This window comes from Lissotriton helveticus, chromosome 6 (assembly GCF_964261635.1).
Source record: "Lissotriton helveticus chromosome 6, aLisHel1.1, whole genome shotgun sequence".
Taxonomy (NCBI): domain Eukaryota; kingdom Metazoa; phylum Chordata; class Amphibia; order Caudata; family Salamandridae; genus Lissotriton; species Lissotriton helveticus.
Genome location: NC_136067.1, coordinates 157,685,249 through 157,829,427, shown reverse-complemented (window position 1 = coordinate 157,829,427; position 144,179 = coordinate 157,685,249). Strand labels below are relative to the sequence as shown.

The 144,179-nt window shown below is 47.1% G+C and overlaps 1 protein-coding gene across 1 annotated transcript; it reads right to left on the bottom strand.

The window, feature by feature from the left end:
- Positions 1-32,376: 32,376 nt before the first annotated feature.
- SRP9 (signal recognition particle 9) lies at positions 32,377-116,475 on the bottom strand. Its single transcript, XM_078647529.1, has 3 exons — positions 116,289-116,475; positions 55,522-55,590; positions 32,377-32,912 (listed from the first exon to the last, which is right to left on the bottom strand). Exons 1-3 carry the CDS (start codon positions 116,361-116,363, stop codon positions 32,793-32,795), a joined length of 264 nt encoding a protein of 87 aa, XP_078503655.1. The 5' UTR covers positions 116,364-116,475; the 3' UTR covers positions 32,377-32,792.
- Between the last annotated feature and the right edge of the window lie 27,704 nt (positions 116,476-144,179).

Below are 144,179 nucleotides of genomic sequence, written 5' to 3'. Positions count from 1 at the left end.
ACGAGCTGAGCTCGTCATGAGCATGGAAGGGGTTAATAGAACGTTCCGCACCAGCGCGGAACTTTCGAAGCAGCAAATGGGATAATTCTGCAAACACAGTATGCTGCCACCTCCGTGCTCCACCCTTGAAAACCAGGACAGACTGTAGTCCTCCGTCACCATGAAGATATGCTTTGTGTACCCTTACTGGATCAGGACATGTCCAAAACCTCTCATTGCCAAAGACTAAGTCTAGGTCACTGCATTCACAGAACTAGCGTGTGGCATGACCAAAATCAAAAACCAGGATCACAGCTACATGCATGCAGGGCAGAGACACAAACTGTATACCAAACGGGGAGATTCCCGTCCAAACATCCAATCCCAAGAGATGTTTTGCTGGAAGGAAAGTCTAGTGATGAATGGCCCAAAGCAAAATTGTCTGAACTGGCGTGAACAATTGTAGTGTTTGTTTTTTGTTGTTTTAAGTAGTAAGAATGAGGTTATCTAAGGCTTGCAGCACTAGCTAAACTGCCACAAGCTCCAGTACATTGACGTGATGGCAACACTACTGCAGAGCGCAGACCCTGGATTGTGAGCTGAGCTGTGTGCTCCCCACTCCATGAGGGCGGAGTCTGTGGTGATGGTCACTTGCAGCCTAGGGAAGGTGGGGGCTCCAAGGAAAATCCTGTCCAGTAAAGCTTGTGTTCCACCACTGCAGTTTCTGCTGAACAATGGACTCCACCAGCACTATATCATATCAGTCACTTGGAACTATTGTCTTGCAAGTCGCACTTACAAAAGGCACATGTGCAAATTGAATTTTGAGACTAGTGCATCTTCAAACTCAGAGGATGCAAGGTCTTCTAAAGGGAAAGCAGCTTTTGAAATGCCATCACAAGTTGGTGGTGGTGGCGTAGGCTTTCCTGGTGGCTGTGTTGAGTCTGGCTTACATCTGTTGGGGATAGAGGTTTTTTTTTTGGCATGGACATGAACCCCAATGTGTGGAAACACAACTTGTGTGCGAGTCAGGCATTGTTCTCAGCGGCTGCTCTTTTTAAACCAGTTGTCTAGATGTGAATACAGTTGCGCTGAAAAAGCGAGGCATTTGCTAAACACTTTCAGGTTGGGGCTCTTGAGACCCCCCCAAAAGGTAGTACTTTGAACGGATAATTAACTCCACTTATTGTGCATTTGAGGTACTGGCACCGAGCTGCATGGATGTGGAAGTAAAAATTGATGTCCTCGAGTTCGCGTGCAGCCATGTCGTATCTGATGCAGTGGATGATTTCTTGAAGAGCTGTCATCCAGCGGTGCTCTGACTTGAAGTACTGATTGAGCAGTCAGAGATCCAGACTTTCTTGGGGGTGTTAAAGTACAGGAAATAGATTCCGGGTCCTTGCTTATGTGGTAGGACAGGTTTCATAGCTCCTTTTTGGAGTAACACCAGCGTGATTACTGAATTTAGATGTGGCTTCTTCACTAAAGAGGGCACTGCAGTACGCTTACATTCAAAATGGAGAAGTTCACAATAACAGACCACTGTGGTACGTTAGCAATGCTCTCAATCTATCTTAACTGTAGAATATTTTACTTAGCTTTTTACATACCTCTGGAAGCAGGAAAGGTGGAGCCAAGTTCCTAGACAATGAAAGCTCCAGTATAACTAACAAGCATTGGCATAGCCAATAGGTCTCGCCTTTGGGACCTTATAAGTTTTTAGCCATGCAACAGTTGATGTTGCACCAAGGATATTGTGCTGCATAACTAAATACTTATAAGGTCCCAAAAGCGGGACCTATTGGCTATGCCAATGCTCGTTTACCTAGCCGGGTTGCAGGGTGCAGTACCTTATGTGGCCAAAAGAGTTCCCATGGGACCGCTTTTGGCCACATATGGTACTGCACCCTGCAGAAAAAATGGTAAATCCACCCTACCCATGATGCATTGCATGCAAGACAGTACCACGAGTACATTCAAATAGCTATGTCCATATATACAATTAGTAGCTTTGAAATGTGACCAAAGAAAAATATTAATTCCGGATTAGGTTGTACTCTGGGTGGACCTGATGAAGGGAAGTTTATAGGAGGTCTAATATAAATGCGAGATGTGGTAGGAGCAGTACATCAAGCTGCACCTAGAGGTCCCTGGTGAGTAAGGCCCCAGCACTGCTTGTTTAGGTGCAGTACCACAAGCTGCGCTTAAAGGTCCCTAGTGAGCATCATAATCTTTGAAGATATGGTAAATCCATCTACCCATAATGCATTGCATGCAAGACAGTATCACAAGTACATTCAAATAGCTATGTCCATATATACAATTAGTAGCTTTGAAATGTGACAAAAAAATGATTATATTAATTCCGTATTAGGTTGTACTCTGTGTGGACCCGATGAAGAGAAGTTTATAGAAGGTCTAATATAAATGTGAGATGTGCTAATGAGTAAAGTAACAACCGACAGCCTTGCCTAGGACCAAGCGTGTGTCCTGCCTCAAGCCCTTTAAGAAAATAGTGCTCTGAGGCTGTAATTAAAACCTAGGGATTAACAATACATATAACAGGTGTCCTCATGAGAGGTTACAAGAAGAGACAATGCTATATGAAGGAGGGACTAGTAAGCATATTGACCAATGAAAATCCACCATTTACAAAGGACAGGAGCCAAATAAAAAGATAAACAGAAAGTGGGTGGAGCTTTATGCCCATATTCTGAATACGGTACAAAAGGGGGTGGTGATGGACGGAGCATCAGAACCAATCAAACACTCACACCCAGTCAAAAGATCTGGGTTTGATCCATCACCGTTCTTTAGCCCACTCTGCCACCCCAGTTCAGACATGGCTATATGCAAATCAGTCTGCCCTGTGCCTCATGGGAACAGTCCAGCCCGAACTGCCAAGCCATGCCTTCCCTGGACCGGAAACAAGCTTCCGAGGACCGGTTTCTGGCATTCCAGCCGTCTTCAGCCCGGCTTGCTTGAATCCAGTGGCAAAGTGGGCAAGGGACTCACGTCTGAGCATACCCTTCCACACTTATGGCGGCCAAAGCGGTACAAAAAGAGGTGGTGATGGACAGAGCATCAGAACCAATCAAACACTCACACCCAGTCAAAAGATCTGGGTTTGATCCATCACCGTTCTTTAGCCCACTCTGCCACCCCAGTTCAGACATGGCTATATGCAAATCAGTCTGACCCTGTGCCTCATGGGAACAGTCCAGCCCGAACTGCCAGGCCATGCCTTCCCTGGACCGGAAACAAGCTTCCGAGGACCGGTTTCTGGCATTCCAGCCGTCTTCAGCCCGGCTTGCTTGAATCCAGTGGCAAAGTGAGCAAGGGACTCACGTCTGAGCATACCCTGCCACACTTATGGCGGCCAAAGCGGTACAAAAGGGGGTGGTGATGGACGGAGCATCAGAACCAATCAAAAACTCACACCCAGTCAAAAGATCTGGGTTTGATCCATCACCGTTCTTTAGCCCACTCTGCCACCCCAGTTCAGACATGGCTATATGCAAATCAGTCTGACCCTGTGCCTCATGGGAACAGTCCAGCCCGAACTGCCAGGCCATGCCTTCCCTGGACCGGAAACAAGCTTTCGAGGACCGTCCATCACCACCCCCTTTTGTACCATATTCTGAATACAGCATGTCTCAGAGACAGTACACACGCTGCCTAGGCAAGACATAAAATGATAAAGCTTAAACCAAAAAAATAAAATCCCAGTTGTTCTTGATCATATGCTGGTTCTCACAGAGGTGATGACTCCTGTGAATATACCTGCTTTTGTTGTTGCTATATAATCCATGCGTTTGTATACACTCTATGAATAGGTAACAGAAGCTTGAGAAGTTAATAAAACTTTTGGCTAAACAGGTTAGGAACCTGCTGCCCAAGACAGAATTCCCTGGCAGTGAGCACTGCATATTGCTTACGACTCATACTGGTGCTGAAACCCAAACTATGTGGTATGGCATATACTGAAGAATGTATTTTCATTTTTGATATGTAAATAAACACCTGGGCTAAAATTTTAAAAATATAAACTGGAAAAACACCATTGGGTTCCAGGACAGAATGTCAAATCCTTATTACATCGAATTTTCACAGGCTTATCTTTGACCTCTTCTCCTGGTTCTCACGCATTCTTGCAGTTACATTCTGCTCTTTTACATGTTGACTTGTTGCGGTCACCGCTCACAGTGCTATGATTCTGTCCTGTTGCCTGTTCTTGCCCACTGCATGTCCAATATTAGTCTATGCGCATGGTCGGTCGGGTATGAATTTTGCTCTTTTTCCCTGTGCTCCAGTGGATTCAGCTCGATGCACACCACTGTATAAATATGCCCCAAGGACGTGCGTAAATACATTTTGTACCAAGTTTTATGGCAGCCAAAATGGTGTCTGCATCATCATAATCATAGAGGCATAAAGACTCTAGCATGGACGGCTCAATCTCCACATGCGCAGCCACAGCATTAGGGGACTGGCCGAGAGGACCTGACAGCCGCGCTGCAAGAGAAGGTCCGCAACGTGCAGAAAAGAAAGAGTTGGCCAAATGCTCAAGTCCCAACAAACTGGCATACCAGATCTTCCTTGCTAGTATGGGGTGATCAGCTTGGCCTGACCCTCCTGTACCTTCTGTAGCACTTTCAGCAGAAGCAGTATCTATGGAAATGACAACAGCAAGCCTTGAGACTAGCTGAATCTGGAGGCATCCACAGGTAACCATTCTGGCGGCAGTGTATGGCTAAAAACTGAGGGCACTTCCTGTTAGAGGCTATGGCAAAAATATCCACAGATGCACACCAAACCGGAGAAGATCACTTCTGGGTATAGCTTATACTGATGGTCCTCCCAATGAGAGGGGACTAGAAAGCGTCTGCTTTCATGATGAGGAAGCCAGCCAGGTGAGCCACTACAGGGAATATAATTTGTCACTGAACCTACTTCTAGAGAAAAATCGCCTCCCAAAGGGACCAGGACCACATATTACCTTCACGTTGGTGTAGTAAATAGTTCAACTGGAAATAAATAGCATTACTTGAGCTGGAAGTGAGAAATTCCTTCATGGTACAGTAGACCTCTCACAGCTTCGGCCCAACACTTGTGTTGTACAGATGGGTGGCTGATCTCAGTGAGGAGACATGCATGACCACAGTAGCCTGAACCTATGGAGGGCAAAACGGACAACCAACCTCTATAGTGAAGTGGCCAGCCACCAGTAGTGGTCTGCTATGTGCTGTGGATTTGTTTGGCATCACTTATCACCCCGTTGGGTATCCAGGTCCAGGCACTGGAGCAAGCATGTAGGAATTGGACTGAGGGTTTTGAGTCAACCCAGGGGAATTAGTAGAAAAGCCAGGTCTTCAGCTTCTTGGAGAATTTAAGACGTGAAGAGGATACCCTGATGTATAGAGGGAGGTCATTCTAGGTCTTAGGTGCGTTGTAGGAGAATGCTAGACCTCCCGTTCTGCTTTTGCAGAAGAGTGTGGGTCAGCGCAGGTGTTCGGTGAGTTGGTGGAAGTGAAGGCTTTTAAGGTATGTAGGTTCAGTGCAGTGCCTTGTATGTGTGTGAGGAGTTTGAATTGGCAAGGTTTGTATATGGGGAGCCAGTGGAGCTCTGAGAGGTTGTGTGATAGGGGTGCGTCATGGGAGGCTAAGGATGAGTCTTGTGGTGTTCTGGATGATTTGGAATCAGTGGAGGAGATGGTTGGGGATTTCAGCATAGAATCTGTTGCTGTAGTCTAATCTGCTTGTGATAAAGGCATGCATGACGGTGTTCCGAGGTAGCCACTTCAAGATCTTGCAGAGCATATGGAAGTAGAGTAAATGAAATATCTGCGCCTTAATCTAAAGGTGCAGTTGGGGTGCTTCACCACAGGCACCCCTGGAGGTCTCTCATCCGCCATGTCAAACAGAATTCACAAGGTCATGCGGTCAAGCAGACCTGTAAGAGTGAGAGATGCATTTGAATCACAAATCTCAGAATCATCTCTTAAATATCCATGATCCTGGGTGGAGGAGGCGGGGTCTTCAATATGGGCGTGTCCAGCCCCACACCTATGGAAGGTAACCTATGAATTGGAGTGAGGGGGGAATTTCAAGCATTGATGTTAAAGCCTAAGTTGTGGAAGAGTCTCACTGTGCACATAAACCATTTGGTTTGAGTTTGGAAGATAAAGCCTGAACTACCAGGCGCTCTGGTGACATGTAAATATGAGAATTTTGATTCACAAAAAATTGGCCTGTGGAATATGGCTATTTGTCTGTGGCCAGCAAAGCACAAGAAGAGCTTTTACAAACCAGCCAAGACCAGTTCCAGCTGAGCGTTTGTAAATGTTAGCAAGGGCTCTGCAAATGAAGGAGTTTGCTAGACGTCCCTAAAATTGCCACACTTTAGCTTCTTGGAGGGGAAAAGTCAGTTCCAGGGTTTCTGTACCTTAATGCACAACTGTGAAAAATGAGGGCACTTCCTCTGTTGGGGTCCTAAAGGCATTAGAGATGTCCTTTTTCAGAGAAGTATCTAGACCACTGATAGTATCTGGAATAGTTATGGCTTTTGAGTTAGAGACAAAAAAAACTCCTCGCAGCCAGGTAAATGATTAGGCCATCGGAACAGACTGTTAATCAAGTCAAGCTCTGTACTCTTGAAATCCAGAATATTTTAGCCAAATTAAGATGATGCAGATACACACTCTGAGTGCGGCACAGTGGTCAGAGTGCGGCTGCAGCCAATGGAAGCTTGGAGTCAGGAGTCATCAAAATTGGAGCCTCCAATAAACAAGCATTTGCAATGCAATAGGTCTCGCATAAGGAAAGTGAGCGCTATTGGTATTGTAAATTACACATTTTTTAAATATGTGTTGGCTTTGAAAATATATAAATTAATAGCATCGTTATTCACAAAGCCAATAGCTTACATTTTCCTAATGCGAGTCCTATTGGCTATGGCAATGCTTGTTGGTAGCAAGCAAGGACAGTGCTGTTGTGGTGCTGAGAGTGGGAGGGGTGGAGTTGGCTACTCTTGCTTAGGTCACTTGGGTGATGTAGATTTTTTGACACCCGCCCCCCTTTGGAAATGGTTCCAGTACAAATGTATACATATGTCCAAAACTCCAGGCCGAACGAAGACGCCTCCTTAGGAAGCATTTAATAGCCCTTGGGGTCCGCACCTGTAGACGCGACCACAGAGTGCATGAAACCAACAGACATGGCACTCAACGCAGGATTCGTTACACTCCTGGTGTTTGCTAACAAGGCTGAGGCTGTCCACCCCAGTTACATCCAGCCATGCCATCTAGTGACTGGCAGAACAGGAGGTTGAGAAATGGCATAATTACTGTGAACTAACTGACAGAACTGAAACTAGAACCCGTCGTTTTACAACTAGTTTTACATTTTATTTCTTCTGAGTTGTGGGCCAGTTCCCTGGTAAACACGTTTTAAAGATTGCTCAAACGCATTTCAAGTTCTCTAGGATTGTACAGCACATCACACATTTTATTTGCTCCATGACTGCACATATTCCAACGAGAAACAGGAGTAGTGACACCGCCCGCGGCAGCAGTAACACTATTCGCACATTATAGTGTTAAAGCCTCATTACAAGCAACAAATGGGCTTTTTTTAAGTTTTTGACTAGTCGCTATTTTTTACTGTACGACATGACATGCAGCTATGGCTTGAAATTTGTACATGATTGAATGTTGCCCCTTGGGGATAAAGTACCAAAGTTACCCAGAGATTACACGGAGAATGAGTACTGCCTCTTTCAATCTAGATTTTCAAAACTTATACATTTGATTGTTGTATTTTATATTAGAGCAACATAGGCATTTTCAAATAAGTCTAGGCGCATGCCTAGAAAGCAGCTTTCACAGCTTCCCAAGAGTGCTTACACATATAAACATTTCTGCACTTCTCAGGAGGACGGCAATAGGACTTTCAATGGGAGAATACTGGCACTGCTCAGTAGTACAATATTTCCATTTAAATAAATGAATTGATGAATACACACGCGTTTTGTTATGCCGTAACGAGAGCACGCGGCTGTTCGATCTCACCATGTGCAGATTAGGATCATGTAAAACAAATGCTGCACGAGCATTAAGCTGTCCAAAACAACTCACCCCACAGTTTATCATAGATTATTATTGTTTCTCTAAAGGGGATTTCCGCACGCACGCGTGACTAGCAGGAAAAGAGTTTGGTTAATGCATTTCCCTTTTTCCTGCTTCCAGGAAAGCATTCTTTAGCACAGCGGAAAGACAAACGAAGCGTAAAACGTTTGTTATAATATGCAGACCCAAACACACATGTGCCTTTAAGAAATACTGACGAAGGTAAGAGGAAAAAAAAAAAAAAAAAGATGCTTCTAGACTGGGCTGAGTAAAGTACTCATATAATTAGCAAACTAACCTGTCAAAAAAATTCTGTAGTACAAGTCTTCTCGGCTCGATGCGGTTAGGGAGGGGAAGTAGGAGGGGAGGGGGGGGAGGAGTGATCAGATGAAAGCGCTAGCAGCCGCATGCTGGCAAATGGTGACCTGCAGAGCACGTGAATGGGAAGAGCGGCCGCGGGAGGGGGAAGTAGGAGAGTGGGGGTGTGCGATGTGCACGCGGGGGCAGGGAAGCGGCAGCCTTTGAAGTGTGATGCGAGGCACAGACAAATGGTGGTGTGCGAGCGGCTTCCTTTCAAATCTGTTGGGGGGGCAGGGGAGCAGCGAGCGCACGCCCGTCGCACATGCACTGGGCATAATCCACATTCCAAAGCCCTCTTGGTAGAATTTTCTGGTGGCCCTCTATAACTCACGCCAGCAATGCGCAAGCGCATTGGCAGGCGAGACCTAAAAAGGAGGAGATCTGCCCTTGAGGAGTCACAATATCCATCATGGCTTGCACAAGGACTCTACTTTTATCAGATGGCGCAGGACATTCAGGCTGAATCTTCTGCAGTTTCAGAATCCATGCTAATGACTAGGAAGAGCCTACCGAGGGGCATGGGTGATATGACTCCAAAAGGTCCCAGAAACAAAACCATTTCCTTAAGGAAGAAGTTGATGTCCCCTTCCGATGGCTCTTTTGGGGCTTTTTCTCGGACGATCTCATGGGATAACATTCTCCACCTGGGGTCTTACATGTAAGGGAACACTTTGGTGTGTTCCTGCATGCCTTAGACAAAATTAACTTTGCCTCCCACTCCGGGGTGGCCTTCAGGCACACTAGGGAGCATGTGCGACGTGCAAAGAGCCGTGACAGGAGCCAATGCACCACAAGCAGAAATTGTGTAAATCTGAAAAAGACATCTGCTTGCGGGACTTACAACAGTACTTGAGTTCGGAAGCCTTCGGCTGGGACATTTGACCTAGGTACTGTCAAAGATGAGAAATCTTCTTCAGTAAGGCGCCAAAGAGATCTCTGGACCGAATCAACAAGGCATAGAAAAATAGGATCGGTTGTGAGGACAGAGATTAGCACCTATTATATGATGGTGTTATGTCTCGCAGACTTACGGGTTAGTACAGGTTAGACCCAGACAGTTACTGCTGGAGAAGAAAGATTTCAGGGCCAGTATAGCACCTGGAAAGATTATTCTTCAGGTGAGGAATCTGCAGAAAAGCATATACATCAGAAAGATTTAGTTTCTGCTCTGTACAGTGCTCTTCGCTTTCTGCTGTCTCGCATTGTCCCCTTCTGTTCTGTGCCCTTGCTGCGTTGTACAGTTTCTGCTTCCTGACCGGTCTCAAGCTGTTTCTTCTCCGACCCATGAGGTCCTTCACTTCGGTTTTGTGCTGTTCGGTTTCTGCGCTCACTTCCTCCTTTCTCATTGCTCGTTTCCGCTTCGGACCACAGGAATGCATGCTGCGCTGTCTCTTATATTGGAGTGCTAGTCCTTTCAATGAATTTTACGTTTATTTAGCCCGTCTGTGCCCTAGCATCTGAACTCGCACGAGTTCTCCACAAAAAGCAGCCTGGGTCTCACGCCATGTGTGGCAAAATGTTCACCTGATGATGCCAGAACTGGCAGACATTTTATTGTGCCGTGTGAATTAAGCGGACACATTTGAAAGTAATTCGCTCACAAGTGCCGCCCTCCCGCCATAAACCAAGGCCAAGCAAACTGCAGACGTCTCCGCTTGGCAGGAGATACTCTCGACACTCAAAATCTCAGCAAGAGTTGAAGGGACGAGCCAAGCCCAGCCCCTCCTCGCCTACAGATACCCCACGGCAGTTCGCAAGCTGCTTCATAAATATTACTTCTCAGCCTGGGTCCATCCGCTCAGGGGGCATGAGGTGTGTCCGGCTATGGAAATAACGTATCTACTCGTTCCAGGTGGGTGGATAACATTGAACATTCTCCGTGATTGCAAGTACTCAGTTTGTGCAGTGGGCTGCCCGTCATCCCCCAGCGGATTCTAAAGAGGCCTGATCAATAAGGAGCAACAATAAATGAATGTGAAGTGTCTCTCTCGCCTTTTCCATCCTTCCCGTACCAAAGCCAGAAGCCCCAAGACCGAACAAGAGCACTGCTCTGGTGACTCAACAGTACAGTAGTGACTACACTGCAGTTTAACCCCGCTACCCAGCAAGCTCTCCCAAAGGAAAGTGTTTCAGTGTCACATCGAGCGAGGGGTGAAGTGCTACATGAATCAAAATACAAAACAATGCAAATGAAACAAACACTGGCAAAACCAATAGGATTCGCCGATTTGAGACTTCTTGGCGATATGAATATTTGAAAGATTTTGCACAGTGGCGCGTGTTGCTATGCAACATGGCTCAAAGTAAATAAAAACAAAGTGCTATGGCGTGGCCAGCGTTGACCACACCATAGCGCTTTATCTGTATTTACTTTAAGCCGTGCTGCAAGTGATGACCATGCTTGAGAATAAAACTGAGTGCTACAGCTGCGACAGGCACCGGGGAGGAGGGTGGGCGATATAAATGTCAGCAGCCCTACATGCCAAGAACAGATGCATACTGGTAAGTAGCATATTCCGTTCGAGGCATGTGGGCTGCTGAATTTATATCTATGCATAGAATAAATAGTAGTACCCTCCTTAGCGGCGGTTGCCCGAGCCAGCTGCAGCAGTCTGAAAAAGAGTTTTTAGAACAGCTTGATCTACAGCAGCTTGCTGTTTTGAGTGTACATCCACACAGTAGTGTTTGGTGAATGTGTGGATGGTGGTCCATGTGGCTGCTCTACAAATGTCCTCTAGAGGAATGTTACCCAGGAAAGCCATGGATGCCCCTAACTTGCATGTGGAATGCGCTCGTGGGGGAACTGTTAATGTGCGTTTTGCCTTTAGATAACAGATTTGTATGCACTCAACAATCCATCTGGCTATACCTGACTTTGAAATTGGGTTGCCCTTGTGTTGTGGAGAGAAGGCAACAAACAGTTATTTAGTTTTCCTGAAGTCTTTAGTCCTGTCTATGTAATACAGGAGAGCCCTTTTAACATCTAGTGTGTGTAGTGCTCTGACTGCCACTGAATCAGGATTTGGGCCCTTTTTTGCAGCATGGAGATGACTTATTGCTGCAATAAGTGCATGTGCTCTGTGGACATAGGACGGTGCCTTGGGGGTATGTTGGGTGGAGTGGACGTTAACTCTAGACAATAGCCGTGACGTATAAGTTGTTTCACCCACCTGTCTGTGGTAATGCTTTCCCAGACTGGCAGGAACTGCTGAAGTCTCGCCCCCCCCCCCCCCCCCCCCGACTGGTGTGGTATGGTCGGGGAGCAGTGACAAGACGTCACTGTTTGCTAGTGGCGGAGGATCTGGTATTATTATTTCCACGTTCTCTGCCTTTGGTGCTGTTCCCACGGTATCCACCCCTATTGTTCTTTTTGTAGGTGGATTGTGTGACTTCTTTGGTGTATTGAGCTTGATGCGATGCCTGGCCTCTAGAAGCTCCCCTGTTACCGGAGCGACGAAAGGAACTGCCTCTGAATTGTTGAGACTGCAGAGCACCCATGGATTTTGCAGTGTCAGTGTCCTTTTTAATCTGTTCTAGAGTGGTGTCTACCTCAGGACCAAACATGAAGTTAGGGTTAACTGGCTGATTAAGCAGAGTGGTTTGGATTTCCGACTTGAAACCAGGCATGCCACCTAAGCATTACGCTAGTGTTTATGGCCCTAGCTGCAGTATCAGCTGCATCCAACGCACACTTAATGGACGAGTTGGAGATCAACTTCCCTTCTTGTATAAGCATTTCTGCTCCCTCCTTATAAGCATCTGGCAGGTGTTGCAGTAGCTGCTCTAATGTGTCATAACGGGCCCGGTCATATCTTGCTAACAGGGCTTGTGTGTTGAGATCCTCCAAATATTAGCTGCTTGAGCCGCTACACGTTTCCCAGAAGCCTCAAAGATCTTGGACTCTTTGTCCGGAGGAGGAGCATCACCAGTTGTTTGAGAGTTCGCTCTTTTGCGAGCATTAGCCACCACTAAGGAGTCCAAGGGGAGTTGGCTCTTGATATACGTGGGGTCCACTGGCGCAGGCCGGTACTTCCTTTCAATTCTGGAGTTCACCACCCTCGCTTTAGTGGGCTCTTTGAAAATGTCGCTAGCATGTTTGAGCACACCCTTGAGCATAGGCAGAGTCTTTACAGATCTTTCTGACGTTGAGAACGTATCAAAAAGAAAGTCTTCCTCCACAGGGTCAGCGTGCATGTCGACATCGTGGTTAAGGGCTGCCCTTTCAATGAGTGCGTTAAACGCAGCAGTGTCTTCAGTAGGCGAAGTTTTGACTGCATGTCAGGGGTGGTGTGTGGTTCATCAGGGTCAACAGTGTCAGCCCATGGCTGGGACTCATCCTGATCTGCGTCAATGGGATAGTTAAACTGCTCCTCATTGTCCCCTTCCTCTACATCCTCAGTGACTGGTGTGGGTGAGTAGGTATAGTCTTGCCCATATGGGTGTATGGGTTCAAAAAGGATAGGAGATGTAGTAGAGTCTCTCTTTTTCTTTAGTGGTATCTTGTAAGGCTCCATAGGTGTTTCAGGCCTGATTTTCCGTTTGTAAACGGTGAGCCTGCCTGATTCGGAGTCAATGTATAATTTCGACTGTTCGACGTAGGACGGTGGCTGGAACTGAAAGTCTTTGGTTCGAGGCTGGGCGGGTGCAGCTACTGATGTTGACTTGGATGAGTCTGTAGCTTTTTGGAGTTGGACCGCCTTAGGTCTTGCCGTTGGGGGCAGGCCGTATTTGATCGGCGCCGAAAGCATCGGTGACGGACCGACTTGCTTTGAAGACTTCGACTTCGATCCGACCGACTCAGACTGTCAGTGTGCTTGTGGGCTTTTGTCAACTCGATCCGTTGCTGCGCAGCAGGGACGCTTGCGGTCTTCGAGGAGGTTTGTTCCTTTGTGCCAAGGGTGGTTTTCGGCTCGAAGGCCTTGACCAGTTGCGGCTTCTGGATCTTCGGCTCGACGGCCTTTTGGGCCTCGAGTCCTTCGGAAGAGGCGCCATCTTTGGAGCCGGGCTTCGACGTCGACGGTGCACGTCGATGTGAGGGTATTTCGAGTTGCAAACAGAAGGCAGAACTGAGCAGAGAGGAGCGAGAGGCGGAGCTGAGCAGAGAGGAGCGAGAGGGGAGCGGCTGCAGCAGGACAAGGTCCGGGTCCGGCGTTACAACAACAGGCGGATTAGACTGCCGGGCTCGGGAGTCTGTTGCGGCGATAACCACCGAAAAGCCTGCTGCTCCTAGGCAGGGAGCCAAGCGGCGAGCTGAGCCTGGAGGCCTAAGCGGTGCTTTGCAGCCCACCGGAGGTCGGCCACAAGAGCACCCGCCCACAGGTGTGAGCTGCTCTCGAGGGGTGAGACAGAGCTGTGCTACGAGCTCTGTGCTCTGCGCACCATGCTCCACGCCCCAGGCGAAAAGCGGGGCCAGTGACTTCTGGAGGGGGGAGGAGAACATCGGAGCCAGACTCTCTCCCTCACTCTCCCTCACCCTCATCCCACCATCTCCAACCCTGCCCAGGCACCCAGTACAGCACAGCACAAGAATTGGAATACGTCCCCCATCTGTCTCACGGTTGAGTAAAAAAACAAAAAGCCGCCAAAACTAAAGTACTGGCGTCCAACGCTTGCTAAGACAGAGAGGTGCCCCAGTACCGAAAAGAAGCAAGAGAAGCCCCAAAGAAGCCCCACCACTCTCACAAAAATCAGCATTAGTCAGCGTTGGTCAGGGCCAAACGCCATATAACAACGGCACAAAACGGTACATAACAGTACAAAACTGCAACTGCATTGATCTGAATTGCTGAGTGCTATTTTGCGAGACTGCTTTGTTTCCATTGCTGTTCCTGACTGAGGATACTTGTGCTTTCTTAAGGGGCTCAGCAGCAACTGTTCACAGCCCCCGCTTCGCGGGGGCCGTTCACAGGCTTCCAGCATTGTGTTTGTATTCACACGGAGGCACTGCGAGGCCCAGCAGGCAATTCTCCATCTCACACCTACTGCCTCTTCCCTCCGTGGACACACCCCCGCCTGGCTGCTCATATTCCCTGTTTGGCCCTCGCTCCTAGAGTGCTATTTTGCAAGACTGCTTTGTTTCCATTGCTGTTCCTGACTGCGAGGATACTTGTGCTTTCTTAAGGGGCTCAGCAGCAACTGTTCACGGCCCCCGCGTCCAGCGCTGTGTTTGTATTCACACGGAGGGACTGCGAGGCCCAGCAGGCAATTCTCCATCTCACACCTGCTGCCTCTTCCCTTTGTGGACACGCCCCCGCCTGGCTGGGTTTCAGAACTGAATCAGCTTCCCGCGACGCGGGACAAAGCGCAGGGCTAAGCCCGGGCAAAGGGCAGGCCCTCTGAGGCTGAAAAGGCTGGTGCTGGGCGAATTGCTGTTTCATTTTTACGTACACCGTTATATCATTATTCCTTTGCAAATCTATTGTTTGTATTTCTGTGGCTAAACTTACTTGTTACGGTTAATCCGTAATAAGTCATGACTGCCAAGAAATTGAGGTCTGGGAGACTTTTGGTAGGCAGGTCTTGCTCAAAAACTAAATCCAATCCATTACGAAATAAGGATGGCCAGAGTTCTTTATAAGGGAAAATCTCAGCTATTCAGCTTATGGGAAAGGGGCAAGGATAAAATCCTTACTGGGGTGCCCATTTTAAACGATAATTCAAAGGTCGGAGACGATGTGGACCAATCTGCACAGAATAGGTATACCAATCTCCCTACCCCCATTTCTGTATCTACGGGGGTAGAGAGCATTGGCCCCCCTCTAGAAGAGTTAGGGAGTCTGTCTGTACCATCAAAAATTTGTACTTCACCCCGCCGAATTGTTGATACCATAAATAAACTTGGTTCTTCCCCCTCTCATAGATTATCTGCACCAAGTCTTAAAACTGTAGAAGTTATGGTACATAGCAAAATGTCTAATTACGGTGAATCCTCAACTCCTTTAAAGGATGTTTCGGGTACCTCATTGCAAGGGGTAGTGCAAAATATTGATTCCCTTTCTCCTGATTTAGATATGGATCTCTGCAAAAGGTATATAGAGGATGAAATTGGTGGGACGTTAGATCCAGAAAAAACCCCGGTAGTACCTGCTCCAACTGGGCTCCTATTATATAGCAGTACACCTAACAATTCCCTCCTCTCTTTGCCCCAGTTAAATATTTTTTCAAGTCCGCAGCTTAATATAACCAATACTGATCTTAATGGGCCTGTTAGCTTTGATAATCCAGTTTCCGAATCACTGTTATGCCTTGAGCATTTGCTCTCTTCCATTCTTTCCCTTTTGGAAAAATTTGTTGGCGGTTCCGATTGTGTTTTGGAAACTGTGACCCAAATATTAAACGTTCTCCTCAATAGAAAGTGGGGGAAGGATCCTAGTTCTTTTTTGGCGACTGTTCAATCCGGTTCTGACGCACCGAAGGCTTCGCCGGAAGAGAACGCGTTTGACTCGGACCAAACCGACCTAGTGGAGAATTCTCTGACTATAGATAAAAAGAAGGTAGTAGCAGCTCAGAAAATTTCCCCAATGAAGCTTGTGGAAGCTCCCAGAAATAATTGTGCTGTGGAGGGTGATTTGGAAATTGAAGCCATGAGTGTCACGGGAACAGGAATAGGTCAAGATTTAATCCCTATTTTCAATCCTCCGGTAAAAGATGGAAAAGAGGAGGCATCGGCATTATCCGATAAGGGAAAGATAATGAACTCAAAAAAGAATGGTGGGAAAAGGAGGAAACAGTTACATAGATTTGCGAAAAAGAGACGGAGGAAAATTAATTTTGAAGACCACTCCAGTATTATAGTTAATAATTCTCTTGAGGAAATTTGGGAGGATAAGACGTCTAATGAGATGCTGGTCTCAATAGATAAGGGAGTTGCTCCCCCTCCCTTCCAAAAGGCCCTTCCCTCTACCCTCATGCAGTCCACATTCGGCTCTACTTGTCCGACACTTGGGGGGTTCGCTAATATTGCCCCTCCTGTGGAGTTAATGAAACCTGTTGATCAAGTGTTGACCATTCTTAACCCTCTCGCAAAGTCATTTCCTGTCTTTGCGGGAGGAGAAATAGACGCAATAAGGCCAAACGAGATAATTGTGGAGGAAAATATCGATACTCTTATTTTAGATTTCTTTCCGCTATTTGATTCTGATTTTTATTTTAAATAGATCTATGCTTCTTAAATGTTTTCAGGAGACGGAAAGCTTAAAATTGTTACAAACAAATTTTTACTCAAAATTTATTATTAATCTTATTCTTCAAAAAACTGAAAGTTTTCAGGGTAGAGGGATTGATGTTATGCCCTTCTTGGTAAGACCTCAATTTAATAGATTATTGGGCAAGCCTTTGTCCTCTCAGGCTGTAGTTGAAAATAAGGTCTATCCTTCAGAATTTGAAGACCTAAAAATCAGTATTGCAAAAAAATGTGCGGCATGTGGCGTATTCAAATCCCTCTCTCTCTCTCACTCTCAAAGTGTTGTAGCAGAGGAGTGGCGTCAATGGAATTGGTTGCCTGGAGTACTAGCGAGTAAATCTACCTATAACTCCCAACCGCATCTCTAACAAAGATTTCAGGATTTTATCCTGGAATTCTGCAGGAATACGAAATAGCCCTGAAAAACTATTTCTACTCTCATTGGAGTTTAGTGTAATATGTCTCCAAGAAACTTGGTGTATAGAGAAATTCCCTATGGGAAAAGATTATTTCGTTTTGGAAGGTAGAGCTAGTCCCTCAAGGGGAGGTCATGCGAAAGGGGGAATAGTATGCCTCTTGTCTACTAAGATAAAATGGAATTTTTCCCATTTTTTAGACCCTAGTAACCTTTTTCAAGCAGTTATGTTATTTAACTCTGCTAATTCGGAAAGTAAACCTATTGTTTTGATAAATGTTTACATCCCACCAGATGACTGTTACAATGAAACTTTAAATAGGTTTTTTTTATACATTAAAAAAATTTTGGAAAATGATTCCTCCCCCCACATAATTTTATCAGGGGATTTTTTTTTAAATCTCTTTGAGCAAAAGAAGCAATCCACGTGTGTACAATGAACAATGAAATAGGCACTTAACAGGTCCCACTTGAAGCAGTTATCAGTAAACCAACAATCGTATACAGGGTAATGGCGAATAAGCATGACATAATACAAATTTTCATTATTGCTTGTAAGGAAGTCATAAGTTTGACATGAGAGGAAATTATATCTCTGAAAGAACCTAAAATCAAACAAGAAATCATAACTGTGAGTACGTGAGAGCAAAGGGGTAGACCAAAATGCACAAGAAGTACATAAAGTTGTGGACATTGAGCAAGCGGTGGCAATCAGTAGGGCAAGTGGCAGCAGCACAAGCCGCAGCAGGCAACAGCTCAGGAGGAAGTCACCCTCAAGCGCGTAGTGTTCATTAATCAAATCCATACCTACATCACTCAGACTGGTCCAGCGTAGCACCCCCATGCCCAGCCGAAAACGCGGGCAAGTCTTGGGCACCAGGGAGCGACAAGGCAGGTGGGCACAGCAGCCTGACACTGAGCGGCCTAGCCCACACACTCCGGTACAATGGAGGTAATCGAACGAGCCTGTGTCTCCTGGGTAAGTTTCGCAACGTATGAGCGGTATGGTCCCCAAATGTCCAATGGCCGGGATGCAGAGGGAAGCTGCCCAGAGTATTCAGCACTGTTAACGTTGCAATAGGCCAGGCTGCGGAGCCAAGCATGTACAGTGGGGGGTCGTCTAGCACACCACTGTGTAACGCCATCTCCCGCTTGGCCAGTAAAAAACAAATGGCTGCCAGCTTACGGAGTGGGCGACGAAAGATGACCACATAGCCAAGCAGCGCTATTTCTGGAGTAGGCACCAATGGCAAGCCCAAAATGTCTCCCAGGATCTTATGGACCTGGAGCCAATAGTCTTGTAAAAGGATAGATGGGCAAAGTCAGCCTGCGGGGCATTACATTTGGGGCAGGAGTGTGGTCTGTTTGCATCAATTTTGTGAGCAAGAGCCGGAGTGTGGTACACCCGCCTCAGAAACTTAAAGTGTATGAGTTTGTGCCTGCTATTTATGGACACTTCCCTGGTGGCAGCACAACACGCCGACCATTGATCATTCGTAATCTGGGTACCGAGGTCGCACTCCCACGCGGCTCGCACCGCTGCATCCGAAGAGGGAAGCGAGGCCAAGCAGAGTCTGTAGAGTTTTGAGACCACATGCGATCCCGTCTGAGATTGGATTATGTATGTGAGCATGGCAGCGTCCTCGGGGGGGGGGGGGGGGGGGAAGCGGGAATGTGGGAACATCAGCACGCAGCATGGATCTAATCCTAGTCAAAGTGAAAGAATCTATGAAAGTTCGGTCCTTAAACCTCTGGTCCTCAGTTATGGAGAAAACATGGCCATCTGGGAAAAGATCCCCAACCGTGGTCAGTTGGAATTTGGATAGGGTGCGACGCACCACCGGGTCGCCAGTGAGGAAGTGCAGGGGAATACAACTGATCAATACGTAACATCCGTCTCAGCTTCTCCCAGGCCCAGCATGTGGTGGAGACAGTTTGTATATCTTGAGGATCTCAGGGAATTCCTCGGGGAAGAAGGGACTGAAGGGCCACTGGTAGTGCCATATCGGCCTCTGGCCGCAGATGAAGAATTCTGGCATCCGGGTGAAACCAGGAATGGGCATACGAGCATTGCGCAACTAGATAATAAAGGAAAAAATCAGGCACTCCGAATCCGCCGCGCTCATAAGGGAGCGTCAGCGTACGCCAAGCTACTCGGGGGTTTTTAAACCGCCCCATACCAAGCGTAGTAAGGCAGGTCGAAGTTGAGTAAAAAAGACCCCCGTGAGTGGGATAGGGATATTGTTAAATAAATATAAAAACCGAGGGAGTACAATCATTTTAAGAATGGCAATCCGGCCAGCCATTGACAAGGGAAGACGGAGCCAACGCTCCGTGTTGTCTTCCAGGAAGTCTAGTGCACGGCCGTAGTTTAAGCGAACAATGGACACCGTGTCTAAATGGACATGGATTCCCAGGTATTTCACGGAATCCGTGTTCCACTCAAGAGGAAAAGTGCTCGACCACTGTGAGGTGGCTGGGTTAAGCGGAAAAATTACTTGTGCCAGTTGATACGAAGGCCCGAAAATTCGCCGAATCGGGTTATTTCCAGCAATAAGAGTTCCAGATTCGTTCGAGGAGTACGGACATACAATATCGTGTCATCCGCATACAAGGAGACTAGGAGAGGGCCAGTGCGAAACTGGAGCCCTCGGTGGAGGTGTTTCTCCTGAAAATGGCGCACCAGAGGGTCCATAGCCAGAATGAACAGCAAAGGGCACAATGGGCATCCCTGAAGGGTGCCTCGGGAAAGAGAGAAGTTCGCGGTAATGGTGCCGTTTAAACCGATCCGGGCAGTCGGTGCTGTGTACAACAGTTCGACCGTTGCCACAAACAGTTCCCACATGCCCATGCGACGCATGACCGATAAGAAGAAGGGCCATTCTAAAGTGTCAAATGCTTTTTTTGGTGTCCAATTCTGTGCAGAACCGAGAACAGTGTGCGCAAATTTAGGGAGGTGGACCTGTGTAGAACAAAACCGGATTGGGCAGGGGAGATAATGGATCCCATCAGTAGGGACAGTCGGATCGCCAGGACTTTAGCCAAAATCTTGTAGTCTAAGTTCAATAAAGATAAGGGTCTATAGGAACTGCATAAGGAGGTGTTGCGGTCAGGCTTGGGAAGAAGAACAATCACCGCTTCCCAGAATGTGGGAGGGAGAACGCCAGATTCAAGGGCCTCAGCATAGACCTCTACCAGTTTCGGCACCAACTCTTCTTTATATTCTTTATAGAAATCCGCCGAGTATCCATCAAGACCCAGGGCCGAGGAGCTTCGCAGTGAATCAATGGCCTCAACTATACTGTCAGGGGTTATGGGCATGGCTAAAAAGTCTTGCATATATTTTTCGAGGTATACCATGGCGATCTCGTTTATATAGGGGCCGGGGTCGCACTGTTCGTCTGCCTACGAGGAAGTGTATAAAGTTTTGTAGTAGTGCAAGAAAGTATCGCAGACAGCAGGGGTGGAGTAGTGTCGTGTGCCATGCGCGTCCACAATCTGAGATATAGGCTGCCTGGTGGGGAAGACGGAGCATCTGTGCGAGTAGCCTGCCCGGTCTCTCTCCCTCGCCATACTGACGTGCCGTGTAGTGTTTACCCAAAAAGTGCAGCTCCCTGTCAACAGCATCCCTGAACTCCATCAGCAATGTCAGTCGCCTGGCCTCTTTTGATTGCGATGGAGAAGCAATAAGGTCCCTCTCTATTGTAGAAAGCTCCCCCTCAATGCGGGACAGTGTAGAACGTATCTCCCGCAAAGCCCCCACATGTTTAGCAATGCATGTCCCGCGAATGGTGGCCTTGAAACCCTCCCAGAGCGTAGCCCAGGAGCTCACAGAGCCCATGTTGATGTCAAAGTACTCGTCAATGGCTCCGCGGATCTCTTCTTTAAAGACTGGGTCTTGCAGTGCTCTGCCCGGGAACCGCCACTGTCTTTCATAGCCACCTAGTCTAGGAATCAGCAGAGTCAAAGTAACAGGAGAGTGATCGGACAGCGTTCGCGGCAGAGTGGAGAGACCCTCCACCCACCCAGCGACACCGGGGGAGAGGAGCCAGTAATCAATTCTAGTGCTAGTATTGTGGAAACCAGAATGATGTGTATACTCAGGGGCGTCAGGGTTCAGTCGAGCTTCTATGTCGATTAGGGGAAAGTGTGTACAAATCTCTGCGAGGACTGATCTGGCCTGACTCTTGCAGTCCGGGGAAGGGGAGGTGCTGTCTCTGCCCGGGACCATTAACAAGTTAAAATCACCCCCCATCACTAAGAGGTCTATGTCCGAGTGAAGCAGCAGCAGTTGTAGGTCATGGAAGAAAGCGGGGGAATCCACGTTAGGACCATATACCCTAACCAGTGTAATCTTGTACCCAAACAGCACGCCAGAAACCAGCATATAGCGACCTTCAGCATCTGTCACACTACTAGTAAACACAAAGGGAACGCGCTTGTGCACAAAGATAGCAACTCCTCTGGAATAACTGCTGTAATTCGAGAATATTCTATGTTTGCCCCAACCCTGAGCCATCGAAGAGGCGTCTGCCTGCGCTAAATGGGTTTCTTGCAAAAAAAGCACATCCACCTTGTAACGTGCCGCATAGTTCAATACCTGTTTGCGCTTACGCGTGTTTAATCCACGGACATTCCATGACATAAGCGTGCGTCTAGACGGGCCAGACAGCAAACCTACCCTGGCCATAGCGCTGCATCAGAAAGAAAGGCAGTCCACCTTGCATCAAACAGTCCACTCCCAGGAGCTCCATCAATACTCACAATAAAAAAAGAACCAAACAAAAAACACAATCCCGCCCTCCACCCAGCCTCCCTCTGACCCCAGAGAGGCAAACCCCAAACAAGCTCTGACACGAGGTACAAAACTGAACATGCAATAGCAATGACCTCAAACGATAAGGCAGGACACAGACCAAAACCCCAAAGAAGGAAAACATTAAGGCATACGCCATAGGGGGTGGCAACACCACTCCATGCGGGCGCATCAATCAAGGCGACCAAAGTTGTAAGAACAGTTGAACAAGCGTCAGAGAAATAGGAGACCATATCAACTCAATAGGACACCGGGCAGGGTGTAGCAATGGGTCAGTGATCGAGCAGCAGAGATCGCTCATCCCTGGCCAGTCTCAGCAAAGAGATCTGCACTGGACTGCGTATCAGTCCGGGCCGGGGAGCGCGTCGCGGATCCAGAAGCCGATGGTGAGCCCTGCCGATTGTAGCCTTGACAGAACTCTTGAGCCTCCGTGGGGGTGTCAAAGATGCAGAATCTCCCGTTCACCTCTACCTTCAAGCGGGCCGGATACAACATTCCGTATTTCAAGCCAAGATTGCGTAGTGTTGCTTTGACCCCATTATATTTGCGGCGTGCCTCTTGAACCATAAGTGTGAAATCCGGGAAGAAGGATAGGACGCTACCCTGCCAGCGTACCTCGCCGGCCTCACAGGCAGCGCGAAGCGCAGCATCCCGATCCCGGAAATTCATGATTCTGGCGATTATAGGTCGCGGAGGCTGACCAGGGCGAGGTTTAGGGCCTAAAGACCGATGCGCACGCTCCACCACAAAACCAGACGTGAAGGTGTCTCTGCCGAACAGTTCTATGAGGAGGTGTTCAACAAAAGTGTCAAAACGACCCGTTGCTGTACTCTACGCCACACCAAGAATTCGTAGATTACTTCATCGACTACGTGCTTCCAAGTCCTCATTTTTCATGGCCACATCTTTGAGAATTTTTTCTACCCTTTCCAGACGTTTAAGCGCTTAAGCGGCACTGTCCTCCCCATCAGAAATCCTGGATTCGGCCAAGTCCAGTCTCCTGTCGTGGGCCTGCACTGTGGTGCCCATGTCTGCAATTTTCTTTTCTAGGCCATCGAAGCGGGTGTCAAGTGCCTTGAAGCCTGCGCGCATCTCGCTCATCATGGTAGCAACCATGGCGGCGGTGTCGCCCATGCCCGCAGAGCCAGAGGCCCCAGTGGATGAGCCGGGCGGAGGGTCCGTGCGAGGAGAGACATTTTATCAAAGCTCAATTTGCGTTGGTTCGGGTCCCTCTTCCCCATGCTCAGGGCAGCAAGTGCGGCGTCAGCACCCAAATAAGAGTGGGGGGCCGCAGACAGTTCAGAAGGATGTGCCAGGGCAGAACCAGGCCTCAGGTATAGGCATGGCCACAGCGCGCAGCGATGAACCGGGGGGGTGCAGTACTCAAGTGGCAGCGTGTGAAATCAGCTCCCCCCCCTCACCCCCCCAGTCGTCGATCTTATCAAAGAGCAGGGCCTTTCTTCTCCAAGCTCCGCTGCGCAGTAAAGTAAGCTGTGGCCAGAACTGTATGAAAGTGCTCCCTTCCTGAGTGCAGTGAGTGTAGGAGGGCAGGTGGATGCTGAAGGCCACCACGCGCGTGTGCCAGGCGGGGCCGCCTATGGGGAGCTGTAGTGCACCGCGGCGTCCCAGCCGCCACCACCCCTAGCCCTAGTCGCCGCCAGGCGGACAGCCCAGCTCCCCACCCTAGCCCCACAGCAGGCCCGAAAATCGAGGCCCCGGCTCCAGTGCGCGGCCAGGCCTAAACGCCATAACCGCGCCCCGGAGACCGGCCCCCCACCCCAAGAGCCCACGAGGGACAGCCCAGCTCTCCACCCTAGCCCCACAGCAGGCCCGAAAATCGAGGCCCCAGCTCCAGTGCGCGGCCAGGCCTAAACGCCACAACCGCACCCCGGAGACCGGCGCCCCACCCCATGAGCCCGCGAGGGACCAGCAGCAAGCATGTTCGTCCTAACCCAGCGCGCGGCGGGACAGAGGCTCGGCAGTCAAGCGCCGCCCTTACCCGTCTCTCCTGCGCAGTGAGGGAAGATGGCGGCAAGGCCCGAACGGCCCGGATTCCCCTCCGCCTCTAGCACCATGTCAGACCCCTCCCGCAGCCTCCGGATCCGCCCAGCTGGTCAAGGCGATGTCCGCATTCGGAGCGGCAGCAGTGTGGGGTCAGGAGATAACGGGTCACATGGATGAGGTCGCCTTAAGCAGCCCGCATTGAGGAGCTTCACTCAGAAGCGGCCATCACGCTCGCCTCTGTGGCCACGCCCTTTCTTTATTAGGGGATTTTAATTGTAAAATCTCTAACTTAAGTTTGGAGATTTTTCGAAATAAACATAAAGAGGAATCTCTACAGATACCCCAAACCCTTTTTCCCGGGAATATTAAGACAACCAAGAGAGGGAAAATGCTTCTTTAAGAACTCTCTGAAATTGATGGACTTATAGTAAATGGTAAGCTTCCCTCCGATACTCCCGCAAATTTCACGCATAAGTCTAATAATGGTGAATCTATTTTAGACTACGTGGTGGTGGATATTCCAACCTTTCCCCTTCTTAAGGACCATTTGGTCACTCATACCGCTTTCAGTGACCATAAAGTAATAACTCTTTATAGATTTAAATCCTCCTCCCACGGATCATTGGGCCTTGGACAGTAATCTGGTCAGCTTTGGAGTTCGAACCGGAAGATGTTTTGGGAATTTTAAGGCAATTAGGGGTATTGCGAGCCTTCTAGATACCGCAGTGAATGATCTGCTCAATTGGAAGGGTTCTGAATTAATATGCTTTGCTGACTTCCTGAGCAAGGTGTTATTGGTTGCAAAAAAAATATTAAAGAAATCAAAAATTAAAAAACCTAGTTCCTTCCGGTTGCTCAATTTAGAAATAAATAAACTTGTAACAACAATATTTGAGTCACTGCTCTCTAAGATATCATAGATTGGCTCTATAAAAAAGGAGGAAAAGGTTGAAAATTAAATTACAGGAAAGAGAGGACTCAGTATGGATTAAACTACGGGAGGCTGCCTCTAGCGGCCAAGCTAGAATATTCTGGTCGCTAATTGGGGAAGGTTGTGGTGTAAGATCTAGCTCCTTACCAGTCCCGATTGAAGAACAAAAATGGGTAAATACATATTGAATTTGTATGCCGGAAATGGAACGGTAGTCGCTTGCGATACAACGAAAGAGAATAATGTCGGCCTCGTCCCGCCTTCCGAAAGGATTATTGAATTGGCTATTAAGGGCATGCGCTCGTCGGTAGCAATGGGCCCAGACGAATTACCTATTTCTGTTTTAAAACAGAACAGTGTCACTTGGAGTAAGATTCTCTTCCCTGTGTTTAAGTTTTGTTTTCTGCATAATATGATTCTTCCCTCCTGGAAGGGTAGCATACTGGTCCCCCTGTATAAGAAGGGAGACAGAAATGCTCCCCAAAATTACCGTCAAATTGCCCTTCTGGATGCTATTGGCAAAGTTTTTGCTAAATGCCTTTTGCAATTAATTGACGATTGGGTAGTGGAGAATAATATACTGCCCATTGAGCAGTCGGGGTTTCGACAAAGGCATGGCACCATGGACAATTTGACAGTTTTGCAACTTTTATCGGAGAAATACATCAGGATCCGGGGAGGGAGAATTTATGCAGCATTTATAGATTTCTCCACAGCATTTGACAAAGTTGATCGTCCTTTGCTGTGGAGAAAACTATCGGACCTAGGTATGCCAGCTAAGCTCTTGGACTTGGTCCGAGAGCTCCATTTCGATACATGGTGTAGAGTGCTTTTGGGAGGGGAAAGAGGACTCTCAAGCTATCCCGTCTGCCAATGGGTTGAAACAAGGATGCTTATTGGCCCCATTACTGTTTTCCTTATACCTATCAGATCTTCCTCAGACTTTATCGTCAAGTGATGGTATTGCCCCAGTACTTGGGGGCAAATCGATAGTATGTCTGTTATATGAAGATATACTAATTTTGGACTTGACCCCTAGTGGATTGAATAATCGTTTGCAAGCACTCCATGGATTTGCAGAGACACACCATCTAAGGATAAATGTATCCAAGAGATAAGTTATGTGCATTGTAGGAAGGAAAAAGCCAAAATATGGGAGTTTTTCCTGGAATATAGGGGGTTTTGGATTAGAAGTGGTTCAATCCTATATTTTTCTGGGGAAAATAATTTCTAGTACGCTAAGTGACAAGGCCCATATAGCTAATAATATTCGAAAGGCAATGGCTCATGGGAAGGGTCTAAACACCCTCTATAGATCTACTGGCCAGAGACATTTCGCTTATTTGTTGGAGGTTGTTAGAGCTAAAGTCCCGGCCTCCCTTCTATATGGTATAGAATTACTTGAAGTGGGGAAATGGGGTTTCCTGAACACCATGGAAGGAAAAAGTTTACGGAATTTGTGCATGGTTAATAACGCTTGTAATATAGCAGCTCTTAGGCTGGAATTTGGCATGCGAAGTGCTTGGGTCCAGGGCCTTGCTGGGGTAGTACAGTGGGTTTCCAGTTTGGCAAAGGGTGAACCTGGCACCTTAAGATATTTGATCCAAAAGGAACTTCTTGGAACCCTAAAAGAGTACTCCACAATTATAAAGAATTTTAGATTAGCAGTTGATCTCTTGAAATTAGAAGAATCTACTTTTTTCTCTATCTGCATACCAGTTAAAATCGACTCTAAAACTGGCTTCATAGAAACTAAGCTTTGCTGGAACGAGGATCCCTCGACCGTTTCTTAACAACTTCTGGCCCCCGGAAAGAGGCTCCAACGTACGGCCTGTGGACCCTGTCCGCAACCTAGGGGTCATGTTGAACCATAGGCTCCAAAAAACTACAAAGGGGGGGCTCTAATCAGTATGGCTGAGCCAATATCCAGAAAAACAAAGTGAAAATGCCAGTACTGATGCAAAAGAATAATTAACAAATGTTTAAACACAGAACCTGAAGGAGTAATTCAAGACTGGGAGCTGATTAGTAGCTTTTATTATTTTGTTCAAAAGAACAGCTATATTTTAGAAAAACTTGTTCAAAAAGGTAGACAATATTACATGCCAAGTACAAAAATAAGAGATAAGGGAATCTTTCATCATATCAAACATGTCACAAGCATACGACATTCAACCATTCAGGCACAAGAATGCTGGAGAAGGCCACGGTCTGCAAAGTATTTTGGAGGGTATTACTAGAAAATTATATGCATGGGTGATAAGCTCATCTGAATCGCCCTGTTGCTTATCACTACTCTTTGTACATTACTTTGTTCATTTTTTCTTTAACAAAAAAACTGAGAATATCTGAATTTGTTTAAGGAATGTACTTTTCGTATATATAATTTTCTAGTAATACCCTCCAAAATACTTTGCAGACCGTGGCCTTCTCCAGCATTCTTGTGCCTGTTCGTTCACTGTAAATATTGGTCACTGTAATATATTGCACATGTTATAATTTCCTGTTGTTCCTGAATGGTTGAATGTCGTATGCTTGTGACATGTTTGATATGATGAAAGATTCCCTTATCTCTTATTTTTGTACTTCGCATGTAATATTGTCTACCTTTTTGAACAAGTTTTTCTAAAATATAGCTGTTCTTTTGAACAAAATAATAAAAGCTACTAATCAGCTCCCAGTCTTGAATTACTCCTTCAGGTTCTGTGTTTAAACATTTGTTAATTATTCTTTTGCATCAGTACTGGCATTTTCACTTTGTTTTTCTGAACCATAGGCTCAGCATGGAGACCATGTGCAAAAATCGGCCTGCTGCCTTGCCATCCTTCGTTCACTAAGGAAGGTTCTGCCCCTTTTACCCACCCATGCTCGCGCCCAAGTGGTTAGATGCACCATTTTGAGCAGGATGTATTACTGCAATGCCCTCCTGCTTGGGTCCCCCGAGTTTCTGCTGGAAAGGCTCCAAAGGGTCCAATCCGCGGCTGCAAAATTGGCCTTGGGGTTGCCAAGAAGATCTCATGGACCATCTGCCTTGGCAAAACTACACTGGCTTCCTCTTAGACAGAGGATTCAATTTAAGGCCCTCTGTATAGTTTTTAGGGCCCTCCATGGTTGCGGTCCAGCCCCGCTAAAATCTAAGTTCATATGGTATGCTCCTACCAGACAACTTTGCTCATCTGACGCTAAACTGGTAGTTGTTCCCAGATTTAGGAAGGTCAGGGCTGGAGGTAGATCCTTCGAGGTGGCTGCCGCCAGACTATGCATAGATATAAATTCAGCAGCCCACATGCCTCGAACAATACATTAACAAAGTCAACTAGATCTCCGCGAGCTGTGTGGCTTTCTTAATTGTTTTTAGAGATGGCTTACAATAAATAAAAACAAAGCACTATGATGTAGCCAGCGATGGACGTAATAACACTGTCCCAAGGCTGGGGGTCGGAAAAGGACACAAGAGGTTGTCCGAGAGACAGTTACAACAAAGGAGGAGAGGTGGGAAGGACAGAGCAAACAACAAGGATGTGGCAGGGGGTGGGAAGGATGGGGAGCGTGGAGAGGGCCTGCAAACACATGCACTCGTACGGAGTGCTAGATTGAAAGAGAAAAACAAGACACGCGGCCGCGAGACACGATCTGTGGTGGGGGAGGGGCGAGCCAGACAGAGGCGCGCACCAGCAAAAGTGAAAGCAGGCTGGCTGGCGAGGGGTGTGCGATGTGCGCGTACCATGTCGAGAGGACAGCAAGTTGGCGCCTCTGCTCATCATTGTGCACGTAACCGCACGCTCTATGCCATCCCAAAGCTGTGGTCGGACTTTTTAAAGCCAGTTTACTAAATGTCTGGCAGAGCAGCGCATGCGCTGGCTCAGGCGAGACCTAAAAATAACTCACTATCATGTAGTGACCACGAATAATGAGATTAGCACAATACAATATTTGGTCTAAATCTTTATTTTATAGTTTCTTAAAAGTTTGGACAGAGAGAGTGGTCATCCAAACTGTAGGACTATATTTTTAATGCCTTCAGTTTTTTAGAGAACTTATTTTGTGACTGCTGTTTGCTCATCAGTAGCGGCTGCTAAGGTACAAGGGTGATGTGCAGGACAGGGAAATAAACCTAAGGATTTACCTGAAAAGGACAGGCAGCCCCCTCTCCTTAGTCCTCTTCGTCTTTCGGTCCCAATCTCGGCAGCAGCAGGAGGAAGCACCTGGGCAGCAGGCTCTCCTGAGCCAATCACAACGCTGCAAAGCAGTGTTGCGATTGGTCTGACGTCTGAGCGCAGTGGTTCTCCCTGTCCCTTATCAGCAATCTGCCACAGTCTTTGCGGACCATGGATTTTTTTTTTTTTTTTAAATTGACTGAAAATGTATTTTACATTTTGCGCCAAAGCAGTGTTACTGTCCCTTTTACTGTGACATGTAGCGTTTTTACACACATTGATATAGATGCTGCTGCAGTATCACAAAGAAGCAGAGAATGTTTCTTCCTTTTGGAAAGGAGATTGAGCTGGAGAGGAGTGACTGTTTCAGATCACCATGCAAGACAACGAAAACACTAAAAAGACCATTTGCATTGCCTTTTTGCAAGTATTGTTTTTAATTTTGCCATAGGCGTCATTGGGGATATATAAAGCACAGGCATTGTAGCTAAATTGTAAACAAACTTGTTGAGGAAAGGTTTCGATGAGAAATTAAAGGCAGGCTGATCAGGAGGAGACAAAGAGGGTCGCCAAAAGAGGAATGTGGGGGCTGTAAACTGACCCAACAAACCGATCCACAGACTGGAGAGGCAGCAGGCATCTGCAGGGTACAAGCTGGTGAAACTCACAAAGGAAAGTAAGTCGCAAGGTTGGTCTTCGTTTCTCCTCCGCAGATGAAGTAATATTACACCCCTGCCCTGCTGGGTATCAGGTGCGCCCCCCCTAGTCAAAGTGCATGGAGTCCCTGCGGTCTTTAGAACCAAATATTGCAATGTGTACAGGTCGAGTATTTAGTGTTCAGCTTACCAGAGTGCTGAAGATTCAGTATATATCTACCCATCTACACATCCATCCAATGTTTGGCAAGAGAGTCAGAGGGAGCCCAACTGTTTGGAGTTCGGTGCATGAAAGGCCGCATAGTGAACTATAGTTACTTGCTTCTAGAATGTTCACAAAAATAAGGAATCCTAATAGTAAAGCAGCATTTATAGCCATTAATAAAGATTTGCAATTTTGAAGCACTTAAGAAAGGAGCTAATATGATCACATCTCAGTCAAGCTGAATTGCTTTTGCATGTTCTATGAGGTACTGTGTAGTGTCTTCTGAATGAAGGCAAGCACTGCATCACCCCCCTTTACTCTAGTACGGTACCCGGTTTAACTCAATAACATAGCGCTGTGACCTTTCATCACTTCTTCCAAAAACAGTCCTCTTCACCGCTGGAAGCGACACCACGGTCTTTGCTTCTAGAATCTTCTGCCAATCACCTGGTTTCCACAGTATTGTCCCGTATTCACCTTTACTCCCAGTGGACCTTGTCTCATCACCTGTGCTTATACAGCGATGTGCATAATCACAATTGTACCATCTTTGCCACCAACGTGCTCTGCCATTTTTACTTTTGCTCCAATAGCTTCACCTCTTGCAGACTACTTTACCTCCTCATTTTTGCTACCATAGGAATGTGCTCACACGTTACCCTCTTCAGTGCCTGCTCCAACTTCCTAGCAGCATACTGGATTCTCTTCAATGTTCGCTACTGCAGTACTATACCCCTCTCCGTTACAACTAGTGATGTGCTGGCTCCACCTTACCCACCACAGCATCTTCACGTTTCCTAACAGAGTGTTATTTTATTTTCCCTTGCAAGAATAGTTACTGCGCGTCACCCATAGCACTGTGCAATGCAGTTTTGCTACTGGAGTACCATGCCCCTTTCATTATTTAACAGTTGAGCCCATTCTTCACCACCCAAGTGCCTGCTTCCATTGACCATTACCCTGTACATTTATAGGTAGGGTAAATCCGTGACCTTTCAGTACTTGCAAAATTATGCAGTATGTGACACAATGTATTTTGGCTTTCACAGTCACATTTGCAAAATTCAGATACATTCAACCCAAATCCAAACATTGTTGCTGTATGCAAGACTCACTCTTTGAGTACTCCTAGCTTACAACCGACTTCCAAGCCAGAAGTATTGCAACAGTAAGTCAGAGCAACTTCTTTGTTCGATGGATCCATCGTCTTTGCTGTTGATTGTACGATTCATCCATTGGCAGAATCAAGCACTGGATTTCATGCCATTTCCTCTAAGGTCACACCAACAATATCAGAGCATCCACTGACACAGATTTAAGAGGAGGCTTTACAAAAAAAAAAAAAAGTTAGATGACGGACATGTGCATTTGGAGGGATCTTTTCTGAATTTAAGGTGCCCAAGCAATCGATTGACCTTCTTGTAGATCTAATTTACTTGTTTTGACAGCTTTCCATCCTCCTCTGGTTTGTCCTGTGGAGCATAGATTCCTCACCATGCTTTTATCGGAATATTTGAAACCTTCCACTGCTTACATTTCGAAGAACTGCTTTTTGTTCCTTCATCATACTAGGGAGTTGCATGAGTTTTCTTCCTCTCCCCTCCATGTGCTGCATCCCTCTTACATCGCTTCTTGGTCATCCGCCTCAAATACTCCCATGCTCTTGTTCTTCCTCCTAGCTGAACCAGTGCTACCATACCCGATGGTACTTTTTACAGTTAGTTTTTTCCTTCCTATGTACTCTCCTCGATTCAGCCACCATTTGCCCCCACACACCATTTTAAAAGTTTTTTTGTACTTCAGAGGTTTCAACATCAGCTAGGTGCTGCTGGATTCTTCCTTTCTTCAGAAAGACTTATTGGCTTTGCCAATGCTTCTTTCTTTTGCTTGCATAATGCCTCACTAAGGAATCACAGCTTAAAATGGCGAGCTTACCAACGTTCAGACCAATTTGAACGAAAGTCACTCATCCTTTTGCTGGTCACGGTAATTAAAACATTGAAATGCTCTCATTAGTTTATTTTAAAAAAAATCCTACAATATTAAAGTGTGAGCATAAAAAAGCTTCTTTCAGACAAGGTTTTGGCACCTATTGGTCTGGAGATGAAAACCATGCACAATATTATCCTAACCATTTAAAGAGGGTTGAGTCGCGTATGTGTATGAACGTGCATTCTCCAGTGTTGCATATTTGCTTTAGTGGTCCACCTCTTGGTGCATCTAAACTTCAACTTAATCTACACTTGCAAAATCCTATTATGTGTACAAATTGAAATATATATTTGTTGTGGTTCTGTTTAAGAGCCCTTAAAACCAGAAAATAAATGTTCAAAATGGGCACACCATGCCATAAAAGTCTATTCATAAAAAGTAAAACCTTTGGCGAGACTGCACTGTCGCATCTATTGAATAAACACTTAAACTGGATTAAACGGCTTGCTTATGTATATTTCAATTTTAAAAAACACACTAGTTACCCTCCAGTGCCAGTGCATGACCTGAAACAGTCCTGGCGGTGGACAAGGAATGAGCATAGCAGACTCACTTTAGGAATTTAGGTCATTTAATTGCAACAAAAACACGAAAATGTAACCCTGAAATCCAAGGGAAAATGTTACAAATAATGCAGACTCTTAGCTTCTTACTTCGTAATTACTCCATAAGAAAAATCCATTCAATCAGTTAAAAAAATCTTTACCGTGAAGGAATCCGACATCTTTTCATAGAGGTCTCTTCCCTATTTTTAAATGACATTTCCGAAAATAAATAGAAGCTTTCAAATGAAGCACATACTTTCTTCCTAGCTTTTAGAAGTGGCGTCTGAGGAAACGATTGGTACTCATCAGCTTCCGTAGTCCACTTAGTTATATACACCATCTTCTGTCCCATCACTTTTTTAATTCCAAACGTTATTTTCCTCTGAGGAAACTTCAAACAATTGGCATATTTATTAGTTTTAGATCAGTCTGTTTCCATGGCAACATTGCGGGACTCCTTGGCTACCATAAGCCGCATCAGCTGACTGTGAAACTTCTCAATCTTCTTGACGTCCTGCGCTTGGTCGGTTTTATACTGTAAACACTAGAAAGAATAAACACATTTACAATTGTGAATTAAACCATAATATTAAGATTAATAAAGCATTTGTGGGAAGCTTCGCTCCATATAATCCAAAAACATTGCAAACTTCAATAAAGCAAGTTTCTCTTTACTGCTTGGTGTCAATATTAGCATGTACCAGTGTACATGAAGATCAGTCTTTTGTAATTTATAGAAAATAAATACTAGCAGGCAAAGATCTACACAGCTACGCTTCAGTTTAAGTTCTTCAGAACTGCCTTGTCTGGACCTCGGGAATGTTGGGAAATAGAGAAGACAGGAGTATGTATACTCCAACAACTTAAAGAGAAACATAAAAAGATTTTAAATGAAGCGAGAGCTACGGTGATAATGCCCGGTATATGCTACCTGAGCCCAAGACGTTCGTGAGCCTGACAGACAACGCAAGTGAGATCAAATAATCTTAGTCTAATTTATGAAGCTGGCACTTTTGTGCTACCTCACCTCTTTTTTCCTTCTGCTATTCAATTAATCAACCATTCAACCTGAAAATAAACTGTCTATAATGTACTGTTACCTACTAGTAATCTTTTTTTCTCCATCAAGGAACTATTTGAAATCAAACTACAATATCCCAACCCAAACATTTCACATCATACAATACTGTTATTCTGAATTAAAAAAAGGAAACATTTTAAAAAGTAAATGAATGTTACCGACATATCTCCAGGCTTTATATATGGACACCAAAAAAGTGTTTCTTAATAAAATATATAGTCCGTTCAAACTTAAAACTATTTAAAATTGCTTGAAGGAAATGGAGTGGATGAGCAGCAACTCAGTGAAGCTAAAACTTTAACACCGCCACTTTCAAGGACGCAGCCCCTACTCTGCCCACAGCCTCGGTCAGCTGGTTGCTCTCAGTACCCCCCTCCCCTCGGAGTGTGGATACATGAAACAATTTAATCTGTTAATTGTTTTAAAGCAGCGAAACCCATTTTAAAGACGAATAAAAATGGTTCTGTTTTGCGGACACTGTCCTTTCTAGATAGTGATCTAAACACTCTTCTTACATCTAGCGTTTGAAGTGACCACCTAGTTCAGGGGTATTTTAAACTAAATGAATGACCATCATAGATTACTTGATTAATAAAAAAAATAACGACTGAGTTCTCATAACTACACTCTTTTCGTGTAAAGCAATCATGTTGCTTACAGCCAAGAGGTGACTTCCATTCAACTATCGAGCAGAAATCCCATCTATAAAACAATCAATCCAGAAGTGTAAGGTCCTTGTCTGAAGCATCCGGAAGGTGCCTTGCTGCAGCGCAAGCACACCTCCGACGACCTCCGCATCATCATTACTGCGGACTTATGAAAGGGAGATTTACCCTCTGCTTCTTATTAACGTGAACACACATTCAATTCATTGAAATGGAATAAAGTTACGCATTTGTTAGAAAGGACATTTTGTAAGGTGCCCAGCCGGAACATTTCTCTACTTTTCCAATATCACTCCGATTGTTTTCTATGCTCTGATAGCATCCAATCGATTTACTTATTATTAGTTAAAATGTTCACTTGTTACTAGTAGATTAAATATTCAATATCTTAAGGCGGCGGTTACCAAATTTCGGATGTTTAATTACTTTACAATAAGGAATAATTTAGCAAACATGGCACATAAAATTGCCTTGCTGCAGTACAATCATTCTGCTACCATAACCTGAAAAAACATACAAAATAAAGGAAAAACCAGCCAGATAGGCTGACAGTGGACGCTGCTCATTTAGGTAGTCCGTACCTGCCACTACTATCTTGCCTTCTAGTGGTAGTTACTTTAGAGCACCAGTTCTTATGATGGAATCTTACTGAGGATCCTAGGGAATCAACCGAATTCGTAGGGCTTTCTTTCCGGTAGCTTCAAGGCAGCGAAGAGGAGAGTTCTGAATTCAATGAAGAAAAAATAGAAAATGCTGAGGCGAAGTTAGCTCACGACCAAGATGGCCGCTTGAGCAGAGTGCTCCGATAGTCCGCTGCATTATCCTCCAAATATCCTGCAGCTGACATTATATTCCCCTGATTGAGAACGGGCGCACGTCTGAAGCCCTCCCGCAGCAAGAACGGGCCCCCTACCTGTTCTCGGTGCGGAGATCGACAGCTGGTACGGAGCCGCCTGCACTCCCGATCGAGGCGCGGGGCCTGGCTCTGCCCTCGAGCTCCCTCTCGCCTCCTTCCCGTGGGGCCGGTGTTGATTCGCGGCGGTGACTTTGCCCGGAGGCGGATTTAGCTGCGCTTCCCGGAGCCTAGGCATGGGCGTCCTGGTTGTGGCGTGGCAAGGATTGAGCACCGCCCGCTCCGGAGAGGTGTGAGGCCCGATTGCAGGCACGGGAGCGAAGACCCCTTGAGTCCGGAGCCTGGAGGCGGAGGCCCTGTGTGCTTGCTGACCGGCAGTGGGCCACCGCTGTGCACTTCTGAAAGAATCTGCGCTGCGGGGGGAAGCTGCCACCTCTGGGGAGGACCTGACTGCCAGACGATCCTGTGCCGTGAGGGGAACAGCTGCAAACTCATTTGGCCCAGCAACCCGACCGCCGCGAGGGCAAGGGACTACACCCCCCAGGTGCCCTGGCGGTCGGGTGACGTCAGCGGAGCGCCCGGAGGCGCGGGACAAAGGCGGGAGTGCCGAGCGCTGCTGGTGAGCGCTGCGGGGGGGAAGCTGCCACCTCTGGGGAGGACCTGACTACCAAACGATCCTGTGCCGTGAGGGGAACGGCTGCAAACTCATTTGGCCCAGCAACCCGACCACCGCGAGGGCAAGGGACTACACCCCCCAGGTGCCCCGGCAGTCGGGTGACGTCAGCGGAGCGCCCGGAGGCGCAGGACAAAGGCGGGAGAACCTCTCGCAACGCGAGTCGCGCGCGGGAGCGGCCGGGACAAGGCGGGACCATCTAAGGCCATCATAGGCCGGGACGGGCCACCTCCCCTGGCCGTGTATTCAAAATAGGTAAGACATCTTTCACGTCCCTGCAGGTGCCTGCAGCTATTCACAACATGTCTTGTAAAGGGGCCCCGAAAATTCCTACTGGGTCTAGGGACCTGGCCAAGGGGTCGATGGTTCAATACCTAATCAAGACTACACCGTCTACTGTCCAACAACCCGTAAGAATTGCACGAGACCGGCTGTTCACCGATTGTTCCGATAGTGACATCATTCCCCCTCAGTTTGCCGTCTCATCACCAAACTTATCATTCCTGGAGGAACTTAATAGTCTATGCCAATCCAAATATGCGGCCGTTAAGTCGACATCAGAGCACACTAATGCCTCCTTTTGTCCTACACTCATCACAAGCCCCCCTCCCAGTTCAGTATCCCCACCCTACGGAAACCGCTTGGGTACTTCTCTCTGCTCACCTAAAACAGGTAACACGAACCCTACAATGTTTTTCCAGGACCACTCTGGCGACAGTAAACGATTAGCGGACAAACACAAACACACAGGCACCCATGCTAAGGAGAACAAATTGCTTGAACCCCCAATCATACCAACACTCTTGGCCCAGATACAAACTATGATTAGTGCCGCAATACACCCGCTAATAGAAACAATGAACGACCTTGGCGATAGGATCACGGCAATAGAGGAAAAGATCAGGATAAACTTGCTCCCCCTAAAAAACTTGGCTGACTCCAATCTATTACAGCCTTCACGTGTTACTGTAAAGCCTTCAATAACTCCACAAAGTAGTGTCTTCCAACTCCAACGGGCAACCCCAGCTATGCCAAATCATCCTAGCGAGAAAGTTCCCATCAAAATAAAAACAATACCCAGCTGTTCTGTTAATACGGGGCTGAACAACGTAACAACACCACCCAAAGGACCACTCACCAAGATAAGGAACATGCAAAAGAAAACAAATCACATCCATCTACCACCGGAGGCTGCCCCGTTCGTGGGTGTTCTGTCTGGGGTGCCGGAACTTTCAAAGGGAAAAACTGAAAGTGAACAGGAGCTGAGAAATAAGGCACTATTTTGGCTAACAAAGAATAGACCCCTACCCCCTTACATTGATGGTAGAATACAATGTGTTAGCAGGGTGGGATGGTTAGGGCCGCTTCGAAAAGAGCGACCCGGTGATCTGGTGCTGATAAAGTTCATTAATTGCGATGTTGTCCCTTACCTCCAATCTTGGAAACCACAAATAGGAGATGGACCAATACACACCTGGGGTCTATCTGATTTTTATCCTAGAGAATCACTACACCCCTATTCAAGATCATCGTAGAGACTAGCTTTTGGTTGGGACAATACAGCTCCAGGGCGAGCGGCTTTTAATACACAGTCCGTGATATGATTTGAAATGTAATTGTGTTTATATTTTGCAAGGTGCTTTTATGATTTTATACTTAAATCGAATAAAGCTAAAGTTATTATTATTATTATATTAGAATCTGCGCACTTGTTGCCCCCCCGGGCCTGCGACGACTGCTGCGAGTGCGGGGCGAGACGGCCAGTGCCCTGTGAAGTCCCACTCCCGTGGAGAAGTTGACTCATCGAAGGTGCTGTGCCCCACGCGGCTAGCGAGACGGGGATTACGCCCCGGACTGTAGCGCCACTATTAGAGGATTGCAAGGCCTGTGAGCACTATAGGCCGGGTGCAGCACGTAGCGGTCTGCGGCCTCTGGCCTGATTGAACGGCCTGGAATTTCTGCGGCCTAACCAGGGCCTGGTCGCTGCCGCATCGCCCACGTTGAGTGCATGACCTCGTGAGCCGCCCGCCTTGCTGTTTGGAGGAGCCAGGGCCGCTGTGACTCTTGCGAGATTGCCTGGTGGTACCACAGCAGTATGTAGCCTCAAGTTACCATCCCGGGTGGGGGCATATACTGACATGACGGCGTTCCCCCCCCACCCCCCCCTTCCCTGCCAGAGATACCCAGGGGAGGCCGGCTTGGGAACACTGTCGGGGGGAGCGGATTGCATGCAGACTGTCCTCCCCCTCTTCGGAACTCTAGAGTAGTGTGACGATCCGGGAGGTGTGCCGACGACAAGGTTTGCGGCCATAGTTTGGATCTCGGACGGGCCCTGGGCCTTTAGACTACCTGTGGGTATCGGTGTGGTGAGTCCGCGGGTGGAGAAGTCTCGCTATTACCATACTAGTTGCGGACCCGGCCTGGGGTTCGGAAAAGGCCATAGCCTTGTGGTGCTGCCTTACTGAGATTTCTACTGGACCGCGTGGTCATCCCGTACCCCTGGGAGAATGGGGCGAGTAGACAGGACACAGCCTAAACTTTCGTTCAACCTGAAGTAGTCCAGGACGGGGGGTTCCGCTCCCGAAGACAGCCTGGGTGACAAGGAACAAACCGCGGATGACCCGGGCCAGGATATCCGCGTCCTCTTAGTCAATATGGAAAAGAACCTGCAGGGCAGGATAACCTCCTTAGGCACCAAAATGGACGCTCTTACATATAGGATGGACTGCATGGCAGTGAAATTAGACAAACATGCCAAAAGGCTGGATATGTCAGAGCGACGCTTAACAGAGGCGGAGGAGGCCCAGAACACCCTAGACAGAGCATAAGCAGCTGGGTAAGGTTCTCCAGGTATTACAGGAAAAGACGGAAGACCTGGAGGACCGCTCCAGGCGCTGTAGCCTCCGCATTACAGGCCTGCCCGAGAATACCCCCACTGGAAATATGGAACTCTTTACGGAAAAACTTTTGAAAACTCTTCTGGGCGACACCTCTTTTTCCGAAATGTGTGTGGTGGAAAGAGCTCATCGCTCCCTCGGGCCAAGGCTGAAGCCAGGAGCACGCCCCAGACCAATAATAGCAAAGTTACTCAATTACAGGGACCGGGATTTGGCCCTCCGCTTGGCCCGTGAGAAACAACCTCTGAGATACGAAGGGTGTCGCTTGATGAACAGGACTGAATGCTGCTTCCAGAGGTCGACTGTTAAGTATTCCTGGTTGTTATGGGAGGGCGGGGGCTTCCGTATGGTGAGTCTGGGTGTCGGGGGGGATGTGTTCTTATATCTGTGTCAGGTCTTTTGGGGCCCTCCCCGAGCAACTGGTAGATTGTTCTACCACCGCTACTCGAAGGGTTAGGGGCTTACTTTCATATACAGTTGGGCCCTCCTTTGAACTCCCCATATATGGTCTGCCCGGGGATACCCATTCGTAGCATAAATGGGAGTGGTGGCCGCCTGCTGCGGCATAGTAATATTGAGGTGGCCTGTATTAGTGATAACTTAAAGGTTTAGCCACGATCCAGGACTCTGCTGAGGGGTGCCCAGCCCGACTTAGTCTTGTTCCGCTCTGGTACAGCTGAGCTGAGTGAATCCCTGTTTGGCGGATTGCGGGGTGCGCCCTCCCTTGGTCATTACTACCATTCTACTCTACGAGCTACATCCACCTCGGAGTGAATCACACCTGGGATGTGTTCTAATGCTTGGGGTAGGGTTGGGGGGGTTGTTTTAGTTAGGGGGAGAGGGATGGTTTTGAAGCCATGTTGGGGTTGGGCAGGCGTGGGTGGGTGGGTGGGGAGGGGCTTGTATTGCAGAGTGGTTATTTGTTTCTGGCTCTTGATCTCCTTTGCAGGTTCTCATATTGCAAGGTTTTCACTGGTTTGCTTGACCTATCATGCTTCTATTCCTGCACATATAAGGGGAATTCTTTGGTGGTGGTGGTGGTGGTGGTGGTGGGGGGGGGGGGGGGGGGAGTTCATGATGTGGATTGTTATATGGTTATATGGAGTTACGGTGCACAGCTTTGATTTGGTGCGGTCATACCGCACAGCTCCCGACAGATCCGCTACGACACCTCTTTACAACTACCATGTCTCTGACTGATCCCAACGGCCTCATGGCTCCTTGGTATTGCTCACCTGGAACATACACGTCTCAATGACCACCGTAAGGCCCGCAAAATCCTTAGCTACCTCTACCAAAGTGGAGGACCTCTTAACTACCATCGAGAATACCTCGAAGCTGACATGCTCACTAAACCCAGTCCCCTCTGGCCATTCCCTAGAACTTTCCCTTACGTCCTTCCCTCTGCTCACTCATGAGGCCTTGGGGCCACTCTTCGGATGTGTGAAGTCCGGTTCCCCAGCTGACCCATGCCCACCCAGGATCTACATGATGGCACTCCCCGAAATTGAAAGCGAGACTTACACTCCTGAACACGTCTCTGGAAACAGGAGTGGTCCCGAGCGAATTTAAGGAGGCGCGCGTGATCCCCTTTTGAAAAAACCTGGGGCCGACACTAAAAATTTGAAAAATTTCCGGCCCATATCCCAGCTCCCGTTCCTCGCCAAAGTCCTTGAACAACACGTGCTTGCCTCCCTTGCGCACCATCTAGAGGCCAACGACCTCCTGCAATTCAACCAGGCGGGCTTCCGACCCCATCACAGCACCGAACTAGTGATGTTGGCAGTCCTAGATGACCTGAGACTGAGAGCTGATTCGAAGGACCCCTGCGCCCTGATTTTGTTCGACCTATCCGCGGCCTTTGATACCGTGAATCACGAGTTACTTCTGTCGTGGATGTCTGATTTCGGGGTGCAGGGCATTGCAATGACATGGCTCACATCCTTCCTAAAAGATCGCAGTTGGGGGAGGGGGGGGGGGGGGGGAGAGAAGCAGTAGCCAGGTCAGGTACTCTCCCATGCGGAGTCCCTCAGGGATCCGCACTGTCCCCCCTTTTATTTAATGCTTACCATCAGCCATTGATAGCTGCGCTCAATCAGTTGGAGTGCCAGATACACAACTACGCAGACGACAATCAAATTATCTGGATAGACAACTCCCTACCAGCGCACCAGAAAGTACAGAACATCCTAAAATTCACAATAAACTGGATGTCGGCCAACTATCTGAAGATCAATCCGGTGAACAGAAAATGTTATATCAACGGGGAGGGGAATACGAGCCCACAGTCTATATGCACAATAACATCGGATACGAGCGATAAAATGTGGTTGGATAGGCACTGTTTACAAGGATGAGTATGCTAGCGTTGAGGCGACAGGTTACATAAGAAAATTCGCATAATGATCATGATGTACAAGCATTTAATCATTTAAAATTAGATGATGTGTAAGATTAATTTTGAATTGATGTAAGTGAATACACGATGTTTACCTTTTGTTATTATTGTTGGTTATAGTGTTCCCTGACGAAGGGCAATGATGTGCCCGAAATGCATTGGATTTTTAAATAAATATTGCTTTGGACGAACCACTGCGTTGATCATGTTTGAATAATGAGGTCCGGAGGGCACGGTTCAAGCATTAGAAATCTGGAAAATGGCAGAACATAACCTGAATGTGAAGCGAAACGACAGAGTTACGCAGAAAATGTGGCAAAACGTGGAATAATATGGTTAAAACTATGGAATATTAGCAAATGGAAAAACGTGGATAGAATGTTGCCAAAAGGCGCAATGATGGCAGCTGCGACTGGTTTTGGGGTGACATGTGTTACCCCACCCTTCTTCATTGATTCAAAGGTGTCACCGGGGGAGGCACAAAAACCAGTATTGCACGCCGTAAATGATGAACTTTGGACAAACAGAAGATAAATAAATATTGACTTAAATAAGTAAAAGGTGTGCATCCCACCCTCATTCATATTGGGAATAAAAATTGACAACAAACTATCCCTGGCTCCTCAGGTATCCACCACCGTCGGGGTCTGTTCCAACATAATCAGACAGCTGCGAAAACTGGCCCAGCTACTCACCTTTGAGACCCTCAAACGAGTGGTAGTAGCAATCATCCTATCCCGCCTGGACTACGGCAACTCGCTTTACCTAGGACTCCCAGACTACCAACTGACTAGACTCCAGACTAACATGAACGATGCGGCTCGGCTTGTGTTCAAAGTCCCACGCCGCACTCATGCCTCCCCCCTTCTACGCCAGCTACACTGGCTCCCCATCAGACAGAGGATCAAGTTAAAGGGTTTGTGCATTGCACACAAAGCCACCTATGGCAATGCACCAACTTACATAAAGAATAGCCTTACGAACTACGCCCCAACCAGAGCACTTCGATCATCGGAAGCCAGGATGCTAGTCTGTCCCCGTACCCGCCTGTCCTCCATGGGAGGCAGAGCTTTCTCGTCATTCCACAGATCTGGAATAGACTACCCGACAACCTCCATAAGGAACACTCCCTGTTACCCTTTAGGAAACATCTCAAAACCCTCCTGTTTAAAGAAGCTTGGGGCGCGCAGTAAAGTACCGTTTCCCCACCCTCAACACTAGCAGGCCTCTCTATCAAAGCGTTTAGAGACCGTTGGTGATAACGCGCTATACAAATATAAATTACAAATTACAAATTACCGACATGGGGTTGACATTGCCTTCTTACAGGAAACACACCTGCTCCCGGACAGTCCCATGTTACGCTCCAAGGGCCTGGCGGGCAACATACATTCTGCGGGCTTTACCTCACACGCTAGGGGGGTTATGACTTGGGTTAACCCAAAGTCACTGGTCACCTTGATACCCCTGGAGACGGATCAAGAAGGCAGATATACTCTCTCTAGAGGTCACAGGAAGTGGTTGGAACTAGTTATCCTAAATATTTACGGTCCAAACTATGACCATCCGGAATTTTACAATAACCTGGCGGCGATTGTGCAGCCTTATGCCCGAGAAGATGTGCTGTGGGGCAGGGATTTCAATTTTACCAGACAGTCCACTATCAACAGGTCAGAAGGCCCAGACAGACTACCTTCGGCCTCTGCGAGGGTGGTGGAGACCACACTTTTGAGATATGACATGGAGGACATCTGGCGACACGAGCATCCACGACAGGGTGGCTTCACATACTACTCAGCACAATACAATATCCACACTAGGATAGATTACTGGTTTGCCTCCCGACACTTACTTCGGCATCTCCGTGCTTGCACGATTCTACCACGCACCTACTCTGGCCATTCCCCAGTGCAAATCTCTGGTTCCCCCCCAAAACACGCCTTCCCCCTATCTCATGGCGCTTCCCACCATATTCTCTCCTCTACAGTGTATTTAAAGAGGAATTGGCCCTATCCATTGAATCTTTCGAGACCAACGTGGGATCGGTGGACTCCTTCCAAACTGTCTGGGAGGCCTTTAAGGCATTTATCAAGGGGGTTACTATTTCAAAGCACTCAGGAATACTCCAGTCTATGTGTTAGGCTGGCAGCGCTGGAGTGCAAGCTAAAAGAACTAGAATCCACCCGTGAGGTTGAACAGAATACTGCTTCTGACGACGAGCTAACTCAGACTGCCAGAATGTACGGCAAGGGGGAAAAGACCGGGGAGGGTCCTTGCACAAATTATCAAACAACGCATGGACACAACAGCTATCCCAAATATGTACACGGAGCAAGGGGACTCTCCACTAACGGAGGCTCAGGTGGCGGAGAAGTTCAGGGTATATTATGCAGATCTCTATTTCTCGAGAGGTTCGGCCCCAGAGGAACATATCCTGGATTATTTGTCCCATATAGAGCTGCCATGGCTGGCAAACCTGCATCGCAAGTTCCTAATGCGTCTGATCGAATGGGATGAGATTATTCTGGCTCTCTCAGGGATGAAGGCGGGGAGTGCCCATGGCAGTGATGGCCTTACCGTTGCCTTTTATAAGGCGTTCCAAGACCTTTACTGCCTCACCTCCTCACATTATTTGAAGACATATGTACCTCAGGCACCATGCCGCATACTATGCAGGAGGCGATTCTGGTTGCCATGCTTAAGCCGGGGAAGCCCTCGGATGATTGTGCGTCTTACAGGCCTTTATCCCTCATGAACGTCGATACGAAGATTTTTGCGAAGATACTCGCCAACTGTCTTAGCCCTCTAGTCACCACCCTAGTAGCCCCAGTGCAGGCAGGCTTTGTGCCCACCTGGAACCTGTCCTATAATTTAAGAACGGTATTTGCGGCTAGGCAGCACACACGCCCGGAGGGCCCTGCAATCGCGGCCTTTTTGGACATGGAAAAGGCCTTCGACTCAGTCGAGTGGCCATTCATGAGACATGTCCCGAGTCGCATGGGTGTCGGGTCGGTATTTCTACAACTTCTGGCAACGTCATACCACGAGCCTTCAGCTCGTATCCAGATTGGTTCCCTGGTCACTAATCCCATACGTATACACAGAGGCACAAGACAAGGGTGTCCCCTATCCCCAATCCTCTATGCCCTAACGGCTGAACCTTTGGCTTGCGCCCTGCGGGAAAATCATGGACAGAGGGGCATCAGATTCCCAAATTACAGACTCATTGTGTCTATGTGTGCCGACGACACCCTTCTAGATGTCAGGGATACGGAGACTAATGTCTCGTCTGTGCTGCACGAGGTGGTACTATTTGGTTCGCTTTTGGGCGTCAAAGTTAACTGGGGTTAAGTCCATCATGTTCCCCCTAACACCCACCACGGTTCGCTTTGAGCCAGAATACCCGCTACTAAGGACACTATTTGGGCATCCGGCTGCACACTGATTCAGAAATAGTTCGGAGAGAAATTATGGGGTCGCCATCTCCAAACTCGAGGATGACAGACGGTTGGATTTGCCTTCCACCGTCACTGCCTCGTTTTCTCTTTCTCTTTACAAACATCCCTTTGGTCCTACTCAAAAACTTTTTTCAACGCTTACAGTCGCTGATGGTCCTCTTGGCTTGGGCGGGCAAGCAGCCCAGGGTGGCCTGGAAAATATGGACCCTTCCATATGCGATGGGCGGTCTGAGCGCCCCAGACCTCGAGCTATACTACAGGGTAGCACAGGGCTCCCATGCATACCATTGGATACATGGCCCTATCGACACCCTGCACATACGGATTGAAACCATAGTAGCGGATCCCAAACCGCTTCCATCTCTTCTATTCTCACCCAAAGACAGACGCATGGGTATATTAGATTCTCTGACCTCAGTCACCCATGCATGGCACAGTATACTTAACGCACTCGCTGGTAACCTATTATATTCCCCATTAGCTCGCCTCGACTGGTGCTATTGGATGGCGCCATGCAGGGACAGAGGAGTCATTGCGGCACTCCGGTCGCTAAACGTGCATACCATGGGGGACCTCTTTGAGGACGGTGTCGCCCCTACCGTACAGACAGAACTATCTGATGATAAATGGCGATACTGCTGTCAGAGTACAAAAAGAATATCCCTCAACGGTCACCATTGGTTAGTCCACTTTAAATATATAAATAGGATGTATTACACACCTGAGCGGCTTCATCGTTCTGGTCTTCGCGAGAGTTCACAGTGCGATCGCTGCGGCACGCTGGTGGCCGATTTTTTCCACGTTGTTTGGTCCCGTCCTGGAATCACTCGATTCTGGGAGGAGATTATTCGCGAGTCGCGTGGCAGAGATAGAGTTGACCCCGGATGCGCTATATTGGGCTACTCAAAACCACTTCCTAAATAGCACAGGCATCTGGTTGATATGGCCTTCCTCCTGGCTAAACGATGCATCGATATCTGTTGGATGCGCGGCCCAACTCCCACAATGGTCCAGAGATATGTTGTTCTGTTTTACACAATGACTGGTTAGCTAATTGGTAACAAACTATGCAAGATACAATGCATTGGGAAATTGTCCCCTTTGTGGTTACCACTTCCACCCTTATATGACCATATTTGAAAACTGAAGGGTATTTCTAATGTTCCTAATTTTGACAGGATCAAATACAGTGTGAGGCTGCTGTATTGAAAGTGCTTGAATCTAACTAACCCCACGCACACTGGCAACGGTGACCAAAAAAGCGGTCTTACATGAAAAATGATGGAAGGAAGCTTTATGTACAGATGCAAAAGGGATGTGGCAACACCAATTCTAATAAAAATCACATCACCAAGGAGGTTAGAGTTTCCGAATTGGAGAGAATTATTATAATTTTTTTTAAAAACATTTTTATGAACATTTTCCATTAATTGGTACATATTACTGCATACTGTGGTATAGAAATAATGCATGTGATACCGACTAATCTTATACACATTGACTACATCTACATGTTCTTCAGCACAGTTTCCCCCCCACGTTCATAGTGACACTGCGATGTGAATTGGCGGAGACAGCATAGGCCCCCCCCCCTCACGTGTAGTAGATTCAATGGAGAATTTTAAGTTGCACTAACTTTAATTTAGAGGGGATTGCTACCTCTATCGGGACGAAAGTGCTTCCTGCCAGTCTGTCTCGTCCAGTTCCCCAATGTCTGTGTGCCATCTGTCCCCGAGGGTTTTTGTGTGGTCCGGTTGGTTATTTAAAATTTTGCGGTATGTTTGAGAAAACGCTTTTTTTCCGTCATGTGGTCCGTCAATATCTATCCTCTAGTGGTGAGGCCTCTGGGAACTCAGTTCCCGGCGGGATGAGTTTCGTAAGCGGGTGGCTAATCTGCATGTAACTGAAAGTTTCCGTCGATGCCATCCCATATGTTTCCTGGAGCTGGGTGAATTGAATGAGCTTACTCCTCTTCCACAAATCCCCAACCCGGGAGATACCAATTAGGTCCCATTTTTTAAATCCCTTGGTGTTGCGTGATTTGCCCAAGTGTCGGGTTTCCCACAGCAGTGTAGCTCGTGTCAATACCCCCTTCCCAGCCAAGCGTGCGGAGTGTAGTGCACCATATTCGTATGGTGTGTGCCACTGGCCCTATGAGGTTAGGTCCCAATGTTTATTATAAAGTGCTCCCATGACAGCCCCCCTCACCAAGGACATACCTGTCCATACGGAATGCCGGTTTCTCTTGTGGAGCATGGAGGCATTGGTTTATCACGGTGAGCTGTGATGCCCAATAGTATACTTATGTTTGGAAGGGCGATTGCCCCATCGTACCAGCTCTTTACCAATTTTCATTGCTATACGGGCGAGCTTCCCATCCCAAAGTAGATTGCTAACTTCGGTTTCAATGGCTTTAAAATATTTGGGGTGGAACCGCAAAAGGGGTATTGTGCAGGGCATGTAGGAACCTAGGGAGCGCCTTCATTTTGGGGAGGACCGCTCTTCCCAGCAGTGTCAGTGGCAGGGAGCGCCAGTGCTTCACATCCAGTCAGAACCTACCCAAGGGTTCCAGGAGGTTTTTTTCAGTGAACTGCTCAGGGTGTGAGGTTATATATAACCCTAGATATTTAAACCCACTTTTCGCAATCTGTATCTCAGTTTCAAGGTAGTCGCTGAGGAGGGCCCTTAAGCACACACAGCAGTGATTTCGCCCAGTTAATGGTATATCCTGAAATTGTACCACATGCAGCGCAAAGGTCTAGAAGGCAATTAAGGAAACGCCTCCGCCCACTTGAGCCCTCGAATGACTGGATCCTGCCTTATCCAAGCCGCCAATGGCTCGAGCACTAGCACAAATAAGAGTGGTGACAAGGAGCAGCCTTGTCTAGTCCCCCTGCCCAAGGGGAAGTCCGCCGAGATGTGGCCATTCACCACTACATGTGCCAAGGGTTTTGTGTAGAGTAGTTGGACCCACGCACAAAACTGGGGACCAAAGCCCAGGTGTCGAGGACTGCAAAAAGAAAAGGCCATTCGACTAAATCAAATGCCATACGTGCACCCAGAGAGAGGATGACAGTGTCTTCCACTATGAGTGGTATAAGTGCAGTGTTACGACCTAGTATGAACCCAGATTGATCCGGGTGCACCAATTTTTTGAGATGTTAGTAGTCTGGTGGCAAGCGTCTTAGCCAATATTTTGGCTTCTGCGTTTAGCAATGAAATTGGCCGGTAAGATGTACAGTCCTGCAGTGGTTTCCCAGGTTTATGTATTGCCACTATTCTCGCTAAATGTTGATCCCTGGGAAGTCCCCCCTCCCCCCCGTCCAAACTGTCTGTATACATTTCTAGCAGGTGTGGTACTAGGTGACTCGCAGCTTTTTTTTTTATACATTTCTAAAGGTATCCCATTGGGACCCACAAAAGTCCCAGTGTGTACTGCGCAGATTGCTAGTGTCAGTTCCTCTGCCGTCAAATCGGCTTCTAGTTCCTGCCGTTCACTAGGGGCAAGAATAGGCATCTGAATATCTTTGAGAAATGCGCGATTGTCGTCTATCGTGGCTATGGCGGTAGGTGTCTACACTGTCTCATAGTGGAGCGCTAGCGCGTCAACTGTCTGATGTGGATCTGTCGCGCTAGCTCCGTTGTCTCTCAACGGTGTCACCCAACGATTAGCATTCTCCCATTTATCTAACCAGGCTATGAGCTTGCCTGCCTTATCTCTAACCTAGTAAATTGTGTGCCTAATCTTCACCTCTTCCCACAGGAAGTCCCTGTATTCCTTCTTGGCCATGTCCGGTTTATGTGCCGTGGTGTCATTGGCGTCTGATGCGTGATCTACTTTCGCGTGGCCCACCTCCCTCTCAAGAGCCTCTGTGTGACTTTATTGTTCCTGTTTATGGCATGTGATCAGTGAGATTGCTTGACCCGCAGTACCGTCTTGTATGCCTCCCAGAGGCATCGGGATGTTCCGGAGTGCTCGTTTTCCTCAAAGTACTGTTTCATGGTTGTGAGTAGACCCTTCCATATCTTAGGGTTTTTTAGGAACCCTGGGTAGACCGGAAAGATGCGTCGTCGCCCCAGGATATGAGATGTGTATTTGAGTAGGACAGGGGAGTAATCGGAAATACCCCTGGGCGAATGAAATACCTCCAGTATCCACTCTAGGCCTGTCCCTAATGTGAAAATATAATCTATTCTTGATAGACAGTCGTGCACCCATAGGGGAAGGAGTATTGTCGCTCCTGTGGAAATTGTGAACGCCAAGCATCCACAAGACCAAAGGCGTCAAGGAATTCTGATAACCGGAGGTTGATCCCACTTTGATCCATGGGGGGCCGTTGATCTATGGCAGCATCCACTGTGACATTGAAGTCGCCCCCTATTACTAATTCGCCTTGTGGGAGTGTAAGTAGGAATTTACCCAAGGCAGGGAATGTCACCCGATGTAGAGCTTGCGGGATGTATACTGACCCTAGATTATACAGACATGCTGCCCGGTACTTGATGGGGCCTTTCGACTGAAGTTGGACAGTCCAGTAGGTTGTAGCTGGTTCTTTATGAGGTCTTCAACAACAGGTCCAGAGCAGGGACCCTATCCTTTCCGGCCGCCAATTAGGAGGACGTTGTTGTGCCTCGAGCGGCCTTCCTCGTCACAGAGCTTTGCCGCCATCAGTTTATTATCTGCTTTGGGTTTCTTGACATGAAGCTGTAAAGCGGCTGTGTTCGTGGAGAGGGTTTCCATCGTAGTTTCTACCTCTGTGACCCGCGTGGCCATTTTCTGGAATTCTTCGCGAATTAGTGAGATATCGGTAGAGATCGACCCCACCGTAGTTTGAAGCTTAGTCAGTGTGGTCAGGATATCTTGCAAGGTGACCTCTGCAGGTTTGATCAGTCGTAAGGTGTTCCACTCGCCCGATTTGTGACCCGGACTGGTCCACCGAGTCTTTATTGTAGGTGTATTTATCCAGTTTGAGTTGCTGTACTGTTGGTTGACCCTGGCCCCCCATCTTGACCTGGTCTTCGTGTACCACCCTGAATTGTGTGGGTGGGAGGCAGTATTCGCCGCAGCCTTTTGGATTTCCTGCCACCCTCCCCTTGTAGTACTAGCCTGAAAGAGTCAGTGGAGGTTCGCCGGTATTTGGCCTGCTCGTAGTCTGGATCGTATTTAATACCCCACGAATCGTCTTGATAGTATGTGCCGTTGGCTGCGCTGCAACAGAGGTATTCGCAGCAGCGTTGGCCCCATGACATTTATTTGTTTTAAATTCTTCTAGGAAGTCCTTAACACTAGAATAGTGAACAGTTATTTTTGCCCTGGAGATTTACCACATGCAGTGCTATCTACTAAATATACCCGAAGAACTGAAGTCCAGACTTGGCCAGTTGTAGTAGATAAGGCAGCACCACCTTCTACAGGTAAGCTATGGGTTCAGAGCACTTCTACCAATATCGTAGGTAAATTGCTTCCATTTGAGAGCTTAAGTGGCTCCTTAAGTTGGATTTTTTCAGAATATACACACATTCATTGGGCAGACTACAATGTCCATATTGATATTCATGAGCCATGCTGCGAAATTCAAGCATATTAGTTGTGGATGGAATATTGGACTTGGACAGACGGTTGGTTTGGAATGGCAGCCGTGAGGTTTTTCTGACTGATGGAGCAAGGTGGTGTACCACCACGGTTTTGGCCATCATTGAGCAAAAAAGGATCGTATTTGCATAGACCTGTCGGAGTCTGAATAGGGTTGTTGTAATCAAATGAATCCGAAGAAAGAAATACAGAAAACACCTTGGACAGTCGACCAAAAAGGCATATCTTACGAATCCTGAGCTCATGGTTTGGTGTTTTCAGTCGCTCCGAATAAGTCTATCTGCAGTCCTTCATAGAAACCGAGTTTTGCATCAGATTAGCAGTTCTGTGCTTCTGGGAAATCCATTGCTTTCATGGTCCAGCCTTGCAGACTTAACTACTCCCACACTGCTTGCAATTCTCTTGACAAGTTGTCCTGAATCAGAATTTTGTTCACCAGCAGAAATGAAAGTACTTAAGGGATAGGTTAATCACCATGAGTTCTCGTAGCTTTATATGGTACTGGGTCTCCTTCTTCGAGCAGACTCTTTGTATTGTTAGACTGTTCAATACCTATCCCTCATCAGTGAAGGGTCCTCTGTCTCGAATGACAGTTGGGAGCTCTTGATGGAAACAGACTTGGTCATTTTGCACGTTAGGACACAAACCCTTGCATTGTACTATCTTTCCCCCAACCCACCTCCTAAAATGTATACATATTCAGACAAAAATAACCCAGAGGCACCAGTTTCTTCATTAAAGGACCAAAGAAAAAAAAGCACAGCAGGAGTGTTGATGCTGCCCAGTTATCCCAACCCTGTCAAGTGGTTGGGGTATTCTTACTCTACCTCCAGTGCTCTTATTGTCCTAGTGTGGGGGCGCTTTCCTCTTCCCGCGCCAGAAATGCCTTTGGACCAGAGAAGGTTTTACACACCATCTTCCCCTTATGTAAAGATGGTTTAGGCAGTTAGCAGTTTTACTTGTGCTTTACCTTTCTATCCAACCAGATATTTACAAAGAAACAGAAAGGTGGCAGCTGCCCCCAAGCCAGGTGGTGGTGGTGAGAAGGTTTAGACACTTCTGTACTTGCACAGGGTCTGGAAGGTCTCCTGTATCTCCCCCCCCACCCCCCCCCCCCACACACACACACACACTGCATAAGTGCCCTGTTTGCAATTGCATAGCTCCCTCCTTTCGGTTCCTGCAGGACTGTGCTAAAGAAGAAGTCTCTCACACTAGACTTGTACGAGTTGCCATTTAGCTCAATGCGATTTATTCGTTAAATAAAATTGCTGATGAGAAGCTAATATTTTTGTTTAAATATCTACTATAAAAAAAAGGTTTATCCTGTTATTTCAAGCTATAATAACTCACCATTTGAAATATTAGGTCACTAAATCACCTTAACAAAATCAAATCTATAAATAAAGAGGAATTGTTTGATAACTATTTATCTCTGCAATGTAGCGTACATTTTGTGAAACCTCTAAACCTGGTGTATGAAAAGATGTTGCCAGGGGAGACTAAGACAACTGTGGAAGAGGATAGTTAGAAACCATAGCAATGTGTATCTGAACGATATTGATGGGTGCAGACTCTGCCTCACACACTGCTGAAAAGATTTTGACGCCAGAAGCTAAAACAAGGCAAGTGGATGTGGCCTACTGGTGCACTGTGCAACTGAGATCAGAGGTTGTGGAGGAGGTGTCCGTGAGTAGCTGAGGGGGGAGCATCCTGCCCTCTCATATGCAAAGATAACACCAGCTGGAAGGGCATAAGGAGTAGGCAGAGGGTCCTGAGGAGTACATTGTGAGGCCTGGCATATGAGATAGAGTCAGGCCCAGATAGACATAGGGCCCGCTTCAGCCTGTATGACTGATGCTGAAGGAGCTCTGGAGCATAAGACCAACATGGAGCAGGAGGCTGATCCAGTACTACACATACCACAGTGAAACTGGGGAAGCTTGAGGGCAGGTTGCTGCTATCCTCCTTTTGTGGAAGCCATTTATAATTCTTTCCTAACCTAACTGGGAGGTCTGTTCTTTTGATACCAAATATACACTAAAATGGCATGTAAAACGTGCACAAAAAGGACTTGGATAATAACATTCTGAAGTAAACTGCCATCACAACCAAAGGCTTGCTTAAGAACCACATTTAGACAGCACATGATGCTTCTTAGCAACAGGTACTTGGCCACACCATATTTAGAAGTGGCACAGATCATTTACCGTTACTAGTACATTGCGTTAGCTTGGGAACCCCAAAATGTCACACACAAAGGACACGTAGCTAGCAACAGTCCCACCACTTCACGCCATGCAGGTATCACACAGTGTTGGGCTTTTCTGATTGGCCTAGTGTTCCATACTTGTGAACCCTGCCAAGGCTACTGATGGGCAGGAGCCACACCTTCGCTTAATTTTGAGACAATGTCGTGATCATGTTCTTTTACTGAACTCGTATTGAATAAACAAGGACGCCTTTCCCTTTGTGGTGAATATGAATAAAAGGTTGTGGAAGACCTCTTTGTCAAACATTCGGCGGCTATGCGGTCTGTTCTCATACTGCATGTGATAGCTTATATTGTTGTCTTATAATAAATTCTCCCTTTATCATATGGGCTGGCAGACTTGTATTTGCTGGGGGAGGGAGCAGTGACGGAGAACCTGAACTGCGACAGATCTGGTGGGCTGCTAAAGAAGATTGACTCACTAGTAATCCTGTAGGAGTTGGACATCAAACATGAGGTGGAGAGCAAATTTCTCCATGTGAATTCTGGTGAAAAGGCAAGTGATCAAGTTGAATCAAACTTCCAGCTTGCTTACAGGTAAGTTTGTTGAAGTAAATCAAACAGGAAAAGTTAACATACGACCACTTGAGGGGGTCATGAGAGTTCACCTATAGCGGTCAGCCGGAGACTGTTGCCCTGGACTCAGTGCTGAAGGGGATGGATATCCTTGTTGGGAGATGTGTATTTCTAAACTACCAGGCTTGTGTCTGCCGTCAGATTTGAGTTCGGTGGCCTGTGGCTCTTCAATTAAATGACTAGGAGACCTAGAAGGCCTGTACAGGTCAGCAAGATATTACGTTATAAATCAGATACAACATAAATAAACTTTTACTGGCTGCAGACTCCAATGGTCAATCAACGAAAAGCAACCTAGCCCGAAAAGCAAACCAGCCAATGGCTGCGGACAACTGAAGGCAATTGCAGATTTGCGATCTGCACTCAAACAATGGACAGTGTATTTTTAGAGAATATCTTGCTCAGAGCAGTGCTGAAGAAAGTGGCGGGAGATGCAAAGCAGACAGAGGTTTCGCTGGAGTGTGCCACGAAAGATGCAGCTAAACAGTGTACAACTAGAATCAGAATGCAGGTAAACACAGGAGTTCTTTAAACGAGAACAGGTCAATGAAAGGAGCTCCTTCCATAACTTTGTCCACTTTTTGGTTTACCTGGAGTGAGCAGAAGGGTCGTCTATTGAATTATTCATAGAACAATGGATACTTGAGACACTAAAACCCAAGTCTCGAACCAAGTTGTACTCTATTGATAGGGATCAGAAAGCTCTGTGACCAGCCACTAAACCTGCTGCCCCTCCATGGGTCAGAATTACACATTTCCTCACTTGTAAAAAAAATGTGATCCTGCACCAGGGCGATTAATGGCAATTCTGTGCAGTACAAGGGGCTGAAGATTCAAATGTTTCTAGATTAGACAAGGCGAGTCCAGCATCAGAGTAAGTTTAACTAAAGCGTTGAATAAAGTTTGAATTTTGCTGGGAAACCGTGATCAAAGGAGGCACACTGCAGTTCCTTTTGTACTTGAAATGGCACTTGACTGGCAAGACTGTTTGGAAAGACACCATCAGATTCCCCTACCCCCTTAAAAACACACTTGACAGACTGCTACAGCACAAATACTAGATGCTCCAGTAAAGAGGAGGAACACCATTACCAAAACGTAATCTTTTGTTTCTATTCCACCTCCCCAGGACTCTCATAGTACAACAGACTACATGTTGGTTAACCAGAATGTTGCTAAGTGGTGTTCCGACTCATGTTGCTACGGGAAAATGTTTTCTGATCACCCCCTCATTATTTATTTATAATGAACGTGGCATGGTTAAAGGGCCACAGACCCTTTGTGGATACTGAGCCAAGACCTAAAGGACCCTGGACTTTGTAGATATAAAGTGGACGTTGTAATAGAGTACTTTGACAATAACTAGGGTACTGCCTCCACAAGGGCAATAGAATGGAAGGCTATGAAGGGGATAGTGAGGAGTGCCTGCATAGGGAGGGTATAGCTGGTTAGTCAGCAGTTGAGCTCAGATTTAAAAAAAATAAAAAAGCAGACTACGGAATTGGAAAGACAGGACACATGCAAGTCCTCAATAGTAAACACGGAGAGCAATATACCGCCTTACTAGAGGCTAGAAAAGGGGAGTGACAAATCATGGAGACTGCTTGCTAAGTTAAAATAAAGGGAAACACATACTGCCTATACTTTATTAAAAATGCCAATTGGTACATATTAACTGAACAAGCGGGGTTGAGAGAGCGAGAGGTGGCGCGTCGAAGGAAAGTGATAAGCAGTATGATTAGAATTGATATTAAACTGTTTCATCCAATGTAAATAGGTACAAATCATGACAGCCATGGGGCTACTCATGGCAAAGAGACAAATATTAATACAACGGATGCAAGTTAAGAGGTCCTGCATATGACCTATTGTGCAAAGAATGGTCTGGTGTCAAGGAAATGCAGATGTCTTTCATCCAAACTTATCCTAAACTGAAGTATTTGCATGGAATGTTGGGGACAGATGTGCAGGCTCTGGTACCAATTCAGACGACTCCGCAATGAATATATATTTGAAATCCACGTTCAGACAATAAAAAGGAAGAGCTGTGCCTAGGAAGACACTTTTAACGAGATTCCTCAAATATATTCCTCTGAATATATGGCATTGTTGTATTGTGCAATGGCTACGTTGTATTATGCTTTTTTCCACTGACTTGCTATGGGGAAAAACTTCAATTTTCTTTGTTTTTTTTAAAAGTTTAGTTGTGTGTGCCCTTCTGACGACTTCTTTACAACTTTTTATATGGGATGAATTTGGCCTGCCCCCACAATTAGCAGCAGCTATTTTATGGTTATAATGTTCTGTAATATTCAGTTAAGAAAATATATATGAGATGCGTGTGCACATAAGATTGAGCAAAGTCCTCCCATAAATAACAGAAGACCTGGCACAGTTATGATACTTTCTAGATCACGGACTATGTTAACATAAATTGATCTCTAGTAATCGTTAAGACATGCATGTATGTTGTAGTAAGCACAAATGTCTCAATCTCCCAAACTGATTATTTACACTTGTTACTGTTGCTTAAAGGTTTGTTTCAAACCGGTCATCGAAAATTCTAGGCTATGGAATTATGAAGCGCTCCGATACCCTGATTGGGTCACGTCCATGCTATATAAAACACTGAATAAATAAATAAAACACATTTTGTTTTAAGGGTCAATGGTATTACTTCTACTTACCACTAAGTCATCAGTTACTTTAATACAAAGATTACCATCACAGTGTCTGTATTTTAGAACCACTCTGACCTAAAAGGAGAGAAAACATAAAATATTAATGTCCAAGTTGCGACAATAAATACACAAATCGTATGCATATTAATTGGCTGCTACAGGGTTTTCCCCACCTGCGCCGAGCTTTGATGTTTCCCATTATACATGACGAGTTGACCTTGTCATGAGCACAGCTCCAGTGTGCCTCATGACGAGTTCACCTTGTCATTAGCATGGAAAAGGTTAACCTAGCTGTGTATATAGGAATAATGCTAGATACAAATAGTGACAGTACTCTGGGTAAGGAAGCCTGGTTGAAGATTAATTGCATATTTGGCAAATAAACTGTTAGGAAACTTTTTAAATCGGAAATTAAAATCATTAATATGAAACAAGGACAAAAAACAAGCATTGGAAATCCAATAGGTCTCGCATTTGTTTGATTTTGAGCTTTTGGCGTTGTATATGCCAGTGTGGTTTACAACCATGTGTTATGGAGTGTATGTATGTGGTGTGTAATGGAATTATGTGGGTTGAATTAGAATTGTTATTTGTGTAGCAGCATGAAGCATAAGGAAGGGGAGTGAGAAGGTGAAGAGCAGCGTTGGGCACAAGGAAGAGTGAGAAGAGCAGTGTGATGCAGAAGGGAGAGTAATGAGAAGAGCAGTGTGAGGCACAAGGACGGAAAAAGAGGAAAAGAGTTTTCCTATCCAAAAGCCTATTCTCTGTAGTAGTCAAAACGTCTGGCTTTAAAGAAAGGATCCAAACCTCCTCCAACAAGTACACTATTGCCAGGGCCACTGGAATGATGGGGCAGAGGAGAACTAAAGTTACCGATAGTTGTCTTTGGGTCCATCAACATGGTACTTGAACATGCTGCCTTTATTAGAAGCAGGGTCTGCAATAAATAACATCTTTAAGTGCCTACTTTAGTTAACTTTCATGGCATATGTCCAAGGTATTTAGATTAAAATGCTGGTTTTCATGTTAATGGTATGCAGTGCTCCTTCCGCATGGAGCATTAGCACAGGCTACACTTGAGGGAGCCTAAGCAATTTCTAAAGATTAGGTAGGTTACTCAACACCAACCCATATTAACAGGACTACAATTCCTAACAAGCCTCAAGGATGAAGTGCGTTTGTGGCAGGAAACCGGATACTACCAATTACTTAGCTTCATAGCACAGAATAATCCCACTTCTTAAAATTAAAATATAAATATATAAATTAGAGACAAATCGCTATGCTATGTATGTTCTCCAAGCCATTTCACTGGAAAGAAAATCAGAAACCTACAAGGCAGGAGAAGGGTAATGCACGCAGGAGGAGACCAGTTTCAACTAGAAACGCTCTCTCAGGATGAATACATTGCTCTCATCTCCTAAGATCCCAGGTTTAGTGTAGTTGAGTTCAATGCCTTGTACGACTATCTTGGTGAGTGAAAGGGGAGCTTGGCCGATAAATAAAGCATCCCCAGGGACCACTCGTTGGTTACTCATCTTTCTTAGGCTGCGAACAGATTCAGAGCCATCTTCAATTTCCATAGCTCTACCAGCAGAATTGTTTTAAAGCGTAGGAAGTTGCCCAGGCCCCTGGTAGGTGCTCAATACAATTAGAAAGCCCAAAGAAATAACAGCACATTACAAATAGTTTCGTATTTTACAGACGTAATCTTCACAGCTTAGTGTGCAATGTGTGCACTGCATGCATAATCACAAGCCTTCTGCTCTCAGGCAGTCGGTGGCTGTTAAATTAAAAAATATTTATGTCCCATGTCTCTCATTTTTTCATCTTCTACATCGCCCCTCTCTTTCCCACTCCCCACGTAACTATACTTATTTATTTACCCATCCATTCAGTCTATTTTAACTTGCTGCTTCAAGCGTCTACCTCACCTCTCACAAAAGACCTATCACCACCTGTCACAACCCCACCTCTTTGTAAACTGTGCTTATCTCTACATATCCTCCTTCAACTCACTGTTCCTATCTTGCCTACCTGCATCTCTCAACCATCTACTTTCGCTCATCTCTTCTCTAGCCTCTCCAACTCTCAATATCTTACTTCTCAGCCCTCTCACACCACTCTCTACCTCAATTCTATGTATTGTACATCTCTCTACCCACCTTTCGCTACCATATAGTTCTAATTTCCATATAATTTGCTCGCTACCCAATCGCTTATTCATTTCTCGCTAAATCTTTATCTACCATACCAACTCTTGAAACCTCCTACTCTTTTAACATACCCTCTACACACCTCATTCAACTTGACCCATGTAATGGAAGGAGTACAGTAAATCACTAGTGAGGGGCTCAGTGAGTACCAGGAATGACAGGACAAGCAATTCCCACAGATGTGTTCAAATTCAGGGATCAGGAGGGAAGGGTGCTGTAATAGGCCCTGCGTGATACTGGATCCAAGTATCCCAGATCCCAGTGTGTTTGGTGAGGCACCCCCTTGCCGTATTTACAGTCTTTTGTGAGATCCTAAACACGAGCCAGTCCATTGTGGTCAGTGGAGCGAGGGGGTCTATCTTTCCAATTATCTGCAATATCCCTCTTTGTCACTAAGAATCCAATCCTCCCTCACACCTAAAATACTGCTACAAAAACTAGGTAAAGCATAGAAATTATTTGTTAGAATGATTCAAATCTTTACATTAAAACAATCACAGTGGTTAACAGATGACGTGCACCAGTAAAACATGAACTTTAAGGCAGAGTTGAAGAAACTTTAAAAAAAAAACATCAACAATCGAGTCCAAGTTTGTGTTTATTTAGAAAGTACTGGCGTTGAAATTCAATGATTAGGATGGAATTGTGCAAAGGTCTACAATTCTTTCTGAAATTTAAATGGAAAGAATATCTGTGCTGAAAAGAAATCTGGGTTTCTAGATTTTAGAGACGACTGTAAGGCTACCTCTAGAGGAATATTCCAATTAAATGTCTTTTCAAACTATTTTCATTTCTACTGCAGTGAAATATTTGGTGAACCTACAACTCAGCTAGGTGAGGAACAGTGGGAGCCTTCCTAGCTAACAATCAGTTTTGCAGCAAGGACTTGGTTTCAAAGATCTGAAAACTGGTTTTAAAAAGTGAATTATATAGTGTTTGAATTCCAGGTAGGTACATAAAATATGTAGCGATGATTCAAGATGGTAACTGCAGAATACGCAGCTTTGATTAGGGCTTCTGGCATCCACAGTGGAAATCTGTCCTTTGATGGCAAATCTGTATTACTTTTTTTTATTTTTATTTTTGTTTTTTTGTTGTTAACAGCACTGAGTAAAAAAAATATATATATATATTTATAATTTAAACAAAGAGTCATAAAAATATAAACCAATGGAAAAGTCTTAGCCAAAATCACGCAGAGTAGGTAAGTTACCAAACATTTCATAAACATTTTACAGTTCGAAATTCGGGACGAAGCAATCCAAAAGAAAAAGGGTATTACAGAAGCAGCTATCGTTACATATTACATTATCATCGTACAATAAATTTGTCAGTAATTCCCAGACTAAAGAAAGTTACTCCAAATTTTTTCAAATTTGCGTAAGGATCGGACACCTCTTAACCTGGCCAAAGCCGCCTCCATACTATGAATTTCGTTAACCAAAGACCACCATTCCATTATATGGGGGGGCTGAGGGGAGATCCAAGCAGGAGCGATAGTTAGCTTGGCACAAGATAGTAAGATAGTGATTAGGGCCTGTTGAGGGAGAGAAACATCGTATATATCTAATAAAATGGATAAAGCCGAGAGAGGGGGAGGTCTAGCCAACTTCAAATTCATGACTTGTTCCAGAGATGACCAGAACTCCTTTAGTGTTGGACAAGAGAAGAGCATATGCTCTATATTAGCCCCTACAAGATTGCATTTGGGGCATTTAGTGCGATCGCTACATGTGGTGTTTACAGTCCATTTAAGAATCATTTCAGGGGTATGGTAAAGCATACAAGTTGTTTTAAACTGTTGTAGCCTGAGGTTTGATGACTGTACCAAATTATTCAGATTTGAGAAAGAATGAGCGATCTGATTGGAGTTAATCGAATAGTTCAGCTTCAAACTCCATTTCTCAGCCAATTTAGTGCAGTCATCAGTCTTATATGAGACAAAGCACCTATACCCGTCACTTATTAGAGATTTCGTTTTAGAAGAATACAGAAAGTTCCATATATCTGAATCCGCGACTTCCGATATTTTCATCTTACGGATCAAAAAGTCATGAATTTGGATGTACTTAAACCTCATTTCCTCCGTCAAATTATATATATTTTTCAATGTATCAAACTCTAACAGGCCGTGAGCACCATAAAGATCCCCTAAGGTAGTAATGCCATATACTGACCATGATCTTGCCCAGGTATCGCTAAAAATCGCCGGGAGACCCGGATTTCCCCATAATGTTAATTTTGAGTGGAAAAAAGAGGTTTTACAAAAAGACAAAATATTAGACCAGATTTTAGCAGTATCCCTTATAGTCTTTAACCCTTTTGAAATAGTTTGGGTCATTTAGTCTTAACAAGAACATTCTAGCGTCTAGTTTCAACAAGATGGTATGGTAGGAAAGCTGCATTTCAGGGTTAAGCAAAGAAAGCAGACGACCAATGAAGGTAGCCCAAAAGTATAATTTAAAATCTGGAAAATTAAGCCCCCCAGTATTTAAAGAACCTTTAAGTAGTGCCAGTGATCTGTGTGCCTTTCTATATCCCCAAATAAAACTGCTAAAAATACCATCGAGCTTCTTAAAAAAAAGATTGTTTAAAGCTAGCGGTATTGATCGGAAGAGAAAGAAATTTCGGTAGTATGTTCATTTTAATGAGATTAATTCTACTTATGATGTTTAGGGGAAGTTTATGCCATTTTTTAAGTACAAGAGCTGTAGATTTCATTAATGCATCGTAGTTTATTGGAATTATGTCACTAATTTTAGAAGAGATTTTAACCCCTAGGTAGTTGGCAGTCTTACAAATTCCAGACATCATAGTTGGTAATTTATGATTGGCAACAATTTGTGTTTTATTTGTGTTGAGCTTATATCCTGAGACCATGCTGAATCTATCAGCCTCGACAATAATGCCCTCCAGCGCTTCTATAACATTGGTGGAGTATATAGCAATATCATCCGCATATGCTCCTAGAAAATTTCCTTACCCCCGTTATCTACTTTCAGATGCAGATTATATTTTACAGTTGAAATCATGCAGATTATATTTTACAGTTGAAATCACACCTGACGGAATTCATTAAAATTAATATTTATACTGCATCCCACATAATTGTCTGGGACGCCTTGAAGGCTAGTATTAGGGGGCTCACCCAACAATATATTTTCAAACAGAACTCGGGGCGGCGAACCACCAATGCAAAATTGATATCCAGCATTCTAGCTCAAGAATTACTCCTGGCTCATGCTATTCGATCTGGTTCCCCCAATCTGACTGAAATTGGATTAACACTTGGATCTTATAAATCCAGGTTAAAGACAATTTTTATTGAAAAAAGCAGTGCCAAATTACATAAATTAAAAATATCTCAATATGAAGGGGGAGACAAAATTGGAAAAATACTGGCCTATAAAGTAGCGGATGACAGAGCTCAAACTCTCATTAAGAGTATTAAAGGCCCTAACAATGTTAAATATAATCAGCCAGCTCAGATTTTGTCTCAATTTGTAGAATTCTACAAAACTTTATACACCCCAGAGAAACAATCTAGTTTAGCTGATATTTCTGATTATCTGAATATCAATATCAAGGATAAACATAATACACAAGGGCTAGAGCAATTATCAGAAGCAATCACTATCTCTGAAATTAGACAAGCTGTATTATCCTTACCATCTGGAAAAGCAGCGGGGGAAGATATTCTTCCAATCGAATTATATAAAATCTGTATAGAGGAATTAATCCCACTTTTTGTTTTGGTAATTCAATCTATTGGGGTGACAGGGAAGGCCCCCAAATCTTGGAATATAGCAAAAATGGTCTTCTTCAAATAAAAGGGCAAGCCAGCAGATGAGTGTGGGTCTTACAGACCCATCTCACTTATTAACTCGGATGCAAAGGTGTTTGCTAAAATTCTGCCTAACAGACTAACTCCGTTTATCCCTAAAATTGTCAACATTCAACAACATGGTTTCGTACTTGGCCGGGACACCACGACCCATATTAATACCGCTATTACCATTTTTGATATGGCAGAGATTGAATCCACCCCACTCGGCATGATTTTACTAGATGCTGAGAAAGCATTTGATCGAGTGGGGTGGGATTACCTCTGGTCTGTTATGTCTTTCATAGGGTTTAAGGGCCAATTGATCAGATGGATAAGATTATATGATAGCCCCACTGCCAGTATTAGCTACGCTGGCTTGTCATCATCTGTTTTTACTATCTCTCGGGGCACTAGGCAGGGGTGCCCTTTGTCACCCCTGCTGTTTGCCCTATCAATAGAACCTTTTCTCTCTGCTCTTCAGTTGCAGGCTCGTATAATTCCATTTAGCTCTGGCCCGGCAAATCTGTATTACAAAATTATTATTTTTTTAAATCTAAATGTAGGTAGCTCCTGCAGATATTTTTGGGGTCTGGTCTTTTTAAGAACTAATGACCAACCATGCGTGGGTTCATTTACTGAAGAGATGTTTTACCTCAATGAAGGCGAACTTTTTAGCCATTAGATTGCCAACCTTTTTGAATAGGTTACGGTTTATTGTAGAAGACCACAGGTCTTGTAAGACCAGAGATTTCAATGAAACCGTTGATTTATCCATGGGCTGGTATTATTGGATATTTCCAGCCAGATGTAATAACAATGTCTGCATTAGTTTGATCAATAGGAGTGGTCTTAATATCTGCTAATTTCGGAGTCCAAATTCCAGCCTGATCGGACTGGAGTCAAATTTGGTGGCAGGCAAAAGATATTCCCATAAAATGTTGCTATTGTATGGTTAAAAAAAAAAAAAAAGTACTGCCGACAGATTAGCACTGGATCTAGCTTTCTTTTGATTGTTTTCAGAAGCGGTTCGAAGGAAAGTCCTTGCAGTTTGGAGTATAGCAGTTTAAATGCATACATGCAGGACTTTACTTTAGTCTTCAAAAAAAGTATTGTGCTCATGCCAGCAGTGAGATCGGGGTGCATAGAGCTATGGTCTATATCCCTGCACCACAGCAGGACATCTGCCAGAGGTCTCTTAGTTGCTGTCTAACTGTTAGAGGAAGTCTTTTAGAACAAGACTGATGGTGAACAGTGAACCATGCCCAGAATTAACCAGAAAACTGGATTTTTCTCCGTATCTGCGGAAACTTCAAAGTGAATATTACCTCGGACCTTCTACCCTCCAAAATGGCAGTACCTGGCAATGACTACAGAAAGAGGACTGCACTCTAAAAAATAATAAGGGCCCACAGCTGTACCCCAGCCAGGCATGCTCACACAGTGGCAACAGAAATAGGACTGCACCAGCACAACAAGCTAGCCTACTCGCTCAGGTGGCGGCCATCTTGAAGTGGCAATGACCGGATCCAACATTCAGTAAAAGACCTGTTCTTTGGTAAAGTCCTAGGAATTTTCTTCCAAATCCGCCTGACCTCACTGAAAAGGAAATCCTTGCCATTCTCCAGGACCACAAAGCAAATCATCTCCAAGGAAGCAACCATTAAGCTCATCTCTATAGACCCCTGAGATTGGTCCGACCACTACACCACATTACTTCTACCTGGCACCCACAAGACAAGGGCACCACAACCGGTGCTTCCTAAATGCTGGGCCAGAGACACCAAGAACCTGGACAACAAGGAACTTGAGGTTCGGTGCAAATCTGACCTCCCTTCCCCCCGCATATCACATCGGTCAGTGACCTCAACGATCACTACTCTGCAACTATGTCGACCATTCTGGATGACCTAGCCCCGCTAAAACTGAAAAGAACTCAAGTCAAAGATAGAAACCCCATGGTTCACCGGGTCCCTCAACAATGAGAGGCGATCCTTCCGACAATCCGAAAGAATCTGGAGACAGCACCCCTCTGCCGCTCATCTAAAACTTCTCGGCCAAGCCAGAAATACTTAAAACAGGAATGTCCTCAACTCAAAAAATAATTCAGATCGAACTAGGGAACACCCAGAACAGACCCCGCAAACTCTTTTGACTGATCAAACACCAGTCCAACAAACTGGTCAAAACAACGAAAGAATACCCCAAGTCTCTAATTTCATCCGAAGAATTCTCGTTTTTTGCTAACAAAATCAAAACCTTGGGCAACAAACTGAGTTCTGCCTTACACTCTCTACCGTCCCCTGACCTGCCTACTCCACCCACGCCGCCTCAGCAGACCTCACCTAAGAATCAAGCACACTGTACCAACTTCACTCTCTACGATGAAGACTGTCGCCAAAATCCTTTCCACCTTAAATCCGAACAACCATTTCAACGACCCGCTCTCCTCCGACTGTCTAGCTGCAGCCGTCCAATACATTATTCCTAGCTGGACTGCGGCAGGGACTCCGGCAGGGATTAATCCCTGACTCCCTGAAAGCAGGCCAAGTCCTCCCCATTCTGAAAAAGCAGTCGCTGGATCCAGCCTCCCCAGACAATTTCTGACCTATTTCCAACATTCCTCTATTAGCCAAAGTGCTGGAGAAATGTGTGCAACTGCAGCTAAGTCATCACGACAACAACTTCCACCTACTTGATGACTGCCAATCTGGATTCCAACCTGGACACAGCACTAAAACCACCATGCTCCACATCGTTGATGATGCCCTCCAAGCCCCTGACCAAGGCAAAACCGGTCTCCTAATCCTCCTAGATCTATCCTCGGCCTTCGACACGGTCAACCATGGGAAGCTACTCGAACGCCTCAAATTTAGGATGGGATTAGATGGCCCTGACCTTGAATGGTTTAGATCCTTCCTCCAAAACCGATCTCAGATTCCTAATTAACGGTAACCTGTCTGCTCCCTCTTCGGTCACGGTTGGAGTCCCTCAAGGATCATGGCTGTCCCCCACCCTCTTCAACCTTTATTTAGAACCCCTTGCCAAAGTTCTTTGCACCGCAAATATGTCCTATCATATGTATGCTGACCGCACTCAGATCTACATCAAAATCTCATCTCTCGAGGAGATTCTCTCCCTGAATGAGGCACTGAAGCTGACCGTCCAATGGCTCTCTTCCAACCAACTCAAACTAAACGTAAAGAAAACAGAATTTCTTCTAATTTCACCTCCTAAAACCGACCCTGAGATCCAGGCATAGATTAAAGCCATCACAGCCTTAAATTGACAAATCTGCCAGATTCCACCTGAGCTACCTATGGAAACTGAAACCCTCCCTTGACGCTCCAGACCTAAAACTGGCAGTCAAAGCACTAGTCATTTCTAGACTGATATATGGCTGTTCCACCCTCTCTGGTTTACCCAAGATCTCCCTAGCACCTTTAAAAGCCTGCCTCAATGCAGCCGCCAGACTACTTACCGGCACTAGGAAATTTGATCACATTTCTCCACATCTGAAAGCGCTGAACTGGCTTCCCCAGGAGGCCAGAATACAACTTAAGATTGCATGCATTACACACAAGGCCCTACACTCACACTCCCCTGCATATTTTGCACAAAAACTCGTGGTATCTGGAGGAATCAGAAACTCACGGTCTGCCAGTGACTACCTACTCAAGCCTGCACGCTTTCGGAAGAAAGGAACCTATAATTGGGCGTTTGCTGGGGCTGCACCAAGAACATGGAACTCCTTCCCACCCGCCATCAGAAGAATCCCCTCTTTTGCATGTTTCAAAAAGGAGACCAAATCCTTCCTTATGGGTAAATTCCTCGGCTAAACCCTGTTCCCCCAACCACCACAGAGACTATTGCCTTCCTCAGTCGACTTTTGGCCAACCAAGAACCCTGGGGCCGGTCCTCAGCAACTGTACTTTGTATACTTCCATCCCTCTGGTACTCAGTAAATACCCCCCCCCCTCTCTAATTTATGGTATACTCTTTGTTATCCCATGCCTCTTGTACAACTCTATGACTCTAAAGCGCTCTGATACCCTAACGGGTCAATTTTTCGCTCTATAAAAACACATAAATAAATAAATAAAAAGATAGAGGAGGAGCCTCAATGGTCGAGCATTATGCCCATGTATTCAATTTAGACTTTCCGTTTATCGATTAACAAGGAAACCTGTTTGTTATCAATCCTACCATCATAATTTCAGCTTTCTCTATGTTAATCTCCAAGTTGTTGTGGCAGGAAATTTCCACTTCGTCAAATAGTTGCCGTAAGCCATTCAGGGTGTTGTACATTAAGAGAGTGTAGTCCACGAATATTAGGATGGATAGATGCTTTTGGGCTAGCTTTGTTGGATCGGATTTCACTTTTTCCTAGGGTATCTGTAGGTACTACCGTACATTTATTTTAAAAAAGGGATGAGCCAAGAAGCAGCTTTATTTAAGCCTGTTTGAGGTGTAAATTTTAAGGGATAGGACGCTCTTGCTCCCAATTTTTATTCTGATCCATATCTTCATACATAAGAGTTGTGTCGCCTTCAATCGAGGAGGGATTGACCATTTTGATAATGTCACCCACAGGAACTGTCTCGATACTTAGTCAAATACAGACTTAAGGTCAATAAAGGTGGTGTATAACATTTTTGTTTGTAGGGATTTTGTGATTAAATCTACAAAAGGTGGTAATATTTTGATCAGTCTCCATTCCACACCAGAAGCCAGTTTGTGTTAGAAAAATTACCTCCTGCTCTTCCGTCCCTTCTTCTAGATCTTGTATAGTGCAGTTTGCAAAATATTTAGCTTCTGAACCCAACAGGGCTATTAGTCTGTAATTTGAGGGTTTGGTGGCATCACTATTTCAATAGATTGGCTGCAGAATTGAACCATGCCAGGAATCAGGATTTGTTTGAAAATATATCATACATTGACGAGCTGGGCAAACAGTTGACCAGAAGTAAGGGTTTTGAATTTTGAAGTGAGCTAGAAGGCAGAAGGGACCTGGGTCACAACACTTCTACCCTGTTGAATAATAACTGTAATCTCCATGATGGTTGTTGATCGACATTGCTGTACCTAGACCACAAAAGAATGGATTGTTCAAGCTTTCTTTTACAACTATTTGGCTGGCAGACATGGGCAGCTGGAGTGTTCAGATGTTTCCAAGCCCCGTTTCTGATAATTATAAAATACTGATTGACATCGGAAGCATTTGAACTACCTGAAAATGGGTAATGAATAAAAAGTTGTTCTAAATAAGGGGGCCTAAAATGAGGTCTTGCTTGGGACCTCAAAAATCCTTAAAATGGCAGCCTCCTTCCTGCAGGAGAAATTGCAATCTTCTAGCTTGTTTAAACAGATGGCACGGCCACAATGAGTGCCTGGTAAAGCAACACAATCCACGGGATGTAAGAGGTGAAAAAAATGTTCTATGCAAATGCTCTACACTGGGGATTTGAATTTGAGCCTCTCCCTGTGGCGTAGGGGATCAAATTCAAATCCATTGTATCACCCACAGAGCACTTTCTGCAAAGGCCCTCTGATTTCCTGCCCCATGCTCAATTTCAATTTATTTATTTGATTTAGTTCTCTGCTGAGAACAAATTTTCTGATAAAACATTTATAATGTATAAAATAAATTTTAATATAATTTTTATAAATGATAAAAAAAATTTAAACAGATTATGACAAACAAATTCGTCAGGTGCAGATTTACATAACACTTAAATTCTCCACTGATAAGCAATTGTATCTGAACTGTATTAATCTTAAATAGCGCTTTCTGGCCTCTACTACTATCGGATATGGACATATAAATAAGACATGGTTTAGATCTTGGATACCTCCTTTACATAATTCACATTCACTAGTAATGTTCTCTTTACAGTTCCATTTAGATGTCAACGACTTAAGAGGGAGTATCCCGAGACGTAAAAGTGTAATACAGCATCAGACTCGGTGCCTTAAAATGAAGTGGGTACAATGTAATTATTTATACTCCATGGAGGTGGCATAAAGTTTGTAGTGATGGAGTTTAGAACAATGTTGAATGTCCAAGTCAAAACTGAACCTCGGTGCTAGAGGTTTAAAAAAAAAAAAAAAAAGCTTTAGTTGTGCAGGAGTCCATGATTTCAGAAGTGCAATTGTACAGTTTGATAGTTTAAAAACAATAGTCAGTTAGTAATGATCTTAGGGTGCCTGGGTGAGAGTGTAAAAGATTATAAGCCCATCTTAAGATGTTCGTGATGGCTCGGGCGTTGGAGCTAACTAAGGAGAATCCTAGACGCAGTGCTTGTACCGGGACGGCTTGATGGACTTTAATCATTTTGCGAAGAATTTTCCCTTCCTTAATTTGTACTGAATGCCAGTGTTGTAGTGGGATATATTCCAAAGCATGATAAAATTGCTGGGATCTTATAACAATAGACCTGTAGTAGTGGAAGTAAATGCCTTTGTCCTGAGGAGGAATATAAGAGTTGGAGCGCCCCGACGTGGACGTCTGCTTTTAGACTGATGTGCTGCAGATGGGGAGAGTTTTGTAATGCTTGAGTGAATATTCGGCCTAGGTACGTGTACTCTTTTACCACTTCCAGCTATTCTCCCTCAAGTGTCCAATTATACTTTGTGTAGTGCTTTCTCCCTCGAAACTGCAATATTTTCGTTTTTGTAGAAATTTTGCTTTGTATATTTGTTGAGGGCTTCGAGATTCCTTTGCAGTCCAATTGGGGTAAGGTCTAGTATTACAACATCATCAGCATACATCAGGATATAGATTTTACAAGATGCTATTTGCCCCATGCTCTAATCTTACCATCCCCGAAGAACCTTGTGTTTTGCTAGTACCTATGAGGCCAAAGTTCCCAAAGTTAGAAGGGAAAGATTTGGAGGGCGCCCCTTTTCATACAACGTGGACAGGCTGTGGGACTTCCTTCCTCTTTATCTACGTTCAGTAAATCAGCTACACCCCTTCTGGAAAATGCTTAAAACATGGCTAATCCAGAACATCCCCGTTTAAAAGTGTATAATTCAAATCCCTTTGTACTTCTATGCTGCACTATTAGCGCTGGATGTTTACAGGTAGCTATGCACACTACAAGTGCTTACAAAAGAAAATTAAAATAATAGATTTTCTTTTAGTCAAAAATACTTCCTCACCGCAGAATTCTGAAGTGCAGTTTCCTCTCTGGCAACGACTAATCACGTAACAGGAACCAGACTGGCAGCTCGGGCCCAAATTAAATTACAGCATGTCAAGGAACTGAAAAGGAGTCAAGATAAAACTAGACCTGTCCTCCTTACAACACGAGAAAGAACAGAAAAGCATTACCAATCAAATGGCATGGACTAATGCAGAAACAAATAGCTCATATGACAATTAGGTAGATTTCAATCCAATGCCAACCATTCTGCAAACAAGCATTTACAATGCAACGGTTTTGCCTTTGGAAAAGTTAGAGCTATTGGCATTGTAAATGACAATTTCTTTATTTATGTGTTCGTTTTGAAAACTGATAAATAAATGGCATTGTCCTTTACAATGCCAATAGCTTAATCTCTCGCAAATGCCACACACCCACACAGGGCCCCCCTCCACACACCCACACAGGGCCCCCCTCCACACACCCACACAGGGCCCCCCTCCACACACCCACACAGGGCCCCCCTCCACACACCCACACAGGGCCCCCCTCCACACACCCACACAGGGCCCCCCTCCACACACCCACACAGGGCCCCCCTCCACACACCCACACAGGGCCCCCACCCACACAGGGCCCCCCTCCACACAGGGCCCCCCTCCACACAGAGCCCCCCTCCACACAGAGCCCCTCCACACAGGGCCCCCCTCCACACAGAGCCCCTCCACACAGAGCCCCTCCACACAGAGCCCCTCCACACAGAGCCCCTCCACACAGAGCCCCTCCACACAGAGCCCCTCCACACAGAGCCCCTCCACACAGAGCCCCTCCACACAGAGCCCCTCCACACAGAGCCCCTCCACACAGAGCCCCTCCACACAGAGCCCCTCCACACAGAGCCCCTCCACACAGAGCCCCTCCACACAGAGCCCCTCCACACAGAGCCCCTCCACACAGAGCCCCTCCACACAGAGCCCCTCCACACAGAGCCCCTCCACACAGAGCCCCTCCACACAGAGCCCCTCCACACAGAGCCCCTCCACACAGAGCCCCTCCACACAGAGCCCCTCCACACAGAGCCCCTCCACACAGAGCCCCTCCACACAGAGCCCCTCCACACAGAGCCCCTCCACACAGAGCCCCTCCACACAGAGCCCCTCCACACAGAGCCCCTCCACACAGAGCCCCTCCACACAGAGCCCCTCCACACAGAGCCCCTCCACACAGAGCCCCTCCACACAGAGCCCCTCCACACAGAGCCCCTCCACACAGAGCCCTCCACACAGAGCCCCTCCACACAGAGCCCCTCCACACAGAGCCCCTCCACACAGAGCCCTCCACACAGAGCCCTCCACACAGAGCCCTCCACACAGAGCGAGCCCCCTGTGCAAGTTATACACTGTTAGAGATGAACCGACCGCATAGGTAACCAATAGGTGTAAAAAGGACTTCAAAGGTGACAGACTGGGGAGAGAGATGATGATGTAGGAGTGAGAGATAGAGGGATTGTGCAGATAAAAGAGGAGTGTTAAAAGGGTTGTACACAGCAAGAAGTCTGAGAGGGAGTGTGTAGATGATGGGTAGGTTTGGGTGGGAGAAGCTCTTTGTGTAACATCAGTTGTACAAAGGATTGTACAGGCAACAAACAAGTGTGAAAGGGGCTGCAATGATGTACACTGGTGAAAGGGAGTGCTGCAGACAATAGCGAGGTGTCACAGAGGAACAGCAGACAGTAGGTAGGTGTGAGATAGCTGGGCTGTGAAACTAACTCAAAGATGGGAAAGGGTTCTTCACAGGCAAGAGACAGGTGTCAAAGGGTGTAAAATACTTTTGCACAGAGCAGGCTGTGAGAGATGGGGGAAAGCAAGTCACAATGCACTTTATTTCCAACAGGCTTGTGTTATCTGCAGAAAATGGTCAGCACCAAAGGAGATCAACATGAGGCCAAGTGAAGGCACCCAAGGGGTGCAGCAGTAGATTAACCACCCAAGAGGGGGATTTAGAAAGTACCACATAATCACAGTACATTAAGAGCACAACACAAAGCCTTGTCCGTGCCAGAAAGTAAGGGGTATAACTAAATGCATACGTACCACTAACGTCAATTTCTGTGGCTTAATGTGCAGTTTCATGCCACAAAAACTATAACTGAGCCCACAGTATTACAATGGACAATGCATCGCTTCCAGTTCACACTGGTCATTGTATAATTATGTAAGGCAGGGTGCCTATTTTGGAGGCGAACGTAGCAGACAATCTGTAACAAAACTATTTAAAAAAAAAAAGAAATGTCACATGTATTTCTTTCCGCTGAGGTATAAAGATGCTTAAAGCACAAGTATTGACAAAAACAACAGAAATGGCCTTTGGGACTCATTGATTTTGCCACTGGTTTTTAGCAATGATCTACTGCGTGCATGTTGTTGTGAGTGTGTAAGAGGCATGCGTGTGGTTGTCAGTGTGTGAGGGGTGCGCGTGTGGTTGTGAGTGTGTAAGAGGCGTGAGTGTGTTAGGCGTGCGTGTGCCTCCAGAGTGCTGGTCTGTGAAGGGTGCGCGTGGGGCTGATGGCGTGCGTGTTGTTAGTGTGTAAAAGGCGTGCGTGTGGTTGTGAGTGTGTAAGAGGCGTGCGTGTGGTTGTGTGTATAAGGTGTGCGTGTTGTTGTGAGTGTGTATAAGGTGTGCGTGTTGTTGTGAGTGTGTATAAGGTGTGCGTGTGGTTGTGAGTGTGTAAGAGGCGTGCGTGTGGTTGCGAGTGTGTAAGAGGCGTGCGTGTGGTTGTCAGTGTGTGAGGGGTGCACGTGTGGTTGTGAGTGTGTAAGAGGCGTGCGTGTGGTTGTCAGGATGTGAGGGGCGCGCGTGTGGTTGTGAGTGTGAGGGGTGCGCGTGTGGTTGTGAGTGTGAGGGGTGCGCGTGTGGTTGTGAGTAAGAGGCATGCGTGTGGTTGTGAGTGTGTAAGAGGTGTGCGTGTGCCTCCAGAGTGCTGGTCTGTGAAGGGTGCACGTGGTGCTGAGGGCTGTTGTGAGTGATTGCTGCAGCATGGTGTGTGCCTGAGCTGTCAGTGGGGCCAGACTGCTAGAATGAGAGCACGGTGTGTTTGGGGTGCTGTGGGGAAAGGACGGCCTGTAGTCTGGAAGAGTCGGAGATGCAAGAGCTGAGTGTAAATGGCCTCCTGTGGGGCACTGGCTGTCATGTGCGGGGCGTCAGTGAAGCCCCGGGTGTGACCAATGCATGTGTGTACCTGCGCCAAGGATCCAGCGAGATGTCTCGAGCAAGGACACCTGGTACAAGCTGAGCCCTGATGATGAGACGTAGTCCCCGGCAGTGACGTCACTCCTAACGCGCACATCTTTTCTATTGCAGTGACTGACGTGGTTGACCTGGACCTCGGCCTCTCGGGCCGCTCCGGCGGAATGGTCACAATCACCGTGCTGCTGGCAGTGGCGCTCTTCACGCTGGTTCTGGCTCTCATTGCAGCACTGGTCGTTGGGCGGGAAAAGTCACCGCTCCCCTAAAGATGGCATCGGCCATCACAGTGACTGATAGACACTTGCAGCACATCCCTCGCGCCCCATGAATGGAAATCACATGTTGTGCTTAGGGGGGACGTTTTTTCCAAAAGCACCCGCTTCAGAGCATTGTCCCAGCAGATTCATGTAGATGACCTTTCAGCTTTTGTGGTACAGAGCAATGCTTCAAGACGCCACGAGGCCACTGCTTGTTCTAGCAGCTAACTGAGCTCCGGTTGGCCATATAAACTGGCCATCCTTATTAACAACTTAATTCATTGCACATATGAAGAAAATATTAAATGATGGAAAATATATCCTCTGTTTAGGAGCGCTTGACCTCCGGAATTTCCTAGTGCTTGTTGGGGATAAAGTAGGAAGAATAACAACTCGCATACACCATGCCCACCGCCAGCCTAGGAGTGGCACTGCCCATGGCCGCCCTCAACATTAGTAGGCCTCTGTAAACATCGAGGCAGAAGGGGGTGGCAGGAAAGGAGTGACATCACTGCAGAGAGGCCATTCTGTTTGTGCCACCCAGGGCCGGCTTTTGGCATGGGCGAGCGGGCTCCATGCCCAAGGCGCAGGCTTCAGAGGGGCGTAAGGAGCTGTCTGCATTAATGTCAGCAGAGACCCTGCTTCTGGCTCCAGAGCTGCAGACCTGTTTTTAACACCCCATCAGCCTGCTTTCTTGCCCTCCCATCTCCTCCCACCCGCTGCTGCCATGCACCATTAACCCCCCTCCAACCAACAGCTTGGCACCAGGGTGAGATGCAAATCGGTGCATAATGCAGGTGAGTGGGGTGGCGCAGGGATCTGTGCAGAGGCCAGACACTACTAATGCAATCCTCCAGGGGCGGCCCTCTGAACCCAAGGGCTCCCGCTGCCTCGTTTTATTCACCAGCAGGAGGGCGCCAAATGCATTTCCGCCCAGGGCGCTACCCGACAAAGGCGGGCTCTGGAAGACAAAAGGGGGATAAATGCAGAGCAATCAAGGCACGGACAAGCATTGGTACTGGGCAAGCGTCCCATGCTTCCGGGGGCGACACCTACACAAGGACAGCAGCTCGTCCACGACTCATTTGCACTTCTGTGCAGCGCTGGGTCTGAACTTCAGGTGTGACGCATGTTTATGCAACAGCCACAGGGGTGGCGGGTTCCCTCTCCTGGCATTGTAACGGGGGAGGCCTTCCATGTTCGTTGCACGGAAAACACCGGCCATATGACCGAGCCGTAAAGATGTGAGGCGGTGAGTGACATACACATATGTAGTTACAACGTCATACTGTGCAAGGCCTCAAGGACCTGTGGATGTACTCAAACCTTCAGACTGTCGCCAGGTTCAGTCTGTCTCCAACTCCAAACGCGCCGGCCAGGCAGCCCTAGCGCCAAGCATTCCCTGCAGTTGTGTGGCGCATGCAAAGCACATCGGTGAAGTCACGAGCAGGCTCGTGGAGAGGGGTCGAGGTGTGCAGTGCCGTGATCTCACACTCGAAACAAGGGTGGAGAGCATTCTATGAGACCCCTTGCTGCCGGGAGGGCCCGCCGCCTCACGTCCGGCCCGTGTCCCGCCCCCACCCCAAGAGAAGGCCGGGGAGACTCAGCTCCTCCCCCCCCCCCCCCCCACCCCACCCAGACCCCGGTACAGAGATACCCTCTGCTCAGATAGCGCCCTGGGCAAAACCAGCAGAAAGCACGGACACTGCACAAGCGCTACTTCACCGCCTAGAGCCTCCAAGTCTTTCAGGAGGCGCTAGTTCCAAGTAGGCAATTGTTATCTACTTGGAACTAGCGCCTCGTGATAGATTTTGAGGCTCTAGGCGGTGCACTAGCGCTTGTGCAGTGTCCGTTCTTTCTTCTGGTTTTGCCTCCTCCTAGACTCGTGTGCATCGCACCCTCATGATAACTTTCAGAGCACGCACAATAAAATGAAGGGCTTCTAGGAGCTTGGAGAACAGTCCTGGATTTTGACGAGAATGTCAAATGTACATGCAGAATTCCAAATGGATAATTCTGCACAGTGGATGTCCATTTGTGTCAGATTAAAACATAGAATTATTTTCTCTTATGTAGTTATAATTAGAAGGAATATTTATTCCATGAAGTAACCGCTTTCTAAAAACGATGTTCGAATACAGGAGTGTTCCTTCTCAGCGCCAACTTGACCTGAAGCTTTTGGAGCGCTTTACACACGCATCACTTACATTGCCTGACAGGCCCTTTATTCCACTGTGCATTTACCCCGTGGGTCGGTGCCCTTGGGGGTGGTTTTGAAAGCCCCGGGCCGCTCCCGGTGTCCCTGTCACTTTCCGCAGGCCGCAGCTCCCCCATTTTAACTGCAGCAAAGAGAGGCGTCGAGAGAGATATATAGATGGGAGGGTGGGCATAGGTAGAGAGAAAGCGATTAGCGATGGAGAAGAGAGAGCGAGGCGAGAGTGGATGGGCTCAGGGAGGTATTGCGCAAAGAGTCGAAGGTGGGGGGGGGGGGGGGGGGGGGGTAGAGAATGTGGTGTTAGGGGCCAGAGCTGTATCTTTGAAATTGGGAAACCCAGGTACAAGTTTTGGCGTCTTCTCAAAATCCTGCACTTCTGGACAAATTACTGAATCTCCCCGTGCCTAAAAATACCACAAAAAAATTAATGAGACATTGTGTAGTTGGTGCTGTAGCATGTTGGTGAAACTGCGCCCATGAGAGTGACGTGGTTTCTATGGCTGTACGTCAGACGATCACATATAGAAATATTCTCTGACATGCACATTGTCTGGTTGGGTGTAGATTTTTTAAATTATTAACCACATGGGGCCCTATTTTTCAGAAGGGTATTTGGACGCTATATTTTGTCAGCGTTTGAGTGGTGCGCTATACTTTACAGATGACTCTGCAGCTGAAACTGTTTGCAGCTGTACTGCAGTCGGGCCGTGCCAGCCCTCGGAGACCAGCCTCTTCACACGTCCCCCCTGTGCTGTGATCGTGTGAACGAGCAGTCCAGAGACGTGTCCGGCTGACGACCTGGCGGTGGCGCTCCCAGAGGTGTCTGCGCCTCGAAGAGGTTCGGTCAGCCGTGAAACAACACCCCCCCCCCCTTAACTCTGTCACACCGCGTTTGTAAAGATGTGAGGGCCTGGACTCCATCACTAGCGCTGCTGGCCTGGCATGGATGCTCCCGTTTCGCAGCGCTAGCTGCGTCACACGTTCCCTGCCCGCTGTCCATGTGGCGGTGCACTTTGTTCAGGGTGGAGAGCGGGCAAAGGTTGCACGTGGCTCGGAAGATATCAGGCGCAGGCAAGGCAGAAAAGGCGCCTTCTGCCTCAGCGGTGAGAAGCGAGAGATGTACGTGAACCCCAGCAGGGATACTTCCTCTGATGATTGTGTCAGATCACTCACCAAGCAGGAAGGCGGGTGCCGGCTCAATGCCGGACCAGATTCGGGGGCGTTCCCGGCTTTCGGCTGACGTCGCGTGACGTCGGCAAAAGCCAAAGAATCTCGGGAACGCCCCCGAATCTGGTCCGGCATTGACGGACAGGCCCCTCGTCCAATGGCTAGGCTCCATTTATGGAGCCAGCCAATGAATGACGAGGGCCGACCCAAACCCACACTACAGTTCTCATCAGGTTTTCGCCTGCGCGAAAAAGATGCGCAGAGCGCATCTTTTCGCCAGGCAAAACCTAAAACTGGAGGGTCTACTGGATGAAATGAGTCCTGGAATGTTGTGAATAATTAGTAATCTCACCCACTTTGCAGAAGAGATCCTGAAGTAAAGGAGTCCCTAGTATTGAATAACATGTAACCACGGCCTAAGTGCTGATCAGCGAAGAGAATCTCACAAGACAGAGAACAAGACAGTGAATAAGGTGTCCATACCTGGACAACTTCAAACCATGGAAGGTAGACATACCAATAAATGAAAATAGAATAGCAGTGTGCAGTGTTTATGAAGTGGATAGTAATATGCTGTGGCTTTTTTTGGGGATGGGCTGGATCAAAACCTAGATATGGCTGAGAAATTTAGAGATATTCTAACCATGACAACCCAGGTCAGCAAACATTAAACACAGGTCAAACACAAATGACACAAACTGGTCCACTATGCTTCCTACAGGACAAAGAGGGAGGGGGGAATTTTAAGAGTTTCAGTGCACAAAGCCTTTTGCCCTCACCCAAAATAAACAATTCTGCACCTACAACCAAAAGATCAAAATTAGCAATCTTAACTACAACAACAAAAATTAACCCCTGAACTCTGCTAAATGGCTGTATGTTTTAATATAGACTTCTAATCTGAATGAAACGGACATCCAGTGGACCATCCACAAAAAATAAACTCATAACAGTACTAATAATATTTAAATTTATAAAGTGCATAGCTACTCCTTGCAGCGTGTCCCAGCACTAGGAACTGACACAAGGAAACAATAGTTGCCCAGAACAATTGGGAGGGTGCGAGTCCTACTCGGAGCAGAAAAACCAAGTCTTTAGTTTTTTCCTAAATTGAAGTTCTGAGGGAGCGGAGCTTGCTGGATTTCCAGAGGCAGGAAATTCCAGGCTTTGGGAGCCATAAGGCCAACGGAGCTATATGTTACTCTGGCCCTTTTGAATTTAGGAATGATGACCCATTTAGTTTCAACTGATCTTCGGTTTCTGGAAGGTGCATAGGCTTATACCATCAGCTGAAGGTAATGAAGGCCGAGAGGAGAAGGCCTTAAAGCAATAAGTGTGCCTTAAATTGGACTCTTTCCCTTACAGGGAGCCAATGAAGCTTCTGTAGAGCAGAGAATATTGTATGCAACTTTTGGCACTAAGCTCCAACATAAGGATGGCTGCTGTGTCCCCCCTCAGCCACGATTCCACAAGCTAATTCAGAGGCCAGCAACTGGGCGGATTCAGTACTGTGCGACGGAAACCAGATTGGGTTTCATGCAGTAGATAATTATCTTCCTGATAGCTGGTCAACTGCCTGTTCAAGTGCTTCTCCATGATCTTAGAAAATAGGGGTAGTAGTGAAATGGACCGATAGTCTTCCAGTTTGGAGGGGTCGAGTAGTGTTTAAAAAAAAATCAACAAACAAACAAAAAAAAAAAAAGAAGGAGGCTCCACATAGGGAGTCCAGGGACAAGTGAATGAGATTGCGTAGGACCGCATGGATAGTTTTACGACCCTGCTCCAGGGTAGCTGGAGAGGAGGTCATCTGGGGACCCTGGCTTGACAATAGAGCAGAGAAACGAGAGTTCCTCAGTTTGAATGGGGTGGAAGTGTCGGAACTTGACATCTTCACCGATTGGGTAACACCATATATCAAGTTGCGGGTGGTTTCTAGGTTCAGACAAAAAATAGGCATAAATATTTTCTACGTTTTTGGAAAAGGAGGCGGCATGGGCATTACAAGTCTCGACCGATGGACATAAGGAGGGTCCGAAAGTTAGTGAGGTAAGATGTTTTGAGCTGAAAAATTTCACGAGAGATCTTAGAAGCAGATGTTCTTGTGGAATAGTGTGCTGGGCGTACCTGGTTGATTTGCAGATGATAGGCTTTCACAGCTATCTTATTGTCAGTTTAACGCCAACAGCATTCAAGCTTCTTGCAGTTCTTTTTAAGAACCAGGCACAGAACAATGCAGCCGATTGTTTGCTTCTGCAGGCGACTAATTTAGTGATGGGAGCAATCTGGTCCAGTGCGCCTCCAAGCCAGTCAGGCTTTGACAGCTGTCAATAATCGGGGAGCGGTCTTTGCGGGCCAAGTTAAATCTCTCTGGAGTAAGTTTTGACCATATTCGTGCCCACAGGGGAGGGGGCAGACTTCCCTGATGTCTTAGTGCATACTATACTGATGGGAATTGCAACATGATCTGACGAAGTGAGTGGATTAGGGGCAGGGTTTTGGAACACGCCATATTTGATTCAATTTAGACTTTCCGCTTGGTGATTACCAAGGAAACTGTGCACTGCTTAAATAAGCAAGTCCCATCCCAGTTAAATCGATAATCCTGAAACGGTCTTCCCCCTTCCTTGCCACATGGTCTAACACCACTGTAAACTAGCTAAGCTTCCTACATTTAAATGCCCCCAAGTCGTTTTACCGTTTTAAAAACTGGTGCAACCGAAATATACAGAGTAGCAGAGACAAGCATTAACGAAGCTGCATCCTCGCTTAAATAACCAAGTCTCATCCCAGCTAGATCGCCAACCCTGAAATGGTATTCCCCCTTCCTGGTTACATGGTCAAACACACCACTGCCGACCAGCTATGCCGCCTAATTTACCCCCCCCCCCCCCCAATAAGTTGTTTTACAGACTAAACCAGTTTAAAACCATAGTGCAAGTACAGTACGTATTAGCAGCAGCCTGATTTAAAAACAAAGGTGTCTGATGCAACCAAAAAATACTGTGTGGCAGAGCCACATTACTGGTGATTGGTTATTACTTTGGCCAAAGCTTCAGTTGCAAGAAGAAAGCCACTCTTTACGAATGAAAGTTACCATCTGTAGGCTACAAGGACAACACATGAATGAAACCTTTATTAGATACAAGAGAGTGGTTATAATTACTGTAGTGTAGGTCTCATTTTGTCGGTCTATAGAAAGCCATCATATTGAGCGATGTCTGAAAGTTGTCTTAATGAATGCCAATAGCTCAACTCCTGCACAGTAACAACGGTTGTACAGCTTAGAAACAATGGTCAACCACACAAAAAAGTAACAAGATGGGTCATACTGTTCTGCAAAAAAAAAAAAAAGCTTTATTTGATTACCTAAACACTAATCTTACCAGTTGACACAGCATCTATTACAGAGTGGAAATCAAATAAATGTGAGAACGCAATTTTGGAAAAGAGTTGCAAGAAGCCCAGAACACATTGCCACAGTTCAGTGTAAAGCATAAGCTTTAATCCCAGTCTCTCTTAAAAAGTATCATCGGGCTACAAAGTGAACAGGGAAGCTATTGGGTCTATTCCAACTACACTTACTACATTTTCCATCTTTTCAATTCCAACCACCTACGCACTGTCTGTTCGGGGATCACACTGACTTCTACCTCTTATACTTTTGATCACTCACTAGTATCCCCCTCGGCCTTGTAACTAGCGGATGACAGCTTGTACTACCGTCCTATTTCCTACACCTATCGCCACAGCCTCTCTAAAATGGAGCTCAACGGCAAGCACACTTTTAGAATTAACTACCCCTCCACTCCTCTCTCCAAAAATGCCACTAAACGTTTTAAACACAACTTCCTGAGGTCGCACCCTGAAACACCCTTTGCCGACACCTACTTCTCACCGGGCAATGGAGCCCTGAATACCGATATCATCTTCCACACCGCACGCAGAGCCCAATGGAGAAAAACTTTCCAATCCCTACTCACAGTCTCCACCACCAGGAAAACAACTCATGGCCTAATTCTCACCATCACACCTTCCCACCTCTTCCCTGGCAGGTCTACCATTACTATCTACAATAACGGGATTGTCCTAATCCAATCCACGGACAAGAACCTGGAATTACTAGACAACCTGCTCCCCAAGTTCAAAGAGCACCTCTCCAAGCTGCTGACCCCCACCCAGAACTCCGTCAGCACTATCACCCCTGACGTCGCAGCCACCACCTACTACACCTCTACCCCCAGCACCCCAGTAAATGGCCCACCTGCTGTTAACGCCCCCCACTCCCCAAGGACAGTCACAATTATCTCCACCGCACATACTAGCAGCCCCCCTAACATGGCCCTGCTTATCCCCACCCATACCCCCTCCATCCCTCTCCCCCCGGACATAGCATCCCCCACCCACAACACACCACCATCTGAACAAGCCACCGCCCAAAGTTTATCCACCCACCCCTCCCAGCCCCCCACCCACAACACACCACCATCTGAACAAGCCACCGCCCAAAGTCTATCCACCCCCCCCTCCCAGCCCCCTCACGACAGACACCTCTCCCTCCCCATCTCCCCCCCCACTCCCATCCACGAATCTCACACCTGACACAACAACTCCCACCCACAACACGCCTACATCTGCACACACCATCACCCGGAGTTTATCCACCTATCCCCCCCATCCCCCCCACGGCAGACACCTCTCCCGTCCCTGCTGCCCCCCCTCTCCCACTCACAACGCTACCCCCCTCCCAACAAACTATACAGAACATACCTCCTCCCTTACCTTAGCTTCCCCCTCTCTCCCACCTCCTATTCTCAGCCCTCACTACCCTCCTGTCTCCCCCACTGTCTTCAGCCTGCACTCACTCTTCTACTCTCCGGCACCGTCTTCCACTGAAGTCACTACCTATGCTTCCCACCCACCGCCTGTCTCACCTACATCACCCACACCCCTCGCCCACAAACACGTCCACACTTTGAATACCATCCCACTCTTTAGCACCGCGGAACCCCTCAACAACGCTAGTATACCCCCCCCCCGATACCCTGCCTGCTCTCCAGATCACCACTCAATCACTCACCAACGGCTCTCTCCACCAACACCTTCCCCAATGACCCCCCTGACCTGACTTTATCCACCCTCCAACAAGTCAAAGAGGAAATCTTACAAATCAAAAAAGAAGTCCACATCAGGTGACGATCGACAAGTTCACCGGGCCTGGTGGGGGCCCTGGGTCGTCAGGAGGTGGCCAGCAACAAGGAGGTGGACCGGACAACGCGGCGTTGATGGCTGCCATTACCCAATCAAGGGATGCGATCGATGCCAAGATAGGAGCGGTGGGCGCAGATGTCACCCTTTTGCGTCAGGACTTGCGGAATGCTGTGGCACGGATCACCGAGACTGAATCCAGGGTGTCGGTCGTAGAGGACGATGTCGGCGCACTTAAGAAGAAAATGGCGGCAATGGAAACGGCGCAACGTGGCCTGGCGCTTCGGGTGGAGGACGCTGAAGGGCGCGCACGCCGCAACAACCTCCGCTTCGTTGGTTTTCCGGAGCGATGCAAGAAGGGTAACATGGAACAATTCCTTACGCAGTGGCTGGAGACCTGGCTACCCCCTGAGGCCTTATCTACTTGCTTTGTTATTGAACGTGCGCATCGCGCCCTGTCGCAGATGCCGCCGGAGGGTGAGCGGCCTAGGGCAGTGATCGCCAGGCTGCTGAACTATCATGACAGGGATGTTATCCTACGGGAAGCGAGATCCAGGGACTCCCTCCTTTACGAGAATCGTAAAATTATGATCTTTCCCGACTACACGAAGCTAGTTCAGCAGCAGCGCCAATCCTTCACGAACGCCAAGGCGAAACTGCGCGGCCTTAAACTCCAGTACTCTCTGTTGTACCCAGCGCGCTTGAGGGTGATTTTTCAATCACGTACTCTGTTCTTTGATACTCCGGAGGCCCTCTTCAAATGGACCGATGAGACAGTGAGGGTCCGGCCGAATCCCCAGCCGGGGCTGAATTCGGGGCCCTCGGGGGAGGTGTCACAGGACCGGCCCAAGCCCAAGAGAAACCGACGTTCCAGGTCGCGTAAGCGGTCGGCCTCCCTCAGCGACGCCCAGGCCGGTGGTGGGGCCGAAGAATCGGACCAGTCCGAAGTGGATAATGGCAGGATCTGATGCTGCTATGCTCCTCTGACCTTTGGTAACTGCAGGTCTTGGCCTTGGGAGTACAGGCACTCAGGCTCGATGGACTGGCGGCGTCAGAGCTGCCTCAAGATTACTTGCGACTGTTCACTGAACGTGTAAAGGAATTGGGTGTGGGGGTTCGGGGGTTGCACATAAGGGGCTACTGTTCTCCTACGAAGGTGGGAGGTTTAGGGGGGGAGGGATGAGATTACTGTTTCGGGGGGTGTTGGGATCCATTGGCATGGCTGGCTCGGGACTCTGTTCTGGACCCCGGGTCACTCATGCCGCGACAGGTACTTCATAGTTTCTTGAGGTATAGGGTGGGGGGCGGAGGGGTGCGGGTGGCTGGAGACAAGGCCACTGAGTTGGGGCTGCTCTTTGAGCGAGACTGTGGTGATGTTCAATCGATGGTTAGTTTTGGGGTTCAAGGAGGGATGAGGGTTGCTCATCTGGTTTTGTTGGGGTCCTGGGGCGGGAGGGTGGGATTGCACGTGTGTTTTGCTGCAGTGTTCTCTACTGTGCGTGGTGAGTGGCAATGGCGAGGACGATCTGTTCATTGGGTCCCGCTGGATTATGGCTGATAGGACTCATAGACTCCCCGAGGCGTCTCTGCGGGTGGTCACATGGAATGTCAGGGGGATGCTTGACAAGATCAAGCGTGGTGCTGTGTTGCGATGGGGGAAAAATGAGGGTGCTGACGTTTTATTGCTCCAAGAAACACACATGATGGGCTCGAAGGTGCTGGGCCTGCAGAGGTTTGGCTACCACCAGGTGTTCCATGCCGGTTTTGCCCGGGGTTCTAGGGGAGTAGCTATTCTGATTCATCGCAGGGTGGCTTACGTCCACGAGAAACAATGGGTTGACCCGCAGGGTCGATTTCTCTTTGTCAGAGGCATGGTGGGCGCTGAATCTGTGGTCTTTGGGAGTGTCTACGCCCCCCCCCCTCTACAATGGGCCCTGGCTGAGAAACTTTTCACAGTGTGGGAGGACGTCCCGGATTCTCTGGCGATGGTTGGTGGTGATTGGAATGATGTGATGGATGCAAGTGTGGATCGCCAGCGGCGCCGGGACGTGATTGACACTGCCCCCCCCTCCGCCCGCACCAGATTGCATGCTATGATTGAGGGACTAGGCTGGTCGGATACTTGGAGACATATGCATCCTTCCGATCGTGAATATACATATGTCTCTGCTGTGCATGGCTCCTACTCGAGATTGGACTGTGTGTTTGTGCCTAGCGGCTGCTTGTGTAGGGTGAAGAGTGCTGACATCCTGCCTAGGGGTCTGTCCGACCACTCCCCGGTTTCCATTAGGGTGGAACTCCACCGTCAACGCCAACCATTTCGATGGCGGATGTCCTCATGGCATCTACAGCAGCCGGCCTACGTGACGCACATACGGGAGGCGCTGGACTTCTACTGGCGGGAGAATCTTGTAGGGGACATGGATGCCGGGGTGGTGTGGGAAGCCATGAAGCCCACTATCCGTGGAGTAGATATTGCGTGGTGCGCTGCGGCGCGTCGGAAGCGGCGGGAAGGAATTACAGACGCGGCCACGCAGGTGGAAACATTGGAAGGGCAGTATCGCGCAGGGGGTGATGATGCCGGGTTGCGACTTCTTCTCCAGGCTCAACAGACCTATGCATCTGTCCTGCTTGATGAGGCTAGACAGGCGTGGCTGGCCACGCGTAGTAGAATATACCAGTGGGGGGACAAGTCGTGTACGATGCTCCATAGACTCTGCCAACGCCATCTCCAGCCGCTTGAGCTGCCAGGACTCACGTCTGCCGACGGTGGGGTCATTACGGATCCAAGCGAACTGGCGGCGAGTTTTGCTGCTTACTATGCTGCCCAATACACCCCATGCGACCGCTTGTCTGCTGACGAGGTGACTAAATTTATTGAGGACCTGCCCCCCAAGGCAGTGTCTGAGGAAACCAAGAAGGCCCTAGATATGCCCATTTCGGCTGAGGAATTGGGCGATGCCCTGGGACAGCTTAATACGGGGAAAGCCCCTGGTCCGAGTGGCTACCCGAGTGAGTTCTTCAAAAAGTTCCATGTACAGCTGGGGCCCCATTATCACCGTGCGCTTGAGGCTGCGCGCGAACGGGGCACACTGCCCCGGGACTGGAGGCATGCCGAAATCGTGGTTTTTCAGAAGCCAGGTAGGCCCCCAGAGAGGCATGACTCCTATCGCCCCATTTCCCTGCTCAATCTTGAAGCTAAAGTTCTGGCTAAGGCTCTGGCGAATCGTCTGTCCCCATACATAACAGACCTAGTGCATCCGGATCAGGCGGGGTTCATGCCTCATAGGGCGACGCGCCATAACATCAGACGCGCGCAGGCGGCAATTGACGCAATGGGAGCTAGGGGGGAGCGGGCGGCTTTATTGCTAGCTGACATTAATAAGGCCTTTGACTCCGTCAGCTGGACATACCTATTTGCACTACTGCCCCGGCTCAATCTAGGCCCGGTCTTCCTGTCCTACATTAAGCTACTGTACACTGACAATACGGCTTCGGTGCGGGTTGCAGGGGCGGTGTCGGAGACATTTCCGATTGGTCGAGGGACTCGACAGGGATGCCCGCTCTCCCCCTATCTGTTTGCTCTCCTCATGGAGCCGTTGGCCGCCTGGGTACGTATAGATGCGCAAATGCGGGGGTTCGTGTGGAGTGACAGCTTAACCGATAGAATTGCGCTTTACGCGGATGATGTCCTCTTCTTTCTTACCGATCTGCAGCGCTCGGGCCCGCGTGTATTGGAAATTATGCAAGTATTTGGGGAGGTCTCAGGTCTCTATTTGAACCTGCGTAAATCCACCCTCTGGGTGCTGGATGGCGGCGATGTGACAGATCCCTGGACACTGGGGCTTCAAGTGGCTACGCATGGCCTGAAGTACTTGGGGGTGTTCCTGTCAAGATCGGCTGACATTGCATGGGAGCGCAATGTCGTGCAAGTTTGGGATCGAGTACAGTCAGATGTCAAGACCTGGTCTCGAATGCCCCTCTCTATTTTTGGCAGGTCCGCGATTTTTAAGATGGTGGCGCTCCCACGTCTCCTCTACCAATTGCAGAATCATCCCTATCCGATTGCACCCCGGTGGTTCCAACAAGTCAACTCGATCTTGGGCCGCTTTCTATGGGCTGGGGGGACGGCCAGAGTAGCACTTCGTACATGCTTCCTGTCCACGTATTGTGGAGGCCTCGCCACCTCGGACCTGTTATCCTATTACCAAGCCGCTCATTTACTTATCCTGAACGACTGGTGGTATGGTGATAGAGGGGATCCGGCCTATGCCCTGGAGCGCTCATTGATGGGTGACAGCACACTCCACACGGTCCTTTACTCGGCCCGCTTGCGGCGGGGCCTGCCGAGAGTAACGTGCCTCGTTTTTGCTGTGTGGAGACAGGCCTTGCGTCGCATGGGCTGGTGGGGTCGCCTTACCGCTGAGACGCCGCTTTGGCATAATGGTCTCCTGCCTGAATTGTCGGCATTAGCAGGCTTTGATGGCTGGGATGCGATCGGGATTTCGCGATTGGGGAACGTGATATCCGGAACGACGCTCAAGTCCTTCCAGGCGCTTAGAGTGGAGTTTGATATGCCTCAATCCCAATTTTTTCGGTATTTACAACTTCGCCACGCGTTGATGCCCAGTATTACCAACTTAGGTTCCCTTCCCGATTTTAGTCCCATAGAGGCGAAAGTCTTTATGGGGGATCTGGGAGAAAAGAAACTGTCTCGCATTTATCGGACCCTGGTCACGCATTGCTCCTCCACCCTTCTTCCGTTGAAGGCGGCTTGGGAAGCGGATGTTGGCCCCCTTGACGAGGACGACTGGAGGGAAGCTCTGGAGTCCCCTAAGGGAGCAGCCATTGCTATGCGGCTTAGGCTAATCCAGTTCAAGGTCCTCCATAGGGCCTACTTCACCCGTGAACGACTGTGGAAGGCTGGCTTGATCGAGTCCCCGGAATGTTTGCGCTGCGGGAATGCAGTGGGCGGTTTGCTTCATACGCTATGGTCGTGCCCGAGGCTGGTAGGTTTCTGGAGAGGTGTGTGGGGCTGCCTGTCGGAAGTGCTGTGTTGGACCCTCCCTCGCACCCATCGCCTAGGCCTACTGCACATCTTAGAGGGGGTTGGTGGAAATATATATAAAAGACACCTGCTGCTCCTAGGTCTAGTGGTGGCCAAGAGAGACCTGGCCCGGGCGTGGAAAGATGTGAGGGCCCCCCCCCTGTGTGCTTGGAGGGCCGGACTGGACTTTTGCATGGGCCTGGAGCGGCCGATTTTTGAAGCACGCGGTTGCCCCCGCAAACATTTCAAGATATGGAAGAGGTGGGCTGAATATAGGGGGCTGACTCTCGACCCGCCAGCGGAACTGGAAGAAGATTTCTAGAAGTATGATATTGGCTAGTCCTTGCATTTTGCTACGAATCTTATATCATGCTGTGACACAGCAGCGGTTCTACACGCGTGCAAAGGGGTGGGGTGGGACACTGGGTTGGAGTTGGGAGGGGTGGGTAGTTGGGGTTTATAAGGGTGGAGAAGGCATGGAGATGTTCCTCTGTATCTATTTTTCTTGACTGGTTGATTAGTCACTTGGTACTGTGCTGCTCTGGTAACATGATGTTTGGTGGTGTTCTCCTGAATGTGGGGAGCCACGCGTATCTCTTGCCTGATCCTCCTAATAAAATTTGTTGTGGAAAAAAGAAGTCCACGCTATCAAAGACCTCCTCTCCTCACAGCCCAGTCTACCTCGCACCATCCCACTACCCTACAAACGACGCACCCTCCCTACATACCCTCGCCCCCGACGACACCAGCAATGGCCTACTATCCCCGTTCGCAATAATTCCCTCCGCCCCCGTCGTGTTCTCAACCCCTTGTCGGACCGCGACCTATGCTCTCTCCTTCGCTCTTATGGCCCAGGTCCGGTAAAAGATTTTTCCAACTCACACATCCCCATACCCACAATTCTTACAAACACTCGGAGGCTCCCAACACTCAACAGAGGCTCCGTCCCTAACAACCTCAGAAAAGTTCCCCTCACATTAGAAAGCTCGACCACCCTACTCTCTCCCAAACTCAAATGCATCCTACTAAACTGCAGATCGGCCCAGAGACATTCCTCCGACATCGCGGATCTCGTCTCAGAAAGGGATCTGGACCTAGCCATTCTAACGGAAACGTGGCTCACTGAAGCCTCTACCCCGATTATGGACATACTAGTCCCCCCCCCAATTATCACATGATTAGGCTGGACAGGTCTCCTGGCAAGACGGGCGGGGGAATTGCATGCATCTTTAGGAGCAACCTCTCCGTTACTCAAGTCACCTCCCCTTCCCTTCCTTCCTGTGAACTCCTCTGCCTCGACATCACCAGTGAGGGCAAACAAGTCTGTACTTTACACCTCATCTATCACCCGCCTGGTGACAATCTCATATTCACCCAACAATTCATGGACCTGATCACTTCCAATGCCGGTCGGCAGACCACTCAAGTCTACCTGGGTGACTTCAATCTCCACTGGAACGATCAGAAAGACACCGTGGTGAATAGTCTCAAATCTTTCCTCAATGCGCTTGACCTCACCCAATTATGCGATAAACCAACACACGACAAAGGCGCGATTCTCGATCTCATCATTGCCAAAGAGAACGCTATTCAACTGGAGGCGATTCTACCCTGCGACTGGTCAGATCACCATATTATCACCTTCTTTATCAACGAAAAAGTTAAACCTAACCCTACTCAACCAATCAAATCCAAAACATGGAAAAGGGATCTGAAGAATCTTAACCCCTCTACCCTACCTCCCCACATCGGCAACCTCCTCCTTCCCCCTTCAGGTGCCTCTGATGTTCAATCACTAACTGACCACTACCGTGACTATGAATACAATAGTCAATGAAGTCGCCCCTATGCAACTGAAGAGAGTCTCCACCAAAATGTCTAACCCCTGGTATGATGACAGACTCAATGACGAAAGGCGTAATATGCGAATGGCAGAGCGCACCTGGAGATCGGACCCTTCAGCACTGCATCTCAAAAAACTTAAGAGAAATGCCTACTTTAGGAAAATAAAGCGCACAAAGTCGGACTTCTTCAGCCGCCAGTTGGACCAAGCGAAGAACAGGCCAAGAAAACTGTTCGAGCTAATCAAGACCCAAACAAAGGCACAACCCACACAATCAAACAGCACAACAAATGACACACCACACTGTGAAGCCTTCTCTGCTTTCTTTAAACTAAAGACTGACAACATAAGAAATGACCTCATCATGGATGTAAGCCGATACCCCAACCACACCAGAATGGCAGACACTCAACCTAAAAACAAGGCATCCTGGCAGTACTTCGATACCTATTCGGAAGAAGCAATACACAAACTGCTCTGCACCTTGAAGCCCTCTAATCACCTCACAGACCCTCTACCTGCTAATGCTGTAAAAGACTTTATCCCCTTGCTCCTCCCTCTCTGGACCAAGATCATCAACAGCTCTTTGCAACAAGGCCACATTCCAGACTCCCTTAAGGTGGGGCAAGTCACGCCTATACTCAAGAAACCTACAGCTGATCCGTCTGACCTAAACAACTATCGGCCCATCACCAATATCCCCACCCTGGCCAAACTGCTAGAGAAATGTGTCCAACTCCAACTAACAAAACACATTGATCAATTTGACCTCCTCAACCCTCATCAATCAGGCTTCAGAGCGAAACATAGCACGGAAACAGCTATGACACACATAATTGATGACGCCCACCAAATTCTGGATCGCAATGAGTCCTGCCTCCTCATCCTTCTTGACCTCTCGTCAGCATTTGACACGGTCAAACATGAGAACTTGCTGGAGCTGCTAAATACTCGAATGGGGCTATCGGGAACTGTTCTCAAGTGGTTTTCGTCCTTCCTTCACAACCGGTCTCAGAGGTTCAAGATCGACAATGTGCTATCTACACCTATGCCTGCAGATCTAGGTGTTCCACAAGGATCCACCCTCTCCCCTACACTGTTCAACCTCGTTATGGAACCGCTCGCCACCTTGCTTCAAGCATCCAATGTTCAATTCCATATGTACGCCGATGACACACAACTCTATCTAAAGTTACAATCCCCGGAAGATATCAAACATCTGAATTCCACGCTTATTAACACCCAATCTTGGCTGGCCGATAATCACCTCAAACTAAATGCTCTGAAAACTGAGTTCCTACTCATCTCACCCCCGGCGAAAACCTCCACCACCCAAACCTGGCTCAACAACCTAACAGCACTCAATGTCCAACCTACCATCGTGGACTCGGCGAAATCCCTAGGCATCACACTCGACGCCAAGCTCAACATGCAGCAGCACGTCAGCAAAGCCACAAAAGCAGCTAATTTCCAAATTAACACGCTGAGGAAAATTAAACCCTTCCTCCCGGCCAAAGACTTCCAAACTGCTGTACAAGCTTTAGTCATCCCTCGAATAGACTACGGAATTGCGGCCCTCAGCGGTCTCCCGCTATCCACAACAGCACCCTTAAGAGCCTCCCTGAACGCTGCCGCGAGACTCATTACTGGCTCTAGAAAGCATTCGCACATATCCCCAGACTTAAAGTCTCTAAAATGGCTGCCTTTTGAAGCCAGAATACAGCTAAAAATTGCAGTTATGACTCACGCGGCCGTGCACCACAAGGCACCCAACTACCTCGCTCAAAAGCGGTCTATATCAGGAGGTTCGAGAACCAATAGGAGTACAAAAAATCTACTCCTGAAACCTCGTAGATTCCGGAAAGCGAAAACCTACAAGCGCTCCTTCTCAGGAATGGCACCCAGGATCTGGAATGCGCTCCCTCCTGAAACCAGGCTGATCTCCTCCACGGCACTCTTCAAGAAAGAGGTGAAAACCATCCTTCTGGCCAAGATCTCCTGATCTTTATAGATGTTGGTTCAGAGTCTCTGCATTGCCTTGTATCACTTCTCACCCTATCCCTTGGCACTACACTCTACTTGTAGAGTGGCACTACTACGCTACTCTCTTACTACCGACCAAGATATGATACACGTTGGTTTACTGATCCACCTGAACACCTCTGTATTGGATCAATGACTTGTGCGGTCCTATATTACTTCCTTACCTGATTGTACATGGATTGGTTTTATGTATGTTTTTTTATTATCCATGTTATTACCATGTTATTGACTTTTATACTGTTCCCAGTATCTCTGTTGACCCCTTTCAGCCCCTACCCTGTCTTTGTGAAGCGCTCTGATATCTGTAAGGATCCTGTTCGCGCTATATAAAACTTTGAATAAATAAAATAAATAAAACCTAAACACAACGGCAATAGGGAACAAAAAATATATTCTGTGGCAAACTGTGCTATTTTTGGTTGCACAGGAGAAAGAAAACAGACTGAAACCCTGTGATAACAGCTCTGGGAACAAAGCAACATTAATATATTTTAGGTGGAGTCGTTCAGGCAGAGATGTAGCTGGTGCTGAAATGACACATTGAACACAAACTCAATTCAGCGCGTAGGTGCCGGAAAAATAACTTAGATTACACAATCAGAAGCACAACAATCAAATAGTAACACACCAACAGAAAGATTCTATACAACAGCTTCAGTATTAACAAATGCCCTCGCTATCCATTACTCAACTATTTCTCCACCTTGAAACAGTCTGGCACCTGACACAAGTGTACTGCTTATGGATAAGGAGTGAGGTACATCCATATCATATAAAGGCATGTTAAATTAGTTAAATCGGTCATATCTGCAAGTCAAATAGGAAATTCGATGTGTTTTTTATAGAAATTTTTATTGAACAAATAAGCAGCCCATCATTACAACCAAGAATCAGTAAATCAACGCGCTTGACAGCTTCCAAAAACAAGGATACAGTATTACATACATTAAGTAAGGGTCGTCGGCCCAGCATTTATACTATTATGTGACTGTAGTACTATTTCTCCCTCGAGTTGGTGTCTCCACCTGTCTAGGATCTGTACTTTTCCCATGGATTCCATATTTAATCCCAATTTTTTGGGTATCCTCTGCTTTGATATACAGCATTTCTGTCCGAACACCACCAGTCCCGGTCGTTTGCAACTAGAGAGCTTTAGTGGTTCCTGTGCCCACCACAACCTTGCTATGCTGCGCTTTGCCACCCCTGATGCCAGTGTGAGCTAGGTTCTCATGTGTGAAGGCTACTTTGGCGGGTCCGGTTCTGGGGTGGTGGTGTCCATCCTGGGTAGGTTTGTGAAGCGCGCCGCCGCCATTTTGGTGCAGGTACTCAGGAGATTTTTTTTTCTCCGAGGTTCAGCCGGACTATTTAAAGCTCCACCTTTTTCAACGCGCAGCGGTGACACGCAGGTGTGGCGCCCTCTCTGCGCCAGAGTCCTGCCCGTCAGCGACACGTAGGCGGACGGGGCAGGACGGCTGGCTTCCTGACCGATTCGTGGTCTATTTTCATACTGCGACTTATTATGCTTACCTATTCTAGTTCCGAGCTGTGCTCTCTCCGTCCTCCGTATAGTCTTTGCCATCATGTCTTCCCTGGAGGAAGGGCTTTAAGGAAAGGCTGCAGCTACTGCGGCTGGCGCCTTCCTGAACGTAAACATCTTTCAAAGGTTAGTACACCCAAGATCCATCAATGTTTACTGCTTAATACCAGATCCCTACCTTGCCATGCTATAGATATTTGGAATCTGCTACAGGACTCTAAGATTTCCTGTTTATTCCTGACGGAGACCTGGCTGTCTGACTTGTCTGCCCCTGATTTGGCAAATGCCATACCCTCCGCTTATAATATATTTAGGAAAGACGGATCGTCTGGTAGAGGCGGTGGAGTGGCGATTATAGTAAATAAGAGCATAGCATGTCGCACTTTTCCGGTTGATAATATACAGGGCAGTGAAGCCCTTGGCTTCACCCTTCAGCTCTCGTCTTCCCAGGCTTGTACAGGGATTCTTGTTTATAGACCACCAGGCTCGGTGGGGCCGTTTTTAGAAGAACTACAGGCAGCCCTTTCGACTCCTTGCCTCAGATCTAATCACTGCCTCCTGCTAGGTGATCTAAACATTCATATGGATGTTAGCTTAGACCCGGATACTCAAAAACTACTGGATATTACTTCCGTGCTCGGATTAGCCCCATATGTGGTAGGACCGTCCCATGAGAAGGGCCACACGTAGGATCAGATCTTTTCTACTCTTCCTATCGGGGTAGATTCTCCCGTGCCAGTTTTGTGGTCGGATCATTTTCTTATTTCCTTTTCCCTCCCTAATATGGTTTCAACACGGTCCAAATTTGTGGGGTCGTTAAAGCATCTCTCTAAGTCTTTCCATCTGTTCACTAGAGAGATGCTATCAAACGCCCTAACCAATTTTCCTTGTCCTACATCTGACAATGTAGAGGATTATACTGCTCTTTTCCATAAATGGCTCTTAGAGTGTCTAGAGAGCTTGGTCCCGGCCAAGACACAAAATTCTGCCAATAAAAGGACATCTGCCCCATGGTTTACTCCGCAGCTAAAAAAAGCTAGACAAGACCTTAAAAAAGCTGAAAGAGCATGGAGGCGATCTTATGATCACTCTGAGAGGCAGAATTTTAAGGCACTGACTAGAGCCTACCATAAATCAATCTGGGCTGGAAAAAAAGCTTACTTGGAATCTATAATAAATGAGGCGGAGCATTCCGGTAAAGAACTCTTTAGGGTGGTAAAAGATTTTACCTCTCCCTCTGCTTATACCCCCATTCATACTCACTCTGAATCCTGGTTGAGGGATCTGGCTGTATATTTTGTACAGAAAATTACTACTATTCAAGATTCCCTCCTTTCCACTTTTCAGCAGCAGCCTGTGAGCCTGGGGTGTCCTATGTCAGATCATGGTCCTTTGTTGTGTGATTTTCCCTCACTGGATCATGCAAGCTCTCTTGACATCCTGTCCAACCTTAAATCTGGATCTCCACAGGATCCGTGCCCGGCCAAGTGTTTAGCAAACTTGGCACCTGTGCTAAATGACTTGGTCAATCCCATCTTAAATATGTCGCTCTCATCCGGGGTAGTTCCAAAGGCTTGGAAGAGTGCCATGATCCTGCCACTCCTGAAAAAACCAGCACTCGACCCTCTAGTCCATGCCAACTACAGACCTATTTCCTTACTCCCGGCTCTAGCGAAAGTGACTGAGAGGTTTGTTCACAGATCAATCTCTAATTTCATCGAGGAAAACGATCTGCTGCATAACACCCAATCCGGTTTCCGTGCGAATTTCAGCACGGAGACTGCGCTCCTCGAAGTCACAGACGCCATCCGGGAGGAGTTGGATGCTGGAAGAAAGGCTGTATTGGTCATGCTTGACCTGTCGGCGGCATTCGACACCGTTCCCCACGCGCTTCTCCTTGCCAGACTCTGGGACTTTGGTTTGCGGGGAACGGTGTGGAGGTGGCTTAAATCCTTCTTAGCCGACCGCCGGCAGACAATCTGGGCTCCTCCTTACTCCGCCGAGATGCCGCTGCTAGAAGTGGGGGTTCCCCAAGGTTCCATATTGAGCCCCCTCCTTTTTAACATCTGTATGGCTCCTCTGGCAGTGGTCGCGGAGTCTTTTGGCGCCCGGATTGTCACCTATGCCGACGACACCCAGCTCCTGTTTGTAAGCAATAGGAATGGTCTGTTCGACGATGATCAGGTTAGAGGTTGTTTGAGTGCGGTTTTCGAGTGGTTTGGACGTCATGGATTGAAATGCAACTCCGACAAGTCGGAGCTGCTCTTCTTTGGGTGTACCTCCGAGCCGGATTGGAAACCCTGGTGGCCGCAGGATATGTTTCCTCCCGTTAGTTCCTCCCTGAAGGCCAAAAACTTGGGAGTGATCATTGATAGCGACTTATCTTTTGGACCACATATTTCCTCTCTCACCGGGAAATGCTTTGGCATCCTCCGGATGCTGCGTACATTTCTACCTTTAGTATCCATCCAGCATAGGAAAATCGTCCAGGCACTGGTTGGCTCCAGGCTGGATTACGCTAATGTTTTATTTTTGGGACTTCCCAAATATCTGGTTAGGCGTCTTCAAATTGCTCAGAATTCTGCGGCCCGAGCTGTCTTTGGCCTCCCAAGAAGAGCCAGAGCCACTGCTCTTCTCTCAACCTTACATTGGCTACCGATTGACAAAAGAATTCTTTTTAAAACCCTGACTACGACCTTCAAGGCCTTGCACGGTATTGGCCCTAGATACATCTCCAAACGACTGTCTTGGTATCAGCCCTCTAGATCTCTCAGATCTTCTGCGTTATCCAAAGTGAAGGTTCCCATTATCAAGCGCGCCAGAGCAGGAGGACGGTCCTTCCCTTATTTAGCTCCTCGTGCTTGGAATGACCTCCCGATTTCTCTAAGACAGGCTTCTAGCCTGCTGTCCTTCCGAAAGGCCCTTAAAACATGTATTTTCCCTTAGACTGGTGCTGCTTTTTTATGTGTGTGTTGCATGTCCCTTCAGTGTTATGTTTCTCCCTCATTTGGTGGGTACCTTCGAAAAAGCGCCGGGATGCTCCATGGAGTGGCCGTGCGCTATAGAAGCATAAAAATAACATAACATAACCTGGACTCACACCCTTGACGTCCAATGAATGGCAGCAGGAGTATGTGTGTGCCCAGCACTTCAGACATTACTCCAGCCACCCTAGTCCAGTAGTGTTGAATTTTGGGACACTCCCAGATAATACGGAAGAAGTTGCCTGCCCTTCCACACCCCATAACGCAGTGATAAGAGTCTGACCTGCCTAATTTGAGGTGGAGCGTTCTCGGGGAGGAGGGGGAAGATCTCTGTAGGACTGTGCTGGATCAATCTAAAGCTTGCACGTATGGCAACCCCCTGGGGCTCTGGATTGCTTCCTGCCGGTCATCTTCCAGAAGCCCAAAGTCAGATTCCCACACTGCTATCAAAGGGCCTAGAAGTTCGGGGAGGTTGTTCATTATCTTCCGGTATGTGAGGGAGGTCGCTTTGTCTATCATGGGGTCAAGCAGCAATCTATCCTCCTGTGGGGAGTATTCAGGCAGCGTTTCCCTTTTGCTATGTGGCGTCATAGGGCATGTCTCAGTTGTAGGTTACGGAGTTGTTTTCAGTCAGCCATTTGGTATTCTGTCTGGAGTTCCTTAAATGTAAGCATTCTCCCGCCCGCTATATGTCTCCAAGGGTGTCCAAGCCAATTAGGCTCCATCTGTGAAAGCCCTGTAGGCGCCCCACGTCACCCAGTGCGCCACTTTCCTACATTGGTGTGTGTTGAGTCAGCCTCAAGTACCAGCCCAACAGTCTAGTAGTTACTTGCCACGCTCGTGAGACCTACTGCGTGTGGGCAGGGAGCAGTTTCCTCCTTCGCCTGTGGTACAGGGCCGCTAGGTGTCCTCATCGAAGCCAGTCAACCCTATATGCCGGCTCAGTGTGGGGTGCAAAGACCCAGCCATTGGCATTGATATGTTGGGTCGCTAGGTAATAGCTTCGGATGTCTGGGACCGCCACGCCGCCCTCATACACCCAGAGGCTGAAGTTTGAGCAGTGCTAAGTGTGGTTTGCCAGCTTCCCACAGAAGGTTGCGTTGCTCCCTCTCGATGGCCTTGAAGAAGGTGTCTGGGATCTTGTATGGGGTAACGGCAGAGCGTAGAGTAGGTGAGGTAGGGCCATCATTATAAAAACAGTACTGCTCTGCCCATGAGGGAGATCGGTAGACGTCGCCAGTGCATTATGTTGTCGCGCAGCCTCGCCAGTCTGGAATATATGTTTAGACTTAGGAATTCCTCGACTGTCCTTGTGATCCAGATGCCTAAATATTTGAATTTATTGTGTAGTGTCAGGGTAGCGCAGTCAGTTGTGAGTGGTGGAAGTTATCCAGTGAGATTAAAGATAAGATTTGTCCCAGTTTATCTGGTAACCAGAGTAGGTGCCAAAAAGCCGGAGTTTATTTAGGAGTCTGTGGAACGTTTGTTTAGGTCTGTGTGCATAGAGCAGTACGTAATCTGCATACAGCGAGAAAAGCTCATCCCACCCCCGATATCTATGCCCCAGATTAGGGGTCCCATTGGAACCATGCTGCTAGCGGTTCTAGTGCCAGCACAAATAGTATCGGGGAGAGTGGACACCCTGTCGCGTCCACTATGAAGCGCGAATGCTCTGGAAGTCGACCGATTTACCCACATGCGGGCATTTGGTCTCCGATAAAGGAGGCGGGCCCATGCGCAAAAGTTCAGACCAAAGCCCAATCTGAGCAATACTGCATTAAGATAGGGCTATTCAATGCTGTCAAATGCCATTCGGGCATCCAGTGACAGAGCAGCAGGCATATGAGGAATCGCCGCAGTGGCGTGCATTACACCATATAAGCGTCTAAGATTCAGCCTGGCGCTTCTATGTGGTATAAATCCTGACTGATCTGGGTGTATTATGGTCGAAATTATGGGGAGAAGTCAATTTGTTAACACCTTTGCCAAACACTGGGTTTCAAAGTTAAATAGGGAGATAGGCCGGTAGGAGCTGCACAGCTCCGTGGCCTTGCCTTTCTTTGGAATGAATGATCGTGGCTAGTCTCAGGTCCTTGGGTAGGCACCCCTCCTCCCGTGCGGTTTGTAACATATGAAGCATAGTTTGTGCCACTCCTATTGCTATGCATTAAAAAAATTCTGTGGGTAGCCCATTCAGGCCGGCCGCCTTTCTGGACTGTAGGTCTCGGGTGGCCCCCTCCACTTCCTCCTTCACCAGGTCCCGGTTTAAGGTATGTCTTCTCTTGAAAGAGAAGAGAGATGTCTCTAAGCAACTCCCCTCTCTAGTCTTTTGATCTGTCGCTGCTAGATAGAGTTACTCGTAGTAGGATGCAAAGGACTCTGCAATGTCTGCTCCAGGCCCTCGCATTGTGCCGTCTTTCATAAGGATTTCTGCGACCCAATTGCGCTCTCTATCCCTCTTTTCTAGCCATGCGATGAGCCTATTGGACAGGTCCCCTAGGTCTACAGCCATCTCTGTGCTACTATCGCATGTTGACGCGCTGCCCCTTCCTCCAAATCCCTTAGCCCTGTTTAAGGCATACAATGTTCCTCAGCCCAGAGTCATCTGATTCGCCACACGGTATAGTTTGTTCAAAAAAGTCAATCTCGTGTTCTAGCTTTTCACACCTGGAGCGCCTCTCCTTGAGTCCCCATATTGCTGCTTGTATATATCCTCTGGCCACCACTTTATATGCCTCCCATAGGGTGCAATGCGAATCGACCAATCCTGTGTTTTCATCAAAATATTGCTGCGTTCGCTCTGAACTAAATTTGAAACTCTCGGTTCTGGAAGTGCCCGGGTGCTATACGTGGCGGCATGGTGTGGTCCCCAATTGGACCCTGAAGCAGAGCCTCCACCGGTGAGTGATCGGATATGCTTCTTGCTTTGTGCTGTGCCCCGCGGAAGTGTCCCACATGCATACATTCTGTGAAGAGGTAGTCCAATTGTGACCCACTACCATGTGCAGCAGAGATATGAGTGTATTGTTTACTGGTAGAGTTGTGCAATCTCCATAGGTCTGACAAGTCCATAACCTTCGCGAATGCCCGCAGGGGCTACACCCCCCCCCCCCACCGGCACGGTCGTCTTGTCCAAATCGTGCAACATTACCGCATTCATGTCCCCTCCTAGTATGAGCACTCCAGGAGGCATTCCTAGTAGTGTTTTGCTTAGCTCAGGGAAGGTTTCTGCATGCAAATTAGGTGGAATGTATGTTGAACATAAATTTAGATTCTCCTCCTCCCATGTCCCAGTCAGAGACACAAATCTGCCCAGTGGGTCCTGCCAGATGCAGCCTTGTACCGGGGCATGATTTTTTTTTTTTAACCAGGAATCTGGCGTGAAGCCTGTGTGAGCTACAAGAGTGTAACCTAATCTATTTAGTGCTAGGTAATGGTTGCCTCGCAGGTCCGTCTCCTGCAGAAGTACCAGGTCAAGGGAGAGCCTACGTAAGTATTGCAGGACCATAGTCCACTTAATTTTGTCCCTTAAACCATTCACATTCCATATCAGGAGTCCCAGTGTGGTCATAGACTGAGGTGACTTAACTGTGGTCAGGTGTTTGGTGTCTGGATTCCTAATCCCTTCACCCTCCCCAACCCTGTCCCTTAACTGCCGCCCGGTGAGTCTTGCCTGCGGTGATGGGTCAGTGTGTAAATCACAATCAACATCTAACAAACAACCTTAAAATGTGTGAACTACTCTCCCTTGTAGGACCCCCCTCCAATGCTACCCTGCACCGTAGGTTTAGAACTACCCACTTTCCCAATTTTGCAGAGTGCCTGTTGCCCAAATAGAACAATATTAACTTGGGGTTGGCTGGCTCCGCCACTATGTGCAGCAGCCCTCCCGCCCTCTTGCATCAGTTAGTTAAATAGGCATTTTGAGTTTTGACTAAGATGTGGACCCTACTTTAATGTTTTGCTCTGGACATTAGAAGAGTCTCCGTTACCTGCTGAAACCCTCTGTGGCCCTCTTGCCTCTCAGATTGGACGCAATCACTATTTTTACCATCATTGTACGGGACTTCTCCATACCCTCCCTGCTCCCCTCCTCATTTGGTCAGCTCCCGGGTGTCAGTCTCTGTCGCCTCCGTGTGAATTCTCCGAGCAGTTGCTGGTTGGTTTTTCGTCCTCCTTCGAGCCATTCCCATACCCGATCCGCATTGTTAAGTACTAGGATTTGACATTATCCAGGACTCTGGACTTGGCTGAAAGTAGGATCATGTATTAGAGGTTTTCAATCCGCAATGTTCTCTTGACCTCAAAGGTGCGTCGTTGCCGCTGGACCATGAGGGTGAAGTCCGGGATGAACCGAATTGACGCATTTTCAAAGGGCAGGCCGACCTGTAATGCGGGTTCCCAAACACCTGCGCAACCACACGACGCGTGGCCTTGGGGAGGGGGGAATAGTGAAGTGGCTCTGGTGAAAACGCTACAGGTGCCTGACCCGAAATGGCGGCGCAGCGGGTCCAGGCACACCAGCGATAACACCCTCAGTCCTGATGTGACCCGGAGTCACCAGGCACATAACGATCTATCAATCCTGCCAAATGATGGCTAACCATCAATTCTGTCCAGCAATTGAATCATCCTGTAGGCCAGACTCCTAAATGGCGGCCACAGGCGACCAGGAACACCGGCAATAATCGTCACCCGCAGTCCTGATGTGCCCAGCAAGAGCAGAAGTCACCAGGCAAACAAAAAATAAATAAAATAAATATACTCAATTTTACTTTTGATAAATCTTGCCAAATGAATGTGATGCCTTACCACCAAGTCCTACAAGTCTAACATCCTGGAAGCTTGACCCTAAAATGGTGGCCACACAGGGTCAGGCATACCGAAGACCATATCAGACCATGGAGTAAAACCAAGCCCGATATGCCAAGTTTAATGAGCAGCTATAACTTAACCCCAAAAGACACACAATGGCTGGGTCCAAACTGAATGGCATGGTGAGCAAAACAACTATGAATTTAGGCCCAGATCTCTGTACTGGGGTGAATGTATGACATTGTTCTGCATTCTGTCCATCAATTGTTCTTTTTGCATTTGTCACCCCGAGTGGGACGGATATGCCCAGACGTGGGTCCTGTGCTCTCCATGCCACTGGAGTCAAGCTATGCTGGCAGAAGAGGGGTGAAACCCGGACCCTGGTCCTAGGATGCTTGTTTCCAGTCCAGGGAGGACCTGGCCTGGCAGTTCGGGCTGGACAGTTCCCATTGGGCGCAGGGTCAAGACTGATTTGCATATGGCTGGGACCAAACTGGAATGGCATGGCGAGCAAAAAAACGATGCATTTAGGCCCAGATCTCTGTACTGGGGTGAATGTATGACATTGTTTTGCATTCTGTCCATCAATTGTTATTTTTGCATACAACTTAACCCCAGCATACACCAATAGGTAGTGAGGCTAACAAAAAACGCTCCAGATTTAACTTTAGCCCCAACATTGACTTCCTGGATGCCGGACCACAAAATGGTGGATCTCAGAGTCCAGGGACACTTATGACAATCCTTTTCCTCCTAGGGGGGCAGCCTAACTCGGGCACCATTCCATACCAGGACATTCCCAATGAAACAGGCGCAAGCAACAACTAGTAACAGACAGAACGCTGTCTAAAAAGAGTCTGCCACCAAATGCAGCACACCTTTAAGTCTAACCCAGCTGGATGAACTCTAGGCAGGCCTCCACAAAAATCCCCTGAAAATTAGCATCCATCGCTGAAGGCACCTACCATTCCCTTGACTCCCAGTTCTCAACAGCAAAACAATGCACACACATGACAGAATAAAAAGGACACAGAACAATGTAACCCTCCCCCCCCCCCCTCCGAGCCTACTCAGCTTAGGGCATGCAGAAAATGGATCTCCTTTTCCACACCCAAAATCCGTTGGGATGGAACTCCATTCTTAGATCCCACCTCCACATCGCTGAAACTACCAGCACTCCACTCAGCTGCAAACTAACATTCCTAATATCTAACCACCCGACACGAAATGGCAACACCTTTGCAACCATATACAGCAATGGCACGATCCTGATCCAAGCCAACAATGACAACCTGGACGCTTTGGACTCCCTCTTCCCCACTCGCCTTCACTCACTCCACTACCAATCGAACAAAACTCTACCCTCAAGCCAACCATCCATGGTAATCAAAACAATCCTTTGATCAAAACCCAACCCACCAACCAACCCCCCACCCCACCATCCTCTCCAACCCGCACATCTCATTCCTATTAGCCACGTCAAACACAAGGCTCGTCCAAGAAGATACACTTCAGTCCTCTTACAGCCTGCCCCTCTCCCCCTACCACACTCAACACTACTCCCAGCTAGTAACAAAGGAAACCAGACAACAGCTCCAAACTCCCTACCTGCACTAAACCCACTGAAGTAGACAATTCCCGAAACAATCTGCCACAACTCACCCCCAAGAACCTGATATCAGAAGCACAAGGAGCCACACTGATAAGATCTCCCCATCCCGGAACACAGTCAAGTGCCCCCATCAATAGATGACCATGATCTGGACACCAAGTAATGACTCTCCCACACATTCTGCCATGAATACAGCCCATAGATTGGCACGGCTGGAATACCAGCTAGAAATAGCAATACAGGACATCAATAAAATCCTATCTAACCCACCACTCACACTTCCCAACGCCCCCTCACACACACACAGGTACCTGCAAAAAACACACATACCACCACAAGGCCCAATGAATCAGTTGCAAAACAACCCCCCTCAGGAACCAGCCGCACAGGCCCAAAAGAACAAGCGTGGTAATGTCCATAAAAGAAGCGAGGGATCTTGCAGAATCCTATAAAGCAACTCCTACTGTCACCCCAGCTCCGTGATCCAAGTAACCACTGGATTCGGTAGAGACCATACCACCCCAAGAATGATGAGACCCCAGCTCATCTCACCAATATTCCCATGGCTCCCCCTAATGAGAAACTCAAGAGGACGACTAAATGCATGCTCATTAAACGCTTCACTGCCACCTCCTCTACAATCCACCAGGGAACACCCCCGCATTTGGAGAACATCTTGCCGACCTAATAACACACTGCTCACTCGCAGAAGCCAACAACCTAATACTAGGAGACCTAAACCTTCACTGGAATGAGGTAAACAACCTGCTGATACAAACTTTAAATGAGCTCCTTCACAATAACAATCTGCCCCAACACTGCACTGAACAAACACACAACAAAGGCTCCATCCTAGACGCCATCATAGCTCACAAAGACTCAATCACCATTGACTGTACCCTCCCTGTTGACCGGTCAGACCACCATATCATTCTTTTCCATAATAATCTAAAGACCCAGCGACGGCCTCACACTAATGAAAACTTTCGCTGGACGAGAAGACGGAGCCAGATTCACCTCGAAGAACAGTTAAGTATAGTCCCCTCCTTTGCATGCGACAGGTCCACAAAAGAACTTACCTCACAGTACAACAAGTCTATGACCACCATGTTGGACCCAATAGCTCCCATGAAACAAAAAAATAAATAAAAATCAAGAACATTCTATCTAGATCGTGGTTCAACACTGAACTTACCTCGGAAAGATGAAAACAGAGCCGCAGAAAGACTTTGGCGCAACAACCCTTCGACAACCCACCTTGTTCAACTCAAAAAGGAACGGAGCACCCTGAGGATCCAATCACTTTCATAAGAGCCCATTCTCCTTGACCCGCACCCTTCCACCCCTTTCTACTATGACTACTACTCTGCATTCGAAGGCTACGTGACATATGTAGATCAAGGACCCGTCTCGAAGCACTGTGTTTACTGTTACAATTCTGTGTATACTCGACAGTCACTTGACAAATGTTGTTAAGCGCTCAGATACCTTTGTGTCTGGCTAGCACTATATAAAACTCTTAAATAAATGAATAAATAAATAAGCAAAGGCAACACCGACAACGGGAGGAGGTGCGGGAGCAAAGGCAACACCAACACAGGGAGAGCAAAGGCAACACAGACAGCAGACGGCACTCGGAGATAGCAGCAGAGATCAGAACACTAACAGGAAAGCTACAAAACATGCAGAGGCAAAAGAAAAAGTAGTGCCCGAACACTATATATTGCAGATCATAAAATAAGCAATGTAACAAGGTCAGTCTCAAGGGCGTGAACAAAACAGCAAAAAGGCGGGACAAACTTAAAAGCATTCAACAAACAAACCAAAGGAATTTTGAAAGGCGGGTCAAGGAACAAATAGTGATGGGCATGGTGTAAGCTGACAGAAGTAGATCACAGCACGTAGAGAGCGCATGTGCGCTGCATAGGCTTGCCCTAAAAAGGTAAAGGCGTACATTTTCATATCGTGAATTTAAAAATCAAGGCAAGAAATCACCCTCACATTTTTAGGTCTTGTCTAGCGAACGCAACGCATGCATGCGCCGCGTCGCCTTGGCCCGACTATTGTTGACGGTTTGGTGCGCAAAGGGGACAAAACATGTGCGCGCACGGACCGGAGATGTTCACGCATACGGTGTGCACATCTCCTGTGCCCGGAAGCTGGCGTTTGAACACAGCGCGCGCATGGCGCGCTTTCACTTTCGTGGTCTGTTTTTGCGTTGGTGGCACACGGCAGTCATTTCTCGAAGCACAGTGGTTAGCTAGAGACAAAGGCCAAGACACACCAAGGGACAGGTAGACACACCCAGAAAGAGGATGAGACGGCCAGTGGAAGAGGAGATAACATGACGGGGGCTCACGGTGTTGAGCAAAATTTACCACTGACTGGATGCTGCAAACAGCCAAAGAAATTGAGGTCTACTCACCGCATCCTTCGAGTAAACTTATTCAGCCTAAGCATGCTGCTCCCAGGGCACGGAACCTCAGCACACAACTAGTTGCCCTAACATACAGCAGATTTCAGAGGGCGGAAGTCGGGGTTCAAGATATTGCAGAAGGATTCTCTAAATTCGGTCTCAAACACACACACACATTCATATCCACTTCCGGCACTTGTTTGCAGAAGTGGCTTCTGACGTTTCTTTAGAAAGTAACAGATTCTGCTTTTCGTAGAACGATGAATCAGAAAAATCTCCTCTGGGACTGTTTGTGGTGAAGTCAGATATAACTTCAAAGTTGTACAGTAGCAAGTTTAAGTAGTAAAGGTTAGATTTTTTTAATTATTGCGTTTTTGCATTTGTGTCATAATAAATATGTAGCACATCCTATTTTAACATGTTTTCTTTAGCTTATTTGGTATTTTCAACACCACCGACAGTGAGTGTAACCAATGCTTCAGCCCAATAAGAGCCATCTACAAGTTATTAATTGTATTCAAACTGGCTCACTGTATTTCTCAAGGCCACTTTAACATCCTACCGACGCCCTACACACCCACCAAGACTGTATGATTCACTAACCTTCCAATACAGCAGATGATGTGGCACAGGGACAATAATGGCGGCATCGCCATTCTGCAGCTACACTCCAAGGATTTCCTTTCGGTTGCCCCCTTTTTAATTTAAACTGTTCTACCCTCATTGGGGGCATTATAGACTTTCTGCCCGTGACATTAACAGTTCGTAGAGGCAGTCTCCTCCCAGATAAGCCCTTGCCTATTTCTCAGGTTCACAACTTGGGAAGAAGGACATTAACAACAGAGTAACCCTTGGTAGTTGACTATGGTGTTATTTTTAAGCTTCTACTATCTGACAGCTCAAGCGGTCTGCTTGCAAATGACCTACTGTGGGCTTACCAACTATTTGTTGAGAGGTATTAAAGTGTGTGGTTGCTTACCATTGTTTTTAGGTTCGCCTAGGCAGCACTTGAGCTGTCTCTTCGAGACATGCTGTATTCAGGATATGGGCATTAAGCTCCGCACACATTCCGTCTATACATTTTATTAGCACCAGGCAGTGTCTTTTGGAATTCCTTTTATTTCATTGGTTTATTTTGTTAGTAGCCCGCAGAGACAGCTTAACAATGCATTAAACACACTGTATCCAAAACGTGCTGTATCTGTGGACATAGAAGGGCAGACACTTTATAGTCTTGTTAAAACTGCATTCAACGAGCTTTTAGAACACAAAACGCTCACCCAACAGGAGTATTTTTACAATAAGTTATCAGAGAAGTAATGTGGTTTCGCCTTTAACGTACAAATGAAAAAGCTTCTAAAAATGCATTCCATGTACCGGCATAGAATGCATTTCTACAAAGCATTTTCACATGTACTTAAAAAGCAAAAGAGCAATTCTTCCTGTTAGTTTCAGTTTAAAAAATAAATCCCGTCGGGTGAACATGTGTTCAGAAAGACAGACAGCATCCGGTCAGGGGTGTGGTAGCGGGGACAAGGGAGACATGCCTTAGGGCTTGTATCTGCTGATGAATAGCACTCCTCAGCCGCACAAATGGTCACCGGCAGAACATTATTCAAAGAAGACCCATCTGCAGCACACTGGGCACAAAAGGCTTTACTTGGTTTGCCTCGTTTCCATTTACAACGCCAGTAGCACCAATTCTTGTATCCTTTAGGTTTTCAGTTTTTCGGATGTCTTCGTAGACTATTTCCGCGTGGGAGTGTTTCGTAGCTATTTACTAGACAGATAGAAATAAGAATAGCTTGCAATTTTATAGCACGCCATATACCACCTCGGCTGTTTCTTAGCTCTGTAAATAACAGGTGTTGTTGACTATATTTAACCGTACATAATTTACACTACTTTTTTGGGAGGGATGGGCGGACATAGCTAGGATTCAAACTAATGACATGCAGCTCTCCGCAAATGTCAGCACTGAGCGTTTACCTCACCGGACAAGGTTTCTAACTTACTGTGATACATGGCGACCAGTGCTCATTTGATTACATTGAAAACAAGCATTTGCAATGCAATAGGTCTTGCATTTACGAGAGTTTAAACTATTGACATTGCAAATAACTGTCTTTTATTTAGTTTTTTGTTTTTAAAACAAATAAAAGGCATTGTTGTTTACAATGCCAATAGCTTAAACTCAGGTAAATGTGAGACCTGCTGCATTGCAAATGCTTGTTAAATGTAGAGAGTAGTTTTCTGTGCACTAAAGAGCATAATCTTGGGTTGTGTCCCTCACTGCAAAGCCTGTTAAGTAGCAGAAACCTCAAGCGTTGAGGCTACAGTACATTAAACAGAGATTTTGAAGAGTACCTACTACCTAATGATTGAACGGAGTAGAGACAAATTTACTCAAGAAAGTGGTGAAGCACAGTTCTGATAAACGCTCAGACGACTTTAGACAACAGCAAACAAAGTCACAAGCAAAATACCAGTCATCTGGTTGGGTGGAACAGCATAGCCAAAGAACCAGAAGCTCTACTTTCTCCTCTTTTTTCTTTGACAATCTTCACAGAGCTTTCATGAATAGCAACAATATCTTAGCAGACACCAATAATGAATTGCACTATTCAGTACAGTAAGCCCAGTTACAAAACTGAGGCCGGGAACACAAGTAACCCATGTTTTACCCTCACAAGCTTAGACATCACAGATGATCCTGGCAGCAGCTGAACCTCAGGGTAGTGAGCTACAGGTAGCCCCTACTGTAAAAACCTCAAAAAAATGTAATCAGAGCCCATCTTAAGGTAGGGTGTCAAATGTGATCTACCACAACATGAATCCCAAAAAGGAACAAGAGCATAGAAGGCCTATGGAGATCGAGGGACACCCATCCGTGCAGGAGTTGCAGCAAGGCATGGACCAATGAGCCTACATGTAAAAACAAAAAAAGGAGGTATGCAAGGCCAAAGGCTGCCCCAAAAAAATATAATAAAACCTGGGGACTATGGTGAGAATACTACCAAACAATGGGGACCTGATGTGTTGCAGATACACCAAGATGACAAGAGGTTGAAGATTAATATCCGCACACAATTGTTCCCCGACTTGGAGGAGAGTTCTGTTTTTTCATTTAAGATATGCACAATTATCAGGCATGTAATACTTTGCTGTGAAATTTTCAAAGATGTGAGAAAAATGGTCCTATCATATTGGTATGAGAATGGTATTTCATATTTGCTTTTTAGGTCTCGCGACCAGCGTTGCACTGCGCAGCAGTGACGCGCAGGTCGCGAGACCTCTAGTAGTTGAAAAACAGGGTTTTCAAGCTGACCTGGAATCGCACACGCTCGTGCATTCCCCTCATCTATGAGGTAAGTACTTTCTGATCCAAGACATGAATATTGTACTGCAAAGCACCGGTTCTGTCTATATTCAGCCCAGAGATGTGGGATACGACATCTTAGATTTACAGAAAGCAAAGATTACTCTGCAGTTTGGGTGGCGAACATGTTTTATGGTAAGCTCTAAAGGACAATTAGCCCTATTCCACTAGCTCGGTTCACACATTTAAGTTTAAGTACAGAAATGTATTAAACAATTACATTCTGAATGAACACTTTTAGGAACCTAAGGGAACAAATCATGACCGCCCTCAAACACGCCACCCGCAAGCACCACCAGCTCATCCGCACCACCAAGAAAAAATCACTGAAGGAGCGACTGGACAACAATGCCCACGACAGCAAGGAACTCTTCAGCATCGTCAAGGAGTTCTCCAACCCCAGCACCGGCAACAACGACATCACTCCTTCACAAGATCTCTGCAACTCTCTTGCCTCGTTCTTCCACCGCAAGATAGCCGACATCCACAACAGTTTCGGCGCTCCACCCACGCACCCAACCGTCGAACCAACGCACCCCACCGCCACCCTCTGCACCTGGACCACGGTGACCACCGAAGACACAGCCCGCACGATGAACAGCACCCACTCCGGATCTCCAACCGACCCCTGCCCCCACCAAGTCTTCAACAAGGCCGACTCCACCATCGCACCCCAACTCCGGGACGTCATCAACACCTCCTTCAACACCGCCACCTTCCCGGAGAGCTGGAAGCATGCCGAGCTCAGCGCCCTACTGAAGAAACCAACAGCGGACCCCACAGACCTCAAAAACTTCCGCCCCATCTCGCTCCTCCCTTTTCCTGCCAAAGTCATCGAGAAGATCGTCAACAGACAGCTTGCCGCCTTCCTCGAGACGAACGGATCCCTCGCAGTCCGGTTTCAGAGCCAACCACTGCACCGAGACCGCCCTCATCGCAGCCACCGACGACATCCGAGCCCTGCTCGACAACGGGGAAACAGCGGCACTCATCCTCCTGGACCTCTGCAGCGTTCGACACTGTCTGCCACCGCACCCTAGTCCAACGCCTCAGCAACATCGGCATCCAAGAGAAGGCACTGGAGTGGATCATCTCGTTCCTCGCCGGAAGAACACAGAGTCCGCCTCCCCCCGTTTCGATCCAAGGCCACCGAAGTCATCTGCGGCGTCCCGCAAGGATCATCACTCAGCCCCACCCTCTTCAACGTCCACATGAGACCTCTCGCTGCCATCGCTCGCCAACACAACCTCAACATCACCTCCTACGCCGACGACACCCAGCTGATCCTCTCCCTCACCAGAGACCCCGACACTGCCAGAACCAACGTACACGAAGGGATGAAAGACGTCGCCGAATGGATGAAGAACAGCCGCCCGAAACTGAACTCAGATAAGACGGAAGTCCTCATCCTGGGACCATCGCCCTCCGCCTGGGATGACTCCTGGTGGCCCCCAGCCCTGGGCACCGCTCCCAAGCCAACAGACCACGCACGCAACCTGGGCTTCATCCTGGATTCCTCCCTCTCGATGACCAGACAAGTCAACGCCGTCTCTTCATCGTGCTTTCACACCCTTCGCATGCTTCGCAAGATCTTCCGATGGATCCCGACCGAAACCAGGAAGACGGTCACCCAGGCCCTCGTCACCAGCCGACTGGACTACGGAAACACCCTCTACGCCGGAACCACAGCCAAGCTACAGAATAGACTCCAACGCATCCAGAACGCCTCCGCCCGACTCATCCTTGACATCCCCCGACGCAGCCACATCTCCGGCCACCTGAAGGACCTGCACTGGCTCCCCATCAAAAAGAGGATCACGTTCAGGCTCCTCACCCACGCACACAAGTCTCTCCACGACCTGGGCCCCAAGTACCTCAACGACCGCCTGACCTACACGCCCACCCGCCAGCTACGGTCTACTAGCCTCACCCTCGCCGCCGTACCACGAATCCGAAGAGCCACTGCCGGAGGCAGATCCTTCTCCTACCTGGCGGCCAAGACATGGAACTCCCTCCCCATCCACCTTCGGCTGACCCAGGACCACCTCGCCTACAGGAGACAACTCAAGACCTGGCTGTTCGAGCAGTAGCGGACCCCTTCCCCCAAGCGCCTTGAGACCCTTCCGGGTGAGTAGTGCGCTATACAAGTGTTATGATTGATTGATTGATTATGTTCTTTAATTAGGAAAGATACATTAAAGGCAGTCACATTCAATTTAAATCTGAGCTCCCAAGAGCAAATGACGGGGCCAATAAGGAAATAAATACACACACAGACTAAATAAAACCATACAAATACACACACACACATAGGCCAACTATCTTGTCTATAACAAACGTGTGCTGACAGTGAATCAGTCTGGGCTTTATGCTCAATCAAATACTGTGTTTTCCACTAAGTCAAAAAAGATGTTGCTCTGATCAGAACAAACATTGGCAAAGTCAATAAGTCTTGCTGCTTCCAATCTGCTTTGCTTTAGCTGAATTGGAACTTTACATTTTCTTGCTAAATGTGAACGTTTGATGTGGCTGCAGAGTTTACCGTATTTTCAAACAGACCTTGTGAACATGCTACAGTTCTGCAATAAAGGTAACCCAAAAAAAAGTCATAGCTAACACTTCAGAACTTCAGAAATGCTACAAATGAAAGCATTGTTCAGTTGTATGTTGCAACAATTGGGTTTCAAGCGATCAGACTCCTACCAGTTGCATATATATGGAAACTAAAGTTTTATAAATTCTTACCAATTAAGGAGGAGCAGAGAGAAAGATCAGTTGCCGGGAACCATGCAGACTTTTGGGACCCTTAACTGAAAACTATATGGTCTGCCGGTATTTTTTCTTTTTTTAAATGACACAGCAATGAATAAAACTAAAATGAAACTAAGACAAACATGGAACTCGCCGTTAGAGATGTGTGACGAACAATGTTTCGGGTCTATAAATTATTTACTCTAACAATATTTGTCATTGCTGAAATATGAATAATGATAATTCTGACAAACATGATTTACATAAGATTAGTACACATTAAATCTTAAATTGTTGTAAAACACCAACATTTGTGCGTCTATTGTCGATTATCAACACCCTACAAAAGTTGCAAGTATATCCCAGAGAAGGAGGTTCTACGTTTCTCTATTGAGGCAGGAAATTCCTTTGGGGGCTAAGAAGATCTACTGGGTGTAATCCCCAAAACATAGGGAATTCACGACACTCTGGTACATGGCAAAAAAGGGTAATGTGTGAAAATACATAGCACCCAGATGCTGCCAGATAGTGTACCAGAGTCCGGACGGATGAAGGTTTTAAGAAGGTGTGTAGTTCTGTATTGCTTTCGAATGTAATTGAAAACAAAGGGTTTCGCAAATCTGCACGCAGACCAAGGTTATGTTTATCAGAGGTTGAGCCTGGGCAGAGTCCCTCTCTGTTATGCAAATTGCAGGAGGGTGCATGGTGAAAGTTTCTGCATGCAGGTTTGGTGTCCTGAACGAATGTGGCTTCTTATAAATGGACATGGGGAAGGCTGGGCATTGGAGAGAAATAATAAATGTGACCGGTGTTAAAGGAAGGTGTCTAACAACTTTATATACATTGCTCTCTTTGTAGTTTTAAAATAAATCACTTGTGATCATAATAGCTTGATAATAAAATCAGCAATAATCTAGTGGGAACACACCAAAAATATAAATGTCGAAAATTGCCTGGATAGCTAGGGTACATACCTTATTGTAGGTAGTAAACCATTAATGGACTATGTTTCGGAATCTGACAAATTCTTCAATGACTGAAGGTCACGATACCGTAAGATTTTAAAACATGCCCTGCTTACCAGGCATTGCAGCGAAAGGGAGCCAATAAAAGCGTACAAGGGAAAAACGCTCAGGCCATCATCAACAAAAGCTATAGATCAAATGACAGTTCTTGAACCTATACGTCAGTGATTTAAGAGAGATTATTATACCACAAAAATCCATCCAAATATTGGGACAACTAAATGATGACCTTCTAAATCAGCAAAGGCTTGGACCGGACCTACATGAAAGGAGGCCAGGGTATTTAGTCCTCCCCAAACATTTTTCACTTACCTGCCGCAGCCTACCTCCTCCGTCCTCTTCTGTCGCACGGAAGCACTAGAAGCAAACAGGCTCCCAGAATCCCCTAGCAAATCACAATGCTGCTGTCAACAGCATGACAGCAGCGCCACGATTGGTCTGATTGCTGTGGTTAGGCTCTCAGACAGGGTCCAGGAGCCTGTGCATGTTCTCCACCCAGGCTGTGCATTACAGCCAGGTGTAAAACATGCTAAGTGCGCATGACTCTTTGGCCCGCCCCAGATGCCTAACAGTCATGCGTACTTGAGTGCCCACATCTCCCCCTGCTTCTGTGACAGCCCAACCCTTCACCTAAAATTTAACAACTGAGCCAGTACAGAAAAAGAAAATTATATTTTGTTATTTATTTATTGAGCTTTTAGAGCACGACAGCTACCCAAAAAGGATTTCCCAGCGCTGGACGGGCAAAGTGCTGGTAAAATGTAATTAATACAAATAGACAGAGTTATTGGTTGAATAGCCAGGTCTTAAGGGCTCTGCGAAAGCGTGTGTAGATGGTTTCTTTGCGGATGTTAGGCCGGAGGGAGTTCCACAAGGTGGGACCTAGGTATGAAAAAGATCTGCCACCCATCCTGGCAAATTTGATTCTAGGTACAGTAAAGTTTCCGTGAGATGTAGATCGGAGGTGGCGGGAGGGAGTGTAGGGACGTACAAGGGATTGTAGGTATTGTGGAGCAGTGCCCATTTTGATTCTAAACATGTAGCTCAGGGTTTTGAATTTGATACGACTCTCTACCATGAGCCAATGTAGGTCGCGTAGATGTCCAGAGATATGGGCGGTTTTGGGAATTTTGCACAGTAATCTTGCGGCAGAGTTTTGTACCAGCTGCAGACGTCTTGTCACTGTCTTGTTAGCACCCAAATAAAGGACATTTCCATAGTCCAGACGGGATGTTATAAGGGCATGGACCACAGATTTTTGGGTGTCATTTGGCAACATCCAGATGATCTTCCTAAGGCAACGCAAGATGGTAAAGCAGACGGTTGAGACCTCGATTATCTGCTGGTGCATGGTTAAGGCATCATCAATAATAATTCCCAAGTTACGGACGTGTCTGGAGGGCAGCGGGAGGGTGCCCATCTCTGCAGGCCAGTGTGACTGGCTCCATAGGTCTTTCTTTTTACCAAGAATCAGGACTTCGGTTTTTCCGCCATTCAATTTTAGGAGGTTGTCATTCATTCAAGTAGCGATTTTCCCTAAGCCGGATTGAAGGCGGGAGGTGGAGCCAGGATCAGTGCTTGAAAGGGAAAAGGTGATCATCTGCGTAAGTGAATAGGGTTAGACCGGCTTGTTCGGCAATGTATGCTAGAGGCCTGACGTACAAGTTAAAAAACAAAGGGACTGAGCACAAATCCCTGGGGTACCCCATAAGGTGAAGAGAGAAAGTTGGAATGCACGGTGTGTAAGGAAAGAGGAGATCCATTTCAATGCTGGGCCACAAATGCCCAGTGAGCTTAGTGTATTGATGAGTAGGGTGTGTGAGATCGTATCGAACGCTGCGGTCGAGCAGTATGAGCGCAGCTGTGTCTCCTCGATCAAGATGGTGACGCAGGTTCTCTAATACTCCCAGTAATGTAGTTTCGGTAGAGAATCCAGTTCTAAAGCCAGATTGAGAGGGATGGAGAATATGACTGGATTCAATGAACTGGGAGAAGTGAATGTGTCTCAAGGATCTTAGAGAAAGCTGGCATTAGAGAAATTGGGTGATAGTTGGATAAATCGCTTGGGTCCACCGTAGGCTTTTTCAAAAGAGGAGTCACCATGGCGTGTTTCCAGTGAGCAGGGACTGTGGATTCTAGTTGGGAAAAGTTAAGGGTTTTGAGAATCAGGGATAGATGGGGGTTGTCAAGTTGTTTTAATATTGAGATGGGAAGAGGGTTCTTAGGCGAGCCAGATTTTAATTTCCCTAAAATATTTTTCAGGGAGTCCAGGTTGAAAGGTGGCCAGGAATCCATGTGCGAGTTAGTGCGAGGAGAGTCGATTGTAGAAGGGCAGGTAGTGGCTTGAGATGTGGTTGTGTGTGGTTGCAGGGTCCTGTTGGAGCGTGAGTTAGCTATATCCAGATAGATTGTTTCAATTTTTTTCGTGAAGAATTGTGTGAGCTCTTCGCACTGGTTTTTGTTCAGGGGTGGCAGTTTTGTAGTGGTCTCGGAGCCAGCCAGCTCTTTGACCAGACCAAAGAGAGTTTTAGAACAATTAGTAGCCTCAGAAATAGTTTTAGAGACAAAGCTGGCCCTAGCAGTAGTGCATAGATTGCGGTAGTGTTTTTTTTGCCTTCTTGTAGGCCTCTTTGGAGTCGGGAGAGTAGTCTTTCCTCCATCTCCGTTCAAGGCGCTTACATTCAGATTTCTCAGCTTTTAAGGATTCGCTGAACCACGGAGCCGGATTTCGATGGTTCTTACGTTTTTTCTGAGTAAGGGGGAGGCAGGCGTTTATGGCGCCTGAGAGCCAGCCGTCAACATCTCCTGATAGTGTTTCAATAGCTCCTGATAGTGTTTCAATAGCTCCTGATAGTGTTTCAATAGCTCCTGATAGTGTTTCAATAGCTCCTGATAGTGTTTCAATATTGGAATGAGCAGAGGGTGGATTGGAGCATAGGAGCTGATTAAGGGCGCTTATATCCAATTTTTTCCAGTCTTTTAGGAATTTTAAGGGATGAGCTGGGAGGGGGGGGGGTGCGAAACTGAATTTAGATAAGTGGTCCGACCAATCTAAAGGCACTGCAGGAGTGCAGTGAATATGAGGTGGTTAGAGAAGATGGGATCGAGGAGATGGCTGGCTGTGTGAGCCTGAATTAAAGAGCGTGACGTTCATGGAAGCTAGATCAGATATGAAATTGCTGCACATAGAGTTATGGGGGTCATCTAGGTGAAGATTAAGATCACCTAGGATTGACAAGTTTTTGGAGTGTATAAGGAAAGGGGTTGTTAGGTTAGGGAAGGATAAGGACCAGGGACTGGGGGGTCCTGGCGGACGGTAGACTAAGAAGCCTGAGAAGGTGAAATTCGGGTTTAGAGAGATTTAAAAAGGGCAACCTCGCAGTTAGGGAAGTTTTGTGGATCAGATTTGCATTGGAGATGGTTTTTGAAGATAATTGCTATATCATCCCCTGTTTTGGTGACTATCCTTCCTAACGATAGCGTAATTGGGAGGTAAGGATGAAGCGACGTCAGGACCAGTGCTTTCATGGAGCCAGGTCTCTGTGAGGAATAAGGCGTTGGGTCGTTCGTCTGCCAGAAGGTCATAAATGTCCCCTTTATGCTCTGGTAATGAGAGGCGGTTAAGAATGAGGAAGGTGAAGTTATTGGTGGACTGGGTTGATGAGGGGGTTGGCATGGTTGTGGTGAGTAAGGGGAGAATTTGCAGTTGGGGCATAGTTTGGAGCTTGTCCTGTCCATTGGCAGCCAAGTACAGCCTTGTTTAGCTCTGGGGCGAAGAGCAAGGAGCTGATCAGCAGAAAAGACAATTAGTTTTGAGCGTTTTTGGGCAGGGGTCGTGGCCCCTGTCCCAGTTCGGACGCCCGCAGATGGGCTTGCCTTAGGTGCGCCTGCGGCGAAACCACTGCGCATGAGGAATGGCATTTGCTTTAAGTAGAGGGAAGCTCTAGGTCATGTGACCGTCCGAGCCCGCCTCCACCGAACCCGCCAGCTGCGAGCAATTAGGTTGAAGTGCAGAGCACAACACCCTCCACAACAATCAGGGTAGGAGCCCTGCAGTGGAACGAGGTGAGTGCGGGAGCGGGAGTGAAAGGTGGTGGCTGTTCTTAGGAATCAAAGTTAAAAGGCGTGGCAGTGCTTTGCTAAAGTTGTTAGATTATTAGGTTTCCGTTTAGTACTACTCAAAAAGCAGTGGGGTCCAGCTCTTCCATCTTAGCAGAGGACCCGCTGCTGCTATTCAACCATGGCAGTGTGATGGCTAACCTAGGAAAAAGTGCCAAACTAAGTAACTTAATAAGGACTCCCAATGATGTATCCCATTCCTGTATCACTCATTCTCAAATAGTCAAACAATAGCCTTAGTCCCAGCATCACCCAGCCAGCCAACCAACCAATCATACCCCACTAGCTCCATTTACCGAACCAAAAACTGGATCCTTCAAGTAGCACTAATGAGGATCCCTATGGATCAGGAAATACCATACACGGTATACTTCTTGAGCAAAAAACAAAAAAAAGGAAGGAAAATGCTTTTGTGGCAACAGGAGAAAAAGTGGGTGCAGCAAATGCTGATAATCCTGGGGACAGTGGGGAGGAATTGAGCGAATAATTTATTGGAACAGTTTTGCCACAATCGGTCAACATTATAAAATTCAAAGGCGGAGGACTACATTTCTTTTAAAAATTAAACCTAGAGTTGTGTATCACAATTTCATCAAAGGACGGGACACGAATGGCAAGCTTAAATGGATTAGACGTTTCCATTCAGCTTGCTACGGGTTTTCAAAAAGACGCAGCAGAAAGGAGTATTAAAACGCTGCAATGATGAGGTCTGTGTAAGGCAGCAGGGAGGGATGACTAAGGATGAAAGAAGGTTATGAAGTGAAGGTTCAAAAGAATGCCGACAGCAGGGGGTCCTATTTCTTCTATATACAGACTAGGAATTACTGATATGTTGCAATGAGGATTCTCCAGCCTGTCTTTTCAAGGTGTTTGGTGAGTTTCCGTCATATTAAACAACAGGCCGTCAACTTCATAACGCAGGGAAATCAAGTATGTAGGTGTGCTAGAATGTTGGCAAAGTTGTACACTCACAGGTAGCGTTGAGATTGGCTTTTAGAGCTAAGCTGGAGATCCTAAGAACAAGCCAGCAAAATATATGATATGTAAATGATACAGCAAACATAAAAATAGTATTAAAACTTTCAGATTAAAAATATGTTTTTCTTTAAGGCAAGGTGGCATTATAGTAAGTATATTCGATTAGATCACTACATTCACAGTTGGTGAAAGTAATATTTTTTTAAACATGAACTTTAACCTTTCCTCAATGCTCTGGCAACAGATGTCGGTCTGCCACGTGATATATATATATATATATATATATATATATATATATATATATATATATATCTGTGCACGGATGCTGAACTTAAACTAGACATGGTGGTCTCAGTTCGTAGATTCATACACTTTAAGAGGCACCTATGCTTCAGGGAAAAAGTTAAAAACTAGGCTCTTCGTTTCTTAGGTGTTTTAGCCTCCACCTTTTCTTCTTCCCTATTTGGTTTACGATATTCGTCTTCTGTGGGAAGCCCCATTTCTGGGGCAGCCATGCGCTCTATAATTTTTATTAACATTACATATTAAGTGGAGAAGCCGGCTTTTAACATTCGCGTACTCATTATACATTGTGCAAGTCAATCAATGCTGGCTTGGACTGCAGCACAGATTCCAGTTGTGAAGGTGATGTCGGGCATATTCCAATATGTTCACAAATGCCAACCTTTCGGTTTAGGCAGAGAAAGTTCACGATTTTTTCTAACAAAATAGCAAATATTTTACCCTTCTCTCGCCACGTTCAGCACTTTTATGCAAGTGACTGGAGGGGGTAATCATGTCCTCCTATTTTACTTAATCTCCATTCCATCAGTTGCCTTATGTATGTAGGCTCGTATCTGTGTACTAAATAGGTCTTATACGATCACGTACAGTTTCGAAACTGTGCACGGTGGCCGTGCAGTGGTGACGCGGTTTGCTGCCCTTACCTTCATGGGGTCGGTCTGGTAAAGCTTCTCGGCGGCCCTGGAAAACTCCTCCCAGGTCTGGTGGTAGTAAGGCATGGCTGGCAGGCGCTGTAATCACAGCCGGTAGTGACCCGCTCCCATCACAGGAAACCAGCGAGCGAGGAGGACGTCACGTGACGTGACCCGTACGTAGCACATAAGGGTCACGCATGCGCAAACTCTCCGCTTTAACTTCCGACGCTGGAAGACAGCTGGCAGTGGGCAGGAGGTGTGTTCGTCTCTCATTGGTCTTGGCAGGAGAAAATGGGTGGAGCGAAAGAAAACAATAGAGTAGAAAACAGCTAGAACGTCTCTTGCGACGCTCTATCTCCTTGTAGTTTTCTAGCAATTGTTATGATTTAGAAAGAGGTTAGACATGATTTGCGTTCGCTTGTAAAACTTCTGTTTACGGTCTGTGTTTTTATTCGGGAATTTTTGAGAAGATTGGGCAGTAGATTCTACTCGAAGCCTGCTAGGAGAGACTTATAGTACAGGCATTCAATTTTATTTTATTTATTTATGCGTTTTTATAGCGCGGACTTTACCCGAAGGTGTCAGAGCGCTTCACAAAAGGAACAGTCCTGGTACATGAGGAGAAACTTACAAGTGAACAATTTACAACAGCAAACATTAAGTTACATGAGGCAAAAGTGACAAATGTGAGCAAACAATATACAAGAAGAGGTAGCAAAAGGTACATTATAGGAGGAAAAAGTGACGTGTGCAGGTTACAAAGGTATACAAAGTACAAGTAGCGGTATAATCAGGGCCGGTCCTAGGATATGTGGAGCCCTGGGCAGAATAGGAACATGTGAGGCCCCTAAGAAGAGACCACGCGGAATCGGATTGGGCCGGCTAAAGAAAGCTTTTTTTTTTATAATTAAAATTAAAACAAACTGCACACCCTCGACTGGGTGTTGTCAATGGTTGTTAGCTGTTTAAGCTAAATGAGCAACTACAATATATTATTTTCCATTCACCTTGTTGCGTTGACCAATAAGTAGCTCTTTCACACACATTTGCATAGAATCACAACTGGAATGCAGGACCATTGCTCTTTGTGCTCTGCAGAGAGGCCATATTTTGAATGATCATGTAATCTGAACACCTTTTTGACCCACAGACAGGCATAATGTGAAAGTTGTACTGCTTCATCATCAACTCCGAAGTGCTCAACAGTAACCTGTTATAAACACGTGGAGGCGAAAGTACAAAGGGTGCATCATCCGAGAGTAATATGCTGTGAAATGAAATACAGAAACACACATGCTGAAAATAGCTAGCACTCTTGAGGAAAGCAAGATTAATTAAAGCATGTGAAATATAAACAGGAACAAAATCACTGCATTGTTTTACCCTAACATCAGGACCACTGGAATTATGTGGCAGGGTGAGTAAATTATGCGGCATGAAAATGCAAATTATGCGGCATAATCCGGCACATTTTGAAATAGTATTACTTCATTTTTCTGCCATTTTTAGGTTTCGACTTTTGGCGAGGGGCAAAGCCCCTCCCAGTCGAAATCTGTTGTTTTTAGTAGTGAGGTTAGGACAGCCTCTGTTTCCAATTGGCTAGCTCCATAAATGGAGGCTAGCCATTGGGAGGCAGAGGCTGTCAATCGCGCTTTCTCACGAAAACGCGATTCGGGGGCGTTTCTGGTGCTTTTTTTAAGCCCCGCCCCTTTGTCCCGGGCCGCGCTGCGATTGGCTGCCGGCCCGGGACACCCCCGTGACGTCATTCCCGGGCCGCGCTGTGATTGGCTGCCGGCCCGGGACACCCCCGTGACGTCAGCCAATCACAGCGCGGCCCGGGACCTGACTTGTTTTCCTAATGTAACGCATTTATATTATTATAAATATGTGCCATTTATAAAAAGTGAAACAGGTATGGAAGTCTTTACTACCATAAATACGTATACTTCTGTGCTTTTCTGACGCCGCCCACCCCTAAACATAATGACAGGATGAATTCGTACCACTCCAACATGGCAACCTGCATACTTAATGAAGCAGGAACTGAAACTTAGTGGATTTTTATTTGCGGTGCATCTATATTCACAAAGGAAAGCGCTGGTTGTAATTACTTCCTCGTGTTGTCTATATTTTATGTTTACTGCTCTCATTGTAAGAACCCTAGTAAAGAGAGTGCGCGCGGACGAAGCTTCTTTGTTTTTTGTGCGTTTTGGCGAAAGTGCTCCCTAGGCTCTCACGAGAATTGCAGGGGCCGGCTTCAGTCGCTGGTTGGTGGGATGCGTTGGAAAAGCCGGCTGCAAGGCGGGCGCGCTCTTCCGCCCATGGAGACCACGGCACCGGCACCGCAGGTTCCCGAGGAGCCGTCAGCCGCCGGCACCGAAATACCGAAGGAAGGTACACAGGTGAGTGACCGTAAACCAAGGCTATGCAAGTTGTCTCATCTCTCAAAAACCTTAGGCTGTCAGTTTGACCGCGTAGCTAAACTACACGCCGAATGCAGCTTTTCTCGTCCCCCTTCTAACTCCAGTTGTGAAGCCGTCGGGCTGTCACTTGTATCTTCGCTCCTGTTATGTTATGTTCGCTCCCACCTCTGGCCACGGAAGAATAATACCCCCACCTCCCTCCTGCAGTGGTAGTTGTCAGTCTGTGCCACTGCTCCGTCACAAAGCTACAGACCATCAGCAAGTGAAAGAAAGTATTCATGGGGTACATCTTAGCCACTCCCTGGCTCGCCCCGCCCCTTTCCTTCTCATTTGGGTCACTATCCTCAGTGTGCTATCCGCCCCGAAGAGCTGCGAGCAGCTGAGATGCTTATCTCGTACTTTGGCTCGACACTTACATTGTTCACACGTCCCCTGTAGGATGTTGCCGAAGAAATGCTGTAGTGCGCATCTCTCTTCAACCTTGGCTTAAAAATGTTACAATTGGCCCACACAAGGGAAACTAAGCCACATTCTTCAATATTAAGAAACAGTAGACGGCCTTGTATACATCTCCCTCTTTCTCTGAACATTTCTGGAATAGGAACTGACACTGTCATCAATAAGCCATATCATTTATTTCAGCTTTAAGGAGTTGCCTTATAAATATTATCCTGAGTCTGGCTGCAAGTATTTTAACGTATTGGAGCGAGGTCTTGTACAATTTTAGCTTCTCTCCTGAGATGACAAATCCAACGCTATTCAGCCCCTGCTGTTACAACGCTGTATTTTATATTTTTTTAATTCTGTTTTAATAGTCGTGTATAATTTTGCACAGCGCTCTTTGCCTCCATCCTCTTCCCTCTTTTTTCTCTCCATTGCATATTGCGCTATTTCTTTCGCAGTGTCTCGGGACTTTCCAACGCTCATTGTCTTCCCTTGTACTTTCTTTCTCCTTCATTTGTTGTGTTGCGTGCCTATGTGTCTCTTGGTCTGTGTTGCTCCTCCGTTTCACTCTCTTTCTTTTGCTCTCCGTTCTATTCCCTCTCTCCTCCCCCTCTCTTTCTTTCCTGTTCCGCTGCCAGTCTTCACTTTTCTCTCGATCCCCACTTATGTCTCCATTCTCCTCGGCCCATCTTGCTGCTGTATCTTTCTTTCCCATATCTCCCCTTCTCTCTGTCTCCATATTCTTTGATTTCTCTTTGCTCTTCTTTCCGCGCTCACTTCCCGCGCCCCTGTTTCCTCATTCTTCACTGTCTCTTCGCCCCATTCTTGCTTCGGTCTTTCTCTCTCTCTCTCCTCTGCCTGGCTTTGTGTCAGTGGGAGTGCTGTGATTTGGGAGCCAAGCTCGCCTGCTCAGTTTTTCCAGACCCTCATTTGGAAGGAAGAAAGTAGTGTCAGAATAAGAGTCCTTCCCGCCACATACACCTTCCTACTCTTCCCTCAGTGTGTCACCCTGTTCACGCGTGTGTGGATGTCTGAACGTGCATATCGCAATCACTGTGTGGCAACGTATAGCGCCTCTCACTTTATCTCTAAATCTGCATTGTACCTGTCACCGTCTGTCTAAAAAACACGCATATCTCATTGGAACGTGCGCTTCCCTCACCCACAGTGGGTCGATCACTCCTTTATTCTCCCTGTGTGTTACGAGGTGGCTTAAAATCTGCGCGTCTGCATGTTTGTGCCCCACACGTAGATTCCATTTACGTGTTTATAATCATTTCTGTGTGGCCATTAGTCTGTCCATGAGTGTCTGAAGTTGTGCAAGTGTGAGTGCACCCATAGATGCCAAGGTTTCAGATTGCTATGAGTGACATTTTCAAAATGTAAATGCAATTATGAGTGACATTTTGACGAGTAAGAGTGACACTTTCTTACGAGCAAAAAAATCAAGCAATGAAGACAGGGAAACATACAAATGTCAGAAATGAATCAGACTGAGATACTGTAAGATTTTAAAACGGGTGCAAACAACTGAGGTGGCTGACCCATAATTACATGAAATTATGAAAATGTCACATATAGCCATCGGAAACCTTGGCAGTTATTGGCAGACTGGCCTGTACCCTCACCTTGGAGAATGCCTGACCAAGAGTTAATGAACGCCTTTGCCTCACTTATGCTTCAGTCCTTCTGAAACATACAGATGGATTCAGGAGCAGAAATCGAAGCTCTCAGCCGGCAGGGCCCATTCAGCTATATCCTTACTTAACAAGCATTGAAAATGGAATAGGTCTCGCCTATGATTAAGTTAAAGCCATTTGCTTTGCTAATGGTATTGTATTCTAGCTTTGCATTATTTAGTGTATATTTGTGATATGTTGTAGTTGTATGTAGTTAGAATTGTTTTGTTAGATGTGTAGTAGTTTAAAGCATAGCGTTAGTAGGAAAAGAGCAGTGTTTTCGAATTGGGAGGTGAATGAATAGAAGAATAGTATGTGTTAATTTCGTATAGTGAGGGTTACAATAGCATGAGGCGGATGAAAGGGGCGAGGCGAGAGCAAATATATGCACATATCACAAATATACACTAAATAATGCAAAGCTAGAATACAATACTATTAGCAAAGCAAATGGCTTTTTTGTATTTGTATCCAGAGCGCAGCGCCCGCTTTAGGGACACCGGGCTCTGTTTATTTATTTATATTTAACTTTCATGTTGAGCGTGGCTTTCACTTCTGGGACACCGCGCTCTGTTTATTATTATTTTTTCAACTTTAATAGTGAGCGCGCTGCACGCTTCAAGGACACCGCGCTCAGTGTTAAAGTAAAAAAAAAAAAAAGAGCACGGTGTCCTTGGAGCGGCCCACGCTCAGTTTTAAGCTAAAATCATTTGCAATAGGTCTCGCATTTACGCGAGTTTAGGCTATTTTCATTGTAAATGACAATGCCTTTTATTTATTTTTTTTAAACAAAAATAGGCATTGTCATTTACGAAACCTATTGCATTGCAAATGCTTGTTAAACTTGGTAACACTGTTTGGGAACCGGTTGCACCCCATTAGTACCAATTTAACACCCAAATTTAGCCGTGAGAAATAGGAAGTTGACTATTCCAACATACTGACTTGACAGCAGGGCTTTAAGTGGGATGAAAAAACTAGGGTGGTCTTTCAAAGGGGCATGGCTAATGTAGTTGAGGGAGTGGCTTAAAAACATGTAAGCTATATAAATCTGTACTTAGCATAGTGCGCAGCCCAACTGGTATTTTGCTGCTTCTGTCATTGCTTCCAGATAAATATTACAAGTAAAATGACACCTATAACATGCCAGTACTATTGGCTTTGTCAGTGATTATCAGTTGCATACGATAAATAAGCAACATCTATGGCTTCCTTGTATATAATATCGAAAATACTCCAGTTCTGACATGTTGAGACTGTGAAAGAACTATAACGAGTGTTGTTGAAGTTGCATTAAAGGCAGCAGAGAGTTGTGCTGCTGCAGAGTTAAGATTTGTGTTTTCACTCTGATGGTGACTGCAAAAATGTAGAGCGGCCCGTCTCATCACCTGCTTTTCTGAGCTTTCATTTGTTTTGCAGACACTAGATTAATGTTTTTGCAGTAAAAGTTAAGGCCCCTTTTCAATGTCCATATTAATTTAATACCAGGTCTAAGACTCGAGTAACCCAGCAGAATTTAAACTCTGCTCCATCCACTTTTGCATGCTGATACTGCTCCTCTGCATGCACCTCTTGTCTCGATGCCATACTCACACCTATCTGCTCCACACCCACCCCCCACACTTTATTCTGTTTATCTTACCCCTGTTATTCACTCCCTGCTTCCTTTCCACTTGTCCTAGGTGAGGAGTTTCCATTGTGATGCGCCGTCATTCTTTTGCTCTGCGCCCAGCAGGATATTGTGCCTTTCATTCATATAGGGGCAGGGCGCACTTCCTAGCCAAGGGCACTTCAATTAACTTTCTAATCACTGTCATCGACATGCAGATGCAGCCATTAGGCCCACAGAGACAGGACTGCAGGGGAGAGTGATAAAAAAGAAGAAATGTAATCTCTTAGGGGGCCCCCTGGGCCTCGGAACAGGAGTCCTTAAAGGCGCGAGGCCCCAAGGCTGCCAGCAGGCGTAGGGGCCCTGGGCAGCTGCCCATGCTGCCCATGCCCAGCGCCGGCCCTGGGTATAATACTGCAATAAATGGAGGACACTCAAACACAAGAACCATCGTTACGTAGGCAATGGTGGCACTTGTGCAGGTATCTAAAGCAAACAAAATGTGAGAGGTAGCAAACTATGTTACATGAGAAAAGTGACGTGTGCGTGTTACAAAAGAGTACCAAACACAGGTAGAAGGATAATACTGCAATAAATGGCAGGACACTCACACATAAGAACAAACGTTACGTAGGCACCTTAAGATATCCTTGATCCACGCAGCGGCATTCTGTTGTGCTCGGATACTTTATCTCTGACTTCTCGCAGGTTGTCGCTCTGTCTCTGGTGAGCGCTAAATTATAACTTTCTTTATAGGGTGCCAGAACATACTTCCCCCATCTTTTTCAGCAACTTAGCGGTTGAACTTTCAGGATGTAGTCTTATCCTAGTACAAACATTCACCTTAGCACGAAGTTCCCTCTTTTTTTTTGCTAACCCCAAAATAAAATTTGACATTTATAGGCATATTTGAAGGCCTGTTGTTTAAAGCTCAACAGGCTTTGATTACTACTTTTGTATGGATAGTGCTGGATTACTTATCTTAGTGATCATTTGAAGCACTGAATTGTTATTATGAGGACTGCACATTATATTATAAGTGCAAAGGATATTTAATAGCAAGCAGGTACAGGAGTTACACCACTCTCTTACAAGTTTACTGGACAACTGAACCGTGCTCATTCTGGAACATGGAATGCCTTACATCATGTAGAATCATCTTACCTGTAGTCATAGACACCAGATAGAAAGATGCCACATCTCCTTCCTTTACACAACATCTAAAAATAATAATAATAATGACAAGTAGAACTATAATAAAAGTATAACGATAACGAAAAGTACTTAGGCTAATAATAAGTAGATTCAGGAAATGAAATCACAAAATTACAATAGATTGTACATAACTTGTTACAAATGGGGTGTTGTACATAACTTGTTACAAATGGGGTGATAACCTTTCCCCCTTCCTATACTCGCATAACATAGCTCCTATACCTAACTGGAGCCTTAACCACTCTACCAATATGAGTAGTTTTTGTCATGACACCAGAGTCATCAATAATTGGCAGATTGGAATCAGAATTAGAAGATTGCAACTCGGAAGCAGAGGCCACAGCAGATAAGGGGGAACAATTAACATTAGATTCTTGACTCACAGAATTGCTACCACTCTCAATCGTGGAAGGATGAATTACTTCATCCCACAACCAACCCATTGAAGGTGAAGAATCAACTTCTGTTCCACCTTGACCACTGTTCCGATATAAACACAACCTGTTGTAATGCCATGTGTTTCCATCACTTAATTTTGCTGATTTAAATAATGGCAAAACAACTTGCATAGGTGGTGAAAATTTGCTTTGTCCTTTTTTTACTTTATTGGGTAACTTGACTTTAACCCAATCTCCAGATTTTAACCCAACTTCCTTAGTATTGTGCATTTTGTCAAAGTGAGATTTCCCAGATTCATGCATCTTCCTTAAATTAGACCTTACTAAGGCCGTAGCCCATTTACTATGAATTTTCTTTTCATTCCAAGCTATATTGTCCTTACAGAACGGGTCTCTTCCTCTCAAAATTCTGCAAGGACTATAACCGGTTCCAGTAGGGGTAATTCTATATGCCCATAATGTACAAAGTTATTCCTTCTCCCAATCTTTTCCTCCAGAGATTGCTGCTTGCACACTTCCCATTATCACCCTGTTAAACCTTTCCACACAACCGTTCCCCGAAGGGTTAAATGGGAGTACACTTTTTGCAGATACCATTCCTTTCAAGAAAGTTTATGTATTTCTCTGATGAAAACTGTGGACCGTTATCACTCAGAATTTCTTTAGGTATTCCTTCACGAACAAATACACTTTGAAGAAAATGTATTACATGCTTGGAGTCAAAATTCTTTGTGATATCAAATTCAGGCCACTTTGAAAATTCATCGATTATCACTAAAACGTATTTAGTTTCTCCATCTTTGTCTTCAATTGGACCTAGCCAATCTATACATAACTTTTCCCAGGGATTATTTGGAAGAGATCTCAACCCCAGTGTTGGTCTTCGTGTTTTCAACGATTTGTCAGAATTGTTACAAATAACGCAATTCCTCACAAAGTTTTCAGCATCTTTATCCAGACCAGGCCACCAATTTTGCATTTTCACCCTTGACTTAAGTTTTGAAATTCCTAAGTCCCCCTCATGATTGATTTTCTAAAATTCTCCTTCTCAGTGTGGAGGGTACCACTATTCTCTCACATCTACAGATGTAGCCGTTGTCATCCAAAGATAGTTCATCTTGAATCTCCCACATGGCTTTAACATCTCCTTGAAGACTATTCTTGCTAGGCCACCCACTGGAAATATAGCTGGCAACACCAGCTAATTCGGTGTCTAGCAAAAAACCATTGTTCCAATCTTCTTTGGATATAGCACAAGTATTGTCTAGCATATGGGTACTCACAACATTTCTCTCGGGGGCCAAATTTACAGTGTGGTTTGTGTCCGAGGGCCGCAACAGTGGGGGCGGGGTCAGTGAGGGAGGGGGCGGGCTAGATCAGCAAAAAAAAGCTATGACCATGAGGTTGATCACCGGTCCCTGCAGCAGATGCCTTCATCCACTGAGCCACCAGACCCGGCATACACACATCTCTCGCCCTCCCTCACTCCCTCTCTCTCCCTCCCTCCCTCCCTCCCTCTCTCCCTCTCTCCTCCCTCTCTCGCTCCCTCTCTCGCCCCCTCTCTCCCTCCCTCCCTCTCTTGCTGCCTCGCTCCCTGTCTCGCTCCCTGTCTCGCTCCCTCTCTATCCCCCTCTCTCTCTCCCTCGCTCCCACCCTCCCTCGCTCCCTCCCTCTGTCTGTCTCTCTCTTACTCCCTCTCTCTCTCTCTCTCTCTCTCTCTCTCACTCCCTCTCTCTCTCACTCCATCTCTCTCACTCCCTGTCTCTCACTCCCTCTCTCTCTCCCTCCCTCTCTCTCTCTCCCTCCCTCCTCCCCCTCCCTCTCTCCCTCCCTCTCTCACTCACTCCCTCTCTCTCTCCATCTCTCTCACTCCCTCTGTCTCTCACTCCCTCTCTCTCTCCCTCCCTCTCTCTCTCCCTCCCTCTCTCTCTCCCTCCCTCCCCAGATAAATAGTCTAAATTTAGTCATGGCCCAAACTGTTGCCAGCATTTCTTTCTCTATAACTGAGTATTTTGTTTCAACAGGTGAAAGCGATCTTGATGCAAATGCTATTGTTGTTTCTTTATGATCTTCACTTATCTGGGAAAGAACAGCCCCTAATCCTTTCCCACTTGCATCAGTGGTGATGACGCTGTGGGCTGAATTGTCATATGCCTGAAGAGGAAAAGCATTAATGAGATCTGCCACAATTGCTAGAAAATCATGTTCAAGTTCCTTATTCCATGAAAACTCACTTTTGACTTTCAAAAGCTGTCTTAAATTGTACGTTTTAGATGCAAAGTTCTTAACAAACTTCGAATAGAATTTGGTAAGACCCAAAAAAGATCTTACCTCATCCTTAGTAGATGGTGAAGGTGCTTTTACAATTGCTTCCATCAAGATCTTTTTAGGAGAAATACCATTGCTGCTGACTTGGTGACCAAGATATGTTACAGAGTTCATTCTAAACTTACACTTTTTGAGTTCAGCAGTTAAGCCTTTCTCCGTTAACTTTCCTAAAACAATTCTAAGTCTATCATCATGCTCTTTTAAATCACTTCCCATAATTAATATATCATCTTGGAAGTACGTAATACCTTTTATTCCTTTAAATAACCTATGCATCTATCGGTGATACACGGCGGCAGCAGAAGCCACACCCGAATGGTGTTATAAATGCAGTTAGACTTCTGCTGCTTTCATGTAATTCAACCTGATGATAGGCAGAAGTAAGGTCTATTGTTGTGAACCACTTTACATTTTTTGTTTGAGACAACAATTCATCAATTTTAGGCAGAGGGAATTTATCAATTATAATATTTTTATTGAGATCCCTCAAATCAATGCATAAGCGCAAGCGATTATCAGGTTTTCGCACAATCACCAAGGGGGCCAACCACTCTGCGCTCTCCACAGGTTCGATAATCCCTTTCTTTTCTAGTTTTTCAAGCTCCTTCATGACATGATATGATATGATATAAAGGGTTTTGTAGCGCGCTCTATTACTAAAGATAGTATCCTGGCGCGGAGGCAAAACAGATTCCGAGGTTAGAGAAGAGATTAGGGGAATTAAAGAATGATGTTAAACAGGTGGGGTTTCAACCCCTTCTTGAAGGCTGTGATGGTCGGAGCAGCTCTGAGATGAAAAGGGAGAGCATTCCAGACCCTAGAGGTTTTGACCGAAATGGACTGGCCACCTAATCGGGAAAGCTTAAATCTGGGAACCCTCAGTTGATACAGATTAGCCGAACGAAGGCAGCGATTGGGAATGTACAGGGCAAACCTTTTCCTCAAGTAGACGGGGCCGGTCAAATGGGCCGCACGAAAGGCAAGGACAAGAATTTTAAACGTAATCCGATGGGCAATCAGAAGCCAATGAAGGGTGCGGAGACAGGAACGGACACTAGATCTCATAGGGAGATTGAACAGCAGCCTTGCGGCCGCATTTTGGATAACCTGAAGACGTTGGATCAAGAAAGCTGGAAGACCACAGAACAGTCCGTTCGCATAGTCGAGCCTGGAAAGTATTAAGGCTCGCAGGACCGTCTCTTTAGCCTCTCTCTGAAGGAGGGGGAAAAACTTACGGAGGGCCTTGAGAGTGGCAAAACAGACCCCCGTAAGTTTTTTAATATGGTCTTCAAACTTAAGGTTGCTTCCAAACCAAACTCCAAGGTTTTTTGCTGGGCCCCCGATAGATTTAGGACATGGCAGGTCGCGAGGCCACAAAAGATCACTAAATTTATCCGGAAAGGAGCCATAGAAGATCACCTCAGACTTGTCTTCATTACACTTGAGCTGAGCAAGTGCTAGCCAGCGGAAGCCAGATGAGAGGCAGAATTGGACCGCCGACGCATCCAAATTGTCCTTAGGCCAGGTGAACAAAAGTTGGGTGTCGTCGGCGTAGGCCATAATTTTAGCCCCCAATTGTTCTGCTAGATAAATCAGAGGGGTTAGATAAACATTAAAAAGCAGGGGGCTCAGCGTAGACCCCTGGGGGACTCCTGTAGTGAGTTTCTTAGGGAGGGAGGCGAAAGGAGGCATCCAGACCTGTTGTGTCCTATCATCTAAAAAGGACGTCAGCCAGTCTAGTGCAGAGCCTGTGATACCAACGGCCGCTAGTCTAGTGAGGAGTAAAGTATGGGGCACCGTGTCAAAGGCGGAGAGATCCAATAAAATCAGAGCTGCTCTGCCGCCTCCGTCCAGGCACTCCCGAATAGCCTCCGACACTTCGACCAGCGCCGTTTCGGTACTGTAGGCAGCCCGGAAACCTGATTGAGCGGGATGCAATGCTTGAGAGGATTCAATGAAGTTATCCAGTTGCTTAAAAGCGATCTTCTCGCAGACTTTTGCTAAGGCAGGCAGTAACGAGATGGGGCGATAACTAGAAGGTACAGCTGGCTCAAGCCCAGTCTTTTTTAGAAGTGGCAGCAATTTGGCTTGCTTCCAACAGGATCGGACAGTGGCAGAAGAAAAAGAAAGATTAATAATCTGGGTAATATCCTTGCTTACTGTTTCAGCTACCTCCCCGAGGACCCTGGCATGGCAGGGATCGGAGGAAGACCCTGACTTTAAGGCCGCGAGGACTGAGGTAATGTCGGACACGGTCGGGGGGAGAAGGAAGCTCAGTTAACTTCGGCATAGCGGTGGGAAGGGGAGCAGGAGAAAACTGAAAACCGTCGCAGACGGTACGTAGGTCATCTTGGATTTTAGAATTTTTTATTTTTTAAATTTTTTTTTAAAGACCTTTATTCTGTTTCTGCACAATCACACAGCTTCTGGCCTACAACCTCTGGGGCCGGCCGCCATCATAACTCTCGTGTTGTCAACGGGTGGACTTGACACAGCCTAGAAGCCGCCAACCCGGAGGTGCGGCGGCAAGATTGTACAGTGTTGCAGATACTTCATCATCAGAGTATAGAATCAAACAGGTCTATTTTTATGATTAACAACTAAAAACAACTTGAACATGGAGTCATTTCACACGATTAGTGATATTACTTACAACGGTTGTGATAGGTCCAGCCCGGCGTGGGGTACCTTACGATCAGTGCGTGCGCGCCTCTACCCTACCCCTCGGCTTGCTGCCCCTGTAATCATCTACAGTAGTGTAGTCCCTCACCGTGGATACCGGTGCGGAACCATCGCTCCTCCGTCGCCCACCCCCCTATCGGCACCAGTACTCAATCTAGTCCCTCCACCGCCTCCCCCCTCTGTGTCACCTCAGTCTTCCCCCTCCTCCTTATCTGACGTCAATTGCTCTTCCTCCTCTAGTGGTTCACAGATGTCCCCCCTAAATGTATTCCATGGGGTCCATATTTTGTTCCATTTACGTGGGCATGCCCTAGCAGTGTACACTGACCTTTCTGTTACCATGATCTTGTCCATATTTGTGCACCATTGTGTTAGCGTCGGGAGAGACGGCGCTCCCCACTTCTGTGCTATGTCGCGTCTGGCTATTGCCATCCCTATCACTGCCCATTGCCTTCCGTGTCTGGAGAGGTCGTTAGGCCCCCATACGTTAAGTAAGCATTGTCGTGGGTCAGGAACCACGGACAACTCTAGTGTTTGTGATACAGTACGCATGACCTGCCTCCAGTACTCCTGAACACGTGCACAGTCCCAGAGAGTGTGAAACAGGGTCCCTACCTCCCTGCATCCCCTCAAACAATACGGGTGTTGTATCTTGTGTATTGTGTGAAGCATATGTCTCGTATAGTACACCCTATGCAGGATTTTTAATTGCACAAGCCGGATTCTTGCTGATATTCCCACCTCTCTAGGTGAGGCTAGGGCCTCAGTCCATTCAGAGTCGTCTAAGTCTCCGACATTCTCCTCCCATTTGGCTTTCAGTTTTAGGGTTGGATCTATCAAATTATTTAAGAGTTTGCGATATGTAAGCGATGACGCCTTCTCCTGCATAAAGTCTGTGAGGAGGCGGTCTTCCATGGGTGACGCCTCCGGGACTTTCGTGCCGCTAGGGATGGCCGACAGCAGGGCGTGCCGTATTTGTATATACCTGTATAGCTCTGTGGGCCTGAGTTCGTATTGCTGTTGCAGCCGTTCGAATGGGATCACCGTGTCTCTGTCCCACAGGTCTCCCACCGTGGACAGACCTATGTTGTCCCACGATGTAAACCCTTTGCTGCAGCGCAGATTACCCAGGGCCTTTGTGTCCCACAGAGGGGTGGGATTTTAGAAATTTTGACAATAAAAAAAGAAGAGAGCTCTTCGCACCACTGCTCAGATAAGGGCAGTGTCGGTTGCGCGGCACATGGTGGTAGGAAGCTTTTTACTATTGAAAAAATGTCCTTACTATTATTGTTAGCATTTGCTATTCGCCCTGCATAGTAGCTGCTCTTAGCAATTCTAATGGCAGCATAGTAGTTTCTTTGCGCCGCACGCAGGTCATTCTTAGCTTTGGGTAGGTAGATTTGTCTCCACACCCGTTCAAGCTTCTTACATCCCAATTTCTGTTCCGGAGGGTATTGGTGAACCATGGTTTGGAGGGAATAGACCGCATCCTACGGATACAGCCTTTATTAATGGATGCCGCAGCCCCAAGCTCCACCCAAGAATTGAAGGTGCTAACCGCCGCTTCAATCTCAATCTCCGGGGGCAGCTTTGGGCGGGTTAGGGACAGAGATTCAGCCAGAGTGACTAGATTAATTTTCTGTGAATGGGCGAGTGGGGGGCCACACTCCTTTGCAGTATCCAAAGACCAGGAGAACCTGACCAGCTTATGATCGGACCAAGTCACATTCTCAGGGCTTGCCATATCAATATCAAAGTTAGAGCAGACTAATTCGAGAAGATGGCTACCATCATGGGTTGAGGAAGCAACCCATTGTTTAAGGTGGGCCATAGAAAAGGCTTCTCCGAGGGGAATGGCCTCAGTGGAGTCTAAGACATCAGTGTGTATATTAAAATCTCCAAGAAGGAGATACCTTGAACATCTCAGGGCACGTGGAGTAATGACCTCCTCAAGAGCCCCAAAAAGTTCCCAACATGACCCGGAGGTCGGTAAACCAATGTGCCACCTACTGAAAAATGAGGATTAAACACAAACGAGAAATGTTGCACTTCCGCAACCCCAAGATCATCCTGAGGCTCGCAGGCGAAGACCCATTGATCCCGATAAATCACAGCGATACCGCCCCCTCTGCCGAGCGGGCGGTCTGCCCTCATGATTTTAAAGCCTCGAGGAATGGCTAACTCCACCACCGGGGCACAGGAGGCATTTAGCCAAGTTTCTGTAGTAAATAAAAGATCGAACTTTTATACTCATTGGAATATTCCTAGCCCTGTGGCAAACAGGATTTGCATTTTGTTTCAGGACAATTTTATGTGTAAATCCCTCCAGTTTCCCTACATCTCCGGTGAATACTTTTGGGAACTCCTTAGTGATACTATCAGTGAATTCTTTGTTAAAATCATCGATGAGCATTACTTGATCAATTACTTTGGGGTTTAAAATGATGCCCAATTCCTCCTGATCTATCCACCCAAGACGGAGGGACCCTTTTCAGCGACATACAATTTTCCCATGGTAGACCTGTCTTTGAATTTGAAAATTTCCTCGACAAAGCCTACCATGGGAATTTCTTCTCCGGTAAATGTTACAGGCCTTATATCTGGTGGTTTAAGTTTCTTATCAATGGACTTAGCTAATTGTTTTTCCCACACAGCCCTTTGCACAATCGTATAAGGGGAACCTGAATCGGCTATTTTTTTTTTTTTTTTAAACATTTTTATTCATGACTGCACCAAAAATACATGTTCAAGCACATATTACAGCAGTTTCCAGTCTTTTCTTATTTTCGTAACCAAAACTGTCTGTGATGTAACAGGTATGTTCAATCCTTTTTCAGTAAGTGTTTCAGGGTGCCAAACATAATACATTGGGAAGTGTTTGCGGTCTCATTGCAATATCCTCTTTTCAAGAATCTTACACCTTTCATTCACATTACAGTAACAACTTTTAGTAACCCGATGTCCCACCCAAGTCTATCCCACCCTCCCGTCTCCTAGCGTATCTATCATAAACACATTGTTTATCAAGGTCCCCGGATCAGGCTGATTTAGAGGAAATGTCAATCCGTAGCTGGCTATCCCGTACTTATGGCGTTCACAGTCTCATTCTCCAGTTCTTGCGCTCCGTCCCTTTTGTGTTATGGTCATGGGGCATTTCCCTGTGAGGACCCTGTGTCCACATTCTCTAATTCTATCAGCATCCGCTCCCAATCTTGCGCTATTGGGTGTTTGCGGGCCCCATTCTCTTCCTCCCTTCGCAGGGTCACGCCTTCTGCTTTGCCCCATTTTAACAAATCAGATCGCCATACGTCAACACTCGGCGGTCTGGCCGATTTCCATCTCATAGTGATACCTCTGAGTGTCAACAGGAGTGCCAGGTCCAAGAATTTCAGTTGCGCCCTGTGGGTCTTGGGTCTTCTCCTTTTTCCTATCAGACAGGGCAACGCCCCCTCCGGGATCTGCTGGCCTGTGATATCGTGCAGTGTGTGCCTGACCCTCTCCCAGTAAAGGTTTAGTCTCGGGCATGTCCATAGCATATGAAGGATATCCGCTTCATCCTGCTGACATCTGGGACAGTTGTGGGGGGAAGTAGGGTACATTTTATGGAGCCTATGGGGAGTGAGATACGCTCTGTGCAGGATCATAGCCTGTATGAATTTAAATTTTACGTTTCTGGATACTCTCCTGTGGTGCTCTAGAACAATCTTCCATTCCCTATCTGTCATGGCTTCTCATGTATCCTCAACCCAAGTGTCCCTGAGTGTAGTAAGGGGTAATGCAGCATGTTCCCTGATACCCCCATAGAGCCAGCGCACCAAGTGTCCTCCCGTCCCCATATAATGGAGGAGGTGTACCAGTGCATGTTGTGTCGGTTTATTGCGTTGCGGGGCCCATGTACGTCGGACATATTGACTTACTGAGGCGTGCAGCAGGTATAAACATAATGGGGCGCCTGTGGCCTGTGCAAAGGAGGCATGATCCATCAGCGTGTCGTCCCCGAACAGGTCTCCCACTCATCCACCCCTGCGTCCATCCAGGGCCGTAACCTACGCTGCGTCAGAGTACCTTGCGGTGTAGGGAGCCCTAATAGGGGAATATTATCCGCATAAGGGGCGGTCCCGGCCGTGTACGTCAGTGCCTTTCGCCAGCATCGCAAAGCAGTGCGCAGCAGGGGATGACAGTCCCGGGGAATCTTGGCAGTAGGTAGCAAAAGGGAATATAGTTCCCCGCGTGCCAATCGGTCCTGTGTAAACGCTATTTCGTGTAGGTCCCTACCCGCCACCCATCTAGTTAGCCACTGTAGTTGACTTGCGTAGTAATAACCTCGCAGGTCCCGTACACCCAGGCCACCCCGTCTGGTGCTCAGCTGTAGTTTTTTAGGCTTATTCGACGTCTCCCCGTACCCCATATTAGAGTGATCAGCAGTGTATTCAGTGTGGCAAATACGTGTTGTGGAAGAAGAACTGGTAGATTCACGAAATAGTACAACATCCGGGGCAGTAGGACCATCTTCGAGATCGCCACCCTGCCCATGACGGAAAGAGGTAAGGATATCCAAAAATTCACACTACCCCGGAGACCGTTAATTGCCCTTCGTACATTGCCCTCAATCTGATCCTCCTGACTCCTATATATGTTAAGGCCCAGGTATTTAAATGTGGTCAGTGTCACTTGGATCCTATGGGCGCCGAACTGTATATGGGATGGTCGTTGTCCTTCTCGGAAGTAGAATCCTAGGGACTTCGACGGGTTGATGGCCAGGCCAGAGATGATCTCAAACCGGGCAAAGATGGTCGCCAGGTGCGAGTGATCCCCGTCCAAATCTCGGAGATATACCAAAATATCATCGCATATACGGAGATCAGGTTATGGGTACCTCCGACCGATATTCCCACCTCAGCCGCTCGAGTCCGGAGCGCGATTGCCAGAGGTTCAAGCGTTAACACGAACAACAGTGGTGACAGTGGGCAGCCCTGCCTGGTACCTCTATAGATGTTATAGCTATCTGAGGTGTACCTACCCGTAGGTGCCCTAGCCGTCGGGTGGGTATACAATAAGCGTATCCATTTTATCAGGGTGTCAGGGAAACCAAAACGCTTAATGACTTCAAACATAAAGTTCCAAGTCAGTGAGTCGAACGCCTGTCGGAGGTCCAGGGCAATGCAGCCGGCCGGAGGTAGATCTGGCGGTGTGGCCGACACGAGGGCATGGGGCCGTCTCGTGTTTTGGGACGTGCTCCTCCCCGGAAGGAAGCCGCATTGGTCCGGGTGAATTAAACCAGTGAGATGGGCCTGTATTTTATTTTATACTCCGTAGGGAGCATTGAGAGCGGTCTGTAATTATTATTAACGTCCAGGGTACCTCTACCAGGTTTTGGTATGGATATCACCGAAGCCTGCATAGTCGTGGTAGGGAGGCGGCCGACCTCGTAAGCGGTCTTATAAATTTTTTCTAAGACCGGTACTAATGTGTCAGAAAAGGTCTGATAAAATTCCGCAGGTAACCCGTCCATACCAGGGGTTTTACCTCGGTTAAGGGAATGGATGGCTAGTTTTATTTCCTGTCGCGTTATGGGTCCGGCCAACTCAGTCCTCGCGTCTCGGGTTAGGGTCGGGAACTGTAGTTCCTGTAGGAATCCCATCATATCGTCTTCGATATCCTCGGGGGGGGCATACAATCTTTCTTAGTGGGCCCTAAAGAGAGCATTAATTTTGGCTTGTGTGATAACCTCCCCACCCATCTCGGTCCTAAGTCGCGTAATCACCGGGACCTCAGGGGTATCCCGGATCAAGCGAGCCAGCAGAGCTCCAGATCTATCCGCCTCCGCGTGTTGGCGGCGCAAATAGTCTCTGTAGTCTATGACCCTTAAAGTTTCGAGGAGTTCCGCGTGTTCAATGTTGCATAATTGTAAATCATTCTTTCTCTCCGGGTCTGTACCCGCTGCCGTCTCTAGGTTTTTCAGGCGGGTCTCAGTTTCACAGAGCTTCCTGTGAATTTCTTGTCGGGCTCCCACCAGTTGATCAATCGCGTTCCCCCCGTATCACAGCCTTCATGGCGTCCCACACCACCAGATTCGAGGACGTGGAGTCCCAGTTCTCCCTGAAATAGTTATTAAGGGTGTCGGTGAGGTGTGCACGGAACAGGGCATCCTCCAATAGGAAGGGGTTGAGTCTCCAGGTGAGTATAGGTGAAGGCACCCTCCCCCAATGTAGGTCAAGTGTTAGTGGTCTGTGATCCGAAAATGTTTTTGCGAGGTATTCAGAGGACGTACATTGAGTTGTAAGGGAGGTGGTGCATAAGAATCTGTCTAACCGAGTGTGTAGGTTGTGCACAGGGGAGTAGTATGAGTACTCTTTGTGAGTTGGATGCAACGTACGCCATGCGCCTGACAGTCCCCACCCTTGAAGCCACGTTCCGAAGGAGTCGGCCATCTTGTGCACTCCTGCCGTCTGGAGGGGGGGTGTGATCTATCCATGTCAACGTCCAAAATCATATTCCAGTCTCCCCCCAATACCCAGGGAATATCTATCCAGTCCGTTAAGGCTCTCCCTACAGTTGTCAGAAATCTGTCCTGATCATAATTCGGGGCGTATATGCTTCCCAGGACTACCATTGTGCTATCCAGTGTGCCTTTCACTAAAATGTATTGGCCTTGGTCATCTACCTTTCGTTCTAGTTCCACAAAAGGGGTGCCATGGCGTATCCAGATTGTGGCCCCCCTGGAGAATGCAGAGTACGTTGTAGTGAGCACAGTCCCTCTCCATTTTTTACGTAACGTGTGTGCCTCAGACAGTGTTAGGTGGGACTCCTGTAAAAATGCTATCTGCACCCGTTGGCGAAGTAGAAAGGCGTGTATACGATGTCGTTTTTGCACCGCGCCAAGCCCCCTCACATTCCAGGTAGCCAGTCTATATTTCCATATCATGTCAGCCATGTCCTAGTGTAAGCATTACAATAAGTAGCGTTTCGTGTTGTGAAAGGTGTGACGTCAGTGTGAGCCAGGAGACGGTGCCCTCCCTTCCCCAAACCCGAACATTTAGGGCGCAGCATAGGAACTTTGCTGTGCCAAACCAAAAAAATACAATACATAAACAAACATTTGACAGTGCATACGCTTGTGGGGGGTCGGCGTAGCGTAGGCCGTGTCCAGAGCTCCATACCTATCCGCGTCGCCGGCTCAATGGCGCCGCCGGGGGGAGTCAATGTGTATACAACAATTACTGACAGCCTCTGGGGGGGGGGAAATCTACTTATACTAACTGAATGTCGCACTTCTCACTTCACAGGGACGTGAATCATGCGGACCCCAAATCATATCTATCGCGCAATAAGCGTACCCCAGGACAACCAGGCTTCCATACATGGCCACATAACATCCTCAAATTCCCATTATTAACTCAACATTACAATTATTATACAGAAAAGGATATCAGTAATTCTCGCAGTCTCAGGAGACGGTTGTGTCTATAGTTATTCATGGGCGTTGTCCAAGAGTTTATCCGCCGCTCTAGGCGTGACCGTTGGGAACAATACCATACTGTGTTCCGAGTCGGACTGCAAAGTACTGTCTTCAGTGTCTGTAGGTATTGTCTCTCTCTCTTCCCGGAAGGAGCCTACCATCGCAACAGCGTCTTTTTGGCCTGCCTTTTGTTGGAAAACGGTGGGCTTGCGTCGCTTCGGATTCCTGGTCTGTGCGTCGGACGTCTCACCCGCCTGGCTTAAGTCGTCCCTGGAGCCACCGGCCGATGATCTCTGGGTCGGGCCTGGGTCCTCTTCAATGTCCATCACCTCCATCCATTCTTCTACATCCGTGGGGCTTTCAAAGAAATGAGTCTTATTATCATGGACCACCTTAAGACGGGCCGGAAACAGTAGGGCATAGCGGAGTTTCGCCTTCTGAAGTCTCTTTTTAACGTCATAATAGGAGGACCGCTGTTTCTGCACCAGGTTGGTGTAATCCGGGTACAGTGAAATACGTTTATTTTCATATTCGATGGGGGACTTCATCCGGGTTTTCTGGAGCAGCACATCCCTGTCCCGGTAGTTGAGGATTTTGACAATCAGTGGTCGTGGGGGCTGTCCTGGTCTCGGTTGTCCAGTGGGAATCCGGTGGGCTCTCTCCACGCAGAAGAACGGCGACAGACCTTCCGTAGCCACGTTGTCGCAAAACCACTGTTCCATAAATTCCGTTGCGTGGGCCCCCTCACTCCGTTCTGGAAGTCCAATGACGCGGATGTTATTACGCCGATTACGGCCTTCGGCGTCCTCCACCCGCTCCATGAGGGATTTTACTTGGTGCTGGATTTGCTGTATGGAGTCCGTGTGATCTGCAACCGTCGCGGCTAGGTCCATCAGCACCATTCCCTGGTCTTTAACTTTGTCCACCAACTTGTCGTGGTCGGCCTTTAACAGTGAGAGGTTAGTAGTTAGGGTGCCCACTTGCGTTTCCATCGCAGCCCTGTAGTCACGAATTTCTTTAAGGATTAGGTCAAGTTTGTCCATTTGTTGGTCTTCAGTTAGGGCAGAGGTCGGTGCAGAGCCACCCATGCCGGCGTCCGGGAGAGGTCCCGGTGGTGTCCCATCTCTGCCGTCCGTTGTTTTTGCCCCTTTCCGTACCATTATGGGCGACTGCAGGCTTAGTCAGTGTCCGGGGCTGTAAACAGGGGCGTCCGTCTAGCCCCTTGTCGCCCTCAAACAGTCACACAAACACAGGGGATACTATAAGTTTATAAAAAGCTCAATATTGTGTGTCAACTGTGGATAGGGGCATGCATGGACTGGTGTCTGAAAGAATAAGAAAAAGTGTGAGAACAGAACATAAATACTCCCATCAGCCCGCCAATTGACGGAATCTTGTCATCTGGGATTTTTTTGTAAACAGACTGGTATCCGTGAGGTCTCACACCTGATGATGTTGTGAGAAGACCTACCAACAGATCCTCCAGTGACAGAGAACAAAAATAGATAACATGGCTAGATGGGAGAAGTTGCAGTGAAAAGTAATGAAAGAAAAAATGTGGAATAAAATTACCTGATGTGATGCCAAGACAAAAATACTTTATTGGGGGTGGGTCATCACAAGGGTAATATTAAAAGCAACAGTATAAAGATAGTGTTAGAGCAAATATCACTATCAATCAGATGGGGGCGGTCGACATGTTTCTGCCTAACAAGGCATTCTTCAGGACCTATGATTCAAGATACTACTGCAACAGACACTATACAAGTTAACAATCACTTGATAGAAAAACCACAATTCTTGTGGATGCCTACCGTATACCTTATAGTAGGTCAGTAGATTCTCACCTGTATTCAAAATATAAAACAGACAAAGGACACACATGCGAAAATTATCCAGGAGCAGCATTGTGTAAATTATACAGTACATATATTGGCTTCAAATCTTTGTTCAAGAGAAACATGAAACAAAACTCACCCAAATGTTTTATGGGGGAGGGCCTCACCTCGCCTGGCGCTCGCTCAGGTCTAAAAGAGGCCTCTCAAACAGTCCTCTGGCTGAACGCTTGGCTCCTCCGTATCTCCGGCTGCCAGGTGTGTCTCAGGGTAGGGCCCGGGCAGAGCCACTCGTGGGGTCTCGTCAGTAGCACTCAGCGTCCGGTTCTCGAAGGAGGGCAGAGGGCGGACCGCAGGACACGGCGTCGGTCTCCACCTCCCCCGCCCGTGGCGTGAGAGTGTCGGTGGTTTCCCGTGGTGGCGCAGAGCGTCTGCAATGTTATCTCGTGTCTGCGGGCACTCACCCAGACCCGCTCCGCCTACCCTCACTGGCTCCAGCAGGATTCTCCTCGAGGGGAAGGGGGGAGGGGTGGAAGATAGGGAGGGAGGGGGGTCGGCAACCCCGTCCCGGTGCCCCCACTCGCCCTCCGCCCTCCGGTAGCTCACCAGGCCACTAGATAAGCCGCGGAGCCGGCGTGGTCATCAGGCCCCTCCTGGACTAGGCCCACCTCAAATGTTCGGGTCCTCCCTTCGGTCCCCGGCCAGTCAATCGGGCGGAAGTCCCCGCAGGCAAGCAGGCAGGCACTGTCCCGTCCGTCCCAGGCTCCGGCGGCGCCGCAGGTCACAGCGTGGGCAGTCTTCTCCAGTCGGGCACAGTCCGCCGCGCCGGCCGGCGCTCCGCACCTCAGGCACCGCGGCCGGCCCCACCACGCGAGGACCCGGCTCGGGGTCCGGAGGTAGGCCCCAGACGGCACTCTGTCGTGTTCTCGATAGTCTGGGCTCGTAGGACCCCGGGACCACGTCGAGTCGTGTGGGGGCTCTGGGGAAGAAGTGAGCAGTCAGCGACGGCGTTTGGTGCCCCCCAGGCACGGCTTACAGGATTTTATTCCCCCGGCGGCAGCGGAGCTCTAGCAAACTCCGACCGCCATCGTGGCCTGCTAGCCACGCCTCACTCACCTGAATCGGCTATTATATCTGGATATCTACACCTCCAATATTGATGTCACATACTGGCTTTTTCCTTCCACTTGTGGGATTAATATTTAACACAACATTGTTAGAGTCTTCAGTGTGAAGTATACAAAACACATCATCATCTGAAGAGGACTGAATATTGCTGTTACTTGCTTCTTTATCCTCTACACAATTAACTTGTTTCTTTTTATTTTTGTTTACTCTTCTTCAACAAACTTTCGAAAAATGGCCTAAAACACCACAATAAGTACATTTCGATTTAAGAGCAGGACACCATTTCTCAAAAGCATTGTGACCACTATGACCACATCTGTAACATACATTTTTGTTATCTGAATTATTCCTCATCTTTACATTCCCTCTTCTATTATCCCCTTTGTTAAGTGAACCATCATATCTCTTATTTTCAAACCTTGCTTTTCTTTGAATATTTGCTACCACATTGCCATCTTCATTTTTCTTAAGTGCAACTTGTGCGCATCTTTTAGACATCTCTGCTTTTTTAACCCCTACCGCGCTACCGCGTTTTCCCGCTGTGTGCTGGAATTAAAAAAATGATTCAGAAAAGGGGGTGGTGATGAACAGAGTGCCTGAATTAAGCAGACCACTCTTACCCAGTCCAAAGATCAGGGCTTGATCCATCACCGTTTTTTAGCTCACTGCACCATCCCAGCTCAGAACTTGGCTATATGCAAATTAGTCTGTTCCTGTCCCAGTGCATGATGGGAACAGGGCAAACCAAACTACCAAGCCAATTCTTATACTGGGAAGGAAACAAGCTTCCGGGGACCGGTTTCTGCCATTTCAGCGTCGTCGGCCCGGCTTGCTTGAATCCTGATGGTGCAATGAGCAAGGGACTCACATCTGAGTATACCCTTCCACGCTTATGGTGGACAAAATGATTCAGAAAAGGGGGTGGTGATGAACAGAGTGCCTGAATTAAGCAGACCACTCTTACCCAGTCCAAAGATCAGGGCTTGATCCATCACCGTTTTTTAGCTCACTGCACCATCTCAGCTCAGAACTTGGCTATATGCAAATTAGTCTGTTCCTGTCCCAGTGCATGATGGGAACAGGGCAAACCAAACTACCAAGCCATTTCTTATACTGGGAAGGAAACAAGCTTCCGGGGACCGGTTTCTGCCATTTCAGGCGTCGTCGGCCCGGCTTGCTTGAATCCTGATGGTGCAATGAGCAAGGGACTCACATCTGAGTGTACCCTTCCACGCTTATGGTGGACAAAATGATTCAGAAAAGGGGGTGGTGATGAACAGAGTGCCTGAATTAAGCAGACCACTCTTACCCAGTCCAGAGATCAGGGCTTGATCCATCACCGTTTTTTAGCTCACTGCACCATCCCAGCTCAGAACTTGGCTATATGCAAATTAGTCTGTTCCTGTCCCAGTGCATGATGGGAACAGGGCAAACCAAACTACCAAGCCAATTCTTATACTGGGAAGGAAACAAGCTTCCGGGGACCGGTTTCTGCCATTTCAGGCGTCATCAGCCCGGCTTGCTTGAATCCTGATGGTGCAATGAGCAAGGGACTCACATCTGAGTATACCCTTCCACGCTTATGGTGGACAAAATGATTCAGAAAAGGGGGTGGTGATGAACAGAGTGCCTGAATTAAGCAGACCACTCTTACCCAGTCCAAGGATCAGGGCTTGATCCATCACCGTTTTTTAGCTCACTGCACCATCCCAGCTCAGAACCTGGCTATATGCAAATTAGTCTGTTCCTGTCCCAGTGCATGATGGGAACAGGGCAAACCAAACTACCAAGCCAATTCTTATACTGGGAAGGAAACAAGCTTCCGGGGACCGGTTTCTGCCATTTCAGGCGTCGTCGGCCCGGCTTGCTTGAATCCTGATGGTGCAATGAGCAAGGGACTCACATCTGAGTATACCCTTCCACGCTTATGGTGGACAAAATGATTCAGAAAAGGGGGTGGTGATGAACAGAGTGCCTGAATTAAGCAGACCACTCTTACCCAGTCCAAAGATCAGGGCTTGATCCATCACCGTTTTTTAGCTCACTGCACCATCCCAGCTCAGAACTTAAAGGGACAGACTAATTTGCTTATAGCCAGGTTCTGAGCTGGGATGGGGCAGTGAGCTAAATAACGGTGATGGATCAAGCCCTGATCTTTGGACTGGGTAAGAGTGGTCTGCTTAATTCAGACACTCTGTTCATCACCACCCCCTTTTCTGAATCGTTTTTGGCCACTATAGGTGTGGCAGGGTATACTCAGACATGAGTCCCTTGCTCACTGCTCCATCAGGATTCAAGCAAGCCGGGCCGACGAGGCTGAAATGCCAGAAACCGGTCCCCGGTAGCTTGTCTCGTTTCTGGTGAAGAATTGGCTTGGTAGTTTGGTCTGCCCTGTTCCCATGATGCACTGGGCCAGGGACAGACTAATTTGCATATAGCCAGGTTCTGAGCTGGGATTGGGCAGTGAGCTAAATAACGGTGATGGATCAAGCCCTGATCTTTGGACTGGGTAAGAGTGGTCTGCTTAATTCAGACACTCTGTTCATCACCACCCCCTTTTCTGAATCGTTTTTGGCCACTATAGGTGTGGCAGGGTATACTCAGACATGAGTCCCTTGCTCACTGCTCCATCAGGATTCAAGCAAGCCGGGCCGGCGAGGCTGAAATGCCAGAAACCGGTCCCCGGTAGCTTGTCTCCTTTCTGGTGAAGAATTGGCTTGGTAGTTTGGTCTGCCCTGTTCCCATGATGCACTGGGCCAGGGACAGACTAATTTGCATATAGCCAGGTTCTGAGCTGGGATGGGGCAGTGAGCTAAATACCGGTGATGGATCAAGCCCTGATCTTTGGACTGGGTAAGAGTGGTCTGCTTAATTCAGACACTCTGTTCATCACCACCCCCTTTTCTGAATCGGAATTTAAAAAATGGCTTGTTTATGACAAAGCCAGCTCGTCATCCACGTAGCGCAGGTAACGCCCATGACGAGCTGGCTTTGTCATTAGCACCGAAGGGGTTAATGATAGCAATTATCTCAGTTAGAGGAGAATCTCCACAAACCCATAATTTTTCTTGAATGGCCGAATTATTGCAATGCATCACAAGTTGGTCTCTCACAAACCCATCATGTAAGTTTTCAAATTGACAATTTATTGAAAGTTTTTTAAGTGCTAAAACATAATCCTCTACTGATTCTGACTTTAGTTGTTTCCTTTGAAAGAATTCATATCTGCTAATGCCTACGCACACAGTAGGTTCGTAGTATCTATCCAAATCAGATAATGTGTCAGGAAATACATCAGCGTTGTCAGCACTTGTTTTCTTTTCCATTTGTAAATAGATCCTAATGCCCTCTGGACCTAAATTGTGCAATAACATCTTTTTTCTAGTTGGTGAGAATGCTTCCTCATTTTCCTCTTCCAAAGCCGAAATGTAATTTATAAAATATTCCTTCCAATCAATCCATTTAATGGTAGGATCTCCAGGACGTAGAAGGACAGGAACTAAAGTGACTAGACCAGTAGATTGTGAAGCCATTGTTACAGGTAATAATAATTGTTCCAAATAGAAATAATCTGTAACTTTTATTTTGCTTATTCCAATTAGTTGAATAAAAATAGTACATAAATCCAAGTAAATGTTGAAATCTGTTTCCCTTGTGCTCCAAGATCGCATTGACAACAATATTTCCAATTGTTCGTGTTTGCCGCGTTACTTTCCTCAATGTCGAGTGGTTGCTAGGTTTCAGTAAACAAAATGGCCACCACGTATTTGATAAGGATCGTGATGACGTAATGCGTTAATCCTCTGCGTACCGGCGTAGCGCTCTATTGCTGATGCAAGCATACAGCAAGTCAGAACGCGCTGCCTCTGGTAACTTCTATCATACGTTAGAACGTCGAGTCGGGTTAAAAGATGCACTTTCAACCGCGACGACCGCTGAAAGGTACTTTATTCTCCGACAAGAGATCTTTCGGGCTGCAACTGCTAAGTTGGCGGTTAAAGCATGTTGTATTGATCTCTTTGTTCGCTCAGATTTCTGCTATCAAACGGTGGTGAGACGCTGGCAGCTGTGGGGGCATATTCCAGCTCTCCAGAAGCTAGGTGCCTGTGTTTCTCTCATGGAGCTGCAACCCTGGGGATTCGAAAGGACATCCAGACTCTCTATTGCTATGATGGTCAAAAAGTCCAGGAACTGCTAACTAAGTGGCAACTGGGAGGCTGATGTTTCTGTAGTTACTGAACTGTGTGTGTGCCGGGCAAAAAGGTCTCCTATTATTTAGTGGACAATGGTCTTCAACCTGGGTTGGGAGAAAACAACCTTGGTGTTTGGTCGGGGGAGGATCGATTCTGCCTGCTGTAATGATGGTTTAGCCTGGGTGCTGTATATGGCGAGATACAAGGATAAACATGTATATAACACACACCCATTCGTCAATCACATATTACAGTGGCATCGATATATCAACGACATTTGGTGCATCTGGAAAAGGAATGAAGGGGATCTCTTGAAGTTCCATAATTGGTTGAACGATAGAAATCAAGGCATCAAATTCAGCTTGACTCAAACAAGTCTCACATTCCTTGGTGTAGATGTTAGACCCACAGGTATGGGATTAATAAACACTCTGTACAAAAAACCTACAGACAAGAACACTGCCCTGCACTTCAAAAGTTTCCACCCCAAAAGTTTGAAAGACAACT

Excerpts from the sequence above, each read along its gene's own strand:
- SRP9 (XM_078647529.1), bottom strand. The coding sequence starts at position 116,363 with ATGCCTTACTACCACCAGACCTGGGAGGAGTTTTCCAGGGCCGCCGAG. Across the intron at positions 55,591-116,288 it reads ACCAGACCGACCCCATGAAG|GTCAGAGTGGTTCTAAAATA; the intron begins GTAAGGGCAGCA and ends CTCTCCTTTTAG. Across the intron at positions 32,913-55,521 it reads AAGTAACTGATGACTTAGTG|TGTTTACAGTATAAAACCGA; the intron begins GTAAGTAGAAGT and ends TATTCTTTCTAG.